The sequence below is a fragment of the Sorex fumeus genome, unplaced genomic scaffold, assembly GCF_029834395.1.
Source record: "Sorex fumeus unplaced genomic scaffold, SorFum_2.1 ptg000047l, whole genome shotgun sequence".
In the NCBI taxonomy this organism is placed as follows: domain Eukaryota; kingdom Metazoa; phylum Chordata; class Mammalia; order Eulipotyphla; family Soricidae; genus Sorex; species Sorex fumeus.
The window spans coordinates 41,342,579-41,485,133 of NW_026606104.1; the positions used below are offsets into that span (position 1 = coordinate 41,342,579).

Consider the following 142,555-nt stretch of genomic DNA (forward strand, 5'->3'; position numbering starts at 1 on the left):
TGTCACAGCCCAGCAGTCACCATCAATCCCCTCCACCACTGAGAGGACTCCACAAGGATGGGGGTATCAGGAGGCAGTGTTCCTGGGGGCTTACCCTTGTGGAAGCTGGCTACCCCAGAGGGATAAGATCACAGAGTGAAAGATTTTTTTTTAGCAGGCTAGTCACACATAAATTGTGTGTTACACATAAATTTTTTTAAAAATTGTTTTTGTTTATTTTGGGGTCATACTTGGCAGAGCTCAGGACTTACTCCTGGTTCTGTGCTCAGGGTATTACTCCTGGCCCATGTCAGGGACCACATGTGGTGCCAGAGGTCAAACTTGGTCAGCCGTGTCCAAGGTAAGTTGTACTATTGTTCCAGCCTATTTTTAAAAACTTCATTATAGTTTTTGTTTTGTGTTGTTTTGTTTGCTTTTTGGGTCATACCCGGCAATGCACAGGGGCCATTCCTGGCTCTGCACTCAGGAATTACTCCTGGAGGCGCTTAGGGGACCATATGGGATGCTGGGGATCAAACTCAGGTCGGCCGCGTGCAAGGCAAACGCCCTACCCGCTGTGCTATTGCTCCAGCCCCTGAAAAACTTCATTATAGTTTAATGTGACTACAGTGGTGTTAAGATTTATAGGGTTGATGTCCAAAGTTACTGCACCTTTACCACTATCAAATTGCCTAAGACTCCCCCCAACCCCCATCTTTTTGTCACCTCTTCCCTCCCCTTTCACACGCCCCTCACTGATCAGTTATCTCACTTCTGCGGTCAATAGTGTATGTGCTCTCCATCAATTGTAGTGTAGCTAATCCTGGTGGTTATCTTTGTACCTGAAGTTTGGTTCCTGCCAAAGTAGTTCTCAGGATTTCTGGGAACCAATCTGGAATATAATGCAAGAAAATTTCTGCAGGAATTCAACCTGTTTAGACCTCTCGCTTGCTTTTGCTCCCGTAAGGATGGTCTCCTCTTTTGTGCTGCTGGCAACCAAGGTCAGTCCTCTTTAGCTTGACCAGCATTGGCGTAAGCTTCCCCAGACATCTCTTTGCAGTGAAACTGTGTCATCAGGACTGTGGCAAACCAGAGCTTTACTGAAACATGTGGGCTCCACCCCACAGTGTGAGGCAGCAGTGGCTTCCTGAACCCTGGCCATTTCTCTCCAAGGCGATGCCTGGCAGGTGCTCTGGCTCTTTTGAAATCAAACCAGTTTGGAGACCATGTTTTTCTGTCAGCTCTGGCAAAGGTTTCCGGGTGAGTAGAAAAGGAAAGTTCCCTTTTCTCAGGACTGGAGAAGGCTTAATGGGCCAAGCTTTGCATGGAGGGGAGTCCAGGGTTCACCCCTGAGCACCACCGGGAGGGACCCCCCCAAACCAAAAACTAAATGTTGCCTTTTCACTGTGTGCCTCACTATCCCCAACTGTAAAATGGGGATCATAGCACCAAACCCGCAGGTTGATGTATTAAATGGATGTGGCGTTCCTGTCACACTTGCCACATATAGGCACCCTAAGAATCTTGGTTCCTCTCTCGCTCTCATTTCCTCCTCTCAGCTGAACACAGGCACGTATTGCTCCCTCACTGACTGAAATACTTCCTGTGATGCGTCCTTGGTTGCTCCTAGAGGGGAAAGTAGTTTTATTTTTCTAGTGATAACAGTGATGCACATGTTCACCAACTAAAACTTTGGAAACTGTGGGAAAGTACAAAAAAGGAAATAAAAACTACCCACAATTTCACACCCCAGATCCACCACTGCTACTATTTGGGTGTTTCCACTTGGTGTCGAGCTGCTTCTTGTTCTCAGAATTGGAAGGTGTGGCTCAGGGCTGAGGGAGATCTGTGTGTGAGAGAGAGGGGGAGGGGTGTGTGTGTGGGGTGGGGGGAGGCTCAGATTTCACTCACGAGAAGAAAGAAGTGCAGATGGGGAGTAAGACCTGGAGCTGTGACAGGATAGTCCCAGCCTGCCAACCTCCTTCCCCTCTCCCCCACTCCCCAGTTCCCAGCAAGTCCACCCAGTCTTTGTTTCCTTCCTGTCTCTAGGTCTTGGTTTCTTCATCTGTGAAATGGCACAGGGGCTGGTTTCCAGACCTAGGCTACACAGCTCAGAGGGTCTTTGGAAAGAAAAGTGCTCTGTGGTGGCTCTGCCTGACACACGGGCACCTTCTTGTTTCTCAGGGTGCCGTTCTTTCCTGTTTGGGAAAGAAGACAACTCCTCAGCAGCCCCATGGCTTCAGGACATGGCCTCTTGCTGTTCTCTTTCTTAGCGGCTCTCAGTGGCCCCTGTCAGGAAGGGATGTGAGGAGAGGTGCCTTCGAGGACTGCAAGCCTGTGGCCCTGTGGGCAGAGAGGGACCAGCGGGTACAAGCCCCGGCTGTGCCATGGGCTGTGATAGGGCAAGTCATAGGTGCTTGGGGTCACCATTATGACACAAAGGTGCGGATGAGAGCAAATGCCTCAGATGAATCCATCTGCACAAGGTCTGAGAACAATTCTCGGCATCTGGGAGCACAGTACAGAAAGGAACATGGCTCTACGGGATCTGAGAACAGAAGTGTCTGAGGGGGAGGATGAGACAGCAGTTTTCCCAGAGCAGCGGGGGTTGAGGGGGCAAGACAAAGAGAAATCTGAGCCCCTTTCTCACTATTTTCTTTTTAAAATGATGTTTTGTTATAATAATTACATAATTATATATCATTATTAAATCATAACAAATAATACTACAAGACAATAATCATTGTTATTAGCCAAAAATTAAACACACATGCTAAGCAAGTGCTCTACTGCTGAGTTACATCCCTGACTCCTAAAATCATTGTTGCTTAAACATTTCTATTATAAGAAATTGCAAACAGGGGCTGGAACGATAGCACAGCGGGTAGGGCATTTGTCTTGCATGCGGCTGACCCAGGTTTGATTCCCAGCACCCATATGGTCCCCCAAGCATCGTCAGGAGTGATTCTGAGTGCAGAGCCAGAAGTAACCCCTGTGCATCACCGGGTGTGACCCAAAAAGCAAAATAAAAGAAATTGCAAACATGCAGAACAAAGACCAGACTAGATTCTCATCTCTCTGTATACTCACCACCTGGGAGTCCTAACTGTAGATTCTGACATATTCAATCCACTTCCTCAACATGACACCTTTATACATTTATATTCATCTCCTTCTTTTGGCTGAAACTTTTTGTTTGTTTGTTTGTTTGTTTTTGATTTGGTTTGGGGTCACTCCTGGTGATGCTCAGGAATTTCTCCTGGCTTTCACCTCAGGGATTACTCCTGCTGGTGTTCAGGGGACCATATGGGATGCTGGGTAGAGAACCCGGTTCAGGCACTTGCAAGGTAAGTGCCTTACCTGCTGAAACAATGGCTGAAACATTTTTGAGGTAAGTTTTAAACATCAGGATACCTGCACCCTAAATAATACAACATAATGCTCTGAAGACTATGAGCAATTCCTTCTGTATCCTAGTACCTAAGACTATCAATGGCCATTTCCAAATGCCATCTATAAGGTTTTTCAAATTTCCCAACTTCTCAATGCATGTATAGTCAAACCAGGCTCCATTTCCCTCTGTACTCTTCTCTTCCTTTCTGTGTCATTCCTGCATCCTGCTAAGTGACAGTAGCCATGTCTGTGTCATGGAGAGACACAAGAGTGCCAGAGCGACACGAACTCTGGAGAAGGGTCCTTGTCTTGTGCTGTCAGAGAGGGTGGAGGAGCAGCCAACTGCCACCATCTGCTCAAGGCAGCAGAGCTGGGATTGGGGACAATCTTTGGCCAAGATGAGAACTAAATGTGCTGGGACACGCTGACCAGGGCTTCACCACACTGGTCATTGTCCCAAGGGGCATTTGGAAAGATTGGAAAGGCATCCTCATGTGACTGATTCAGACTAGTGTGAGTCAGGTTGGATTTTGTCCTCAGTTGCAGAGCCAGAATTCGATGCAGTGTTAAGCTAGACTACCACACAGGGCAGGCCTGGCTCGGGTGGGAGGTGACTGGCAGCAAGCAGGGCTGGACCAAAGTCCCTCTTGATGATCGGGAGGTGATCATCAAAGTGGACTCTGCACTGTGCAGGGGCAGTACCTGAAGCTCCACTCCTGAGCACTTCCTTGGTACCCAGTGCTTCCTTAGTGCCTAGTGCATCCTCCATGCCCAGTACCTTCTCCATGCCCAGTGCTTCTGCAATGTCCAGTGCTTCCTTCATGCCCAGTGTTTCCTTGGTGCCCAGTGTTTTCTCTGTGCCCAGTGCTTCCTTGGTGCCAATGCTTCTTTGGTGCTGAACACCAGGACAGGTTGTATTGACACACCTGGACTTCCTTCTCAATGAGAACCTGGTCTCAGGGCTAACTGGAACTCTGCACTGGTTGTGCTGGCCCTTACACACTTTGCTCCATGGACTAGGAGAGAGACAAGGTCAATGGTGTTTGGCACTCTCATGGTGAAGAAGGTGCAGTAACTGGTACATCAAAACCATAAACCTTTACACTATTATTTGGTGCATAAACTACAATAGGGTTTTTTTTTTTAAATAGAGGGCTAAATGGAGCTGGAGTGATAACACAGTGGGTAAGGTGTTTGCCTTACATATGGCTGACCCGGGTTCAATACCTTGCACCTCATATGGTTCCCCAAGTCCACAAGAGTGATTCATCAGTGTAGAGTCAGGAATAAGCCCTGAGCACTGTCTGGTGTGATCCCAAAACCAATAAATAAATAAATAAAGTAGAGAACTGAAGAGAGAATGCAGGGGTTAAGATGCTTGCCTGCATATGACTGATCCAGTTCAACCCCCAGCACCATATATTGTCCCCTAAGCACCCCTGGGAGTGATTCCTGAGCACAGAACTAGAAGTAAGCCTTGAGCACAGAAGGGTGTGGTCCAACCTACCCACCCCCCCAAACAGAATTGTGCCCTCCTGGCAATTATTAAGGAACATATTCAGACCCAGAGTGTAGAGGGTTCTACTTAGTAGACAAAGGCATGGTGTCTTAGGAGTGGTTTCAGAGTTCCATCCTCTGAATTCTGTCCTCTGCTCCCTTTCTCCACATGTCTGAGTGAGGTGTGTTAGCCCCATTCAGCCCACTTTCCAGGTCAACCTGATTTACTAAGCCCCAGTGTGTGAAGGGATTTAATGCTGCTCATCAATCTCACTTTGCCTTCTTTGCCTCCTTCCCTCTCTCTAAGCCCCTCGGCTCCATTCTTGGTTTTCCCCTTTACTTGGCCAGATAGAGGAAATAAAGATGCTCTCTGTGCAGGAGGAAACAAACTTTGGGCTGGGGAACCATTTTAATGAGGCCTGAGTACCAGCAAGAGCACCATGGTTTCCAGTTGACCACTTGGGGAATCTGGAGTCTCAGTGCCCAGGGTCTTCTGGACCACCTCACAAAGTCTTTCAGTCACCCCATCCTCTGGACTCCATCTCTTTGTGTGTCCCCCTGTGTGTATTTCTGGAAACCTAAGGAAGGTACAGGGACCTGTAAGACTGTGAGTACACAGGCAGAAAGACCCTCTCTCTCTTTGCTTGGTCTCAGGCCTGTAGAAGCATTGGGTGTCTTGGAAGCCGCTGGGGATTTTCTCACGTCTCATTCTGAAATGTAGATTGCTCGGGGCCACTGTGGGAATCTCTACCCCAGCAGGTGGCCTGGCTGCAGGCAGATCCTTGGCCAAGATGGATGAATGAAGGGAGGAATGACAAGAATAAAACTGTACAAAACACTTCGCCCCTGAAGGGCAGTTCATCTTCTTAGATGCATCTTCTGCTCTCCCAGAGTCTGAAGATCCTCCTGTGTAACCTTGAGCAAATGCCATTGACTTCCCGAAACCTTAGTTTTTCCATATGCAGAATGGGAATATTGCCTGCTTGTCTCAGAGCTGGAAAGGCAGGCCTAGAAGGTGAGAGGGAAAAGATCCATGGGGCATCTTGGAGACAAAGAATGGAGAGGGAAATCAAATTAGGATTGAGAGATACAGGATGGGACACCTACTATTTTTATGCCACCCCTTATGTCTCCAGATAAAGAGGGAAAGGTCTGGAAATCACCACCAGTTGTTGCTAGAAACTCTTTAGTTCTATTTGCAAATTTTAAACTTTTTTTTTCCCATAGAGACACACTGAGGTTCTACTTTTGTATGGAAAATACTCATATGTATAAACAGAATAGAGCTACCAGTGGTTTCCATTTGGTGAGCTCTGACTACAGCAGAATGAGGACCAGGATGACGTCTGTTGTACACCGTCTATTTCATGAAGAAACTGAAGTCCAGAGAGGTGGGCATGGCCAGGAAAGTAGCCGCAGGTTCTGAACTCCTGCCTGACCCTGGCATGCCCAGCTGCTTCTGCTGAGGGACAGGAAGCCCAGCAGCTGAGGGAGAAGGACGTGGAAGGTCAAGGTCCAGGTGACCTCCTCACAGGAGAGGTCCTGAGTAGCCCCTGGGCATCACTCAGGATGCAAAACACCAAAAGCAAACAGAGAGGCCCTTATATGAGAGGAGAAACAGCCCCAAAAACACATCTCTGAGGAGCAAATTTCTGGCAGTGTCAGAAGAAGGGCTTTGGGATGACAAGTACCTGAGTGTGTGTCTCAGCTCTGCCCCTTCCTGGCTTTGGTTGAGACCTCGGGCAAGTTTCTTCACTTGAACCTCAGTTTATTCATTGCTGCCAGGGTGTGAAATCTCTTGCCTCACAAACTTATGTGGACAAAAGCATGGGGTGGATAAGAAAATGTCACATAAACTGTGAAGTCCTGTTCACTTTACACCCCCACCCCCCCACCCATCACCCTGTAGCAGAGTGCAGGGTACCTGGGGCTGGAGTTAGGTCTGGCGCGGTGCTGGGAGACTCACTTGGTATCCTTTGAGGAAGCAGTGATCGCTCATTTCACTGCCAGCTGTTTTTGAGATGCTGGTTTCCCTGTGACCCCCAATCTAAAAATGAGAGGCTGGGGCTAAAGAGAGATCATACAGCTAGGAAAACTCTTCACTTTCACACAGTTGACTCCAAGGTTCAATTCACAACATGCTATCTGGTTCCCTGAACCCAGCCAGAAGTGGCCCCTGAGCACAGAGCCAGGAGTAAGATCTGAGCAGCACTGGATGTGACCCCTCCACTCCCTACCAAATACATACAGATGAAGGGTTTTCTCTGAGCATGAGAACTCTGTGGAAGACAAAGGCCTGCTCCATGCCCCTGGCTTTGCTCAGGTAGTGCCTTGTGGGGTGGGGGAGGGCAGAGTTGGGCTAAACCTGGCAGTGCTCAGGGCTTACTCCTGACTCTGCACTCAGGAATCGCTTCTGACTGGGTTTGGGGGCCTATATGGGATCCTGGGGATTGAACCCAGGCTACATGCAAGCAAGCACCTTACCAGCTATACTATGTCTCAGGCCTCTGTAGTGCCTGTCTTAACGCCACCTCTGGGCTACCTTCAGATGAGATCAGCTCTTGCAGGAAATCTTACGTCTCCATCTTTGGAGTGACGGCACCCTGTACCCTTCCCTGGCACACATGTTTTCTGCTCTAGTCAGCAGGTACTGCAACAGGTAGAATGTGAATTTCACAGTGTGTCCCACCTGGGCCCTGGACTGGGTGGACTCAGTCAACCCTGCCCCTGGGCTAGTGGAGGATGCACCCCAAGGTATTCTTCTTTCTCCAAGAATCCCCCAGCACGGCCGTTTAATAGCTCCATTTCCCACCTGGGACTCTGAGGCTCATCGTGGAGAATGTCCAGGCACGCGGCTAGAGCAGGGCTGAGCTGGGCCTTGAACCCAGCTCCTCTGGCTGTGCAATCCTGATCCTTGTCCCCTGGGGCCTGTGCTTCTCCCAAGGCGCAGCTGGCAGCGGGATGGGCCTGTTGTGGGGTGTCTCACGGGGAATGTTTTCAGTTCAGTTTCTGGAACCTCACCCTCCACCCTCTGTCCAATCTCTTGTGTCAACCTCTTCCACACACAGACGCTGCTCCCAGGGCTACTTCTCCATTCTGAGCTGGCCCAGGGGCCGGGGGGACGACAGAGGCAACCGCAGATTGACAGATGTCCCCACGTGTGGAAGTGGGGCCTCGGTGCCTGAGAGGGCGCTTCCCCTTTGGCTCTTTCCCTTGGTGGAAGGGTCCAGGCCCTGTCCAGGCCTGAATGTCCAGCTGTGCTTCTGTGTCTCCTGCCCACAATCTTGACTGATCGAACAGTTGACCATTGGACTTCCCACTCAGTACCTGGAGATTCTGGCCGACTGGGCTGGACAGTTGAATGCTCTGGCAAAGGATGTGGAGCTGTTCAGGACCTGCATTGAGGGGACTTCTGCCCCACCCCCCACCATATGCCGGTGGCGCTTGGAGGCCTCCAGGGCTACACCCTGCGGTGCTCTCAGGGCCTTGTGGTGCACGCCCATCACAGCCGCCTCTAAGAGCTGAACTCCTCCCTGGCTTCTGCTCACACTCTCGACGTGTTACATTTTGGGGGTTTGTTTACTTGATTCTTTTGTGGTGTTGGGGATTGAACCAGGGTCAGCCCTCATGCAAAACAACTGCTCTACCTCTGGGCCACATTCTGGCCTTTAGGCAGTTCTCAACAATCCTTTCATATGCAGGCTGGTTTCCAGGTCACAAAGCATATATATGTGTATATATATATAATATATACTTTTTTATAATTTTATTTATTGAATCACCGTGAGAGCAGTCACAAAGCTTCGGGTCTAAGTCTCGGTCATACAATGAAACACTCGTCCCTTCACCAGTGCCCATTCTCCAACACCAAAAACCCCAGTCTACCCCCATCCCACACCCTCCCCCTACCAGCATCTTTACTCAAATCAGCAGAGTGGATCATTGCGGCAAGCCTTTGGCCCCTTTGCTGGAAGGAGGCTCAGAGGTGAGCACAGAATATTGAGAGCTCTGGCAACGACTGGCTGCTCTTGGTTGAGTTCTGAGGGTTTCTCACCAAAACGTTAGGGCCAGGCTACACACAGATGAGCCACAGTGCTCCAGGACTCTGTGAAGTACGTAGTGTTGTTATCAGCCCGTTAGGGAGAGGAAGACCATGGCTCAACCATCTCACTGGTAAAGTCCAGGCCCACAACAATATATTCAGACGAAGAATCCATCCTTCCATTCCTGCATCAGGGCTCAATTGACTCTTGAGAACATCTGCAAAACTTCAAAACAAAATCTCTGACTGTCTGTGTTTCCACAAGTCTGTGACATCCTTTAACAGAGGCATAGCCCCACTCTCAGATGTCCTCAAAAGTCAAAATCTTCTCTCAGTGAAATCAGGACCCAACACTTCTCTATCAAAAGTGGAATTTTGACTTTTGTACTTAGCACAACTCTTTCATGTGCATATTGTATCACTAATGATCATTTAAGACCAGACCATTTATGAAAAAATAAATTCACGTGAGAGGAAGTTAGATCTGTGAAAAAAACTCCGCGTGTGGACTCTGGGTACCCAATGTCCAATGGGCTGTTTTTCTTGTCCAGGTTTGCTCATTTTTTGTCTTCTGTGCAATTGTGGATACCTCAGATTTCTTCTCTCTCTCTCTCTCTCTCTCTCTCTCTCTCTCTCTCTCTCTCTCTCCTCTCTCTCTCTCTGTCTTTAAATAAATTTTATAAAACTAAAGCTTACACATAAGAAAGTGCTTCAGTCACACGTGTCAGGAGCCTTCACCCCCAGTTCCTGAGAAGAGAGGTAGGCCAGAGTCAAAGTTCCCTATAAGCAGTTACTGAGGCATTTTCAAAATGGTTTTCATAATTTATTACTTTTGGTTTTTTTATTTTGTTTTATTTTGGGGCCACACCTGGCAGTGCTCAGGGCTTACTCCTGGCTCTGTCTCAGGGGTCACTCCTGCAGGGCTCTGGAAACCATGCGGGGTGTCAGAGACTGAACCAGAGTTCTGTGCAAGGTAAGAGCCCTATTACTGTATTATCTTTCAAGTCCCTATTTTATATTTATTTGTTATTATTTGTGGACGGGGGTGTTGGGCCACACTTGGCAGTGCTTAGTGCTCACTCCTGGCAGTGCTCAGGAAACCATATATGGTGCCAGGGGTCAACTAGAGTCAACCATGTACAAGGAAACTGCCCTATCCCCTGTACTATCTCTCCAGGCCCTCAAACTGATTGTTAGACTGTTAGTGACTAAACTAAAAGCCAAAATGGAAATATTTACACCAGGGAAATTTGCCAATGCTACCATTCCAAACTCTACATCTAGTTTGACAAAACACTACCAGTAACCATGCTGGAACCAGGAGTAAGATCACAGCTCCCCAGAAGCTCACTGGCCTGCCCTCCTCACACACACACACACACACACACACACACACACACACACACACACACCAAGAGAACCATTTCTCAGGGGGCTTTCTTCAGGGACCAGGGACTTATGTGGCCCCCACCCTTGGTTACCCCCAGTCAGTCCTGCTTTGAATCCCAGGAAGAATGCTGCCAGACTCGTCTGTCACACCCTCAAAGCCCACAGTCATTTGGTCCTAGAGATTAGAAGAATACTCTTCCATTGTCTCCATGATTTCCTCCCAAGCCACAGAAACCCATGCTAGAGCAAGGTCTAGCCTGTGCAGGGTGCCAACTTCCTCCAGAGGCCCCCTGGCCCAGGCTAGTTGAGACACACCCTGACCTCAGAGGGAATTAAAGGTGGAAAATGGTTCCTCCTAGAATCTACATGTTCCTCGAAGCCGAATCTGCCCTCATGGAAGCAGACCCCAGGACAGATCTGAGGGAACGAGCAAATCTGAGGGACAGACCAGGAGGGTGGGAGAGATGATGCAGGTCAGGTACTCGACTTGCACATGGATGACCTGAGTTTGATCCCTGATACTGCAGGTGGTCCTCCTGAGCACTTCCAGGAGTGATCCCTCAGTGCAGAACCAGGAATAGCTCCTGAGCACTGCTAGGTGTGGCCCCCAAACAAAAACAAATAATCAGGCCAGGCTGGGAATGGAGTAATGTCATTTAGAGGTGTGCCGGAGTGAGGTCAGTTCTCAGGACCACTGACTGGAACTGTGTGGGCTCCAAGAGCTTCATGTAAGCAAGTTGCATACCCTTTTGTGACCCTCAGAGCCCCCCAGGACTGTTCTTCCATGACTTGGTTCAGGCTGCTCTCTCTCAATCCTGCTGCTGTTTCTATCAGATAAATCATATTTGTTTATGTGACACCTGCCCGTTCATGGACACCTGGATTGCTTCCACCTTCTGGCTATGGGAAATAGTAACATGATGACTGTTTGGATTAAGTATTGTGCTGTTTTGGCTATTTAAAATCAATGTATTGAGAACAGAATTGCAAGGTAATCTGATTACTCTGCAGGTAACTTTTGGAGAAACTGCCCGATTAGTTTCCAAAGTGACTATACCAATTAACATTCCTACCACCAATTCTTCACATTCTTGCCAACACTGGGTGCTTTCTTTTTTCCTTCAATTATCTCCATTCTGGAGTATGTGAAGTGTCATCTCATTGTTCTGATTTGCATTTCCCTAATGATCAGTGATGTTTGAGGATCATCTCATGTCTTGGTTGGACACATTTCTTTCTTTTTTTGAGTAATACCTAGTTCAGTTCTTTCCCATTTGTTTTTTTAGCCACATCTGGCAGTGCTCAAGGGTTACTCCTGACTCTGCACTCAGGTATCACTTTTGGCAGTGCTCAGGGAACCCGGTGGGATGCCAGGGATCGAACCTGGATTGGCCGCATATAAGGCAAGTGTCCTACCACTGTACTATCACTCTGGCCTCTGCCCATTTTTTGAATTGGATTTTGGATTTGTGTGTGTGTGTGTGTGTGTGTGTGTGCTGTTGTTACTGTTGGTTTGTACACACTTCTCCATAAATTCCACATAATAATTCTTACATAGATATCTTGCTTTCCTGCCACTGCTGAATTGCTATTTCCCTCTGTCCACAGTATCTCGTGGTGCAAAAATTTAATTTGATGAAATACAATTGATCTGATTTCCTTGGTTGCTTGTGGTTTTTGCGTCATAACTATAAACTCATTGACAGATATTAAGGTCATGATGATTTTACCCCTTTTCTTTGGAGACTGTTGTAACTGTTAATGCTTACATTGACTGGTTCATTTGGGGTTAATTTTGTGCGTGGTGTGAGGTAGGGATCCAATGTCATCTTTTGTTTCAGTTTCCTTTGTTAAAAGGAAAGAGGCAACAGTCCAAAGAAGAGGTATTAAGAACTATACTAGTGATAGATGACATAGGACAAAAAAGTGGGAAGTGGGCAATTGAGTAACTTAGGAGACGTGGATGCCTGTTCCTTGAGACTTCCTCTAGCCTGGGGTGATGCTCAGTTCAGAAAGTGATGCCAGGGCCAAGGAGACAGGGCCATTGGTCTCCCACCCAGAGGACCACCAGAAGGGTGTCAGGATGGCCGAGTGGTCTAAGGCGCCAGACTCAAGCTCAGCTTCCCCAGAGGACCACCAGAACAAAGTTTTCCTTTCTCTGCTCTGTCTCCACCTGCACTCCTGGGCAAGGGATCTCGGGAGCCCCAGGGAGCAATCCCCACCCCTCCTTGCTCACCTGGTACTCAGATGCTTTCTCTCTTTCCCTAACTGGACCCTGGCTCAGTTGCCAGACCCAGCACCTCTCCCATCTGGCTGTACGTGGTTCCCCTCTCCCATCTGGCTGTACGTGGTTCCCCTCTCCCATCTGGCTTACGTGGTTCCAAAAACAACCTCAGGAACATTTGAATATGTTTTCCAGCGTGGACTATGGTGTTCCTGTCCCAGCCCAGACCCAGGTTTCACTGGGGAGGCGGCTCCTCATCTCCTGGAAGGCACTGAAACGTGTGGTTTTCCCTTTCTCCTTTTGCTTTCAGAGCCTAAGTATCTTCCGAGTCTCTCCCACCAGATGATGACGGTGCAGACATTCTGACCTCACTGTCAGCCAAGTTGCCCTGCCGGCTGCCTCTTTTGCCACCCCATAGATGTCCTCAGACAGATTGGCTTTCAATGGCAGTACCACCAACTAGATGTCTTCAAACACCAGGAATGTATTCATTCTGAAGGCTTGAAATATGAAGCCATGTGTCCTTCTAGAAACTCTGGGGAGAAGCTGTTCCCTGCCCATCTCCTAACTGGGGCTGCTGGCCACCATGTGTGGCACCCTTGGGCCTAGAGACACTCACTCCACCTGTCTTCTCCCTGGGTCTCTGCCTCTGTGTTCCTTCTCTTCCTCTGAGGGCACTGGTCATTCTGGATGAAGGGCCCACCCTACCTGCCTATATTCACCTTTGCTGACTATACCTGGAGTGATCCTATTTCCAAATAAGGCCACATTCTGAGGTTCCAGGTATTGGGAAGGGGCCCTGCAACCCAGGGCACCTGCCCTGGCAAAAGGCCAAGCTCACTCGCGTCTGAGTGCCTCTCCCATGGGCTTCTTCCCAGTCAACTACCTGCACCTGGACTCTCTGGGAGGCTCCCAGGACCTCTAGAGCTGCTAAGCACATACAAGCACTCACACACCCACACACTCACACTGCCTGACCAGAGGGGCAGGGATACTCATGAGACCCAGGCAGTCTTAGCAAGATAATGACTCACAGGCAGCAGGCGGCTCCCTGGCCCCCAGCGGGAGCACTCTGCAGGGCAATGGACTCAGAGCCCCTCTGAGTTCATGCTGGCCTCTTCACGCACTCTGTCCAGTATGCCTCTCTGCTCGTAGCTTGTCCTGGGAACACTTTTAAAGATTCATTTTCACATAAGAAAGTGAGTTCAGCATTGGGCAGTCCCATCCGAGAGACAGGTACCCACCTCTAGAGCCTGCTGTAGCTGGGACCCAACTGGTGGGAAAGTCCTCTGCCCTCTGGTACTCATGTGGGCACTGCATTAGCAGCATCCAATTCCGTGACCTGAATTGTCTCTTTTATTGTTTATTTTGGGCCACACCTGGTGATGCTCAGGCAATGCTCAGAATTACTCCTGGTGGTGCCAGGGGAGACCATATGGGATGCCAGGGATCGAACTTGGGGTGGTCGTGTGCAAAGCAAGCACCCTACCCACTGTGCTATCGCTCTGACTCAGACTGGATTGTCTTAACATGTCACAGATGCTGCTCAGATCCAACTTGTTTATATCCCATGGGTATTGGTTGCTGACAGCTCCTACCTGCCCCTTTTCTGTAGAATTATGGTCTGTAAAAGTTAGGGATCTTCCTTTGGGAGAGGGCGTTTGGTTTTGGCCATACCCAGTGATGCTCAGGGAGTATTTCTGGCACTATGCTCGGGAGTTATCCGTGGTGGCGCTCCGGGGATCACAAGCAGTTCCTGGGACCAAGCAACCAAAACCAGTGCTTGACCACCCCCCCCCCCATCCCACCCTTTTCTAACAGCTACATAGTACTCCATTGTGTAGATGTACCAAAGTTTCTTTAACCAGTCATCTATTCTTGGGCATTCAGTTTTTTTCCCAGATTCTAGCTATTGTAAACAGTGCTGCAGTGAACACTGGTGGAGGGGTGGGTATTCGATCATTGTATAACTAAAACCCAAGCACAAAAATTTGTAAATCTACAACTGTACCTCATGGTGTTTCACAAGTAAAAATGTAAAAAACAAACAAACAAACAAACAAAAAACCAGTGCTTGAGGATAGGGATCTTACTAGAGAGGCGACACCGCTCCAGTGGCTGCAGTAAACAATGTGGTGCCTTTTGGGACCAACTCAGATGTGCCATCCGCGGGGACCTTTCTTCCACAATCTTCCCAACTCTTCACCTTTTCCTCTTGGAGAGCCCACCCCACAGAACCCTGTCTCAGGGTCTATTCTAGGGAACCGGGCCTGAGGAGGTCCCTGGCAGAGTATGATGATGGGAAACAGAGAGGTAACTGCCATGGGTGGGGCCCGGGGACTCTTTCAGGTCATTGACTCCTCTATGGTCCCACACACAGCAGAGTCTTTGACTGCTCCTCAGGCATGTACCAAATTGCAGTATTGTGTTGCTGTCACCCATAGATATCTCATCCAGCAGCGACTCTGCCTCAGCTCCTGAGAGCCTGCAGTCACCCGTGAGAGTCACCCCACCTTCTTTATCACCTCCCAACTCCCAATCTCCCCTTTTCACACTCCTGTTCACACTTTTCGCACTTTTTACCACCTGAAATCATGTCTCAATGTGTTTGTTTGTTGAAGGTCTTTCTCTCCCATCATGGCCTGAGCTCCATGGGGCTGGTTTTATCCCAACTGCCCTTCAGGTATGTAACCCCATTGTCAGGACTTAACTGAAGTGAGAGGCCAAAGTTCTCTCATGGGAAGGAGACAGCATGGAAAAAGGGGAGTTCTGTGATGACTGCAGAAGAGGTGATTTTTGGGGGTCACTGGGAGGGAAAGAGCAGGTCAAGGTGGGCTGTCTTCATGGTGGAGAAAACCCCATGGCCCATGCCAGCCTTTTGCCGGCCTGTCTTCTTGTTGGGTCTGGCTCAGACCTCAAGGAAACATAACATTTTTAATAAAACCTCAGAGTCAATAAAGCCAAATGGTCTCGGGTGTCTCTCCTGCCCGCCCCAGCTGTTGACTTTAGAAGTCAAGAGGCTGGGGTGTTGCCCAACTCCCGTGTAGTTCAGGGAGATATAAGCTGGAAGGGCCTGGCCCATTTTATGTGAAAAAAAAAAACAAAACAAAACAAAACTCCCCGAGTCCTGGAAAGATTCCACCGCCAGCCAGAATCAAAGGTCCATTCAGAGCGACAGAACTCCTCACATTCACCGCTAATGAAAACCAAATTTCCCATTCCTCGGAGCATTTCCAGGGGCTGCAACTGGACGGGCGGCTGCCTTGCCCGGTCCCCCCTCCTGCCTCTGTGAGGGCCCTGCCACATTAAAATCATTTTATGATAATACGCGCCTCGTATTTTTCTGCTTTTAGGCGTCGGTGATTTAGGACGGAGTTGTTTTCATGGAAAAAGAAATAGAAGTTGCTGGAGTTGGGACTGCTTCGTTGGTAGATTTTCTCACTGTGTGCATCGCCAGTGTGGAGAGCCCCCTTGGAAAGAGGCAGGGCCCTGTCTGGGGGGGACCCAGTGCATAAAATGTCCTCCAGAGTGGGCCAGGATGCATTGGGTCTCCTGGCTGCAGATGAGATCTCTGACTGTTTCTTGCTCCCAGAAAACACAGAGCCTCCACCCAGGAGAGGCAGTCACACACATCCCTCTCAGAGCAGGAAAAGGGCCTGTTTCTGACAGTTGGAACCAAATGATGATGAACTTGATTAGTAATCTCAATACCATTTTTTATGCATGCATGCATGCATCCATCCATCCATCCATCCATCCACTCACCTACCTACCCACCCACCCACCCACCCACCCATTCATTCACCCACCCACCTATCCACCCATCAGTACATCCACCTACCCATCCATCCATCTATCCACCACCTACCCACATACCCATCCAACCATCCATTCATCCATCTGTCCATCTATCCATGACTGCTGCTGTAGTGCTGGTAGGTACACTTGGTGATGTGGGACAGCGCCAGGGATGAAACCCAGGACATCACGCGTGCAAGGCAAGTGCTCTACAACTGAGCCCCTCAAAAGATATTTTATCATTTCATTCTTGTTTCTTTCTTTTCCCCTCAGTGAACAGTCTTTATATGCTCTCATGGGGTATGAACTCAGAGTGGCAAAAAAGTCACATTTTTCTAAAAGTCAACTATTCTTCTTTTGAGGTTTCAACGGACAGGGAACTTAGACACCAGGTTTTCAGGTTTTGCTCTGCTCTTGTTAGTTGTTAGGGAGGGAATTCAATCCTATTTCTCAGTTTTCTCATCTTCAAAATGGGGATAACAATAGTACCTCGGTGGGTTGAGCTCAACATGACAAAATAGCTATAGCAGTTTCTGGCAATTTTATTAATAGTAGCTATTTGCTACGACTATTATTAAAATTACCAAGATATTTATAGAATAGGAAAGCACCAAACCTCATGGGGTTACCATGAAAGGCTGCCAGGAAGAGCTGATGCTTTTCTAATGACAAATGACTTGGGCCAAGCATGGCCTGTTTGCCTGTTTATCAAGATCTAGTAGTTTAAGATACTATATCCCCAAAAAATGTTTAAAAAGAAAATTATTATCTTAGCTTTCCAGTGATTTTATTCTAGATTACTTTTATTTTATTATTTAATTACACTGATGAAGTTACCATATGCATATATGTGTATGTAAGTATATCTTGCTAAGAATATTTCTGCATTAATATGAAACAAAGACCCTGAAAAGATTAATGGTAATCTTTGGGGAATGGGATTCTGGGTAAATTTTCCTGTGTTCTTTTTTGGTAATATGTTTACCAAATACAAATAAATTTCCTTTCATGATTATTATTGAGTGACATTTTGAAATGTGAATGAATTTCACCCATAGGACACAGGCATCTCACACTTGGAAACTTACCTATAACAATGACATCTTTGGGTCACGGAAGAGATGGAGCACTCAGCCCTGGACCCTTGAGTTCGAGGGGCCTTGGGTTCGGACAAAGGTCATCACTGGGCTAGAGCCAAGGTCACACTACATACCAGGTGGCGGGCTCAGAAACAGAGCTAGGTTACTGCACAGCAACAACAATCTATTATTGAGATCTAGCTTGGTTCCCTCCACCAGCTGCCATGAACCCCAAGAAATTAACAAGCAGAGGCTTCGATGCCAGGTTTGAGGCATGGAATTCTTCTTGGACTGCTCGTGCTGCAAATGCCCCAACAGCACTGGGCTCTTATTTCTGCCATCTTGCCTTCCTGCACCCAGACTCAGCCCTGGGGGCAGTCTCTGCAGCCCCAAGCAGGCCCTCTGTGCCGCCCTGTGCTCTCCCCCATGACCCTCTGAAGCACCCCCCATCCGAACCTCTAGAGGTCCTTCGCTTGGTCCCAGCACCACAGGACCAAATCCAAGCCCCTCAGCGTGGCCACGGGTATCTTAACCTGCGCCTGACATGCCTGCCCTCTCTTCCTTGCCTTTGCCCGGTTCTGAGCCACCCCCATCAGCCTCCAGGTCCAGAGGCCTGGGGTGTTTCTACTCACTTTTCCACCCGCACTCTGAATCCCACAGGTTAACACGACTGGCTCCTGTTTGCTGGGAACATCTCAAGGGCACGGCTGTGACTTCTCCATTGTTCTTCTTGCCGGCTGGCACCTGGGGTCGGGCGGAGCTTGGGTTTATGTCTGGTGGAGGAGTGAATGAACTCTGGCCAAGGCCTCGCAGACACCAGGCCCCAAAGCGAGGTGGTGTGACCCAAACAGCTGCCACCCATTAGGACACCAAAGAGGACACAAGTGTTTCCAGCAGTGGGCACGGGCACAAAGCGCGGGAGGTTGGGCGGGCGGCTCCCGGGCTGTATCCTCCAGGCCGGCTCAGCACAGGCTCCGGCGGGCGAGCATAAATACATAAAACAAACAGCCCGCGCCCTGCTGCTGAACTAAAAATAGGAAGCCTGGAACAGGCTCCCCCGGCTCCTCGCGATGCTGGGCCACACAAGTGTGGATGCGGATATTGGGAGGTGCGGCCTCTCACCCTCTCGTAGCTCCCCAACGCTCCTGGGGAGGAATGGGGGGCACTCTGGGTTTCCGCAAGGAACAGCTCTTTCTTTCTCTCTGCTCCCCTCCACCCCCCCCCGCCCCCGCACTGCCATTTGACAGCTCATTTCATTTACGACCCCAAAATGAACTGAGGGGCTTTCCCTGCTAGTGGGGCCAAGCTGCTGTCTGGTGGGCCGAGGGTTGCTCTGTGTTGGGGATCCTGGGTGCTGTGTTTATGGGGTGTGGGTGAAAGATAGGCCTAGACCAGCTCCTTACCTTGGTGTCCTCAGACTCTCACTGTTTGGGTCTCTGGGCAGAGGTCACAATCTGTAGCTTTGAAAACCCTGCCAGGAGGCCCATTTGTTGGCTGAAAAGTCAAAGCCATAACCATGGCTGGCAGCTCAGCTGTCCTGGGGCTACTTCCTAAAGCCAGCAGGCAGGGCTGTCTGGGGACTTCACCCCTCAGGAGGTGCCAAGAAAAGTCCTGAGCCCACGAGAGCACCCTAAAGGCAGCCATGGGCTGTGGGAGAAAATCAAGACATTCTGAGTTTTTAAAACAGAATCCTGGAACCCAAGCTTCTAGGCTCCAACCGAACAGTTTCTACTCAGGACTTGCTGTTTCCTGCTGGTGGCTTGGGCGAAGGGTTTGAACCTGACTGCAGGAGACTGGGGTTCCTGGATTGGGGATATCAACTTTGCTTTGCAGCCAGGTAAACCTCTATTTCTGAAGATGGGATTACAAGCTTTGCAATGCCATAGCAGCTGCGGGGCATGGACCTCCCACAAAAATGGAAAGCAAAGCCTTCCCCTCACATTGATGTTCCGCAGGTGCTTCTGGAAGGAGCCTGCTGAGATAAGGAAGCTTTCGAAGCTGACTGGGACTGACTTCCTGGGGGTGCTAAGGGGGCAGTGCTGACTCTCTCCCCACATGCTGCCACCTCCAGGCCGCTGTGGTTACTGCAGCCCTTTCTCCCGCTGCCCTCTTAACTCAGGCACTTAACTTGGGGTCTTCTCCTGGGAAGCTGCCCGGGTCTGCACCTGCTGGGGTGAAGGCAATGGAGCTAAGCGGCAAGGACTCTGGAGGCCACATCTCCCCTCCCATCAGCAGGGGCACAAAGCGCTGGTGGGAGGCTGAACAGTGGGCCCCTCGGCTCCTCCTTGGTTTCCTGCCAAGGACCCCCGAGACACACACAGGAAAGCTGGGTGGGCAGGTGTGGAGATGCTGCTTCAGTGAGCCCTGCTCAGCCCCAGCACAGGCAGAGATCCTGCTCAGAGGGTAACTACTGCCCCCCTGGTTTGGGGATTGCAGATTTGAGCTGAAAAATGAGAGCATCTTGTGAGGGCTGACTGCGCTGAACTCAGGAATAATTTTGGTGGCATTTCCCTCATGACAAATCCCCTCCCCAAGTCCCAGCCAGCCAGCCAGAAGGAAATGGGGTGAGTCAGGGAGGATAGGGGTGGTGAGGCAGGTCCCCACACCATCACACCCACAGCCCCCACCACAGCCCACAAACAACGCTGGGTTGCCAGGAAGCCAGATGACACCCCTTCTTGCACTTTGAGGGCCTCATCTGCAACATGGGGGAGTGGATACCACGGTTGGCTTTGCAGTGTGGATAGCTGCTGGCTGACACTGTTTAGCAAACTCAGGTTCCAGAAGGATCCTCACCCAGTCTGCTTTGGGCTCTACCTACCTCTGGCCCATGGGATCCCACTGAACTTGGGTCCCAGCTGAAAGAGGCGCCCCTTCAGTTGACTCTTAGAGAGTTGGGCTTCTCTGTCATCCTGGAGGAAGGCCTCACTAGCCACCCTTGCTCAGCCTGGTCTCCAAGGACTTTCCTGAGGGGGCTGCATGCAGGGAAGCCAAAGCACTGAGGGGCCCAGAACAGCCCGTTCATTATTGTTCCTGCCCCCCCCAGTCCTCCTTAGCCATGGGGGGGGGCTGTCTGGAGTCCCCCAGCCATCATCCCCAGACCAGGTACACAGTCCCAGGAGCCTGGCACTGAGATCCTTCAACACAGCTGTTATATTATTGTAACAAATCAGTCAAAATTCCATTTAACAGTTAAATAGTACAGAAGACAGACAGTTTACTGTACAAGCAAGTTGTGCATTAAAAACAAACACACCAAGCAAATCATAGTGCAAAGCAGTTTCCACCCCTCCCACCCCCTTGTCTGCCCGGGATGGTTTCACAGATGAATGTGGCAGATGTGACATCCCAGTGGGACAGTATGTCACAAAGGATGTGCACCCACCACCATCACCAGGCTTCTAGTGAGACGTTTCAACATCCCTCAGCTCCCTTGTGCTTTCCAGATCCACGTGCCTGCTGGTACCACTTGCTAGTTGGGGCTGTCCCCACCAGGCCAGGCTACCTGTCTCAGAGCCAGAGGGACACAGCCTGGCTGCTGTCACTTTGTCAGGGGGTGGGCCAATTTTTATTTCCCATCCCCACCAGGGCTTGGGTCTCAGGAAGGGGTAGTAATTGGGGGGTGGGGTGGGGCTACAAAGTGCCGGGCACTGGGAACCCAGGGAGGCTCCTCCCCCATGGGTCCGGGGCCAGTCTAGAACCACAGAGAAAAGGAACAAAGGTGGTGTCAGGGCGACGGACTTATAGCTGTTTCCTGAGAGGGGGTGGAGCCCCCTGGATGGAGGGATTGGAGGGGCCCTTCAGGAGCTGTTGTGAAGAGATGGAGACTGCTTTTTCCAGTGAGGGCAGACAAAGAGGATGGCAGCCAAAAGGGCTGGAAGAAGAGCAGCCTTCCTCGCCTGCCGGCCAGAGTGAATGCCTAGAGTGTCTGACTAGCTGTTGGTATGATTGGGGGTGGCCTGGTAGGCCAGGGGTGCTTATGGAGACAACCACTAAGGAGCATTCTGTAGAGATTTCTACATTCACAGAGGATGTGGCTGAAGCCATTATGAAAAACCACATGCTGTCTAGCCCTTGTGTTTTCTTGTCCTGGTCCATAAATGCATGTCTGTAACTAGAGAACTCGGGCAGTGAGGATCTGGGCAGCAGACACGGCCAGGTCCACTGTCCCAATGGTGAAGCGGGGACAGCACTTCCTCTCCCAGCATTGGGGGATGGCCCTTTGCAGGACATCCACTGGTCTTTCTCCTCGGATAAATATCCAAGTGCCATGGAGGTGATTCTGGCTTCTCTGCACCAGGGTGGGCCTTTTGTGGGAGCCTCGGGGAGGCTGTGGGAGGGACACATGAGGGCCTCGTCCACATCTCTGAGATGGCAGGGTGGGGATCGGGGGTGGGGTGATTGGGGGCTGGAGTTCACCCTCACTGGGCCCTGGCAGAGGCCGTGTGTTTGAAAGTTGGATGAAGCTTCTGTTTCTAAAGTCAGCCTTAAAGCTGGTTTTTAGTCTGGGCTGCTTTGGGAGCAGACTGATCAGAGAAGAGCAGCTGTGGGTCAGAGGCTCAGGGCGGGGGACATGACATAGCCTGGCTGGACTTTGGTGGACAGAAGTTAACCTGAGGCCCAGAGCCACCTCTCTCCCTTTTTCTGTTAGGACCCACTTGGTCCCTGGGCTTTCTCTCCAACCAGCCATTTAGAGACCAGTGCAGAGGCGGGGACATCCCAGGCCCGGGCGGGTAAAGTGCATGTAAGCCCGCCTAATGCGGGGACCTGCTGATTTAAGACGAGTCACCCCAGGGCCTTGGGCCCACAACAGCTGGGGAGGGGAGGGGGTGCTTCTCAACTGTTAGAAATTGTGGAGAAGCAGAACTGAGGGACTGGCTTGGGAAAGTTCCCGTTCCATCTCTGCCATTGATTTCCTGGGTTCTCTGGATGGTTCCATCCATAGCTATACAATTAGAGGAACCCCTCTCAGGGGCTGGGAGGGGATAACTTCCAGTTTAGACTCCATTTATAGAAACGGGGACGGGGGTGCTGGGCTGTGGGGTGCGGTGCCTCTGAAGAAGATGGTCGGTGGGGAGGCCTTCCCAGGACCTGTGGCTGCGACAGAGTGCGCAGGCAATGCCTCTCTGCAGCAGAGCTGGCCTCTGGGCCGAGCCCCAGGCCTCCTGTGCACACGGGGCAGCTGGGTGGCAGCCAAGCTGTTCCAGGGCTATGCCAGGAGGAGGGTCTATTCCTGTAGGAACTGGGATGAGATGAGTAGGATGTGGGCTGGGGTGGTGCCCTGGGGCCACTCCTGGCCCTTCTGTACAGAGATGTGGCTGGACTAGGTGCTCTCAGAGCCCCCCACCAGCTCTGGCCCTGAGTCCCAGGGACCCTGGGCCCAAGACTGCCCTGGAGCATACGCCCCATCCCTGCCCTGAGCCTTGAGCTGAGTCAGCCGCTGCTGAGAAGGCTCGTGGGGTCCCCGCTGCCAGCAGGAGCAGTCCAATGGCCCCCAGGTGGTCAGTAGGGCCGCCACACGGCCTCGTCCATGCGGCCCGGCGTGCTCAGAGCAGTGGGCGAGTTGCTGTGGCTGCCGTCGGCCTCCACGCCGTCACTCTGGCCGCCCAGGCTGGGGTTCATGAGGCTGCCGGCGGCCACAGAGGCGGCGCTGCTGGTGCAGGAGGCCAGCATGCGGGTGGGCGAGCGTTCGCCCCCGCTGCTGCTGCCGGCCACCATGGAGAACTGGTAGGAGCCGGAGGAGGTGCCGTAGTAGAGATGGTAGGGGGATGGGTTGGCCTGGAAGGGGCCACTCTGGTTCTGCGGGGCCCCAGGGTAGGGCGGCGGGAGGTAGGTGGGGTGGAAACGGCTAGTGGCCGGCATGCTGAGGCCGCTGAGGCTGGTGCCTGAGGGCGTGGCGCTGTAGGAGAAGGCCGCGGGCATGGCCCCCGGGTAATGCATCCTGGGGTCGGAGAAGGATCTCTCCGGGAGGTTAGGCAGCCCTGAGAAGGGGCGGTCGAACTGGCGGGGGTCCGAGAAGGGGTTCAGGTCCGAGGTACCTGGGGGAGAGCAAAGAGGATGGTCAGCTGCAGCCCACCACCGCCCATGGGCTCTGGCCCTGCAAGCCGCCCTGAGCTGCTGGGCCCTCTGGGGGCTGCGTGGTACAGACACTTGGGAGCTGAGTGTCTTCGCACAAGTCTCGCAACCCTGGCGCCTGGCCTCTCCACTAAGCAAACAGGCAAGAGCAGTGCTGAGACTGCGCATAGTGAGGACTCAGTGAGGGGGCCGGGGGTGCGGGGGGACATGGCCATGCTCAAAGCAGTCCACAGCAGGCAGCCAGGACCCACAAAGATGAGCCTGACACCAGCCTTCATTGTTTCCTGCCAATGGGGTGGTCCTATGGCAGCAGTAGGAGGGCGCTGAGACCCGGCAGCGGCTCTGAGTGGAAGCTGGAGAGGCTTCTGCTGAGTGAGACATCTGCCTGAGGTGTTGGGGTGTCCAGGTCACAAGTGGAACTTCTCTGGGCTTTGGATTCTTCCTAGTCAGCCCAGGGGGTGCTTTTTCAGCATAGTGCTCTAGGGTTGAGTGTGAATCTGTAGCACTGTAGCACTGTCCTCCCGTTGTTCATCGATTTGCTCGAGCGGGCACCAGTAATGTCTCCCTTGTGAAACTTGTTGTTAGTGTTTTTGGCATATTGAATACGCCAGGGGGAGCTTGCCAGGCTCTGCCAGTGAATCTGGAGCGATAGCACAGCGGGTAGGGTGTTTGCCTTGCACGCAGCCAACATGGCCGACCTGAGTTCGATTCCTCCGCCTCTCTCAAAGAGCCTGGCAAGCTACCGAGAGTCTCTTGCCTGCATGGCAAAACCCGGCAAGCTATCCGTGACGTATTCGATATGCCAAATACAGTAACAAGTGTGAATCTGTATTTTTATTTTTTTTTTGGTGGGGGGATCACACCTGGCGATGCACAGGGATTACTCCTGACTCTGCATTCAGGAGTTACTCCTGGCGGTGCTCAGGGAACCATATGGGATGCTGGGAATCGAACCCGGATTGGCCACATGCAAGGCAAACACCCTACCCGCTGTGCTATCGCTCCAGCCCCCTTGAGTGTGAATCTGAAGGGAACTGTGTTCCCAGGTTCAAGGTTTGGAGTTGTAGCCTGGGGTGGGGATGGGAGTGCCTGGCAACATCAGGAATATTGGAAACCTTTCCTCTAGGTCAAGGGGCCTGCATACTGTGCTCATGTCAGAATTCCCAGGGAGAATGCCTGTTGGTCACGCTCAACACTCAGGCATTGCTGGGCACAGGGCTGACACCTCTGCTCTGCTCCCAGGACTGTGTTGCCAAGCGGGAACCCCACTCCAAAGCAAAGGCACCCTCACAGGGTCCCCGAGAGACACTGGCCTCTCAAGGATGCCCGGACTGGTGTGGGCGGCTCCTGATCTCAAGGGACTCTGAGCTGGGCCTGCCCTGACCTCTCTGCCCTCTCTTCAGGTCAGGGGCATCCTCCTACACCCCCCGCCCCCCTCCCAACATACACACACACTACCCTCTAGCCCAGGAAACCCGAGCTGTCGGGTTGCTGTCCAACAGCCAATCCCAACACTGGGAGGAAATGTTTATTTTCTTCTCCCAATTGCCCCAGCTGCTGCGCGGTGAATGAGCCCTTTGAGCTGGGAGAAGCCCCCATTGTGGGCTGCTGCAGCCAAGGGGGGGGGGCAGGGACTAGGGTATAGAGGGGCTGCGGCTCTGTTTTCCAGTGACCAAAGCTAGGGGGTCAGAGCTATCAACAGGCACTGAGAGAAGTGGTGATGAGGTGTCCTGAAGGGGGCCCGTGGGATGGAGTCTGAAGAGAGGATGGGCCCCTGAGAAGGCTCTAGAGCCAGCCCTGCTCACACCCCGCTGGGGCAGGTACCCGGCTTTCCAGAGATAAGAAAACAAGTCTCAGAGAGATGATGTGCCTTTCCCTAAGATGGCACAGCCTGTGCCTGGTAGGATGAGAGTTCTAGCCAGGTCTGCCTGAGGGCAGAATCCTTGCTCCTTCTCACTCCTGCTGGTCCTTCCTCCCTCCCTCTAGTGGGGCACAGGCTGGGGCTACACTTAGGCTGGCTGGGTGGGTCAGGCTGGGTGGCTGGATGGATCTTGGGGGCCCTCATCTCCTTCCTACCCCAGGCCTGCCTGAGACTTTCTCAGGCACTGAGCCCCTATGGAATCTACACCTATGGATAAGGGGCCTCTCCTCCCAAGGGGCCAGAGAGCCCAATTCAGAGGCTCCCTGACTGAACCCCAATTATGCCCATGGCAGGGTCAGGCGTGCAGGCTAATAAAATGCTCCCGTGGGCACACGAGCCAGCACAGTGTTGGGAGGGGGGCGGGCGGCAGGCATGAGCACCTCCTACCGGCCCTTTCCCACAAGGCCACATGGGAAGCAGCTTCCTTCCAAGCAGGGTCCCCCTCCTGCAGGAGTCTCTGGGCTGGGGGTGCTCCTATATGATCCTGCACACCACTCCAGGGCTGCATCAGGGGCAGGTCATGGACAGTATCTTCAATGGCGGACACCCGTGTCCCCCTCCCCTTCAGAGGAGAAAGGTGTGGCTGGGGAGGGGAGGCCTCGGCTGGACTAGGCTCTAGAACAAGTCCTGCCCAACGGCAGCCGTCAGGTCACGGAACAGAGAGCTCCTGGGGTCAGGCACTGGTGGGTGGCAGCAACAGAAATTCACTGAATGAGGAACCACAGGGAATCCTGTGCAGGGTACCAGTGGGAACCAGCATCCCTCACAAATCAGGACCAAACATCTTCAAGGGGCTGTTGGTCTAGTACCAGATAGCCAGTACCCAGGACCAATCCACTCCTTCCCCCTGCAGCTGTGTCCTACCTTGAATGGGGGTCTGGGCCTGGCTGCTGAAGTGGCTTGGGGTGAGTGAGCTGCGGGGGCTGGGCGTGCTCGGGGTCACCCGCCTGCGCAGCAGGTCCACATCCACAAAACGGTCAGGGAACGCCTTGTTCTGGTCCTCCAGCTTCTGCCGGTGCCCTGTAGAACAAGGGAGTCTTAGTCAGACAGTGCAAAGGGTCTCAACTCAGAGCACGGTGCTAACTCAGGAGTGATGCCACCTCTGGTCCCCAGGGCCTCCTGCCTGCCTCCCCCTGCAAGGGAGAGGGTCCCTGATGGACTGCGGCTCCTCCACTGAGGTACCAGGACCCCCAGCACAGCCTTCTTTCCTGTCTCAGTCACCCCCCTCATGTCAAGGGCCCCAGGCTCAGAGGTGCTGGCAGTTCCATGAAGCATGCCTGCCTTCGGGCAGTAGCTGAGGCCAACCCTGAGGTTGGCTTCTTGAGAGTGACATGAAATTTTCAGGGACTTCCCTCTTGGGCACATACACATGCACATGCTCAAACATGTACATACACAGATGCACACACGACACACACACACACACACACACACACACACACACACACACCTTTTCAATTACTCATTTTCTCTTTTCTTTTAGGGTCCATACCCAGTGGTGCTCAGAGTTTACTCTGGGGGGCTTGGGGTACCAAAAGAGGTGTCAGGGATTGAACCTGGTCAGTCATGTGCTAGACAAGTGCCATACTCGCTGTACGATCTCTCCAGCCCCTCATTTAAGGTTTCACAAGCAATGCACAAACATCTTCCAAATGAGAGCCTACACTGAGGCCTGTTGCTCCTTTGACCCACCCCCTGGTGCCATGGTTATGGAGAGCTTTCTTTTCAGACTGGCTTTCTGTGCAGCGGGAGCACAGCAAGTCACTCATGCAATGGGTGAATGTCTCCTGAGCGCCATCCTTTCCTTAGTACCACCCTCTTCCAATTGTGAAAAGAAAGAGTCCCCAGTCCCAAGGAAAGCTGGAGCCTTCCTGACTCCAGCTGTGCGGCACCCACCTGCTCTGCCTGGGTTTGTCTGCTTGCCATGCACCCGGCCGCAGATCAGCCTCTAGGAGGGACACAAGTTGGTCACATGCTCTCTCATGACACATGAGGGCCCCCATGGCAGATGTGGGCTCAGAGCTATGTGTTCTCCAGCTCAGCCTAACACCAAGGCTGATCTGTTTGGCCCCACAATCCCTGTGAGGGGGCGGTGGCCAGCAGGTGGATGGCCTGCCCTGTTTTTATTAACGAGAGAGAAGACAAGACTTGCTTGAATCACACAGTGAAGAAGGGGAAGGATTTCTGAACCTGGGGGTCCCTTGGAAGAGAAGTGTGGGGCAGGGGCTTATGGAGAGGAAGTCTGACACAGGGTGGGGGTGCAGTGCTGTGTGGTTTTCTGGATGAACCCGGAAGTCTGGAAGTCAGCATCCTGCAGGGCTGTGTGCAAGTGATGACCAGCCCTGGGATCAAGGGGCTGGGCCTTGAGTTCTGATTTCCTAAAGGGGTTGCAGGGGATTGGCCACAGATCCCCAGGCTCTAGATGCACCTCTGTCCAAATGTGTATCTGAGAGCCATTGGCGTAAGCAGGAGACAGCCCCGGGAATCACAGTGGGCCCAGCAACTCAGGGAGAATCAGGGAGTTCCACTTTCTGCTCCAAGGAGGCCCTGGGCCCTATGCAACCAGATCACATGATCTCCAGCCAGCCCCCCCACCCCCCACGATAGAGAGGGAAAGGTTACTGGAAGGGTTTTGAGGGGGTTTGGGTGGAGCCAGGGCTCAGGGCTCAGGTGCCTGGGGTGGGCTGGTGGGAGGTAGGTGGTAGGACAGACCAAGCGCCTGAAAGAGGTGCAGCTGCCAACCTGTACAAGCCAGAGGTGCCCTGTGCATGTGTGTGTGTGTGTGGGGGGGGACGACGACCGGTGTTGTAAGTGCTTCCGATTTAGTGAGAGTTGCAACCTACTTTTATGTGACATTTCCTGAATTCTACATGTTGACAACTCAAACACTGAAAACAAACACCCACTCCAAGTTGGAGATTTTGTTTTCTGCCTGCTTTTAGTCATTGAGAATGGAGCACATACTTAGGTCGGGCTGGAGTTCAGGCTGCCCGTGCTGGGCGGACACCGAAGGCAGCAGGGCAATGGGAACAGGCAGGGGCTGGAGACGGAGACTCAGAACAATCTGAATAGTCAGGAAGGTCTGGGGGTGGAGACCGCAGGTTAGGTGCAAAGGATCCGGTGTTTTAGTCAGCCACACGATGCCAGTGTGCCAATGGGGCCGCCAATGGGGCTACAAGAAAGCTGGGGCTAAACCTCAGGCCTTCTCATTACCGTCACCGGCAAACAGCCCCATTTCTGAGTCACACTGTGGAGAGAGGGTGGGGTTTGCAGCCAGTGTAGGTTCCAGGATGGGCCCTGACACTTGCAGCCGTGGCCTCGCTCCAGCCACACTCCCTTTGCCCCACTCCCAGCCACAGTGTCAGCACGGTGCCCTCATGCGGGAGGCCACCAAACAAGGCTGCCTGGTTTCTTCCACCCACAGGATCGCCACCGTCACAGGTGCCAGTCCGACCCCTGCAGGGAGGCAAGATTAGCACCCCACGATAGGGAGCAGGTTGTACCTTGGGTCTGAGACCCAAAGCCAGGACAGCCAAGTCCTGACCAACTTCCTGTTTGTTCTGCTCTGGCCAACTTCCTGTTTGCTCCCCTGGACAGCTGGGCCCACTGTATCTTCAAAAGGACCCCCACCTCCCAGTGTCATGTGGTCAGGTCTGGGGCCGGGTCTGAGCCTGGTCATGAGGCCACAGGCGCCTGGGCTCAGTGCATGCTGCTTGGCTCCCATGGGGCAGCCTTCCTTGCCAAGGGCTGTGTGAGCAGCGCTTCAGGCATTGCTTCCCAGCGGCTGTGGAAGTCACGGTAGAAGGGGCGAAGGGAAGCAGAGGCAGGCGGCTCCTCATGGCCAGGGCGCCAGAGAGTCTCAGAGCCACGGGGCCTGTGCCGCACTCTGGGAGCAGAAATGAACTTCCTGTGCCCGAGGAAAGAAGATGGGCACAGAAAAGGCCTCTTTCACTCCGCTCCCCATGGAGGGAGCCGGGCGGGGGATCATGCCCTTGATCACCAGGGTCCAGGCCTTTCTTGCTCAATATCTCCTCTGGAACTGTACCTACAGGCCCCTGATGTAAGGTCACAAGGCTTAGCCCCCCAGTTAAAGAGGCTTCCCAGAGGAGGGGGGCAGGGCGCTGGCTCTCCCACCACCTCTTCCTGCTGCTGCCACTCCCATGGTCTCCCATGCTCCAGAGCCTCTGTTCAGCCACAGGCCCTGTGTGAAGGCTTTCCTGGGCTTGGGGGAGCAGTCCAAGAGCCCCTCCTCCGGGAGCCTCCCTTCTCCCTCTCCACAGCAGGCCAAGCCTCCTGTGCAGCAGCTGCAGCGGTGACTGGGGCAGAAATACAAACCAGCCCTTGCGTCCTGGGCTCTTCCTCCACCATAAGCAGGCAGCATCAACGCCTTGCCCTAGGAGGGCCCTCCACGATGAGTGATCACCACCTTAGCTGGCATCTATGTGGGTAAGCACTGTTCCATCCCTTGTGAGTGGCTGTTATGGTCACCACCGTTTTGTAGATGGGATGGAAGAGGCACGTGTCAAACCGGGAACTGCCAGCATGACTCGGAGCTCAGCTGCTAGGAGACCTCCAAAAGAGGAGACTGGGCAGCCTGGCAGCTCCGAGTCCTGCTCAGCTGGATGGGAGAGCACGGGGCGCCAATGGGACCGGGCTGCAGTCCCAGGCAGGGCCACAGGAACAACATCCTGGCGGAGCAACCTGGGCCCCGTGATGGGGGCCCTTCAGCCCTCTGAAGACACTGGTCTGCTGCCTCTGCTGCGTGGCCCAGCCCTGGTGTGGCCACATCCTAGACAGAACAGCCAGTGTCCACCAGCTATGGGTGGGGCCCTGGCATCTGGGTCCCTGACCTGCTCTGTGGCTTGTTAGGGGATTTACACCCGACCCTTAACCACTGCACAGAATTGCAGGCGGGTGCTGGGCCCGGGGTGGTCTGCTGTGAATCGGCCCCCTGTGAGCAGATGAAAGAGGCTGGTGGCTGGGCAGGGAAACAAGCTGGCAGGGAGCCAGAGGACAGGGAGGCCAGCGGCTCCCTCCAAGGCTGCAATGGGGGCTTCCTGGAGCCTGGGCTTGATTAGGGGAAGCAGGGAGGTCTGAGGTTAACTCCTTCCCTCCTGCTGGAAGTCTCAGGGGATCAAGGGTGTCCTGGAAGCCAGGGGACAGGAGGCAGCCGGAGCCTCTCCTCAGCCTGGACATCCGTCTGTGTCACTCTGTGCCCTTGCTCACTAGGGACCTCTACCCCCTAGGAGTGCTCACCACCTTATGCTGAAACCATGCCAGGGTCTGTGAAAAAGAGCAAAGAGCCCCTTTCTTCAGGGAGCACTTAGAGTTGGAGTAAATGGCCAATGACACCATGAGTGAATGACACAAGTTTGAAAAGGTGATAGGCTTCTGGGGAAAATTAAGGCACCATGGATAAGGGGCTCTGTGTGTAATCTGGAGCAAGGTGGATAGGGAAGGCTCCCTGAGAAGCTGGAATGAGGCCTTCAGGTTGGGAAGGAAGGGGCAAGCCATCAAGGAGTTAGGGGTAGGCTACTCCTGGGAGGGGGAAGGGTGGTGCAAAGGCCCTGGGGTGGAGGGTTGGCATGCAAATGGCCAGTGAGGAGGGTGCAGGGGAGAATGTACTGCTAGCACTGATTGATCAGGGGGTGCCTTTGGGCCAGGACAAACCTGTTCGTTCGTCATCTCTGTCCCCCTCTCCCCACTGGTGAGACCCAACAGGACGAAGGCTGTCAGTTGGCCTCGCTTCAGTGTCCCCAGCTTCTAGAACAGAGCCCGACACACAGCAGGTGCCCAGGAAAATATTTGTTGAATCATTCCATGTCCATTTGGGGGCAAGATGCCACCCGCCCAACTAGCAGGATGAAGGACTGGCATTCTCCCCTTTTAGGCCCAGGCCCTGCTGATCCTTGAACCTGGGGTAAGCAGTGCCCAAATCAAGCCTGAATTGCACCTCCTCCTGACTGTACCCTGGGGTCCCACCAGCTACCTGTGAGGGACACATGAGGAACCTCAGAAACCCAAGACCACACAGGCAGCCTTCAAACGCCGCTGGCCACTTGGCCGCACACTGGGCACACCCAGCCAAGCACTGGAGGGGAACGACCTGGCCGCAGAAGCCACAGCTGGACCTCGGGGATCAGTAGACAGTTCACTCCTCACCCCAGCTCATGGCTCACCACGCAGGAGAAAATCCTGGGCAGGAAATCCTTGATGAGGGATGCTTGAGTTCTCTCAAGGGGTCAGGCTGCTATAACCCATTTAATTCCCATAACAACTCCCCAAAGCAGGTCTACAATCACCCCCATTTTAGAGATGAGCACACTGAGGTGGAGGGTCTTCCTGGGATGGGAGTGGGGGTCCTCACATCCCTAACCTTAGCCTGCCACCCCAGCCTGGGTGGGCTTTGACTTCCTCCTGGGAGGAAGGTCAATTAGTGGAGACCTTGACCTGGCAAATGGGGAGCATGTGCTGATATATCACTGGGCCCATCGGAAGTGCCAACTTCTTTCCTTCCTTTTGCAGCCTCATCTCTATCGGGCAACAGCTTCCTGGTCCACTGGGTACCTCTTCCCATCAGCTTAACCCAAGGAGGGTCTGTCTCTGGGGGGTACCCCAGGAAAGAAAAGCAGGCAGATGACTCAAATATGGAGGGCCTTGCTTCAGGAGTCTCCCTGGGGAGGGCTTGTGGCACTGGGCTGAGTGGGACTGGACGTGAAGGATTCAGACCCCCTTTGGCCCCCTGCTTATAGGCCTCAGTGTGCAGGAGTTTTTAGAGGGGCTCATCGTATGTATCCTCACACTGGGCCTAACTGCAGCTCTCGCCCCTTATGATTCTGCTCCTGGAGACTCAGAGTAGGACTATCACCTCCTTCAATGGAGACGTTATACCTCTATTACCATGGCCCAAGGGTCTCACCCTGCTGCCAACCAAAAGGTTCTCCATCCACCAGTGGTGGAGGCAGTGGGAGTGAAGAGAGGCAAGTGACCAGAAAGAGAACCAGGATTCCCACCACTCACAAGGACCCTCCTTCTGCCACCCAGAGGACACCCAGTTGCCTTGCTGAGCTCAGGTTCATGTCTGGGGGTCCTGTCTCACTTGCTGGAAGAGGGTGCAACATGAGGCCCAGAGAGGTCAGCAACTTGTCTCAGGCTCAGCAAGTAAACGACTGTCTCAGAATCTGTCTTTGTTCCTGGTTCCTTCCGAGTACCCAAGTTATCGCCACCTAAAACTTCTGAGGTGACTGTTTTGGTTTGCAGAAGACAAACCTGAGACCAAACAGGAGAGAGCATGTGCTTAGGGTCATCAAGACATAGTCAAGGGCACATTCTCACCCATAGCCCCTCCAACAGGAAGTGGGTCAAGTAGGTCAAGAAGGAGCTGGCTGGGAGGTGAAGGGTTGTGGGCTGCTGAGTAGGCACAAAAGCCCTCGGAAATCAGAGGGAATCACCTTGAAAGTCTTAGAGGAAAACTTCTTGGATTGGGCCCAAACACACGACCGATGAAGAGTCAGGCTCTCTCTCTCTCTCTTTCTCTCTCCCATTCAGCAGACACAGGCCCGTGGCCTATTCTGCGGCAGGCCTACCTCCAGGTCCCCCAACTGAAATCTGATAAATCTGGGTTCCTCATTCACCAGGCAGACAGCCTTCTGGATGAACATCAATGAGCAGAGAGTTGCATGGAGTGAGGGGTGCATGAAAGGATTGCTGACACGCCACACTGATCTAGACTGCGTGGATCCCAGGTCTGAACCACTCAAGTGAGTCATTTGAAAGAATTTCTAAGGAGGGGGTTTGGCCTCTCAGCCAGACTAGCTTCTGTTTTTGATGCAGGTGGCAGAAGAATGTCCCATCTACTGGCAGAAGAGACTGGGCCGAGCAGAGCCAACCTGGTCCCACCTACATGTCCCAGGGGCAGTTAGGCCCCGAAGAGGGGATCAAGGAATTTAGCCTGTCACTGGCCAGCTCCTGGCAGGCTTCCTGCAGTCTGAGGCTGAGCCAAGAGCGGTGTGTTAGGGGTGTTAGCAGCAGCCACACCTGAATGTGGATGTGGAGGACAGATCCAAGCTCCCCTAACACACACAGACTACGTGCTAGCACTGGTACCATCTGCTCTCAGGCAGGGGGTCTGGTACTTACGTCTGGGTTCCCGGGGTCCATCCACAGTCACCTTGATGGCTCGGTGGTAGGTGGCCACTTGAGTGGGATTGGTGAACACAGTGATGGTCAGCGTGAAACTCTTCCCTGGTGGGGGAAAAAGGGGGAAAGGTAAGAGGTTTGTTCTTGGCACCTTTCACAACACCTGGATCTCCTATCTCACCCTCAATCCTGGAAGGACCTCACCTTCCCAAGGCAGCAGGTCTCTGTCCTTTGAACCTGGGCTAATGATGGGACTCTGGGTGATGTTCATGCTGCTGGGTATGGCCTGGAAGGCCCTCAGGGGTCAGACACTAATTTATCACCTCCCCACACCACCATGCTCTGGTTACCCTGGATCCCTTCCCTCTCCGTTGTGGCCTTTGACTATTCCTTTTGTCCAGAGATCATCATGAATTGGGGGTTAAGGAAGCAAGGATGAGAACATATGTTTATTTCTGAAAGTAATTCATGATCTTTATAGAAAACAGTTGAAAACAGAGAAAATATACATAAAGGGGGGAGGTCTGGAGAGATAGTACAACAGGTAATGGGCTTGCCTTGCACGTGCATGTGGCAGACATCTGTTTGATCCCTGACACCACATATGGTTTCCTGAACCCCACCATGAGTGACTCCTGAGCACAGAGCCTGGAGTAAACCTTGAGCATCCCCAGATCTGGCTCAAAACTCTCCTCTCCCCCCACAAATAAATAAATAAATAAATAAATAAGAAAGAAGAAAGGGCCAGGGAGATAGCTCAAAAATTACAGAGCATGTAATTTTGCATGCAGGGGGGTGGGGGGTGGCTTCAATCCATGGCACTGTCTGCTTCCCCAAACACCTCTCAGAGCAACTCTTGTGCACCAAGCCTGTGCCCCTAAGCACTAGTGGATGCAGCCCAAAGAACAGAAAACAAAACAAAAAAAAAGAGAAATCATGATTTCACTAGCCAGAGATGTGGGCATTTGTGTATTTTCTCTTCCAATCCTTCTTGTGTGGATATGTACCTTTACAATGCTACAGGGACACTAACATATATTTTTGAACTTATTTCTAAAAAATCCATTAACGTAACATCAAAAGCACTTTTCCACGCCATTAAAAAAATCTTCCCGACCTTCACATTTAATGACCACAAAATATTTCTATTCTTGGAAGCCTCATCTTGTTTGTATTTATCCATTCCCTCACTGTCAGGTAATCATGCTGCTGCAAATTTCACATTGGCGTGTACAGCTGGGGCTGGAAAAGGAGGGATGTGGGAGCTGCAGACATTTCATTTGTAGACACAACTGTTATTTCCAGAACGGTTCTATTTTTAGAGAGACATTTGGCTCAAAAGTCTCCATTCAAAATTCCTGAGAGGGGAAAATCTTTTAAAATAATAATTTTTTTCTTACCATTGAAAATAAAATGAAAACGACCTTCTCTTTATAGAAGTCTACATCTCTGCTTATTTCCTCAGACTGGCTTCCAAGCAGCGGTGAGTGATCTTGCCGAGCCAAGGATGAGGTTGTGCTCTGGGGGGCCTGTTCTCTGCAGTCACTAGCAAGAGGTCGCTGTCTAGTGCCTGGCAAGCAGCCCCGTGAGGTCTTCAATCAAGATGGAAATGCTCTTTGAATTTTTTTTTTGGGGGGGTGGGTTCCCTAAGCAGTACTCAGAGGGCCTAGATGCCACTCCTGGAAGTACTCAGGGGACCATGCAAAGTTCGGTATTGAACTCAGGCCTCCACAGGCTGTTCTAGCCCCTGAAAGTCACTTCCTTGGTATCAGGTTGAAATCTTTATGTGTGTCCTACCTATCATAATCCATCACAAATTACTGCCTCATGTTTTTTTTTTTTCTTAAATACTTTCCTATAAGGTTTTGGTGCTTAAAAAAATTATTCTCTGCTAAGCCTGTGAACTTTTCAAGTCAGACTGGAAGCAGCTTCCCAGCTCTCTGGTCTTTCATTTCACTTTCTGACACTGGAACTGCTTTGCATTTTCAGTTCTACCTATTATTATTATTATTTTTTTTACTTTTCTGATTGTTTTAAATTTAGACAGGTTTCCCCAGGAAACAAGCAGATAGGAAGTCTCTAATAGCCATCCTTCCCTCTACTTTCTATATTTCTCTGGTTCTTCTGGGGACTCCTGGTTGATAGAGTATGAGGTTAGGATTCTTTCTCAAAGGACAACCTTATATTTATTTTTGCTTTTTGGAGGGTCAGGGATCTGTGCTCAGGGATCACTCCTGGTGGTACTCCAGGGACTGTATCAGTGGCCGGGATTAAATCCGGGCATCCAGACTGGTTGCATGTTAGGCAAGCCTTCTAATCTAATATACTATCTCTCCCAAAAGTGTATCCTTTTTTTTTTTTGCTTTTTGGGTCATACCTGGTGGTGCTCAGTTACTCCTGTCTCTGCATTCAGGAATCACTCCTGGTGGTGCTCAGGGGACCATATGGGATGCTGGGAATCAAACCCGGATCGGCCGTATGCAAGGCAAATGCCCTATCCACTGTGCTATCGCTCCAGCTCAAGTGCATTCTAATTTCCCCAGCATCTTTACTGAAGTTGGAGCTCACTGTTCTCCATTATATCCAAAGCCTCAAGGCTGTATGAGACAGGTGTGGGTGGGGGGAAATTCTGCAGATGCCCTCATCTCAAATGACACCTTCCCATCTGCCTCTGAGTATCTCTGAACCCCAGTACTAGACCCGAGGTCTCCCCGAGGGCAGGGAAATGGGCCCTTGCACGTCCCCAGAATTGGTTTGGAGAGTGGGTTCCCCTGCTGCTCCTACTCCCAACAACTCTCCCCAGCAAACAGGCAGATCTCACATTCCCACGTGGGGAAGAGAGCTTGTGGGGTGGGGACCGAGCACTTGTGTTCTCCTTGCGCGGCTGGTCTTGTATGTCCAGTTATGGACTGAAAGTTTTTGACCCCAAACAAGTAGAGTTCAGAACTAAAGAAAGCTGGATCCCTGGGGCTGCACTAAGGAACCCCACAGCTCCTGAGACAGTTTTACAGGAGGTGGGCGCGAGTCAGCCAGGTATGACTCAAACCGAGAAAATGGGGGTAAATTTTCCAGAGCCAACAGCAGGAGGTGGGAGTGGAAATGCAGCTGACACCTGCCCCAGGGTCTTTGGTGAGAACAGAGGTGGCCCTTTCCTCTCTGGGCCCAGGGTACTCTGCCTGGGCCTGAAAGGGAAAGTCCAGGAGGCCTAGGGGCGAGCCGGGCAAGTGACTCTGGGAGCCTGAGGCCTCATGCCGCTCCATCAATGCCTGGCGCAACTGGGTCCCTCTTCACTAGAGAATTTAAGTGGACAGCCCGGAGCCAGGTGGGTGGGGGCCCACCACTGCCAGAGAGGCCCGAAACCGCAGGCAGAGCCTGACTCCAGGAAGCCCTCATCTGATTGCAGGAGCCCTGGAGCCACTGCTCTCCTCACTTCCTCCAGGTCTCCACTAAAAAGTTTCCTCTCAGGGAGGCCTGCCTCAGCAAGTGTATCGAACGAACGCCTGGCCTCTGTGGTCCGCCCTTAGAATGGAGAGAGCCCCGTACTGAGATGGGGATGTAAGGGGAGTGGCAGCTGCATTGTTCCTACTCTCAAGACGGAATTCAGCATCACTTTTAAGTATGTTTTGTTCTTGGATCACACCTGGTGATGCACAGGGGTTACTCCTGACTCTGTACTCAGGATTACTCTTGACAGTGCTTGGGAGACCATATGGGATGTCGGGGATCGAATCTGGGTCGGCCATGTGCAAGGCAAACGCCCTACCCACTGTGCTATTGCCAGCTCCAGCATCACTTTTAAGTATGAACACAGGCTGCCAAGCAGAGGCATTCCAGCAGTTCACTCTGACCTTGTTGCCAACAGACGTCACAGATATTTACATATCACATTACAGACGCTGCAGATTTCTCTAAATATCTTCTATGCTCGTCACAACCTCAAAATCACAGTCGTCATCACACCCTTTGTTATTGAACGTTCTAGCAAAGCATACATATTTCACAATTTTTTGAATATTTTGCTCACTATGTTTTAAGACCAACGGTTTTACTGCAATCCTTTGTATTTTATTTTATTCTTCAAACACCATTCTTTTTACTGTTAGAAAAGACTGCTTGCGTAGACATATTCCTTACTGTCCTGTTGAGCAACATCATCTTAAAGCTTATTTTTGGGGGAGAGGCAATTTACATCTCAGAAATAACATCTGTAAATAAATAAATGATCAGAAGCCTAATCGGAAGCATCAAACACCTTCCTATACCCACACCACCTGCTGAATGCCAGCTAGTGCTTTTTATAATAATAATAATAATAATAATAATAATAATTCACTGACTTATTTTTTGGGGGAAGAGGTCTCCTTTTACTAGACTATGAGTTCCCTGGAAGCCAGAATTTTGTGTCTTGGTCACTGCTATGTCCCCAGCTCATAGGACAGCATTTGATATATTGCAGGTGTTCACCCATGGTTCGTGAATTGAATGAAAGGGCAGAGATTCCAGCTCCCCTTTTACAGATGAGAAAATTGAGTCTCACCAGGGAGAGGTGAGTTGCCGAAAGACAGTATTTAGGCAGGGCCCAGGAAGGGTAGAGTGTACTTGAGCCTGCCCCTCCACACAGTCACTAGGCCTGTGAAATGGAAAGCTCTACCAGCAGCAAACCACACACTGTCCCTCCATGTACCTGAAAAGAGGAACGGAGGAGGAAAGGGAGGGGCTGGGACCTGAAAGCAGGGGCGGAGGAAGTTGTCTCCCTCCGGGTTCTGACTTTGCTCATCTACTTCTCTCTCCCTTTCTGAGCTGGAACCTGCACAAACCTGCAACTACAGATGCCCAGGAACTGCACTCATAGTACTTCATGGCCTGGGGTGGAGGAAGAGAAGATGCAGCCTGGGCAGCAGGTATCCTTTGTTGCTCTGAGGGGCCCCAGGGCCCTTGAACAATCAGAATGCACTTCCAGGATGGCACAAGACTCTGCTCCTCTTGACCTGGGCTACTAAGTGGCCAATCTCACCCATAGGAGCTTCATAGGTATCAGGAAGGACTTGTATCGGGCCTCTGCACTTTTCTCTGTGTATGGGGTATTACTCCCAGGGGTACTTAGGGAACCAGGAAGTTCTGGGGATGGAACTGGGGTCAGCCTGATACAGGCTGGGCCTTAACCCCATGCTATCTCTCTGACGCCTCTGGGTTTTCTTTTCTTTTCTTTTTCATCTTTTTTTTTTTTTTTTGCTTTTTGGGTCACACCCGATGATGCTCAGGGATTACTCCTGGCTCTGCACTCAGAAATTACTCCTGGCTGTGCTTGGGGGACCAGAGAGGATGCTGGGAATTGAACCCGGGTAAGCTGCATGCAAGGCAAATGCCCTACCCGCTGTGCTACCGCTCCAGCCCAATTTAACGACAACAACAAAAAACAGATATTTTTTTCCTCCCTTTGCACACTAAGTACCTATTGGATATTCTAGCATGGAAGAGTTTTTTTTTTTTTTTTTTAGATAACTTGGAATTTTCTTGATTTTTTTTTATTAGTGAAACACCATGAGGTACAGTTATAGACTTATAAATTTTTATGCTTGGGTTTCAGTTATACAATGATCAAGTGCCCATCCTCCACCACCACAGGTCCCAGCATCCCTCCCACCCCCCATGCCCCCCATCCCACCCTGCCTCTGTGGCAGGACATTCCCCCTTGTTCTCTCTCTCTTCTTTTGGGTACTGTGTTTTGCAAGAGAGGCACTGAGTGGTAGTCATGTTTGGTTTATAGTCTACTTTGAGCAAAGCATGGAAGAGTTATTTTTAACTGAATTTTGTTCAGCTGTTCATATCCTTAGGAAAGCAGATGACAATGGCAAAGTCAAGTTCACACTTGAGTCAGTAACTCCTCAGCTGGATAATCCACTGTGGTGATCATGGGATTCAGCTGAGAGGGGTCAACATTTAGCCACTGTGCAGCAATCCCCAACAGGCTGGCTGTGATAAAGTACTTTCCTGCCCCATGATTGCTCAGGAGTCAGGCAGATTTTGAGCCAATGTGCCTGTCCCTATAGGCTCAGAAAGGAGCATTAGCACTTGCTGTAAGAATGGGCGGTTTGGGACAGGAACCTCAGCTCTAATCACTGCAGGAGAAACCAGTGACTTGGTTTCCTTCCATTTCCTCCCATTTCTTGGTTCACACCTTCCACACCCTGCGGTGGGGTGTGTGTCTGTGTTTCACAGAAAACTCTCGACATGAGGTCTTCATGGAATAAAAAAGGCAAGGAAACTAACAGAAAATTCCACCTGGCTTCTTCTTCCTGGCCGAAGTCAAGAGAGCCAGGGAAAGGCTCTGGTGTCTCCCAAACCCTTGACCCATCCCAACTCCCATCATGGCCCAAACAGCAGGTGCCAGTCACCACCTTGCTCAGAGAAATGGGAATTTCCCAACAGGCAAGATAGGCATGGCAAGTGCCTGGCTGTGTGCCAAGGACCCCCTCCTGCCTTGCTGCCTCTCTGCTGGTCGCCTCCGCTTCACCCACTCAGCAAAGCACACCTTCTGGGTTTCCCCCACCCCCGCCCAAACCACACCATAATCAGAGAATGAGTGACTGTCACCACTCAAAGGGACTTCAAAGACCTCTCCCAGACCCAGCATTTGAAGTAACAAATCTCTAACATGCATCCCACTCTTAATATGTGCAACTACCATCCCTATGTTACAGATGATGGCACAGAGAGGTCAAGCAATTTGCCTCTTGTGATCCAGCAAGTGACTGTCGGCACAGGGGACTGAAATCCACACTGGCGGTTTGAGAAGTCCTGGCTGTTAAAGCCGGGGAGCCTCCAAGGTCTGACTGCCTTGTCACGTTCTAAGACTGCTGAGATGGGGGTGAGAATGGCTGTGAGAATGACCAATAGGTCCAAGGCTAAAGTATGCTTTGGAACCCATCTCCCTCCCTGCAGACACTAGGGGATGGGGCTCTGGTATGTGAGCATAAAAGCCATAAAGAATCCCTGTTCAGCAGTAGAATGGCTAAATAAAGTCTCAGTAACTCGGAGACCACTTCTTCTCTTTCTAGATCTCACCTCCTAGGACAGAGTCAGGGGCCACCTTCCCGATGCTGGGCTCCCGGCTCCTTCCCGATCTCTTCCTTCATCCCTGCCCCCACCCCAGCTAGGCAGACCTGGCCACAGTTGGTGTGAGACTGTACTGGGGCCATCACCCACCCTTGGCAAGGGACTCTCATTCAGGACCAGGGCTGGGATTAAGTTGCAAGAGGTTTGAGAGATTGGGGATGACAAAAGGGGCTTGGAGACTAATTAGGAGCAGCAATGAAAGCTTAATTCATAAAAGCAAACATTTTCCATCCATCAACCTGCAACCAGTTAAGGGCAACGTTTGAAAGAAATCTGCTAGTGGGGAAGGGAGCCAACAGGAACAGGAAATGTTTGAAAGAATGTAAACTATTTCGGTTTCATAAAAAGTAACAAGTAAACAGTTATTACATGCAAATAATGCCCTGGTTTTAATTAATGCTGAAAAGTCAAAATATGTTTGACATTTGTATGTATACATTGAACGGCTGGAGAGGGGAAAAAAATGGTGCCCAGATGCCCGTCTCTGTGCAGGGCTGGCTGCTTAGAGGGAACTAAAACCTTGAGAAGGTCTTGTTTATTGGTGATGAAAAGTAGAATTCTGCCTCAGCCTCTGTGAGCCCAGGGCAGAGGGAACCTTTCAGACTTTCTTAAGGAAGCTGGAGGGGTAGTTCAGCTAAATGGGAAGGGCACTCCCCACTATTCAGTAGGCTGGTCTTAAAGGGCCAGTGAGTCCTCAATTTCCCATTTGCAGGCAGGCTTTCCAGACCAGAAGTGATGGGTTTCTGGTTCCAGCAGTCAGTGAGCCACTCAATGCCACCGCAGCTTTTGGTCCTGCCTCTCCCCATCAGGTAGATGAGACAGTGGCGGGAGATGGCAGCCTCTGAGCTACTCTTTCCCACATTCAGCACCCTACACTGCACTTCTATTCTAAACCACCTTATAGCTAAAGGGGCTGGGGAAACTGTGGCTTTGGGAGACCACAGCCCGGGAGAGGTAGCCTCAGAGCTGGTGGGGTAGAGGTCGGGGAGGCTGTGTAGGCTGCTGGGGTGCTTAGGATTTGTTATTTAATCTCCCCTGCTGAAAGAACTAAAGCAGCCCCCCTCCTCTGCCCCGGTATGTGGTATGTACGTCTGAGATCCCCCCAACACCAGGGTGCTTTAAAGGAAAATGGGGGAGGGGAAAGAGGAAAGGACTTCAGGAATTAGGAAAGCCCAGAAACTGGAAGAAAACTGTGTCTTAAGAGACCCAGGCATTCTAGCATTCCCCATATCCTCAGAGGGGTCTGGGACACCATAAGGGGTTATAAACAGCTGTTTGACAGAGGGGGAGCCCAGAAATCTGTTTCTGGGACCACCATTGGGATCCCTGCTTCCTAGCCACAGTCAAAGTCTGCTGGGCTGTGAAGGATGCTTTCTGCTCACCTCGTCCACTGCGGCCCACGAAGCGCAGGTCATTGAACCTGGCCACCTGGTTCTTCATGACGGCGGAGGCGTTGCGCAGCTCTGCAGAGTAGTTCTCATCATTGCCGGCCATGACAGTCACCACAGTTCCATCCGGCACGTCCCCCAGCGCCACCACCTGAGGGTACCAGGCAGGCGGAGAGCTCAGAAAGGTAGGGGGAAGCCAGGGGAAGGAGGGGAGGGGCAGGGCTGGGCAGCTCTCCTAGGTCCTAGGCGCACTGCGGATTTCTCAAATGCATCTCAAATGCCCCGTGTATAAGAGGCTTAAAAACAAGAGAGGTCGTCCTCCAAGTACAACAAAAACAACAAGACAAAAATCTCTACCTTCCCTTCCAAGAGCCTAGATCAATTGTTTGAGCCATATCTTAAGAAATGTTCCTTTGGACTCAATTCACCGGGAGTGAGAGCTACGAATTAGCTCAGTCACTATGGTGTGGGGAGCAGTTCCCCTCTCCTTTTACAGCTTGCGTAAAAGAGGAATCAACATTCTCCTAGCAACCAAGTCGCTAAGTGAAAATAACAACAACGGCAACAACAACAACACAACCACACAGCAATAACAACACCAGGACTGCTAAACCGTACCCACAGTCAACGAAAGAGTCGTTTGGGGTGTGAAATTTGGCCCTGAAATATGGCCAGGGTCCAGTTTATGGTGGCTTCTGCAGAGCCTGAATTCGTTAGGTAGGGAAAAAATGCAAAATGCAAAACAAACTCACGCCCAGAGAAGGGCTGTACAGAAAACCCCTGTATAATGAAGGAGGACTTTCGAGAGCAAGAGGATGCACCTGCTGGGAACTGCAGGATGGGGGTGGTGGTTACCCCCCATCCCATCTCCCTACCCCTCACTGTGGGGAGTATGAAGAAGCAGATGCCTTTTGAAAAGGGATCAGACCGGGAACGAAGTCACAGCCATTTAAACGTGGCCACCGCGTGCGGGGACTAGAAATCCAGATGGTAAAAATTTCAAGGAGAAAATGTTTGGGGTCTGATTAAAAAGGCCAGATTTCCTGTCAACATCCTGTCTTCTTTTAATTTCAAAGATTCCTTTTAAGCTCCAAGTGACAGTAAAACCTCCGATCTGAGGATTAAAGTCACACGAGCCCCTCCTCCCCCTCCTCCCCGGGAGATTTTCCCCACTGGTATTTTAAGATGTCACCCGGGAGACCTCAAAGAGCCACTCATCCTTTTTCCAATTTGGAGTCGCCTTAATGGGAGCAAGGCGGGCCTCAGCTGCCAGGAGCCACCGCCGCTTTCCAGCCACCTCGGGCACCGCCACCCCCAGCCGCCGGCCCTTCCTGCCGCGACCCTTTCTCACGGCAGCTGCGAGAGGTTTAGGGGAAAACCAAGGCGTTTTCGTTTCATCTCGCTGCCCCCTTAAAAAATATGAAAATGAAACAGTCGGCGACTGACCCGGCAGAGAAAAAAAGATCCTCTGGATGAAGGGGTTTGCTAGCCTCCCCCCACCTCTGCCTGACATTCGGGATCCTGGCGCCAGCCCGGTTGGGGTTCAGTGGCCCCCGCCCCACTTCCCCAGGGCCTGGTGCCGCCCGGTGCAAAATGTCAGCAGCCCGAGGTAGATGGAGGGTGTGAGCAGGAAGTGCTTCTGAAGCTGCTCCGGAGGAGGGGTGCCGCGGTCCAGGGCAGGTCCACCCCACCCCGGGATCCTCGTCCGGGTCCCGGGGATCCCTCTCTCCCGAGGCCCACACGGCAGGATCCCGGGGATTCGAACTGGGAAGGAGGAAGAGCTCCATCCGTCCGTTTCCGCATCCACATCTCTGCAGGGCTCCCCGAAGGTGCGGGCTGGGGGACATACCCCTGCGAGGCATCCGCTGGGGGTTGCACCCCACCGGGAGCGCCCGGGGCCGGGTGGCCCGGCTCCGGCGGCGGCGGGGTCGCGCCCGTCCCCGTTCCCCTTTCCGCGTCCCCTCTCCGCGCCTGCCTGCCTTCCTCCCGCCGCCGAGGAGCCCCAGCCCCGAGGCGAGCAGGGCTCTTCCCGCCCCGGGGCCCCCCCGCACTCACCTTGAACGCCACGGGCAGCGTCTTGTTGCAGCGCCAGTGCGAGGGCAGCACGGAGCAGAGGAAGTTGGGGCTGTCGGTGCGCACGAGCTCGCCCGCGTGGTCCGCCAGCACGTCCACCATCGAGCGCACCTCGGGCCGGGCGCGCCCGCCGGGCCCCACGGCCGCCTGCGCGCTCAGCGCGCCGCTGTTCTCGCCCATCTTGCCACCGCCGCCGCCGCCGCCGCCGCCGCCGCAGGGGAAGGCCGTGGAGGGAGGTGTGAAGCGGCGGCTGGTGCTCGGGTCTACGGGAATACGCATAACAGCGGCCGTCAGGGCGCCGGGCGGGCGGCGGCGGCGCGGCTCCCCGGGGGGCGGCCGGCGCGGGCGCCTCCTCCGCCGCGAGGAGCGGGAAAGCAGAAGCGACGGGGTCGGCGGCTCGGGACGCTGGGGGCGGCGCCCGGGGACGCCCCGCCGGGGCCCGCCCGCCCGCCGCGCGGCCTCACCGCCCCGACGGCCGCGCTCGCCGCCCGCTAGTCCCGCATCCCCGGGCGCGCTGCCCGCGTGTGGCCGCCTCTTCGCCCCGCGGTGCCGGCGGCCGGCTCTGCGGCCGGGCCAAGCGCGGGCGGTGCCGCCGCCTCCCTCCCCCGCCCCCCCTCCGCTCGCGGTCGCCCCACGAACTCCGCGGTCGCCGCCCCAGAACAAATCCTCGAGAATCAAGTGGCGGCGCCGCGACCGCCCGCGCGGGGTGACTACCCCGGGGCCTGCGAGGGCGGGGCCGCCCGATCGACGCGACGCGCAGCCAATCGCAGCCCCGTGGCGGGCACCTCGGCCGCGCTCGCGGGGGAGGAACGGGGACCGCCAAGCCGCCCCGCGGGGAGGGGCGGAAGGCCCCGCCCCGGGAGGACGCCCCGGGTCAGGGGCCCCGCACCGCAGCCCGCCGAGGCTCCCCGAACGTTCTCGGGAGCCGGGCGCCCGGGCCACAATTTCATTCCCAACGTCCGGGCCCCACAGAAGTCGCCTTGGCTGAGGTCTCCCGGGCTCCGTCTCCCTGACGCCCCCCTCGCGCCGGGGCCGCGCCGGCTCCGTCCCCGCTCTCGCCCGGGCCGCCGCCCGCAGCTTTCGGCCTGCGGTGCCCGCACTCCCGCGCCCGGGAATCGCGGGGAGCCCCATCTCCGCCCCCGCCCTCCGGGCCGGTGACATCGAGTGGAGCGACCCCTCACCCCCCAAAAAGAGGCTCCTCGCCACCCCGACCTCGCGAATGAATTATTCTGACCCCGACGCCTCCGGCGCACGCCACCCCGACACGCGCCGACAGCGACTTTGGGCCGGGCCCTGGCCAACCCCGATGCCAACCCCGAGGCCGGGGAGCGAGTGTCTCCCACGGGCCCGCGTGCGGCTCGGGGGGCGCCCAACGCCGCTCCTCTTTTTTTTTTCCTCCCCCGCAAAACAACTTTCGGGATCGCGCAGGCCTCGCCGCCGCGACCTGTTTTATTGTGGTGGCCCGAGGCGCTTGGGAGGGGGGGGGGAGAAAGACGATGGCGTCTGAGGAAACGCGCGTGTGTCTCCCCTCATCGTCCCCTCCGCGCACATGACCGCTGTCCTGCGCCGCGAAAGAGTCGGTGGTGAGAAGGAAACTGTACGGAGCACGCGGGAATGGCCTGGGTCCCAGCGAAGGGCCCTGACTTCCAGAGAAGGCGGTTTTCTTCCTCCGGGTCGAGGCAGGCCGGGCCCCGCGGGGTCATGCCCGCCTTCCCCGGCGCGGGGCCGCCCTCTGCGCGCCGACCCCGGCCCGGCCTGTGGCTCTCTGCCCGCCCGGGGCCAGCGCGGCTCGGCCCGGCCACTGTCAGGGCGTCGCGGCCTTCCCGGGCGAACATGACTGGGGACGGGCCCGAGCGGGGAGGGGATCCGGACAGACCAAGCCCCGATTCACTCCGGATTATTGCTCCAACCCGCTCCCCGGGCCCCGGGGAACGAACTCGTGCGCCCTGCCCCCCGCCCAAGGGAGATGAGGCGGCATTTTCGTTGTCCCCCGACGTTCGACAGGTGCGAAACGAACTCCACGCTTCTGGTGCAGAGAAGCGTGGGAGTCGATGGTGGCCGCAAGATTTCGCCTTGGTGCTGACCTCTGGCCCTGTGGGAACCTTTTGGGCGTAGCCGAACGAAATCGAGCCCTGGGTGCGGGGCTGCGGCTCAACTTGGACCCCCCAGGACGGTTGATCCCTTCTCCTCTCCGGCCCGGGTTCTTGGCCGCCCTTCATACCGTTCCGATGGCGGGGACGGCCAGGGCCCTTTTCGGGATCTTTGCACAGCGCCTGCCCCTCGGCGTGGCGGATCCCTGGCACCCGAGGCCGAGCCCCGCGCTCTCGGAGGCCCCGGGACCAGCCACAGAACCAGAAGGGAAGCCCGGGCCGGGTGCCGCCACGTCTGACCTCAGCGAGCTTCCGCCCACAGCCCTCCGCTTTGTGGCCAGGTAGGGCCCGGGGCCAGGGGGGCGCGCGAGCACGTTGCCTGGGAATGGCCACGGGGCCCGCACCCGCGGCGTCCGGGGCTTGTAAATTCGATTTGTCGATTCGCACCGGGGCCCTGGCACGTCCCTCCACCGGGTTTCTCCCTCTTACCCCAGGGCGGTTTTGCCAACGGGGCTTCTCGAGAATCGGGCGCCTGCGGGCCGCAGCACCCGGTCCCCGGCCCCGGCGCGGCTCCAGCCCACGGGAGGGCGCTCGCTGCTGGTGGGCGCCAGCACCTGGGGACCCACCGGATTAGCGCGCAGATACCCCGCGGGAGGTCGCGGGGGCCGTCGAGACCCGTGCCGTCCCAGAAGCTGCCGCCAGTTGGCGCTCTCAGCCTGCCGGCTGCGGGGCTGCCGCTCCCGGCCACCGGCACAGCTGCGCGCCAGCTGCGGTCCCCGTGTCCTAGCGCCACCCGCCGTCCCCTGTGAGCGGCTTCTCTGCGACACAAGTCGCGTCCAAGTCTTCACCTTTGACACGGCGGACACATCTCAACAAACCAAATGGCATCTATCAGGCCGAAAGCTGCCTCCAGGTCGCCTCGGGACCCCGACGCTTTCTGGCTTCACAAACGCGACATCTGAGGAGCCCCCGTGCCCCGCAGAAGGTTCTGCCTGCAAAAGCGCGGCTTGGTCCTGTTCTGGGGGACTGGGAAGCAGCACGTAGGAACAGGCCAGTTCCTTCCCGGTTTCCAACTACAGTGAACCCGCCTTCATCTCTGGTCTACAGATTTAAGGTCGCCAGCATCAATCATTCTATCCCTCCCCCCCCCCTGCCCCCACGGTTATTTTTGGACCGCACCCTGTGTATCTCTGGTCTCCTCTGGACTCTGGGGTCTGCTCACTGATGGCTTCAGACAGTGCTGGGGGACCATGCCTTCCATGCTTCACCCCCATGAAGCTCCTTCTGATCCCCAATCACTATTTTCTCTCTCTCTCTCTCTCTCTCTCTCTCTCTCTCTCTCTCTCTCTCTCTCTCTCTCTCTCTCATTGACATTTGGAATGGCAATGTCCAGCTCCTAAGTGGGGGACTAACTGCTCCCGCCCTTCTGGGCTCTACATGGACAGCTCCCTCGCCTCCCTCTAACTCCCCACTTCAAGCTGCCAGTCTGGGGGAATGGCTCTAGCACCCCAAGTTGTTGCAAGAGGGTGATGAAGCCCAGAGGTCTATGCTTATCTTGACCAGAGCTGAGTGAACAGAATCCAGTATGGGGCCTGCAGTGCCAGAGTTTGGGGGGGGGGGTGTCACTCTTCTTACTGTCATCTTTCCTTACCCAGGAGACCCTGTGTGTATATATAGCATAGGGGGGCTCTCCTGCGGCCTGAGGGGGTCTGGGAGTGCCTTCTAGTATATTCTTGGTGGTAAGGGGGGCGGCACACGTCTATCCTGCCAGCCAGAGAGCTTTCAAGGGCAAGTCTCACTTATGGGGAGTCCTTTTCCCTGGGGAGGGGAGAGACCCTCAGTGTGCTGGGCAGCAAGCCGGTATGCTCTGAGAACCTAAGAGGCTTCTTGGTTGTGGAAGCACTTGGGGCTACAGAAAGAAGCTCTTGGGGCTGGAAAGTCAGCCCTGTCTTCTACCACCTACCAGCGTTAAGGGAAAACCTCTCCGAGCTTCGTCTGTTTCATTATGAAGGGCGAGAGGTGGAGGGCAATGGAGACTTCCTTAGACTCATGTGTAAGGTGCTTACCATAGGCCTACACATAGGGGGTGCTGCCAAGTTACTCTGTAAAGATAAGGCTGGATGACCATGTGTTGGGGGATTTGGGCAAGTCCTTTCCCCTCTCTGGGCCTCTCACCTCCCTTTGTGAAACACCCAGTTCTTGTGTGCAGAACTTGCCATGACCCTGAGCAGAGGCTGTGGCTGTTTTATTCCCCTAGGTTCATCTAGGGGCTTCCTGGAGGAGGTAAAGACCACCTGTGACCCCCTTTGAGCTGAGGCAACTTGAAGAAACTTTCCATTGACCATCACTGGGCTGCCTGAATTTGGTGTTTGACAGCCACCTTCTCTCTAGACTCTCAGATCGCCAAACCCACTGACACCAGGAACATTTGTTCTTTTATCTCTTTCTGAGTCCTGGTCCAGAAAATTACACAGAGAACTCTATTCTAGAAGCTACATGATTCTCTTGGTCTCCATGCCCGAGTTCAGGGTGGCACCTCTTGCCTGCCTCGTGCTCCTGCATTCCAGGTGGGACACCCCTGTCTCTCACTGAGCCTCAGTTTCCTTCTCTTGCACAGAGGTCTTTCTAATCACCCCCACTTCCAAGACCACATCTAGGAAGGGAGGAATATTGTGTTTCACTGAATCTGAAATGATATTAGTTGTTCCATGTGAAAGAAAAAGCTGTTAATTAAAGTAGGACTTGTCTTCATCTCAGCCTCATATATAATGAATTATATATAATGTATATAATGCATCAAGTATAAAATATATCTGTCACTGCCACTGTCACTGTCCTCCTGTTGTTCATCAATTTACTCGAGTGGGCCCAGTTATGTCTCCATTGTGAGACTTGTTACTGTGTTTGGCATATTGAATACATCACGGGTAGCTTGCCAGGCTTCGCCGTGCAGGAGAGATACTTTCGGTAGCTTTCCAGGCTCTTAGAGAGGGGCAGAGCAATTAAACCCAGTTCGATTGGGTCGGCCGTGTGCAATGCAAATGCCCTGCCTCTGTTCTGTCGCTATCTACTTAGTAGTAAATGGTAATGAAAATATAATATGGTCTATGGGTTGAGGATCTTTACCCAGATAATCCAGCTCTGGGACCATCTTCTCTGGAAGGCCCTTGAAAATGCACTACAGGGATTATAGAGAACTCTCTTTTCCTTTTTAAGGAAAGAGCTGAACTGTGGGGGAAGGAGCAGGGATCTGGGCAAGGGCTGTGGGCGGATTACAGCTCCTGGCTCTGCCATTGTCTGACCGTGTAACTTTAGCACAGTACCAGGAGTGATCCCTGAGCACAGAGCCAGGTGTGGTCCAAGGCTGTCCCACATCACCCTTCCTCCTCTGCGCACCCCACCCCCACCAAATGTTGAAACCAATTGGCTGAGGTTTGGCAGTAAGCAGGCACTGGGTTTGGGTGGTAAGCACCTTATTTGATCCTTATAATTGGAGAGGCCCCGCTTGGTTCTGTGCATCGCTGTCCGCCACTCCCACAACAACCCTTGGTTGAGTAAAGCAATGAGAAGAGCTCTACTAGAATTGCTCAATAAATGTATGCAGCTAGAGGCCATGAAGTTGGTCCAGTGAGCATGGAAATCAGTAGATACTGAAGCCCTGGTTGGGAGGCGGGAGGGGCACCAAGGGTTATCTACAACGATCCCCTCCCCTTCTGTGTCAGAACAGACCTGCAAGGAGGCCTCTGCTGAGCCTCCTCCTTCCACGAACATTCTAGACCACTGAGAGGGAGAGAGGCTGATCTGAGACTCCTAAGCAGGTTCCATCTAAACTTGGGCAAGCCCATGGGACAGCCTGGCAGGGTTCAAAGTGTAGGTGCAGAAGCCAGACAGCGCCCCCTCCTGGGTGGAGGACCCGTGATGAGTAGAATATCAGCATCACCACTCTCTTCAGGTCTCAGTACCCCTTCTGAATAATGGAGATGCACTTCCAGAGTCCTCCTAGGTGCTGGATCAGCTCCCGGTTGAGCCTCGGATGAATTTTACTGTCACTTTATGCCTCACCTCCCCACCCTGACCTTTACCACCTCCTCCAGGGACTCAGGCTTGTAGCCCCAAAGTCCCGACTCCTACAGGAATCTTGACAGGTGCTCAGTTCTAGGGAATGGAGAAAGGAAAAGGAAAAGCAACCCCACAAGGAATGAGAATCTGTTTTCAACTCTCCCACTGAACCTTGTTCCTCTACTGCTTCCCCTGCGCCTCATTTTGGTTACCATTTGACAGAAATAGTTCTAGTAGAGCCTTTTGGTTTTGACTAATAATTGCTAACCTTAGGGAGCTTCTTCAGGGTAGTGGATATCTTCTCCCTATTTAACAAAGGAGATCTCTGGCATAGAGAGGGCAGGGTCTTGGTCCTCAGAATTTGAGAGTTTCAGAGAGCAGAGTCTGAGGACTTCTTCCAGTGGGCTTTGCTCGGGCTCAGCCTCTGCTCTGCTGACCACTGCACCTTGATTCTAACCCCGCCCCACAGTGGATAGGTGAAAAGCTCCCTGCTCATGAGTCTTCAAACCTACAATATCTGGGGAAACTTCTGGGGTCTAGGGGAAGACAGGATTTGGGTTCCTTGATGCTGCTGGGGGCTTCTAGGAAGAGTAAGTAGCCCCAGGTTGGGGCTAAAGCTCTGGCAGTCATGGAGAGAAAGGACACCCCAAGGACAGTCATCTCTTACCAAAGATGGGGACTCCCAGGTTCACAGTGTCTCCAAACCCTAGTCTGGTGGCGATAAGAAGAATCCATCAGAATCCATTTTTTGGAATAGTTTTAGGACCACAGGGTTAGAATCCTCAGCTCTATTAGCCATTACCGACAGCGGTTAAACTGTTACGGGCTGCCAGGCCTCATCCCATATTTTATTTACTGTTAAGGTAAGGTAATTATCATTATGGAGGAGATACGACTTAGTTATCACCTGAATTGTACATGACAGAAAACTGAAGACAGAGAGGTTAAGTAACTTGCTAGAGGCCACACAGCTGAAAAAATTGTAGAACTGGGATTTTATCCAGACAAACAGATCCTGAGGTCCTTATTCCTGACCACCATGCTCAGCTCTCATGGACCAGAATCAACAGCTTAAAGTTACAGTCATTAAATAGCATTAGAATCCTGGCGAGAGGCTAGCAGGCAGGATTCAGAATTTTCTAATATCAGCGTCAACAGAGCTCTGAGATATCATACCCAAATCTTCCATTTATCAAATGGTGTAGTCCAGTGATTAGGGGTGGGATTCTACTGGGGCCCAGCCTGTGTCAGAGGCATGGACGCTCCTACCCCCTCCCCCAGCTCTGGTTCAGGGCACGTTCCCCTCTGTGGCAAATCTTCCTCACCCCACTGCCCACCCAGTGGCTCCCAGGCCCTGCCAGTCCCATTAGGGATTTTCCACCTCCCGAAAAAGGTCCTAATGATTGTCAGTCCTTGTGAAGCCTTAATTAATCTCAGAGGCCAAGGGCTCGGAGGAGACCGGGGGCTTTGGCCTTACGCAGATGAAGATTACAGCTCCATTTCATGTGGTAGCAAAGGAACGCCTCAGACATTCCTGCCAGCAATAAAAGCCACATGGCTTTCCAGTGTCGCTCTTGGAAAAGAAAAAAAGCGCAGCCCTTTGCGGAAAGAAATCAGCTATGTGCTGTATGCATGGCATGAGATAAAAACGGGGCATCCGAGGTGGAAGAACAGTTGATCTTTTATGCAACCTGCCATGGCCATTGAGGCTCCAGTGGGCATGCTCGTGGCTGCAGCCTGGGGTGGGGGTGGCCCTCAGCCCACGGCTGGATGCTCCTGTGAAAGGGCTTCAACTGGTGTTGAGCTGCTCCAGTCACCCCACAAGCAAGGCCAGCTTCCTGGACCAGTGACTGCACAGTCGCACAGGCTCTGGCTCCCCAACAGCGGTCCTGCGCCTGGCTCAATGTACTGTCATCAGGGCCTAAAATCCCTAAACTTCTGAACAAGGAGATCACCATCTCATGGTGCACAGCTGTCCCAGCCCACCCCCAACAACTGAACCAGACCTGCCCACCTGCCCACCTGTCACCCCAAACACTGATTGGCCCCTCAGCCTGCCCAGGTCTGAAGATTAATATTTCTTGATTCATTACTATGCATTTTACCTACAATATCTGAGATAAACTTCCAAAGAACCTTGGGAATGGAACAGACATAGAAAGCCAAAGTTCACATAGGCTTGTAGTTAAAATTTAAATGACAAATTGCTACCTCTATGGGCCTGGAGCTCCCCATTCAGGACATAAGTATATCCAAATAATGCGTGGATTTGAACACGGGTCCCTTTGATTCCAAAGCAAGTGCTCGCAATCACTCCAGTTTCAGTAATTCTTCATTTAGGTCATGCCACTGGGTTTAGGCTATTTAGCTAACAGATGGGGATAGAGAAACAAAAGTATTTAGGGGCACCCCAAATCAGTGGTGAATCACCACTGAGTACTGGGAAGTGCCAAGGGGCAGTAGGCTGGCAGCATCCTTAAGTGCTGGGCAGTGTGAGAGATGGGGCTCTGTTCAAATTTTCTAGTTTGTTCTGTCTGTAAAAGTATCAACTCTTTTAAAGTGAATCTTTACCTTAGGTCTGGCATGGGATTGAGTGGGAATCCTGCCTCCTCCCCCAGTTCTCTGCTGGAAACATCTGGAAGTCTTTCTCCCTCCATCCCTTCATGTTCCAATTTTCCTCTGCCACCTTCATTTTTTGGGGAAGCAGTTGTACCCTGAAAATCTCAAAGGCACCCCAATCTTTGATAAATCTTAGCAATCTTGGGCTTAGTGGCATCTAAAGATAAATGGGCATGACCTCTAATCTTGATTTATGGTCCTGGCCGCTGGTTCTGGGGGGCGGGGTTTGGTTTCTTATCCCTGGCTGAAGGACCTCCGACAAGTTGCTTCCTAAACAAGACTTCCCGTTCAGAACATAAGCACATTGGACCCATGGAACCCCCAGAAGGATGTCATCTTTGGTGTTCTAGGGTTCCATAGTACTCAATGGCCCGTGTGGGGAGATCTGGCAGGGAGGGAGGTGGGCATAGTAAGAGGGTTGCACATGAGGTGTCCTGAAGTAGCCAGGGCCAGAGAGCAGATCATTGACCTGGGGCCCAAAGACCTGGATTCACTTCAGATTTAGTGGCTTCCATGAGCTTTGGTGGCCTCAGCTGTGTAGTGGGGGGTCATTACTGGGGCTCCAAGTCTATTGTGAAGGGGCTCCTGGCCTGCATTGGAGCTCTGAAACCACAGCTGCCTCTCCTGCAGAGATGGCCTGAACCCCTCAGCATCGCTGACACCTCCCAGGGATCTCAGCATGGACAAGAGCATGAAAATCATGCTTCAGGTCTCTCCCAGAGAAGATCAGACCTGGGGGTGAGCACCATGTTCATCTGTTCTCAGTGCTTCAGCCACAGACAGCTCTCTGGGTGCTGGGAGTAGAGATAGGGGCAGTTCATGTTGGGTTCCATGCAGAGAGAAGTGGTATTGAGGGCTGGGCTAGAGCTAGAATGTTCCTCAGGTAGAGAGCTCCCCATCGTGGGAGGGAATCAAATTGCAGTTATATGTTGTAGAGGAAGTTCAATTGTTGGGGGATCAGAAGTCAATGTCCAGCTTAGAGTGGGCTTCTGGGAAACATTTCAACAAGAGCAACGAGATAGTGGCAAAGTCTCTTTATGACTTAATGGTCTGCATACTAGCTCTGCATGTATGCTCTTATATTACCATCTGCTAGTTTTGTGGCCTAGTCCCAAAAGCCTCAGTTTCCTTCTCCATAAAATGGAGAGAACGAACCATCTTCAATGCCCTTGGTGTGTGGACCATGGGTAGCCTCAATAGTCTGTATCCCCTATTGTTGTCTACCCCAGATTTTTTTCCCTTACCAATAGGAGATGATATTGAAAGCATAAAGCAGTAGTGAATGGTTAATAAAAAGCTCAAGGGTAGGCCCTCATTGTGACACAAAAGGCGGAGGCCCTAAGGCCCACTTGTGGCTGTTTTTCATATTTTTCAGTGTATTTTTTGGTTCATTTATGGGTTATACCTGGCTGTACTCAGGACTTACTCCTGGTTCGGTGCTCAGGAAACACTCCTGATGATGCTCCAGGGACCATATGGGGTGCTGGGAATTGAATCTGCGTCAGCCGTGGGTAGGGTAGAGCCCTACCCATTGTGGTATCTCTCCGGCCCTTGTTATTTATTTTTTAAAAGTCAGATAGAGGGTATCTATCTGGAGGTATTATGGATGTCTTTTATTATTCAATAATATTATTTATATTTAGTACCCTTTTCTGTTACTATATCTCATAATAATATTTTTTGTTTTGGGGCCACCCTGGCTCTGCTCAGGACTTCCTTCTGACTCTGATCACTTCTGGGAGAGCCCATATGGTATGCAGGGAATTGAACCCCAGTCAGCTGTGTATAAGTCAAGCATCTTATGCTGTACTATCTTTCTAACCCCCAATAAAGTATTTTAAAGGAAAGACAAGAGTAAAATAAACAAAGAAAAAAACCAAGAAGTCAGCTTAGGAAAGCAACCCCAAACTCTGAGAAGAAAATGGACAGAAATGCTTATATTCGTACAGAAGTGTGAGGTGAAGCCATGGGTGGGTGCAACAAAGGTGGGGCACAGCAATGATGAGTGTCTGTTCTTGACTCAACTGTCCTGTTCATCTACTCACCCTTGGATAAATTTCCTGGTGGCCCTTTGAAACCCTCCTCACCAGGGCACCCCCATATGCAACATTATGGACACTCAGCCTCTACAGTGCACGTTCTCCCTCCCCCACCCCAAGCTCCTTAATTCTTGTCAGTGAGCATGCCATTGTGCCAACTTTACAGGTGAGGAACTGGGATTTTTTAAAAATAAGTCACATGGACCCAGCAGGAAAGGAGCAGAACTGGGATTCGAATAAGGAGGTATTGCTACTGCAGGGCACTTAATTGTAATAACTGGAGCTCTCTGTGTCTTCCCTGCACTCTCACTGAGTCCTCACAGCTCTCCTTCATGTGGGGTGCCCTTATCATCATCCGCATTGTAACAGAAAAAAATCTTGAATCACAGAAAGCTCAGAACTTGGGGAAATGTCAGAGCTGAGCTTGAGACTTAGACAGCCTCTGCTGCCTGGCCTGAACCTTGGGGCTCACAGGCACTGCAAATGCCAGACAGAACTGTGAGGGGCTGGAGAGATGGTACAGCAGGAAGGACGCTTGCCTTGCCTGCAGCTGCCCAGGGTTTGATTCCTGGCATCTCATACGGTCCTCCAAGCACTGCCAGGAGTAATTTCTGAATGTAACCCCTGAACATTACCAGGTGTGCTCCCCACTCCCCCCAAAATAGAACTGTGGGTAGTGCAGAGGTCACAGAGGGACTCCCTGGAGTACAGGGAGCTCAGGCCAACAGGGGTGGAGGGAAGGGTTGGGGGATGCAACAAGGGATCACAGCCCTCTGCAATGAGCCGTGTCCCCTCCAGGTCTAGCACCCTGGGTCCCCGGGGAGGTGCTAAAGATGTTGACGTTCTAAACGCCAGGTCACAGGTACAGGCACTGGGCATTTTTGTTGCTTGCTGTTGGCAGGAGTTTGTCAGATAAATTTTATCACCTTTCCATCTCTGCCCTCCTCTTTCATCCTTTGTGCTTCTTCTCCTGCCATGGGTCCCTAAAGCAGACGGTGTCCATTCAAATAGACCAAGAGACAAGAGGGGCTTGGAGAGCACCTGAATGCCAGGACCTCAGCCCAGTCTGGTGCTCCTCACGCCGCCTCACTGTCCAGTACATTCTTAAGTTGCCCAAATCCAGACCAGCCACAGCTGGTGTGGAAGTGGACCCTGGGCACTGCTCCATAAGGGTCACAGGACTGGAAACGTGGGCTGTGGGGCAGGGTCCGGGAGAGGCAGCGGCTGGGGCTGGGCGGGGGTCCTGAGCGGAAGGCGCCCGGCTCTGATTGGAACAAGGTGGCGGGAGCCCAGCCGAGCTCCATTGATCTTGCCCGGTGTTCTAGCCACCGGGCGGGGCCAGCGCCGGGCAGGCTGCCGGTTTTCCCAGGTGTGGGGACACCCTGGGGGAATGGCTTTTCATGTGGTTGTGGGGCAAGCATGCCACCCAGCACGTGGGGGAGCCAGGCTTTGGGGGCACTCTGGCAGTGTGGCGAGGGAGGGGTGGTGGGTGCCCTGCAGGCTTGGATCCTCATCACCGGCAAATATCAGACTCCCAAGGCCAGGGTCACGGACTTTGGGACTCTGCAAATGTTCCAGTCTTTGTCGTCTGAGCTCATATTTATTGAGCGCTGTGTGTGCCAGTCTCCATTTGGAGCACTCCATATGGTTTAACTCCTTCCTCCCTCCTCCACACGAGTGGGTTCTGGGATCCTCTTTCCTAACTGATGAGGTTTACTGAGGCTCAGTGGGACTAAGCAAATCTGTTAAAGGTTACAAGTTATGAGGATCTTGTTCTAGAATATCAGATCAGTAGAACTGAGTGTGGGTGTGGGAATCCTGGCTGGTCAGTGCTGGGAGGACCTTGAAGATCCTTCATTTCCCTTGTGTTGGAGAAAGGGCTGGAGAGAAGAGGGTAGAAGGGAAGTCCAAGGTCAGGAATGGACCTTCATCTCGGTCCTCTCAAGAACTCAGCTGGTAGGCTCTGAATGTGAGATTTCTGAGGAAAGGGGCCCCTGAAGATCACTCTCTTCCCCTCCCCCCACACCCACACGTTCATAGGAAGTGCTTTCAAACATCCAACTTGAATCCCTTATGTGTCAGGGAAACTATCTTCCTTCTCAACTCTTGATATTCCTGAGAGGAGTTTTGACTTTGGGTGTCAGCACTCTGGGTATGGGTGACTGCTGAACAGAGGAGGGTGGTATTGGGGGGAGGAAGTTGAAGGTCCAGCCAGGGGATGACATCATGACATCAATATCCTTCCCTCACAATCTGACCCTGAGGGCCGCATACAACTGCCACCCCCTCCATCCCTCACTTCTCAGACTTCTCATTCCTTTCTGGCTCCAGCCGCACTTGCTTCCTCCCTGGTCCCCAATATACCTCACGCACTGTACCTCTGCTGTAGGTCCTTTGTACATCTGTCCTCTCACATTTTGTCTGCATGGCTCAAGCCCAGCTCACTTCAGTTCCAGCACAGCCACGAGAGGCTTCTCTGAACCTCGGCAGTCAGCACCCTGGCCCCGTCCCCGGAACCTGAGACTATGGCCTTGATATCGAACAGAAATTTTTCAGATATGTTGAAGCTTTAGGACTTTGAGATGGCGACTTTACCCTGGATTTTTCAGGTGAGGGAGGTCTCGGATGGGAAATGGTTGCAGAAGCAGAGAGCTGGCAGCAGTGGCCCAGTACAGCTGGCACTGGTGATAGAGGAAAGGGGTGCCAGGCCAGCAATACAGGGGCCTTAGCTGCTGGACAAGGGGAGGATTTGGATTCTCCAGGAGCCTCCAGAAATAAACAGCCTTACCCACACCTCAACCTGAGTTGTGCATAGAGCTTTGGACCCCAGAATTGGGCACAGCAGATATGTGTTGGTTTAAACCATCATGTTACATAGCAATTTGCAATAGCCATTATGGGAAACAAATAGATTCCTCTTGTCTGAGTCACCACATACATACATCTATCGCTGCCTGGTAATGCCTGATACCTTTAGAAAACATTGCCCCCTCTTGTCCCCCATAAACTATTGATGCCAAGGGCCAGGGAGGTAGCTTAAAGGTTGGAGCTTGTGCCTTGCATTGGGCCCCCTGCACCACATGGTCCCTAGAACACTGCAGGAGTGATAGCACCTGAGCACTGAGTGTGGACCCCAAACCAAAGCAATAACAGCAAAACCAATGCCGGTGATACAAGGTAAAGATTTTATTCACTAGGGTTAGCTAATAAAAATCCAGAGCACCCAGATGACTGGTTAAAGAAACTTTGGTACATCTATACAATGGAGTACTATGTAGCTGTTAGAAAGGATGAAGTCATGAAATTTACATACAAGTGGTACTACATGGAAAGTATCATGCTAAGCGAAATGAGTCAGAAAGAGAGGGACAGACATAGAAAGATTGCATTCATCTGGGGAACATAAAGTAACAAAATAGGAGACTAACACCCAAGAATAGCTGTGATAAATACCAGGATGTTTACTCCATGGCTTGGAGGCCAGCTGCACACTCTGGGGGTAAAGGCAGCTCAGACAGAGAAGGGAGCACCAAATAAAGGGTGCTGGGAAGATCCGCTCAGGATGGGAGACGCTTGCTGAAAGTAGACTATAGACAGAACATGATTGCCACTCAATGCCTCTTTTGAAAACCACAACAGCCCAAAGGATAGAGAGAACAAAAGGGAATGCCCTGCCACAGAGGCAGGGTGGGAAGGGGGGTTGGGGGGGGGGTGGGAGGGATACTGGGATCGGTGGAGGTGGAGAATGGGCACTGGTGGAGAGATGGGTACTTGATCATTGTATAACTGAAACCCAAGCCAAAAATTTGTAAGTCTACAACTGTACCTCATGGTGTTTCACTAATAAAAATTAAAAAAAAGAACATATTTGTAATTAATTATATATAGTTTGAAACTGTAATATGCTTTTCTCATTATAATATATTTTTGTATACAAATAAAATTTGAACCGGAAAAAAAATCCAGAGCACCCAGAGAAAAGGAATTTCAGATAAATAACAAAACCTTTTTATTAAAACGCAAAGGTGTCCCACAAATCAATTGTTTATTGTTTATCTGAAATTCACATAATTCAGGTATCTGGTATTTGGTCTGGTGAGTCCACTTTTTCAGTGTCTGAAAAAGTGCCTGGGTGTATACTAGGATATCAATAAACATGTCAAATGAGTGAAACAAACAAACAAAACCTCATTAGTTAATTAACATGAATTTCTAGCTTAAAAATCCTCTTGGCTTTCAGAATGCCTGCAGGATAATGTATGAATAACAGCAAACAATAAAAGCAAAGCATTCCATAGCCCTTCCTCTATGCAATTATTCACTGGGTACACTAGCCACATTATAGCTAATAACTCAGTTCATTGAGGTCATTAGCCCATTTTCCAGAACAGGAAACTAAGGCCCAGGAGGTTTAGAAGTTGCTCAAAGTCATACAATCATTGTGGCAGAGCCACACAGTTCAAAGCTTCAAAGAACCTGACTCGTAGAACATTCTAGAAGAATCTCCCAGCACAATCGCCCTCCCAGCATATTCCATCCACAGATCTTCTCTTGGTGACTTTGTGAAGGCTGCCTTCCTGATAATTGCAGACTTGTTGCTCATACAACAAAGCCCTCTCCTAATTCCCCCTCTTTGTAAGACTCTCTGCCCCTTTAGAGGACTCAGTTCCTTTATATCCACTCCTTCCAGGGCCCTTTGTCAAATGCACTAAGGACTTGCTGAGTGCTCTATGATCCCCTGAGGACAGAAAGGGGTCACTTTCAGGTCTGCCCAGGGAACTTAGAACTGAGCCCCAATCAGAGTGGGCTTCCAGAGGTGTTTGAGAATGCATAAGTGAATGAATAAACGAACGGTTGAGTGAAGTTTTAGTGTCTTTGGACCTCAGTTTTAGAGTCTAGGAAAGGGGAGGAACAGTCCCTAACCGCCAGTCCCCCCACACCATTTCTTAAAACAAAACACATTTTTTTCTGATTATAAAAATAATACACATTCATTAAAGAAAAATTGGAAAATAAAATTATGAAGAGGAAAATTAAAACCACCCATAATCCTGCCACCCAGAACAATTGTTAGCATTTTGGCTTCAGCCTTCTGGTATGCTGACTGTATGTATGGATTTCAGTGGCCCTCCTGCCTGGCTTTCTTTGCTTTCCCAACATGGGAACATGCAATCTCTGTTTTCCGAACCTGCTTTTGAAACTCCCTGCATAACTGTTGCATGAATCCTGATGGGTGCGAGGGATGGAGTTTTTGCTGCTCAAGCATGGTGCGGGGAGAAGTTGGGAGTCTCTACACCCTCTTTGCCCCAACCCCAGACCACCATCGTGTTCCCTCGCGGTCAGCCCTTCAGGGGTTGTCTGCATCTCTGTTACGAAGACGACACTGCTGGGAACGCTCTAGTGGATATCTGAACCGTGCCCTGCATTCCTCCCCTAGGATGGGTTCTGGAACTGGGCTGCTGAGCCCCAGTGGGCCCTGCTGCCCTTTTGAATCCCCTCTATCCGGTGCTCTCCAGCCCCACTCCTCGCGGCAGCCTCAGCCTCTGGGCTTGGCAGGAAACCAGGGGAATCATTTGACCTCCTTCGAAGAAAAGCTCCATCTACACGCAAGGCGTCATAGCTTCTGTCGGGGCTGCAAATCCTCATTTACTCAGTCATTTGTCCCCATTACAGTCTGAGGCTCATGGTTTCCATCTCAGACACTTAGTTTCAACCGAAATGGCCTCGGAGAGGACCACAATCCGAGTGCGCCCGTGACCTCAGGCCTGTGTGGCCTGGTTACTTGGTAGTAATTCTTGGGTGGAGCTCCCCACATGCTTCTCTGGGTGCCCGCAAAGTCAATCTCAATGGATCACCCAGAACACCAAGGCTTAGAGAACCAGTGCTTGACCGAGATCAAATAGCAGGGGCACCTGGCTGGACTCACCAACCCTCCTGGGACTGTTCCCTGTCAGCTGTTGATTCCATCTCTGTGCCCCAGGAACTGAGGATTTTTAAATTTGAGGTTGCAGAGTTCCTGTCCCTTCTCCTATCTGCTGGGCTGGAGTGATAGCACAGCAGATAGGGTGTTTGCCTTGCACGTGGCCGACCCAGGTTCGATTCTTTGTCCCTCTTGGAGAGACTGGCAAGCTACTGAGTATCTAGCCTGCACTGCAGAGCCTGGCAAGCCTGTGGCATATTCGATATGCCAAAAACAGTAACAACAAGTTTCACAATGGAGACGTTATTGGTGAAAAAAATTGATGAACAGCGGGAGGGCAGTGCTACACTGCTCCTATCTGCTGTCTGCCCATGGCGGGTACACAGTCCCAGCATGATCAGGAAACAAGGCCTGTGTCCTGAAAGCCAAGTGGCCAGTTCCTCCTGGAGCCCTCATAGCAAGTGTCTCACTTTCTCCATCTGCATAATGGGGGAGCAAGGACACAGGGTCAGTCCCCAAGTGTGTGACTGCTTGAGCAGAGCAGTGGAACAGGGTTGCATCACAAGAAAGGAGAGCCTGTCCTGGGGACCTGCTGGGAGTCCTCCTCCAGACTGAGCAGTGGGGTGCTTGGGCGTTGGAGTCACAGGTCTCAGCCCCTTGCCAGCCACCTGCAGGGATCTGGCAGCCCCATGTGGCCCTGCCCCCTGCCCCTCCCCTCCCTCCACACCCACTCAGCTCGGGAAGATGGGAGACTATTTTTTAACTGACCCCACAGGAAGAAGAGGCCAGAAATGGGTTCAAAGGGTTAACCCAGGGCGCTTGAGGAACCATTTCTATTTGTATCTCCCCTAATCCCTGCTCCCCAGGGAGCAGTGCCAACTATTCCTAGAGTTCCCTGCCCCTCCAGAGGGTCCAGCAGTTGAAGTGATGGCACAGGAAGGTTCCCACAGGACCTGTTGATGATGAGGAAAGCAAAGACCCGAAAGGCCTGAGCAGACACTTCCTGGTGGTCCCTGTGCTTTGGGCTACTCCTGGGAGAGGTCACAATCTGATTTCTAGGCCTGGGTGACCTGGGCATGTCCCACCCCCTGCCTCAGTTTCCCTCAACATTCCAGAAGCATCAGGCTGGAGGAAGAAGGGCCAGTGATGTGTCTGGGGAATCCTGAGACAGAGGAGGGATTTTCTTGCCAGAGGAGTGGCGACTGGCCTGAGTTGGGGCTAAGCAGTTTTCCCCTATGGCCTCCCTCAGACCACGCCGTCATGTCCCTTGGGCCCCAGAGACAGGGTTCCTGAAAAGTCAGGTGTGGATGACAGAGTGTACAGCTTCTGACATGTGCTCAACTTTGTGTATGAATACATACATGAGTGCGAATGTGTGTATGAGTGTGTGTGGGTTGGGAGGGGTCTGACTTGAAGGCAGGCTTCATGGGGGAGGTGTTCATGAGATGCAGGGGTGCACATGGGGGAGGGCATGGGGCATGATCTGTGTGTCATAGCCTCTGGGCACTAGGGCCTCTGTGAATGCTGGAGGGGAGGAGCTCAGGACTTGTCTCCTTTTATTTATTGTCTATTTAAAACAATAGTGTGAGTCAATAACACTGATCAAATCATGCACACTTGCACACACACACATACACACACACACACACTGCCACAGCAGTACAAATAAAAACAATTGAAAAACACAAAGGCCAGGGAGATGGTTTGAAGGGCGTGTTCGCCTGCTTTGCTTTGCTTACGGGAGGCCTGGGTTTGATTCATGGCACCCACTGGTTCCTGAGCATATCTGGGTACAACTCTGGAGCACAGAGCCAGGAGTAGACTCCCCAGTACTAAAGGGTTTGACCCCCAAAGTGGGGATAAATAAAGGAAAGCAAAATACAAACACTTAAAACATGCAGAAGCTTGAACTCTCAGAGCAGGGTAAATGCTGTGAGCAGCTCAGTGGGTTCAGCAGGTCTTTGGTGTACGTCTATTTCTCCTTACACATTGAGCATTTCCCGTGGCACAAGCAATGCTAAGCCCTTCCATACTGCCTTAGCCAAGTCTCTGTTCTCTTAACTCGAGGTTACCTACCTCCATAGCCAAGTAAATGAGGAGCCGAGGTTTGAGACCAGGCCTGGCTGATTTCAGAGCACACAGTTCCCAGAGTCCAACTCTGTGCCCTGCTGTCTGCTTACTCATTCCTGCAGTGTGGCTCAGGACCACCCCCTCAACACAGTCTGGATCAGTATTCAGGCCTTGACCAGGAAGCTAGACAAGGCTCCAGTCTGAGCCCCCGACGGTCACAGAGCCCAGCCCTGACACAGTTCAGTCCCTGAGATGTAATCCCCGTTCTCCCACTTAGCACGGCTTCTGTAAACACTGTGCTGGGTATGGTGTGGGCAGAAACCCAGCAGGATCTCTGCGAGCCATCTGTTCACATGGGCAGGAGAGGCCACAGGAGTAGGCCTACCACTCTGGGCCAAGCCCTGGGTCAAACCCAGGGTCAGGGGCTGAGGCTAGAGCTGGAGGTTGGTCTTGTGGCCTGGCCTGTTAGGGTCAGGGGTCAGGGTTCAGGGCTGAAAGCCCACTTCTCTTCTGAGCCTGAGTGCCTTTCCCTCAGCAGTTCTGGGTGGTATTTTTGACTTTGGCTGTTGCTGTTATGGGTGGTATGGGAACCTTCTACGATCCAAGTCCTCTTCCGGCTGACCCCAGGTCTCTCCCAGGGGCCCAGGAGCTGGGCTAGCTTCTGTCACTAGGGAAGAAGCATCTGGATAGGCCTGGTCTGGGTTTCCCCTACCTGCACCCTATCTTTCGAACAACGCTTGTCTCTAGTTCTCAAATGGGTCCAGTTACCTACTTGTGGTGCTCAGTACAACATGAAAATATGGGGACCCTATTCAAAGAGCATGAGAAAGGCCTGTTCCCTCCTTCTGCAGCCTTTATACTGGCATTAGTGCAGAACTTCCTCAGATACGGAGAGACTGTGGGGCAAGTGTAAATCCTCACAGACATCTGGTCTCTGCTCTAAAGCTTGGTGTGTGTATCCATAAACTTGTCCCCTGCCACCCTTCAGCACCCCTGCTTCTGCCCCCAACACCTGGTTCTCCTTGCCTCATGGATGAAGAACCAGCCCAAAGAATTTCAGATCGAGTTCTTTCTGGTTCCTCCATCCCCAGCGCTGGCTCAGAGACCAGAGTCCATGGCTTATGTTTCCTGTAGCTGGTCCTGTCTAAGTGAGGGACTCAGCCCAGACAGAATCTAGCTAACCCCTTCATGCTAGCAACAAATCTCTGTGCAAGGGTACAGGGGGCATGAGGCAGGGGGAGACACATTCAAACAACAGCTGCCTTTTGTGCGTGGGTTGTGCCCACAGGGTACTTTGTGCTAGTGCTGAAGAGAATCTGACTCAAATCCCAGCTAAACCACATATACACTGCGTGAGCTCAGGCCAGTGGCCTCACCCTTCTCCTTTTCAGAACAGGGACGAAAGCCCTGACTTTGCGTGACTGTGGGATTGATCGTGATATACACAAAGGGCTACAGCCAATCCTGGCCAGTCTCTGAGGTGACTCAGGGGAAAGGGATGCCCCCTGGGCAAACCTGGGGATCCATGAACAGGGCAGGGGCATATCTGTGCATGTGTCACCCTGGAGGGAACCCCAGAGGGGAATTCCGGGGCGGTAGGCCTGGGGCACGCTGCTGGGTTCAGTAGAACCAGGGAGACTTGGGATAGTGAGGGGCCTAGAGAGAAGAGCCCAGAGGGAGATTTTCCTCTACCCCCCCACCCCAACCCCAACAACTGCTTGAAGAGCACTTATGAGAAGAGTACCCAAATGAGCAGGATGCCTTTTACTTGTGCGTGTGTGGACATGGGCCAGCTATGAGGGTCTGACTTCTTGGGGTGCTCTCTGAGCTGAGCTTTATTTCCCACCTTCCTGTTCCTCGGGGTCCTGATGATGGGCAAACCTGGGGATCCATGAAGAGGGCAGGGGCATATCTGTGTGTGTGTCACCCAGTGAGGGGTTGGGTCACTTCACACCAAGTGCCTTCTGAGGCGCTCTGTCTTATAAACCTCCCTTCTCTTGGTTCTCAAATGACGCTGAACCATTTCTCAGATGAGGAAACTGAGGTCCAGAGAAGGTAATGACTCACCAGCAAGAAAGTGACAGAGCTAATTCTGATTGGCCTTGCCCCCCCTCCCCCTGATATCTTCTTCTAGGTCCATTTGACCTTTCAGGGGACACGAGAGCCCCGTATGTGCCTATTGTTCTTCCCTGGATGAAGACCCAGGGATGGTCCCTATTCTTGGAAAATGAGTAACTCATGGCTACGGTGCTGTGGTAAGCAGCTCAGGCTGCGGCTGTGGGCTGCCTGTGTTAGAACCCCAGCTGGGTGGCCTCTGGCTGGTGGTTTAACCTCTCTGGGCTTCAGTTTCCTCAACTATAAAATGGGCTTAAAATAGCCTTAGTTTGCAGAGGTGTAAATGAGCAAAGATATGTAAAGCACGTGGTGCCTGGTTAGAGCTGTGTTCAGTGTTCCCTGTTAACATGATAACTACTTGAGAGCGGCGTTGCCATAGGAATGTCTTCTTTCCTCACAATGACTATCCTGTCATTGCCATTTAAAATTTTGTACTTTGGGGACCAGAGTAATTGTACAGCAGGCAGGGCATATGCTTGGCACGTAATTGACCCAGATTCCATCCCCAGTATTCCATATGGTCCTCTGAGCCTCAGGAGTGATCCCTGAGCAGAGAGCCAGGAGTCAGCCTTGAGCTTTGCCAGGTGTTGCTCAAACAATAACAGCAACAAATTTTGTACTTTGTTCTTGACGTTGGGGACATCTAACATATTTCCCTTTAAGTTTCACACAGTAACCTCAGTCCTTGAGAAGACCATTCCCCTGACTGGTGGCACCAATGGCCATGGGGGAATTCAACAACAGGATCTTGGATCAGCTTTCCTCAAAGTGGGTTACGTAGCTCCCTAGCCTTTTCCAGAAGCCAATACTTGTCAACTTTATCAAAGGCTCTGAAAAAGTCCCGCAACCAAAGGCAAATATTGCTTGGTGCAACAATTCCTGACCTTGTTTGGCCACAGAACCCCCTTTTCTTTCTTTCTGACACCTGGACACATCTGCTGAACACGTATTGGGAGAGCACCCTCATTTCCTGGTTTCTAGGAAATGGCAGAGTGGAGAGGGTGTGCAAAGAGGAACTGCTATAGCAACTGTCTCCAGTAGTAGGTTCCTCCCAGGGCTCAGCAGGTCCCCTGTGCTCTCACCTCATGTCTGACTCAGTCTCCACAGCAGCTGGGGCAGACCCGCAGCATCAATACTCCCATCTCACAGATGAGGAAATTGAGGTTCACGGAGGTTAAGTGGCCTCACAGCCAGTAAGTGGCAGATCCGGGAGACAAGCCCACAGCTTCTGATTCTAAAGCCCACATTCTTTCTCCTGCACATTGATAGGAAAAATAAAAATAGATCTCATTCTGCCAGGATCAATCTGCCCTGGCGGTAAGCTTTTAAAAATCTAAAGTTATTTTACAAACTTGAAATCTTGGGTCACTTTCTTCTGATGACAAAAAAAAAATAATAATTCAAGCTAGTTGTGTGCAAACTTTGTAAAGATTTTGAGCTGGGAAGTGAGAAACTTTATAATCTTTCCCCCAGAGATAATCTGATTAATAAGTCAGGCGTACACTGCATGGTCCAACAAGGCAATCATCATTTAAGTTAAACTGAAATGCAATTAAAGAGTCAGTTCCTAGTGGTACTGGCTGTGACACAGGACTGAATCTGCGGGGTCTTTAAGAGTTACATACAGTTACTGTCTTCCACATTGGGCAGCACGGGGGATGGAGCACAGACCACACAGCTGCATCCAGAAAATTCTATTGGATAGCATTGCTCTAAAACTCTTTCTAAGTGTATCCTGACTTCTGTGCATAATGATTATTAATATTCTTGACAAGTGAGGTTCCTGGCTGAGTCATAGCTCTCACCCATGGAGGGATGACACTCTTGAGAGGCAAAACCCAGTTGTGGAGACAATAGTCTGGAAGGAAATACACCAAATGATAGCGGTTTTCTCTGGGTGTTGAGATAGGGTTTTTTTTTTAAGTTTTCATTTATTTATTTTTTGATTAGAGGACCACATCCAGCTGTTGAAGCTTCTGCAACCAGGGATCAATCCTGATAGTGCTCAGGGGACCATGTGGGGTACTGGGGGTCAAACCGGGGTTAGCCATACGTAAAGCAAGTGCCCTACCTGGATCCTGGTCCTAAAATCTTAAAGGTCTTATCTTTCCTACTGTTTAATTTCTTCTTTTTCAACTTGTAGGTTCACAGTGAATGAAAGCCTGCACAGGTCAAGGGAATGAAGTGCAAAGAAGGAAAGGCAGACAGGTTTATGTTCAAGCCCAGGGTACCTCCCACTGAGGACTGTTCTGGGAAGGGCTGGCTTCAGGCCACACAAGCCTCCTGGTCCGCTGGAGTCCCTTGCTAAGAAGCGCCCCCTGCTTGGCTGAGTGCTCTGTGGTTGCCCTCCTGAAATCCTTAACGATCAGACGTGGGGACTTGTCTTTTCCGTTTCACGGTGCCCTGCAAATTGCGCCTCCAGCACCAGGGCTGGGATTCTCTGCAGGACAGATTTCCTTCTCCCTGTCTATTCTCCAGACCTCGTCTGGACACAGTCATGATGCGCCATGGGTACCTACGTGCAGAGAGCAGTGTGCTGCACTGTGTGCATATTGTCTAGAGAGTGATAAAAATAGGGCTTGTGAACGGGCGCGAACGGTCCTGTGGTCTCTATTCACACACATCCGCACGCTCAAAGCGCACGTCCTCACTGGCCTATTTCAGAGTGGCTGCTGCATCCCAGGAGGCACCGTTCCACATCGTGCCCAGCTCCTCTTCTGTCCTCTCTGCCAGGAAGGTCGTGTCCAACCTCCAGTCCTGGCTCACCAACTTGCCAGCATCTACTTCACCCACCTCTCCACAGGACCCCATGCCCAACCAAACAAACTCCTCTACCTTTGCCTGTTAATTCTGCCAGAACCACTGATACAACTTTCTTTCCCAGATCTAGCATCTCAGATTTGACAATGAATGAAAGCCTGCACAAGCCAGGGCAAGAAGCTAAAGGTGCTTTGGTTGCCTAGAGGAACCTTGACCAGAGAAATCAGGGAGGGCTCTACGGACATGGTGAGTCTGAGTCCTACAGAAAGCTTCTCTTGTTTGCCTGGTAGAAGGGAGTTTTATTGGGTTGACTTTGTTCCTGATATGAATTGGGCTTTGCCAGTTACTAGTTGCAATCTTGGTGAGTGACTCTCCTTGGCCCAGCCTCAGTTTTCCCTATCTGTAAAAAGGGGATAATAATGATCCTGGATGCTCTGTGGATTGTGGAGGTTAAGTGAGGTGAGATGTGCTTGCCAAGAGACAAAGAGAGTGCCCGGCACCCAGTACGTCTCCAACAAATGTGCCTCTTGTATCCCCACTCATTGCCTTATTCCTCTTAAATTTACTTTTAGTGGATTGCACCATCCCTCTGAATCCTTTTGTTTACTCACCCTTGCAGTGGGGCACACAGAGCTGCAGGGAGCATGTGTGGGATGATGGCATGAGTATTTTTGAAGTGCCGGAGGCTAACTTTCTCCACCAAAAGGAAGAACAGAAGCCAGGTGATGGCCCCTCTCACTGGAGCATTTCCCTGAGGCCACCATGTACCCAGAATGAGAGTTGGCAACTGCGGCCATGCTCACGGCCGTTTTCCACACACACGGACCGAGTCTCACCCACGAGTGAACCCTCAGAAAACCCAGGTGGGACTTTGTGACTGAGAACTCTGGGTTCTATGGGACCACGAACGGAGATCCTTTGCCTGTATCCCCCTGTCTCCAGCAACTCAGCAGTCATGTCCGTAAGCCACCTCTGGTTGGCACCAGATAAACTCGTCATTGGCTACCGTTCAGATCGCAGGTCCTTCTCTCCTGGAAGGGAGCATAACATGACACTTGCCATAATCATGTCGCCGGACCCTGTGCCAGGCTGTTTCTCTTGGGGTTCTCTGAAGGGGGGCAGGTGAGACCCCTCCCCACCCCAAGGGGCCCAGCCCTGGCAGCCAAAAACCTCCAGAACTCAACCACTGTCATGCTCACGGCCACTCTCCACTGCTCAGGTTGAGCCTCACCCACGAGTGAACCTATTTGTGAACCGCGCGGCCACATTCGCAGCCATGCAACACTTCATAATACACACCCTACCCATACTCCATGAGTACTGCACCACATTTGATGGGGTTCAAAATAGGAGGCAACCAATCTTAGAGGGAAATATTTTTTCATATATATAATATATTTTTTCAGGGGCTGGAGCGATAGCACAGCAGGTAGGGCATTTGCCTTGCACGTGGCCAACCTGGCTGACCTGAGTTCGATTCCTCTGCTCCTCTCGGAGAGCCCGCCAAGCTACTGAGAGTATCTCACCTTCACGGCAAAGCCTGGCAAGCTACCTGTGACGTATTTGATATGCCAAACACAGTAACAAGTCTCACAGTGTTACTGGGCTCGCTCAAGCAAATCGATGAACAATGGGAGGACAGTAACAGTGATATTTTTCATATATATAATATGTAACATTATATATAATATATTATATAATATATACATATATATAAAGCACACAAGGCTCAACCTTTAACAACATGTTAGTGATTTCTTATGGAAGGGCTTAATGGCCCCTGGGTAAAATACAACAATCTTCACACTTTCCTCTGAGGATAGTTTTTTGTAGTATTTTCAGTGATTTTTTTTTATAATAAACAATACGTATATTATTTGGGTTCTGCTTTGGGGCAGGGATTGGGGTTCGGGATGGAAACATCCAAAATATGGTGATGGGAATGTGTAATGGTGGTGGGATTAGTGGCAGAATATTAAATGTAATCAAATATTGTGAACTACTTTATAAAAAAATCAGAATGCTAGTTGGTGTGAGTGTGTGTGTGTGTGTGTGTGTGTGGTGTGGTGTGTGGGGAGTGCAGACACCTCTGTCTATTATTCCCACCTGGACGGACCCCCGGAGTCTAGAATAGTGTTTGGTATAAGTAGATGCTCAATAAAGGTCCGTTGTGGTCGCAGTGATGATCTGCGGACATCACGGTTCTAGGCCAGGGAACCAGCCCTTTCCAGGGACTCTGCTCTGCTGTACTGCCCAGCTGCTGGCCACATGCATACCCTAAGCGCCTGTGGCCTACATACATGGCTCTGAGCGCAGGGCCAGCTTAGCTCTGCCGCCCAGAGCGCAGAAAGATAATGACAGACACGCCAACTTGGGGAAAGGAAGAGAGGGGAAGGAAGGCCAGTGGGGGTTTTGCCTGGGCAGAAGCTGCTCTTGGCAGAGGAGGCCCAGCTTGTCCTGAGACACCAGGGATGCCTATTCCTCTTCCTTTGGAAGAAAACAGTTTTCCTCTTAAATTAAGACCTGATCTGAGCTAAAAGTCTGGAAAACACACATTCCCCAGAGGAATGGAAAGATCGACTCCTGCCATGATAGTACCATGTAGCACAAGCTTCTGTGTTTCAGTATTTTTCATAAACTTGCCTTGTTCCCAGAGGTGACTTCTTTACCTCTGGGCAGGGCATATTGGCTGGAGGGAGAGACCCAGACTCTCCCTTTGAGCGTCCTAATGACCCCTTCTTTGATTCCGGCTCTCCTAGGCCTGATTGTCTTCCTAGGATTGGGGTGGGGTGCTTGGAGCTGTTGCAGAAGCCCCCTACTCCAGCCTGAAGCACCTAATCCCTTCATGGGGCTTAGAACTTGGACCTCCCAGAGAGGGAGGTTGAAAGAGAAATACACAGGGTGGGGGCACGTGTTCGGACAGTGGGGTGAAGGTCCTCAGCTGGGTAGGCAGGAAAGTAGAGTTTGAGCAGGAGCATAACCTTCCCCCCCAGCCCCCCACTTTTCCTTCTTTTCCATCAGTGCCCAGAATTTTCCTTTCCCTTAACACTGCTGCTTGCTCTCAGCCCCTGGGCAGACCCCCACACTCAGGTGTGCAAGACCACAAGGAACTTGTGTTTAAAACCAGGCTCAGTGGGCAAGACTTCACCTTGGAGAGTCTACTCGCTGAGGATGGGGTTCAAGTCGCCAGGACATACAACTCGGGTGTTTGGAAGGGGGCTGACTTTGGTCACCCCTGCGAATCATGAGTTATGGGTGTCTGCCCTTTCCGCCCACACCACACTAAGTCTGAACCTTTTGCCAGAAACACTTTTCCCAGACGCAAAAGAAAACCCCAAAGAGGAACCTAAACCGTTGTGCTGCCATGCCGACTGGATGTGAGCACCCCGGCTCTCACCAAAGAGCATTTCAAAGAAAAAGCCAGACAACAAAGGGGGAAGTGAACGGGGGATGCTGGGACTGGAAGGGCCAGCTACCAGCCCATTCATTCACCCGCCACCTGCTCCTTCCTGCTTTCCTCCACCCTTTGGCAAGAACTGTGCTTGAGCCCGCCCCCTCTGTCCAACATGTACACCTCCCAGGGGATGGGGGGCCATTGCCAGCATGCCTGAAGCCTGGAAGACAAAGAGCCTGAGAAGACCCCCCAGAGGGACAATCTGTCAGCAGGCCCTTGAGAGGAGAGAGGGGCTGCTCAGCCACAGAATCTTTGGCAGCAGAGGAAGCTAGAAACCAGTAACAATGTCTAGCATCTAGGAGAGCTGGACTTTGCCCAGATCTGTTTCCTTCAATCTACCCAGAACATATTGAGGGACCTCTGTGTTTTCTTCCTACTTTTACAGAGGAGAAAACTGAGTTCAGAGAGGTAAAGCACCTGATTCCAAGGGCTCCAGTCCAGACTTAGAACTGCCTTTAAGGCTGCCTCCTCTCAATAGAGCACCCTCTTCTCCATTCCCCAGGGACTATTGACAAGGGCTGTGGTAGTCACTCTACAGCTTTCCCCGTGCTTGGGGGTACAGCTGGGGATGCCGTGGGGGGAGTCCAAAGAAGCCAACTGCAAACTAGGCCCCTGAGTGGGGTCATATTCTCTCTCTGAAGGCCTTTTGAGGTCTCTGCTCTTAGAAGCCTCTTTCAGAGGAGCACCTGGAGATGGAAATAGGTGGGTGGATTCACCCATTGACTCACCCAGCCTAGCCTGCGTGTCTTCCAAACTATGTAGATGACTTGGTGCTCCTGCTATTGAATTTAACTTGACGTGAGAATCTCTTTCTTTCGTTTTTTTTTTTTTATTATTAGTGAAACACCATGAGGTACAGTTGTAGACTTACAAATTTTTGTGCTTGGGTTTCAGTTATACTTGCCCATACCTGGCTGTGCTCAGGAGTTACTCTTGTCTTTGAGCTTAGGGATCACTTCTGGGAGGACTCAGGGAACCATATGGGGTGTTGGGGACTGAATCTGGATTGTGTATAAGGCAAGTGCCTTACCCACTGTACTGTCACTCCCTCTTTGGACCCTATCTATGAAAAGAGCAGGTGACGTTCTGCCCACCAGCTCCCACCTTCTGAATCAGCTCCCTCTTCCTTGCTCTGTCCACTCCTTGAGGTTTGACCTTCTCACATGCCCAGCCCCCTCATGGTTCCCAGACCCTTACCCTGTGTTTAGGAGTCCTTCAGGAGGTGCTAATTTCAAGACCCAGGATGGAGGACCCTGGCTCCAAATTCATGGAAGCTAGATGCCTCTCCCTGCCCCGGGCCTGACTTCCCCAAGGAAGGGTCCTTGCAGGAGGGATATGAGTAGCCTGAGGCTGGCCCTGGCACCCACAGCTCTGAGGTCAGGGTGCTGTGGTAGTCACGGGGCCAGGAAGACCTCCTGGCTAAGGTAAACTCTGGACTTGCAGTCTTCCTGAGTCCCCAACTCCCTGTGGGGCACATTCTGGGGGAAGGGTTTGAATCAGATAGCTCGAGATGAGATGCCCTATTTGCAGAGATTCGAGTAGGAGATTCCCTGCCTAAGTCTGGCTCCCGGACCTCAGTCTGGCCCTCTGACCAGTGGGGCTGGGGTCCGGGGCCGCTGCTTTCTCCCTGCCTCCTGGAGCCATCCGCAGGCTGGGCTGCGGGCGGGATGCCGGGAGCATCGTCTCCTGGCCTGCCTCCCTCCGTACATTCCCCCACCCCTCAGGTCTGCTTTGATGCGGCCTTGTGAAGGCGGCGGCTGTGTCAATGGGCCTTCTATGTGACAGGGGGCCGCTGGGGGCCGGTGTGGGTGCGGGCGAGGCCTGGACACACAGTTCCACTGTGTGGGGCCAGTTCACGCCCTCCCAGACCCTGTGGCTGGTGGGGGGCTCCCAGGAATATCCTTCCAGTTGTTGCGGGGGGGTGCTTTGGACAGGCAGGGTGGTCTGTGGAGGCCTGGCAGACGTGGCGCCAGGGAAGCACCATGGCGGGTGCGGATGCTGGCCGTCAGGCTGCTCATGGCCAGGGAGGGCGGAACGGGGCGGGGGGGGGCACTGTGGGTGCCCGGCTCAGGGTGACCAACTGTCCTGGAGAACTGGAATGAGAAACTCAGAGCTCACACTGGCAGAATCCCCGGTTACTGTTGCTGCCTGGAGCCAGGGAAAGGACCCAGTGACTGACCTCTCCAGTCTGGGCAGCTCCCTCCTGTCCACGCTGCTGAGTCAGACCATCTTGGCTGGACCTGCCCAGGGCCATTTTGTTCATCCGAAAGGCCATTTTCTGTTTCTCCCAGGCGCCTGCAGGGGTGGAGCTGCTGCCTGTACCCAATCGCTGTTAAGCCAGTCTTGACCACAGTCAAGCCTGGGCCAGATGGACCCCGGTCCCTCTTGGTCACCTCATGCTTTCCCTCTGCCCTGTGCCTTCCTATCAGACAGAAGGGCTCCTTGAATCCTCCCACTCTCCCTTGCCTTCACACCCTGGCTCGGCCGTTCCTTCCAACCCTTGGTCAACCCCTCATTTTGCCAATCCCATCTGACATGTCCCTTCTCCAGGGAAATGAATTTTAACAGCCCTCGGCTCTCCCAGCCCTGCTGCGATTCCTCCACAATCTTTGGTTCACCCAGTGCAAAGTTTGCTTCCCATCTCTTTCTACACCAGACCATCAGCAGCCTGAGGGCAGAGAGCACCACCCAGGCCAAGTTCATCAGAAATAATCAACAGAAGGAAAACATCAACTGAGCACTTAGGCTGCAGCAGATACCTGCTCGTTTCATCCTTTCCAGAGACCTACTAGGTTGGTGTTTTTACCCCCCCCCCCACACTGTGGGTAAACAGAGGCACAAAGAGCTCAAGTGACCTACCCAAGGCTGCAGAGTAAAAGAGAGTTAAACCTTGAACCCGGGGACTGATGGTAGCATCCACAACTAAATCTCAGCCCTCAGTCGGCTCCTGGACAAGCTCATGTGGAATTACTAAGTGAGGCTGCCCATGGCCTCTCCAGGATTCCCTCAATCTTTAGCAGAAGACAGTGTATACCCCTTTCCTTTGCTCTCCTCCCTCTGTGTCCCGTAAGAGTGCAATTTAAGGAGCTGCTGGGGGGACACACCTTCCCTGGGAGGCGCAGAGAGGCCCTGGGGGGAGGGGCAGATTTGGGATAGAGGTGTTGACCTTCAATGGAGCTATGAATGTGTCCTGGGGCTCATTGCCGGAGTGTATCCGATGAGGAAACTGAGGCCCTAAGAGAAGATGGCCTACACAAAGTCTGAGTCACAGTACTGAGAGCCAGCTCCTCTGTTAATCTGAGAGAGGAATTACTGCCCTTGTTCTTCTGGGGAGAAGGGGAGAAGGTGCGCCCACAACTCAGCACACGGTCCTGCTCAGTGGAACCTGCGCTTGCTCCCCTCGGAGTCCCTCACTCTTGTCCCCTGCTCCTGCCAGGCAGGAGGAGCAGTCTTGCCACACTCTCCCCAAACCTCCTTCCTTCAGGGTACACACAGAATCCTGCAGTCAAGGCACCCACATTTCAAGGCTCTGGGGGCAATGTCTGGAGACGCGCTGCCTCCCTCCCAGCCTGCTCAGGGATAGGGGCTTCTGTGTACGGAGAGTTTGGGGGGGCCGTGAACGAGTGCGCAGCATATGACAGCTCTCCCTGCATTGAAGTGAAATGTGGTCTCTTTCCCACGGTGATCCTATCACCCACAGAAACGACAGATATGCTGGGGTCTGGGCTCCTGAAAACTTTGCATGCTGTGGCTTCCAGGCCCTTGCTGGACTCCCTGAGCAAGTTTGCTCATCAACAACTTGAGTGTCTTTACTGTTTTTTTGTTGGCTTTTGCGGGGACACATCTGGAGGCGTTCATGGGCTGCTCCCGACTCTGTACGAGCTACCGGCAGTCGTAGAGGGACTATGAAGGGTTGGGGATTGAACCTGACACTCCTGCGTGCGAAGCATACACTCCAGCGCTATGCTCCAGCATGTGCTCCATTTCCCCACCCTGACCATGGAATTATTTTGTTTTTTTAATTAGATTGGTAACTATATTTGGCTTCCAAAGTAGATTTAGCAAATATCTGAATTTATTATATGATTATTATAGCATTTGTTTGTTTGTTTGTTTTTGGGCCACATCCAGCAGAGCTTAGGGCTCACTCCTGACTCTGCACTCAGGAAGCACTCCTGGTGGGACTCAGGGAACCCTATGATCAAACCTGGGCCAGCCACATGCAAGGCAAGCGCCCTACCCACCGTACTATCTCTCCAGTCCCTATTATTAGGTTTTTTTTAAAGCCAACAATATTCCAGAACTACTTCCATCTTGGTGCTCTGGGGACTACACGGTAATGGGGATGGAACCTAGGACTCCAGCAGGCAAAGCCTGAGCTTCAGCCTATTGAGTTCTCTCACCAGCTCAGCCTTCGGGATTTTGCTTTATGCATTTAAAAATGTGACTGAGAATCAGTGCCGAGGCTTCTTGAGAGTCTAGAAAGGTCTGTAGCCCAGAACAGGTTAAGGACCCTTCATGGGGCAGTGTCGAGCTTGGTACTGCAGGACCCAGAAGTCAGATCTCGCTGGGGCCAGAACCAGCAGCTGCAGGCCTGTGAACCTCTGGGACAGAACTCAGGAGACAGAACCCCACAAATCTGCATGTTGTAAGTTGAACACAGGAATAAGAACGGGGAGAAAGTGAGAATGAAGAGTGCCGCCAGGGTGTTTCCGTGGAAAGGCGGGTACAGCTTCAGAACCCAGTCCCAGAGGCACTCTCCAGACTCAGGTTTTCCTGGGCTCATCTACAATCCTGCCTCCCCCCTCCAAGGGATCAACCCCATCTGCTGCAGCCTCCTGTCTGTAGGTGCACACAGGACCCTACACTAGCTCCTCTCCCCACCCCTCTTGTCGCCATCAGCCCTTTCCTGGGCACCATGGCCCCTGGATCCCATCTGAAGTGAGCTTGCCCTGGCCTCCCGAAGTTCCCTTCCTTTAAACCTACATTTCTCCATTATGGTCACGGAGGAAAAAATACAGATTACAAAGAGCCAGCAAATGGTCTTTATAAACTCTTATTTTCTTGCCACAGCGCTGCCTTTAATTAGCTCCGAGGACTACAAAGGGAATAGCGTTATAATAGGAGCAGCTTGAAGGAGGGGACCCACGGCCCGTGACTCCCCAACTTGGGCTGAAGTTTGTCACCAGCCATAGCAAGTTTGGTGGATGCAGCAGCAAACCTGCGCACCCAGCCCCCATCTTGTAGCCCTACAACCCGCAGCAGGGGGTTAAGAACTGCCCCATTCTCAGACAACAATGTGCAGAAACCTCTGGACTAGGCAGCCCTCAAAGGCACTCGGAGCAGCCGCCTGGGACTGGTTCTGAATCACTGTGTCAGCCACAAGGGACAGGCAGATGGACACATGGGCAGACAGAGCCCCAGAACAACTTCTGCATTTCAGCTGATCAGCTCAACTAAGGAAAAGGAGCAGCAGCCCTTCAAACCCCGGAGTCCCAGATGCTACTCGGCCCCACTATTCTGGGGGAGAAGGGCTCCTTGTGTACCACCCAGAGGTTCTGTCTCCATACACAGGCTCAGTCCCAACCTCAGAGGGATCTTGGGGACCTCATCTGGTGCACAGAGAGGTTAAGTAACTTGTCTAAGAACTCGCGGCAAGGTGGACACTGAGCAGGGGCCTCATGCTCCGAGATTCTTGACCCCCAGTCTCAAGTACCAGAGCCCCGCCTGGGCTCCCGTGAGGCTGGGGATCAGGAAGGCAGTAGAGGGGTGTCCAAGCTAAGGAATGTCAGCTCTGAGAGCCAGATAGAGGCAGGGAAATTCTCCCCTGGTTTTCAGGATCTACCAGAGGTATCAAATTAGGGGTCTCAAATGCTTCTTGAGGGACATGACCTAGACCTCCAGGGCTGGGTAGGCCACAGACAGAGGTACAAGTCACCCAGAAATTCCTTCTTCTGAGACCCCAAGCCTTTCCTGGATCAGCTCCCCACTCGATTCCTGCTTAAAGCAACTCAGGGCTGCACAGGCTCTCTCCAAAAGCCCGGAGCTGCCTTGCCTGCTTCTGCTTCCCCCAGCCCAGGAAACCCCTTGGAAAACAGGGTAGCAGATCCTCGGGAGGACCTCCAGACTCTGAGAGGAAGCTTTGGCCCCACCTCTTGCTCCATGGCACGGGCCTGACTCTGGGGAGTCAGGGTCTGCCTGCCCTAGCAGGAGGGGCCACAGTCTCCGGTGGGCTTGGGGGTCGGACCTCCAGGCACAGAAGCCCCGTAAGCGAGGCAGGGAGCCCTGGGTCCAGGGACAACCCCGTGTCCTCTCTATCCCAAGACCCTCCGGGGGAGGCTTGGCTCGGAGCTCTTGAGGTCTTGTGGTACCCACTGCCCCCACCCGAATGGAAACCCCACCAAGATGTTCCAGTGCAGGAGACCACGGAGCCATGGGTGCCCTGCCCACGTCTGCTTTCCCAGCCCGAGGTTGAGGGAGTGGGTCGTGCACTGGAAGAAGCCGGTGGAGAGACGCCGCCCGCTATCTGCCCGGGGCCTGGCTGCAGCTCCCCACCCGAAAGCGCCAGCCCAGGGCCCAGGGCAGTGGTTACTCACCGCGGATGAAGGTTGGCGAGTAGGTCGGGAAGGAATCGAAGATGCTGTTTGATGCCATGCCCCGCTCTGAGGAAGGCGAGAAGTCAGCCCTTCCCGGGGTTGGGTTGGGATGGAGTTGGTTGGCTGTTTTATTTTTTCCTAGCTACTTTTGAAAATTCAAGGGGGGTGGGTGGGGGGAGTGTTGCTTTTTGTTTGGTTTTTGTTGTTGTTTTGTCTCTTTTCCCCCTACTGCTACGAAAAAGAAACAAGGAAAGAACTCGAGTGTGTGTGTGTGTGTGTGTGTGTGTGTGAGAGAGAGCGAGAGAGAGAGAGAGAGAGAGAGAGAGAGAGAGGAAAAAATCCCCAAGGAAAGTAAGTTTCTGTTTGTACCCAAGAATTTGGATTCCTGGTCCCACAGGAATGTCTAGCCACAAATTTTCAACAGAAGCGTATGCAGAGTGTATGATTAGATGGCGGGAAGGGGCCTTCGGCAGCCAGGGCAGAGGCGCTGGCGGGGCAGCGAGAGCGCAGCCAGGCCCTGCAGGAGCGCCACAGGGAATGAATGAATGAGACTTTACCCCCCGACAGAGCTTAGGCTCCAGTGGGTGCGAGGGCGGCCAGGGGGTGGGGAGGACCAGGAGCCAACCAGCTCCCTCACAGGGCCCTGAAGGCGGCTGAGGGCCTGGCCTTGTGGTTCTGTGGTCGAGGGACCAGGCCTTCACAGTGTCAACCCAACCTCAGCTCACAGGATGCGAGAAGCCAGCTCGTAGCCCGGGCCCATTGGCTGGGCCCTGGTCACCTGGGCCTGTGATGTCACTGACTCTTAGAAGATTTTGTGGCTGCCTCGCTCTCCTTTTTGGGGGAAAAAAATAAAAAAAAAGGGGAGAGAGAGAGAGAGAGAGAGAGAGAGAGAGAGAGAGAGAGAGAGAGAGAGAGAGAGTCGGGGGGGATGGGGGGGAGCGATGGCTTTTATTTGTGAGGCTGGCCTCAGCACGCGGCTGGGAAGCAGTTGGAGTGGGGGTGGCCGGGTGGTGGTTGGGATCCTGGGGGAGACTCCTTTTTAATTAAGGACAGCATTGGCCTGGGCGGTCTGGGAACCCTACTGGGCTCTCACTGAGACCAGGAGGCCAGATCCTCCAACCAGAGGGTGGAGGGCTTGCTGGCGTGCCCCCACCCCTCAGGCTGCAGCCGACACCCCGCTATTGTCCAGCACCACTGTTGCCAGGGAGAGGTATCCCCATGGGTGGCTGGGTGGCACTTCAGGAGGGGTTTATGGGAGTTGGGATTAAGTACAAATGGAAAACACATGAGGCGACATCAGCAGCTCAGGCCCCGCCTCTGCATGTCCATCGGGAAAGCCGGCCTCGGGACATTGGGCAGCACAGCCAGCTGAGGCTGGGCCGCGCACTCACTGTGAGTTCTGGGCTTCCTTTGCCCCCTGTGTCTCCCCTGGGTCCCCTGGCCTCTGTGTACCCTGTCTGCATTCTCCTGCCTCTCCTCCCGGCTCCTGCTGCCATCACCACCCACAGTGGCCTTTGTGGAATCCTTCACCCCAGAGGGGCTGAGATTCAGAGGAGACTCCGGACGAGTAAAGAGGGCTAGAGAGATTGAACAGCAGGTAGGGCATTTGCCTTGCACTCTCTGAATTCGGGCTTGGTCCCTAGCATCCTTTATGGTCCCCTAAACACTGCCGGAGATAATTCCTGAGCACAGAGCCAGCAGTAACCCCTGAGCATCGCCGGGTGTCCCCAGCCCCCTGCATCCACCCCCACCCCACCAAAGTAGTAAAGATATGGAATGGAGCAGGAGGATGCATCAACCATACACTTCTGGGCTCCCAGAGCAGCGTGGGTGCAGGGTTGGGGGCTGAGGCCCTTTCCCAGGCAAGCTCCACTCTCCCATTTCACAGACCAGACCACTGAGGCCCACAACAATGCTCTGGGCTTTTACAAGGCTCCACAGCAGAATTCTGAGCAGTCTTAGACCAGCTGCCTCTGACTCACCATCCTGGGACTCTGCCATGAGACAAACGCTCTCTAAGACTCAGAGTCCTGAGACTTCAGAAAACCTGGCCCATACACCTCCCTCCTCCACCTTAGGAAACCAGAGCTAGAGGCCTTGCCTGGACTCTTGTTTGTCCCTGAGGGAGGGACATTGGGGAGGAGGAAGGGCTTGTCCAAGGCAACACAGAGCTGTGTGTACCCACAGACAGACACACAGGCTCCCCAGCAGAACACACTCGGAAACGCACTGTGCCTCATTCAGAACCCCAAGAGGGTTCAGTCTTTTGTGTCTCAAGGGTGACTTGATAGGGATGATAGTGAAGGTGGGCTTTAAGTTGCTCCAGAGGAAGCCAGTTTATAGAGAAAGACTCTGCATTCCCAGCTTCAACACAAATCAAGGTCTACCAGAATGTTCCCTTGGCTTCCCTGGGAATTTTCAGGGGTTTATTCAAAGTCTAGTAGGTTCTCTGGGCTTCAGTTTCCATCCTTTATAAAATGGGGGTCACACATTCTTTGGAGGGGCAGGCAACCGGGTGAGGGCATGGTTAATACTGATTTCCATGCCCGCCTTGGTGACGTAATTAGGGGTCCATTATGAGTAAGCTCAGATAAGGAGTGTCACGATGAGCGGACCTTCCCCCCACATAAACTCTGCAGCTGGCCAGGCCAGAGTGGAGGGTCTGGGGGTGCTCAGAGGCATAGGGACACCTGCTAAGAGTCCTGTACCTGTTGGTTAAATTTGGAACATTCCAAATGTTTGGAGTCTTCGACATTGTTAAAGGGTTGAGATGGGCACTGCAGGGAAGACCCCCACAATGTAAGTGGAAACAGAGGCCCTCAGGGGTGGAGTATCACCCAAGTTTACCCAATGAGTCAGTGGAACCCAGGTCCCTTCCTTCTCAGCACCACCTCCAGTTTTTGTCATCTCCCCCTACACATTTGGCTGGTTTTTCCACATGAACATGTGCCCCCCTATGCCATCAGACTTGGCCACCCTGAAGTGCACTCTCCTTGGGAGCTGAGCCCAGGCCCTGGAATTGGAGGGTCTCAGGAAAGGGGCAACAGGTAGCCAAATGACTCTGGGAACAACGTTGCTAACCTCCCTGGGGTTCCTTGAGACACTTGTCTCCAACAGCCCTTGGAGCAGGACCCAACTGAAGGATGGTTGGAGGTGTCGGGGAAGCTGAAAGAAACTTCCTGAAGCCTGCCTTTGGACCTTGTGAGCACTGAGAACATGAGACAGAGGCTTTAAGCTTCCTAGCTTGTGAGATAGGATTTAACTGTGAGCACAAAAGTGCAGAGGGAATTCAAGGATGAAGTGTGGTGAGCGTGCCTAATATGTTATTGGTGCCCAAGTACCAAGGATGGGCACTGTCCTTTTCTTTATTTCTGGCTACGTTCTCTTTGCAGACCATCCTTTGGAAAAAAAAAGTTCTCTGCCATAAACCGCTGGACCAATTAGATCGGGTTCATCCTAAAATTAGGTTGAGGAAGGGAATCATAAATAATATCTGTTTTCTACCAATCTTCTCTTGTGAGTTGATGTCTTGAGATGTGTGTTATAAATGACTTTCTTTCGGTCCTTCTGGCTGAAGCCAACCAAGAAGGCATCTCCTACAAGGTCCAGTCTTGATTTCTGTAGGTACATGAACGGAACAGTGCTAACCACAGGATCACCATCATTGCTCCTGAATTTGGACAATTTCCACCCTTTCCCAAATCTGCGAGCTTTCTCAGCAACTTGCCCTCACAGAGGCTTTCCAAAGTTCTCAGGCAAGTTTTTATAAAAAAGTATACACGTATTATCAATAATCTAGAGTCATCAGCCATGAGGCGTCAGTCAGGGAAACAGAAATATCAGAGGATTGGAGAGCAGAGAAGTAAATGAAGAGGTTCTTGGCAACATGGTGGGAGCTGAGAGGTCTGACAAAGGTGGTATGGAGCCCTGAGATTAGTTGCAGCTGGAAGCCACCCCTTGGTACAATAATAGGTGGTCATAACAGGAAGCAGGGGGCATTGTTGAAGGGTCCCACATTTGCTGGAGACAGCTGCTTTGGATATCTTGACCCCTCCACCCAGGCCAAGAATCAAGGAGAGAGAAACCCTGAGTGTCTCATCCTTCTCTCCTCCAATCTGTACCTCGTGCCTCTCGTGGAAATGGAGTCAACTCACCAGGGGGATTTTGGAATGTGGAGTCAGACTCTGCCCTGTAGGAGAAACAGAGAAGGGGCAGATGGGCCTGAGAATGCCCCATTACCAGCCTGTAATGTCCCATGAATTTCTGCAACATGAAAACCCTGTTGGCATACTCGGGTTTGGGAGCAAATCCAATTGATAGTGGCAAGTTGACAGCTCAGTGGGCTGCTGGGTCCCCTCGCACACGGTGTCCCTCTGTAAGGCACTGGTTGGTATTTTCTCCTACAAATAGCAAAGAACACCAGGAGATGGTTACATGGGGGGTCAATGAGGAGAGCACCTACTGTGAATGGTGATAGGACTCATTTTCTTAAGCTGTGTGTTTCCCTTCTAAGCTAGGGGAAGGGGACCAGTGATTGGTGAATTAGGCCCTGGTCAGGCAGGGCTCATCTCTGATCTTTATAGTTTATATAGGCATCTCTTTATATAGGCATCCAGAATCTGTACAGTGCCCTCATCCCACCTCCAACCTAAAACCCTGCAGGATAAGTGTAACTCTTTGATGAGGAAGAGACCAATTCTAGGGGTGAACCCTAAGTTTTAGTTTGCCTGTAGGAGTCTGAGCACCCAGCCTGGGCAACTGGTTGCAGACTTTAAGGAAGGCGCAGGCCTTGGAAATCCAGTAATTCTAGTGTCGTGCCAGCACAGATTTTTGGATTGTCATCAAATCACAGTACCTAACTCAAGGAGAGGTCTGGACCAATATTTAGTATCTGCTACAGGCTTCCCAGGGGGATCTACCTTAAGGCCCAGCACAGAGACATCTAGAGATGTCCCCTGTCCCCCACACCCTCCAGTCAAGCCCATCCTGCTCTTGCCGTGGGGTGCAACCAGGTATGAGGCACTTCCTTCGGGAACCCCATTTTCCCTGCTATAAAATGCGGAGAACCTGCTGTGTGCGTAGGTCTGGCTGATTCTGTACGTAAGTGCTACGGGATTGGGAAGGGCTTGGGTGTCTCCAGCCAGAGTGAGAAGCAGCATGTCTGTGGGGAGGGTAGCTATGGAGCCTCCGCTGCTCCACCCCAATGGATTGACCCACTCAGAGGGCCCCATTGCTTCTGTACCCCACTCTACCTGCCAGTTTTGGGGGAATAAAACCTGGGGTTTCTCAGAGGCAACTCCCAGCTCCCAGCTCAGGGGTCCCTCCTGGTGGTGCCAAACCTGCGACTCGTACATGCCTTTTGAACAAAGGACTCAGATCTGAAACATTCCCCAACCTAAACGAGCACTCATGAAGGAAGGCCAGGCAGGAGAAAAGATGGGGGTGGAGTTATTGGGGTCCCTAATGAGATAGATGCTGGGAAGAAAGGCTGTCATGAAATTGTCCTCAAAGCCACTCACCCCATGGTGGGCAGCGGGTGATCACACAGGTGTGAGTAGATGGCAGCAAGGGTGCACCAAAGACCTACGAGAAGGGCTGGGTCAGGAAGGCAGAGCAGGAGGGGAGGTGCTTGGTTCTGAAGGGGCACCAAAGGGTCTCAAAACAGGAAAGGGAGAGGCTGGAGGAAGGGTGGGGGAGAGGGACAGGCTGCCGCCTCCACCTGCAACCTAGCCCCCCAAGGCAGGTTCTTTCTCTGATGGTCCCCAGAAAACTGAGATGGGGAGTGTTGCCTTTCAGATGCACCCCAACATCCCCCAGTCCCGCCCAGGCCCTCTGAGGAGGAAAGAACTCTCAAAGCTGCAGTGTTTGTTCACTCCTAAAACACTTTTTCCTGTCCTTTTTTGGAATAGTCTAATTTCTGCACCAAAGAGCTCTGCCAGGGGCTGAGACCTTCTGAGGGACATGCCCCTCCCCCCCCCCCCCCCCCCCGCCCCGCTCCTCCAGAGCTGGGAGCTGACATGGTCTGGCTCCTCAGCATGGTGGGCAAGGCTGCAAGATCAGTGACCTCACCTGAGGGCACACAGAACGGGAAAGGGGGTCTCAAGGGCCTTGGTTGCAGCTGTCTAGGATCCCTCCTCTGCCCCAATTAGGGGCATGTGTGGGGGACCAGGGTCGCCTCCTCCCACTTCCCCCACCAAGTACTCCATTTCCTCTTAGTACTTTCTCACCACAAACCTAATGACAATCACCAGAACCTGGCTCTGATGCCAGGCACCCTTCCAAGAACCCTACATGAATGAACTCCCTAAGGTTGGAGAGTTATCTCAGTGGGTTGAGAGATACTTAGCTTGTCAGAGACCTGGGTTTGATATCTGGCACTGCATGGTCCCCTGAACACCACAAGGAGTAAAACCTTGCACAGAGCTGGGAGCAGTCCTTTAGCATCACAGAGATGTAGCCCCAAACCTAAAATAAAATAGACTCAATTCTCACAAAAACCTGACCCTTTATAGATAAGGAGATGTGAGTCACAGAGATTCCCTGACTTGCACAGAATCTGCTCAAAAGGAATGAGACAGCATTTCAGCATTTGAACCCATATCATCCATATCAGTGTTTCTTTATTAAATTTTTATTAGAGAGACATCATGAGGTACAGTTGTAGACTTACAATTTTTTGTGCTTGGGTTTCAATTATACAATGATCAAATACCCATCCCTCCACCAGTGCCCATTTTCCACCACCACGGGTCCCAGTATCTCTCCCACCCCCCATCCCCCCATTCCACCCTGCCTCTATGGCAGGGCATTCCTTTTTGTTCTCTCTCTCTTATTCGGTGTTGTGGTTTGCAAAAGAGGCAATGGGTGACAATCATGTTTGGTCAATAGTCTACTTTCAGCATGCTTCTCTCATCCTGGGAGAATCCTCCAAACGCCCTTTATTTGGTATTCCCTTCTCTATCTGAGCTCCCTTTTCCGCTAGCATGTGTGGTTGGCCTCCAAGCCATGGAGTAAAATTCCTGGTACTAATCTTGGCCATTCTTGGGTGTTAGTCTCCTATTTTGTTACTTTATGTTCCCCAGATGAATGCAATCTTTCTATGTCTATCCCTTTCTTTCTGAGACATTTCGCTTAACATGATACTTTCCATGTAGTACCACTTGTATGTAAATTTCATGATTTCATCTTTTCTAACAGCTACATAGTACTCCATTGTGTAAACGTACCAAAGTTTCTTTAACCAGTCATCTGTTCTTGGGCACTCAGGTTTTTTCCAGATTCTGGCTATTGTAAAGAGTGCTGCAATGAACAAACAACTGCAGATGTCACTTCGACTATACTTTTTTGCCTCTCTGGGATATATTCCCAGGAGTGGTATTGCTGGGTGAAATGGGAGCTCAATTTCTAATTTTTTGAGAATCGTCCATACTGTTTTCCAAAAGGGCTGAACCAGTCGGCATTCCCACCAGCAATGAAGGAGGGTCCCTTTCTCGCCACATCCACGCCAGCACCGGTTGCTTTTGTTCTTGTGGATATGGGCCATTCTCTGTGGTGTGAAATGACATATCAGTGTTTCTTAATGTTATATTATAGTGAAGAAAACAGGCTCAGAGAAATGGACAAATTTGCTCAAAATAATCTCAATAACAAGGTGAGGCCAGGGTGCATGGCAGGGTTCTCAGACTTAATCCTCCCCCAGCGTCCGGACTCAGTATGGTACCAGTGAACCCACCTAATGTGGCAAAGGGTTTGATGTGTGTGTAGAGGTGGTGGGGGCGGTGCTACTTTTATTTTCCCCACGTTTCATATGACTGAGAAGAGAAAGCCCCGAAGGTGCAGAGCTAGGAAGTGGTATAGCTCAGATTTGAACTGCTTTGGGGGAATACCCGAAGCCTTGCTAGAAGCTACCCTCTCAAGACCCCACTTCTCACCCCATGTCAGCCTCTAATGCCTTCCCCTAGGGGTTGAACCCCAGAAGGAGCCAGGATCATGTGATTTTTAAAAATAGTTTTAATTTTAATGTTTTTATTCTCTTCTCTCTCTCTCTCTCTCTCTCTCTCTCTTTCTCTCTCTCTCCCATAATGACCTCGTTCACAGGGGTGTGCCGGCCAGCAAATTTGCTGACCCAGGCAAAAGGAAAAGGGGGTGTCATTATGTGGTTGGGAAATGGTGGGGCATTTCGTATGCCATCGATCTAGCATCCCAGGAATTTCGGCAGCCCTCAAGGAAATGAGAGAATTAGCCACCGTCCAGGCTTGTGGCCTCCTTGTCGCTGTGTGTGTGCATTTTCTTGATTTTAAACTAGGAAGTTGGGAGCAAATTTGCCTGTGAGGCAGCTTTGCAGGAAGAGGGTCTTCCTGAAATTAGGCAAGCGCCTTGGCCAATGAGGCCCCGGGCCACAGCTGACGCTAAGAGGACCTGTGCTGGGCCATGCAACTATTGCCAAGACCCACTCACCCGGAGCTTGCTCTACTGTTCCTTCCGTGATGCCAGCCACTGTGGGTGAAATCAAGCCTGCCCTTTCCCTTCTCTGGCCCGTTCTTCCTCGTCTGTGAAAGGCGGAAGCAGGCTTATTGTCCTGGTTTGGATACTCCAAAGACAGACCTGAATCTCAGGAGTCAAGTGTGAGTGTTTATTTGGGAGGTGATCCCAGGAAGGGGCGGGTAGTGACAAGTACAGGGAAGGGGACCCTGAAGAAGCACAGAATACAGTAGTTTAAGCTTTGATCAGTTCAGAGGACTGAGAACCCCCACTCCTACCCCCTCGGACAAGGGAGCTGGGCGTGCACCCTCCAACTCTCCTCTCTTCCTGGTGGAAGGCACTGCTCACTCCCTGTGGGCCAGATAACACGCTCAGGCCCCCTGTCCTTCAGGGTAATGGCCTACTTGGGAGAGGACATAGTTTCTGAGCCTCTTTAATATGTCAGAACCAAACATTTCCCAGGCTTGTCCATCAGTGTCCTTTCTTAACCACTGAGCTTCCCTGTCACTAGGAGGTGATGTGTTGGTTTTGTAGGCTGTGCACAAAACCATCCCTTAATCTCTTGTCCCAGAACCCTGTCTCCTGGGACATCCTTGTTTTAGCATGAACTCTGTCTATTGGAACCCTGGGGAGGCAGAACCTTGGAGGGAACCCCGAGGAGGGAGGTGACAAGAGGCTGAGTGGGGAGAGGGGGATCCTGTCTATCCTTCATTGAACCAGGGATGCCTATTTTGTTTACCTTTTTCCCTTCTAGCTTATTTTTGTTTTCTTCAAAGTTATACATGTTAGTAGTTTCAACCGATATATCTGTAAGGCCCTCCTTTCCACTCCAGGGGGAAAAGACACTTTTAGCTCTTAACTGTTTATTCCAATATTTGTATCTCTAAATAATATGCTTACCAAACGTCTCACACTTTTTCGGTCTTACTCATTATCTATCTAGTAACTTTCCACAGTGGAAGATAACTTGGTTCCTGCCTTCAACCCAGCCCTCTCCTTACCATGCTTTTCTCAGTTGAGTCATAGAGGTCACTCTGTTACGTTCCCTCCCTTGTACAGTCTTTTGTTTTCCTGGAGTTGTGAAAATTTTTTTTTACTTTTCTTTGCATCATTTTCACTAATCCCCAAACTCTCTACTGTTGTCCAAATGTATTAGTAAATTCACTAACACCAAGTATTCTATTTTCTTCCTCTTTGGGGGGTCGTCTCCCCCGGAATCTCCTAATCCAGTCTAGAATGGTTGTTCTCTATGGCGTTGCTGCTCAGCTGTCAATGTGGGTTCACAACTTGGGGATCCAATTATCCTGGGGTTCTCTTTGTCCCCTCTAACTCAATTCAGGCTCTGATTTCCCAGGTTCTTTCTCTTTCTTGGTCGACTCCCTTGTTTTATGGAGCACATCTTCCAAAAATTCCCCAAGATGGGACCCGGAAGGCAGTTTTATTTGTGAGTTCATTATATTTGAAGATGCCTTTAGTCATCTTAGTGGGTAGTTTTACCAGGCTTACAAACCATGGTTGAAATTATTTCTCTTCTCCAGAGGTATTTTACATTTTCTTCTTGATTATTCTGCAATTATAGCTATATGTGAAGAATTCTGATTCTTAATTTCTCAAAGTAGCCCACTTTCACAGCCCAAACAACATCAAAGTATTTAATTTGTCCACAAATGTTCTGAAATTCTACAATGAGGTACTTTTGTGTGGTGCTATTTTCATCCATTATGAACAATTGGGGACAGTTTTTGTGGACATTCAATTTGTCTTATTGAGCTTACTAGTCATGGTGTTCAGTTCTGGGTAGTGTTCACAAATTATTCCTTTGATTGTTTTCTTTATTCCTTTCTTACTCTTCTTTGTATGTATTGCTATCGTTGAGCCTTCTAAAATTCTAAATAATTTGATATTTTATAAACCTAAAATTCTTACCTTTGAAAATTTTTATTTTGTACTTTTGTAGTCTTTGGAAAGGGGGTATCTGTCTTTTCCTTTCAATGTTTCTATTGAATTTCTCATTTCTCTTATGATAGTTTGTAATTTTGAGGTTTCTAGCAACTACATCCCACAATTGCCCATTCTTATTGTTTAGATGTAGTTCCATCTCTTATCTTTAATGATCACTGTATCATTGTATCACTGTCATCCTGTTGTTTGTCTATTTACTCGAGCAGGTGCCAGTAATGTCTCTATTTCTCCCACCCCTGAGATTTTAGTAGTCTCTCCTTACTCGACTTTCCCTGTGATTTGAGGCTCTTTCAGGGACAGGGGAATGAGACCTGTTATCGTTACTGTTTTTGGCATATCAAATATGCCACGGGGAGCTTGCCAGGCTCTGCCCGTGTGGGAGGGATACTCTAGGTAGCTTGCCGGGCTCTCCGATATATATATATATATTTTTTTTTCTCTTGATGATTTCTTGCCTACTGTCTGAACATCAAATATTGTGTGGTAATTATGGAAAATGGGTAGGAAGTGTCTTATGATGTAACAGTCCAGGAATATGTTCACTCCTGCGTGAGGCTTGGCCGAGCATCCAGAAAGCGGCCTGGAGCGTGGCAGTGGTTGGGTAGTGGAGGTTGGCTGCTGGGGCTGAGTCCCTTGGGGCAGGGAGGGCTCTCATCCGCCCCACTCTGGGGCACCCCAAGTGAAAACAGCCTGGCGCGGAGTCTGGTGGCATGGTTATGGGAGCCTCATTTTATATCCCTTCCCATCTTTAATGATATAACTTAAAAATATAGATTCATCTCCCTGCATAAATATTGACCTCAAGTTGCTTTTTATTTGTTGTCTGGTCTGTCTTGTCTTTCCGAGAAGCTGTGATACTTGACTGTGATATTTGCCAGTGCCTAATTTTTACAGTGTTGAATGCTGATGGTAAGTTCTGTGTAGTTATGTAGAACTTCACAGATCTCAGAAGCACAGAACTGAGGCGTTAGATCCAGTCAGAAGAGAATCTAGCTCAGTCATTCCCTTGGCCAATATCTTTCTCTTTTTCTCTTGTAGTCTGCTCAGATTCTCTGGGAGAGACCTTTCTAACCTCTTAAAGTAGTTGCCCAGGTCCGGGGCCCGAGGCCCCTAGATGCCAGCATGTGGCATTCACTCATTCTTTATTTTTAGGGCACTGCCTTTTACCTAAAGGCCCACCTTCTTTCCAGAGACCCTCTGTTCTATACTCTTCCAAATATCAGTCTCAAATATTCTACTGGGGGTAGGATAGTTTGGGAAGTAACTGCTTCCTACAGACTCCCAAATAGTCCTCCCATTATCAGTTTCTTCCTCACCTCAAACTTCTGAATCTACCCTGTGTGCAACCAAGCCCCAAGTCTTGTAGGTTCTGCTATACGGAACTGAGTATTTTTTTTCGGCCTTTCCCACAACTAGGTCTCTGGGGACTCCACTTTCTCGTTGGCCAGGCTGGTGGCTTTTCATTCAGACGCTTTCCAGGTTCCTACACTCTCTTCCTGTTATCTTTTCTCTTATTTGCTTTTTTCTTCTTAATACCTCAAAAAAACACACGAGAAAACACAAGTATCAAACCCCCAAACACTCCTACCCCTCACACACACAAAACCAACAGCTGCCCTTTACAGATAGAAGACTGAGGTAAAGGCAGGCCTTCAATTCACTCCTTTCTGTTGTCTAGATAGTGGGGAAATGTTTTTGTTTGAAACAAGGATCCCAAACATCTTGTTTGTATTTGGGAAGACTCAATTTGTGAAAGATGCTTATTCTCCCCCAGTTAATTTATGAATTATATTAGCAATTCCAATCAAAACCCAACAGGATTTTTTTTAGTAGAACCTTACAAATTATTTCTAAATTCACATGGAAGCAAGCATTAAATGACCCAGAAAAGTCAAGACAATTCTGTGAAAGAGGAAGCCTCTGGGATTGGGTCTGCTTTCAGATGCCAGTGTCTGGGGCATACCAGCCTCATGAAGTCTGAGCCATACCGGCACAAGCCTCCATGGCTGCATCAATGAAGCCAGACAAAGAACCCGAAACAGATGCCCCTGTCCGGGGCAGAGTCAGGGTCCTGGAGGCAGATGCTGTGCACTCCCCCACCTTCCCGCTGGCTGCTGTCACATATGTGCTCATAAGAAGGAGGTTCAGGGACACAGAGGAGAGGGAAAAGATGTGCGTGAGGCCACAAGGCCAAGAAGAGCAGAAGAGCAGCAGGGCCTGGGGAAGGAGGAACTGTCAGGAGGAATCCCTTCTCCAGCCTCAGATGAGTGTAGATCTCATGGGACGTCTGCAGCTGGAAGATGGCGCATTTCTATGGTTTCAAATCTCTCAAATTTTGATCTTTAGTTTTTTGTTTTGTTTTGGGTGAGTTTTATTTGTTTTGGGGGGAGTGACTCTGATGATGCTCGGAAGTCACTCCTTAGTGGTACCAGGAGACCATGTGGTGCTGAGGATAAACCCCAGGCCTCCTGCATGCAAAGCAGGTGCACATCCCATTGAGTTCTCTCTGTGGGTCCTCAAGTCTCTTGGTTTGGGAATGTTTGTCTCAGGAGGAAATAAGCATGGCTTCGAGACACCCATTGTTGACTGAAATCCCAGGCTGGTCAGTTGGTGCTCAAGCATGCACCTCCCTCTGTGAGCAATTAGGCAGATGCTTCCAGAATGCCCCACACTATAGCTATTCAATACAAGTTTATTGAACTGAATTGCAATGAATTTGCAAGGGGGAAAGGCAGGGCTTTGCCAAACAGGCCAATCCGGGTTCCAATCTGCATTGCGTGTACCATAGCAAGAGAGGTGGCACCCTCATCTGTAGGCACTGGTGGGGGGGCGGTGTCACAGGGTGGCACAGACTCAGATGGTGCAGCAAGTGGAAAGCAGTGGGCACTGGGAGGCCACATGCACAGGTATGAGCTCTCAGTGGAATCCCACACATAGATTGAACTGCAACTCTGCCCCAAGTTATCTGTGCCCCTAGGGCTAGCGTCTGAACCTCTCTGAATCATCTGTTGAGGGGTGTTTGGGTATGGGGTCAGGGCAAGTACTAGATAGGTGATTTCACCCCTGGGCCAGGGGTCACCCCATAGGCTCAGGTTTTCCTTTCAGTCCACTCCAGGAGGCCCTTCCCAACCTATGGTCCCACCCAGGACTTCAGAACCAGGTCCTGCCCTAAGGAGGACTAGCCTTCCAGCTCTCCTGAGGGCCTGAGGGGAAATTGTCTTCCCTTGCACCCCACTAACCCTGCCTGCACAGGTACTTGATTCCCCATTTGAAGGCAGCAAATCAAAGTGGCTTTCACAAGAAGGGGGAGCCCAATGACTGGGTACTTGGAGGCCCTCCTCTGCCTGGTTTTACCCCTTGCATACAATATCCCTCACCCTCACCCCTCCTCTTGGCCCTGCTGGCACCATATGTCTCCTCCTATGGGTGGGAGAAGGGTATCACAGGCCAGGCAGGTAGGGGACCGTGGCTGTCTGCATCCCAGGTCAGAGCAGGCAGACTGTCCCCACCCTCCGGCCGGCAGTGACATGAGCCCTCTACCCACTACTTGGAAAAACCAAAGGAAGACAATTAACATTTTCCCTGTCTTTACTCAGAACGGAGTGCCAGTACCATTTGGGAACATATCTTTCTCTTAAGTCCCATCCTTTTCTTACCTTATTCCTTTCCCCAAGTGACATCAACAGAACCTGCTCTCAGGAGACTTTCATGTTTTCCTGAATCCCCATACAGAGGCCTATCACCAATCCTAAATGCTCAAGAATCTCTTGCCACGTGGACTATAGTTTTATCCCTATTTTAAAAAATCTTATTTTTGTTTTGTTTTGGGGGTCCATATTCAGTAGTGCTTAGGGTCCTGGTTTTGTGCTCATGGATCACTCCTGGTGGTGCTCAGGGAACCCAATGGGGTACCCAGGATCTAAGGGATCTTCCTAGGCTTGTGGGTCCTGGACAGATGGGGGACAGATGGGTGATGCAGCCAGGACTAGGCCTTTGGGATCCCTTCCATGTGGCCCCGGATACAGTTAGCACCCTGATGACACAGGTGATTTTCAGGACAGATGTGTGACCCACTGCCAGCCATGGCTTGTGAAGAAAACACTATCAGGCTCACAGGCCACATCCATCAACTCTTGGGAACAGTCCTCCAAAAAGCCTCCCACACCTTCTGTTGTGCTACCCTCTTTGCTGAGGTGCCTCTTTGTGGAACTCAGGAAGCACATCCTGCCCCTTCCTGGGGACCTTGGCGGTGACAGGAACCCCAAGGAAGGCAGGAGCGTTTTCTTCCAGCACAGCCACTTCCTGAACACCTACTCATGCAGGCCTGAACCTCAGCTCAAAGACTGTCCAGGGAGGTGTCAGTGGGGAGGGGGCTGCAAGAAGAACCTCAGATGTAGCTGCTCGAGTTGGTGACACATGGAGGTGATGATTCAGGGGCAATTTCTGGGAAGTGAGAATGGAGGGTGAGGCCAGAGGGCAGAAGCCAGACCACACGATCCACTCACTCATCCTTTCATCTGGTCTTTTCCCTTTCACTCTCGGGGCGGAGAGGGAAATGGTTCTCCAGGATCTGAGGGCTGAGGAGTTGTGGCAAGAAAGAGGGGTGGTCCAGCAGGAAATGACAGGAAACTGTCGGGGCCACTTCTGGGAAAACCTGTGCAGTGGGGAGTATAGACAGAGTGGGGATAGCCTTTCCTGGAGGGCTACAGGGAGGTGGTGTTTTCTGGGGAGAGAAGTATACATTTGGGGCGGGTGGGAGGTGGTCTTGAATCCTCAGAGAATGGACGGAGAAGGGGACCTGAGTTCTCTGTGGCAAGGCTTGGTGTGTTGGGGGGTAGCGGGTAGAGGCACGGGATGCTCAGCAAGCAGTGTGTGTGTGTGTGTGTGTGTGTGTGTGTGTGTGTGTGTGTGTGTGTAGTAGGGTGGCAGAGGTGGGTGGACTCTGGGAAAAAGAAGGCCTGGAAGTCCCAGGCCCCATCTGCTATCACTTTCTTGCCAAACCCTGCTTGACCCTTCCTAGGCTTCCCCGCCTTGTCCCTTCAGAATCTGCTCCCAGGATATACTCACAACTTTCTCTGAGGAGCAGCCCCCAGAGTTGCTTCCAGCCTCATGCTTGTTTCAGGAGAGTGGACAAAGCAGGGAGGACAAAACCAAGGGGAGGCAGCTGAGCAGGGGTAATCTCAGGCAGTGGGGTGCAGAGACCTCTCCGGGATTGCATGGTCAGCAGCTGCACCCCACCGGAGACTGGTCCTGATGAAATTTGGGGCCTGCCATGCCCAGTGGCCCCATGCTGACAGCCCAGCATGTCAGACCCTGCACCTACAGCCCACATATGGGCTGCACAGCCCTTCCAAGGCATAGCAGCCTCTAGAAGGAGGAGAGAGATCAAGCTCCAGGCTGGCCTGCGCTGTCAGCCCTGCACGCAGTGCACATCAGATAAGCCTCTTGCCTTCTATGTGGTCAAGGTGTCAGACAGGCAGGCTTCTCGCTGCTTCCCTCCGTGGAGCCCCTCTCTACGCAACTGGCTCCAGGAAACCTTAGGGGTGCTGATGTGGGCAGTGGCCAATCACAGAGCCCAGGCTGGACTGGAATCTTGAGTCCTCTTGTAGGCGTAGCGGATACAGGATGCCTGCTCCCCTGCTGGTGTGCCATCTCCTGGGGCTCCAGAGCAAACCCACAGTATCTCCTAGGGCTCACCTTCACACCCCTCAGTCTGGAGCCTGAGACCTTCCAGGCCACCCTCTTGCCACATGTCATTATGTCGTTGCACCAGCCAGGATGGACTTTTCAACCTCTAGATCATAGTTCTCGGAGATTTCTCCTCCTGGAGGCTTCTTTCTGTCATGGCTGAAATCCTGCTCCTCCTTCAGAACCCTCTTTCCTCCTCCAGGAAGATCTAGCTGCCAGCCTCATGCTGTGTTGCGCCTATTGGCCTGTGTTCTTTGACCTCGAGATGTTAGCTTCACTCATTGATCTCCGTGGTGCCTGGCACAGCAGAGAATGGGGCACGGCCATCAGTGATACATTCCTTAATTTTTCTCCCTTACTCAGGTTTAGCTCACATATTCAGCACTTAACTATAGCAGGCTCTGCATTTCATACACTCAGCTGTGGCCAGGCTGCTGCTGTGTTAGTGCCTCCACTTTTCATATAGGGAAACAGCACAGGAAGGTTATGAACACCCAAGTCACACAGCCGAAGGTCAGAGAGGGTATTTCCCCGAGGTCTCCCAGAGTTCCGATTCTGTGTTTCGTTTCCCTGCTGTCTTTTCTGATATGTATCCAGGGGCTCTGCCATCAAAAGAGGCCATGGAGGGGCTGGAGTGACAGTACAGCTCTTGCCCTTGTACAAGGCACGGTTGACCAGGTTCGATTCTGGCATGCCATATGATCCCACAGAAACTGCCAGAAGTGATTACTGAGCAAAGACCCAGGAGTAACCCCAAACACCAGCGGGTGTGGACCCCAAACAATAACAGCCCTCCTAAAAACAAACCAAAAAAAAAAAAGGTCATGAAGGAAACAGGCCCACCAGATGAGGAGCGGGTTGCTGTTGCTCTGACTTTGATCTCAGCCCACTCTTCATCTTGATTTTTGTTTTCTTGTAGCAGAAGAACTATGTGTAGGTCTTTCTTCTGGTCACGGTTCAAGAAACCAGTGCTTCTCAAGGTTATCCAGGACTGAGTATTGGTCAGGAATCTTACACTTCCAGTTATAAAAATCTCCTTCAAAGGGATTTATTTATTGGCTCCTATTACTGGAATTAAAAATCACCTCCTATGTTCTTTCTAAATCCTTCTAGTTCTTGAACCAGAGAAGGACAGAAAGATCATCCAGTCCCCCCCCCCCCCCCCCACCAACTCTCGTTTGTTGCAATGGACAGAAGCTCAAGTAGGATGGCAAATATGATTTAGTAGTTTGGCTTAGGGCAAAAACTAGTTTTGGTGAAATACTATTCTAGATATTGCTAGGAACGCAGTTTTCTATGAAATTCACCTTTAAATCAGCATTTTCTTGTGCAGATGCCCCCTTACAACAGGGTGACAGGGTGGGCCATATCCAATCACTTGAAGATTTTTTTTTAAGAAGCCAATTAATTTTATTTATTTATTTTTTCTTTTTTGGGTCACACCCAGCAATGCTCAGGGGTTACTCCTGGCTTTGCACTCAGTGATTACTCCTGGCGGTGCTTGGGGGACCATATGGGATGCCGGGGATCGAACCTGGATCGGCCGCGTGCAAAACGCCCTGCCTGCTGTGCTATCGCTCCGGCCCCCAATCACTCGAAGATCTTAAGAGCAAGAAAGCCTGAGCTCCCTGCAGGAAGAGAGAATTCTGCCAACAAGTCTGCCTTTGGACTTGAGCTGCAATATCAGCTCATGCCGAGATCTTCAGCCTGCTAGTCTGCCCTGGAGACTTTGAACTGACAAGCTTTCCCAAAGAGTGTACCAGTTCCCCACACCTCTATCTGTCTCTCTCTGCTCCCTCTTTTGGCTTTGGTCATGAGCAGCATCTCCCCGGATGGTACATAAAAGATTACCAGCACTTTAACTTAGATAGGGAGGGCTCTTAATAATTCCAGGAAAAGGTGCCGAGGTGGACATTCACTGGTCTGTCTCAGGCCATGTGAACTATTATTGAGCCAAGTGTGGGGCTGGAGGCTCAGCAGCCAGGGTGCATGCAGCTCTCCTTCTTGTGGTCTGACAGTGATGCCTACTATCAGTTTACTCCCTGCCTTGAGGCAGATCCAGGGAATTGAGCCCTGGAATGGGACCCACAGCTCTGAAGAAAAATTCCATTTGCAGGGTGGAACTCAGGGGTTCATTTGGACAGGGTGAGGCATGAAGCCAAGCGTTTCCTTGGGGAGTGGTATTGCTGAGGCAGAGTTCTCCAGGGGGTAGCTCCTGACTCCTCACCACTCCCCCCTGCAATCCAGGAGTCTTTTGTTCTGCCCAATGCTCAAAGCCCTTCTAGAGCATTCCCAAGTGGTTGTATGCCTCCAGTGACAGGAAACCCATCACTTACAAAGGAAGTCCGGGACATTTTTCATTAGTCTTGGTTAGGAGAGACTCTGGAGCTCCCCATGGAGATTGAACTGTGGCCGATGTCTGCCTCTATCTCTCTGCTCGTCAGTCACAGTTCTACCATCTACCCATCCTCTCCCCACCCTATTTTCTTCCTGCCCCAGCCCAGCACTGGGCCACTGCCTCATCCACCCCAAACCTCCAAGTCAGCTCCTATCAGCTGCTTTCCAGAAGCTGAGCTAAGCACATGCTCTGTTGTCTTATGGCTGCCTCTATTACTGTGCTCATTGTGCAGAAAACCAAATGACAGGTGTTTCTGGGCTGACCAACTTGTAACACACAGAGGATGGGGCCTGCTCAGGCATTTGAGCCAGTGTTCTTTGTCATCACACTGGAGCCTTCAATTGTTTTTCAGATGTCCTGGTTTTGAGATTTTCCTGCTATCCTTGAAGCTTTATTCTGGTCACTGTCCAGCAGACTAGTGCTTCTTAAAGTTATCCAGGGATAAATATTGGTCAGGATTCTTATACTTCCATGTTATATAAATCTCTTTCAAAGGGATTTCATTACTGGTTTCTATTAGTGAAATTGAAAATACTGGGAGAGTATACCTTTCAAGTATGGCTAGATCCAGAAGCTCAAATAATGCTATCAGGACTCAGATTCTCTTATTCTCCTTTGCAGCTCTCCACAATGCTATCGTGTCTTATTTTTTTTTTAATTTTAAAAGTATAGTCGAAGTGACATCTGCAATTGTCTGTTTATTGCAGCACTCTTTACAATAGCCAAAATCTACAGACTATACAATAAGTATAGTCGAAGTGACATCTGCAGTTGTTTGTTCATTGCAGCACTCTTTATAATAGCCAGAATCTGGAAAAAAACCTGAGTGCCCGAGAACAGATGACTGGTTAAAGAAACTTTGGTACATTTACACAATGGAGCTATTAGAAAAGATGAAGTCACGAAATCTACATACAAGTGGTACTACATGGAAAGTATCATGTTAAGTGAAATGACTCAGAAGGAGAGGAATAGACATAGAAAGATTGCTTTCATCTGGGGAACATAAAGTAACAAAATAGGAGACTAACACCCAAGAATGGCCGAGATTAGTACCAGGAATTTTACTCCATGGCTTGGAGGCCAACCACACATGTAGGGGAAAAGGGAGCTTAGATAGAGAAGGGAACACCAAATAAAGGTGTTGGGAGGATGCTCCCAGGATGGGAGAAGCATGCTGAAAGTAGACTATAGACTAAACATGATTGTCACCCATGGTCTCTTTTGCAAACCAAAACACCGAATAAGAGAGAGAGAGAACAAAAGGGAATGCCCTGCCACAGAGGCAGGGTGGGATGGGGGGGCTGGGGGGGTCGAGGGATCCTGGGATCCGTGGTGGTGGGAAATGGACACCGGTGGAGGAATGGGTATTTGGTCATTGTATAATTGAAACCCAAGCACAAAAATGTGTAAGTCTGCAACTGTACCTCATGATGTCTCACTATTAAAAATCGAGAGTACCTCGCCCACACGGTAGAGCCTGGCAAGCTCCCCGTGACGTATTTGATATGCCAAACACAGTAACAACAAGTCTCATGATGGAGACATTACTGGGCCCGCTCGAGCAAATCGGTGAACAATGGGAGGACTTATTATTATTATTTATAAAAAATAAATAAAAAAATAAAAAATTAAAAAAATTGTATTTATTTTTTAATTTAATTTTATAAAATTGTTTACAATATAATTGTTCACAATATAATATAATTTAATATTCCAACACCAATCCCACCATCATTACGTCTTCCCACCACCATATTTTGAATGTTTCTACCTTGACCCCAAAGCTGGCCCCAAAGCAGGATCTAAATAATTTATTTTGTATTGCTTATTATGAATATTCCATTAAAATGACCCAAAAAGTTTTCTTAGAGAAAAGTGTGTGAAGATTGGTGTATTTTACCCTGGAGCCATTAAGCCCTTGTCTCCATCAGCGATGTAGAGTATGAGATGTCGTGCGGCCGCTTTTTCAACTCCCCTCAGTCTTGTTCTAATCTTCAGGCAGACTTTTCCTCTGTGGCTTTTACCAATCAAAGTGATCTATTTTATCTCTTTAACCATCTTAGAGGAAAGAGTCCTCCCCTTCCATAGTTCTAGGAAAAGTCCTAGGACCAATCCTCGTTGACTTGGCTTGACTCATGAGCTTTTCAGCTTTTCTTCAAACCAATGATAAGGCGTGAGGTCCAGGGCTCTAATTGGTCAGGCCTGGGTCACATGCTCTTCTTGTGGCCTGCGTAGGGATTTCGTTGGAACCTAAACCACACGAACTGAGCAAGTAAATGTGTCTGGGGAGGTGGGATAAGGAGTTTTCCAAAGATTAATAAAGGGACTATTGGTTGAAGTTGTGAGCAGGGGCAGCAACTGGCACAAACACTGAGGTCTAATCATAAACCAAACATCTTTGCCAGGAGCAGGGGACTGTCCCCTCTTTCCTTTGGGTACCCAGCATCAGTAACACAGAGTCCCACACGGTAACATGCAGTTACTCAAGAGTCCCAGTACCAATTTGGCATGTTCGCTGGTAGTGATGATTCTAGTGTGACTGAGTGGACGGGAGGGAGACTAACACTGGGTAGGTCACATGGTAAAAAATTGTTGTTCTCTTTCCCAGGCTGTGGAAGCTTTTGAGCAGAGGAAGTTTGTACCTGCATCTATTCACCTGGATTCACTGCTGCTTTGTGCAGAATAGAATGTTGGGGGACAGGTACAGAAACAGGGAGACCCTGGCTAGACTTTTATTTTTTTTATTTCTTTTTTTCTTTTTTCGGAGAGCCCGGCAAGCTACCGAGAGTATCTCGCCCGCACGGCAGAGCCTGGCAAGCTCCCCGTGACGTATTCGATATGCCAGACACAGTAACAACAAAGTCTCCAATGGAGACGTTACTGGGCCCGCTCGAGCAAATCGACGATCAACGGGAGGGCCTTTACCTTTTTCTTTTTTAAAGTTGGGATTTTTTTTTATTATTCCAAATATTCTTTTTTTTTAGTTTTTATTAGTGAAACACCATGAGGTACAGTTGTAGACTTACAAATTTTTGTGCTTGGGTTTCAGTTATACAATGATCAAGTACCCATCCCTCCACCAGTGCCCAAGGACTTTTATTTTCTAATTAATTAATTAATTAATTTTTGCTTCTTTGGGTCACACCTGGCGATGCACCAGGATTACTCCTGGCTCGGCACTCAGGAATTACACCTGGCAGTGCTTGGGGGACCATATGGGATGCCGGGGATTGAACCCGAGTCAGCTTTGTGAAAGGCAAATGCCCTACCCACTATACTATCACTCCAGACCCCTGGCTAGACTCTTACGAGTAATTTAAACTGGAGATAATAATGGCAAGCCAGGGCAGAAGCACAAGAGGCAAGAAAAGATGGTCAAATGTATTTTGAAGGTTGGGCTGAGAGACTGCAGGTTGGAGGAGAGAGAGCGGATGACAGATTACCCCTGACCACTGGGAAGGATGAAATTGGGCCTCACAGGAAAGGAGAGGGAAGGAAGTCAGCTTGGGAGACAGTGATCAATAATTTGCACTGGGTCTGGGAGATGGCTCAAAGGGCCAAAGCATATGTTTGTATGTGGGAGCTACGGGTTCAGTCCCTAGCACTGCAAAGTCCCCTGTGCACTGGGGTGAGCACTGAGCCAGAAATGTCTCCCGAGCAGTGCTGGGTGTGAACCCCACCTCCCCAAAGGTGGGTGGTATTGCTGTTGCTTATGATCCACTTAAGATGCAAAGTGGACATCTGTGGAATATAAAATAACATAATATGAGACTGACATCCAAGGAACAGTAGAGGCAAGGGCCAGGAATATTGCTCCATTGTTGGAAGCCTGCCTCATGAGCTGGGGGAGAAGGCAGCTGGGATAGAGATGGGATCACTAAGTCAATGATGGTTGGCGGGATCGCTCAGGATGGGAGATGTGTGCTGAAAGTAGATAAAGGACCAAACATGATAGCCTCTCAGTATCTATGTTGCAAACCATAATACCCCAAAGTAGAGGGAGAGTATGGGGGAAATTGTCTGCCATAGAGGCAGGGGGAGGCTTGGGATGGGCGGGGTGGGGGTATACTGGGGACATTGGTGTTGGAAAATGTGCACTGGTGGAGGGATGGGTGTTTGAACATGGTATGACTGCAACTCAAATATGAAAGCTTTGTAACTATTTCACGGTGATTCAATAAAAATAAAAAAGAAAAGAAAATACACTACAGTAGTTATAATCTTCAATAAGAATTTACATTTTTAATAAACATTTAAATGAAAAAAAGATGCAAAGTGGAGATAGGGGTACACTTAGCTGAGCCCAAAGGCCAGAAGAGGTAAGGGTCTGGAGCTAGTAACAAGCAAGGAATGGTCCAAGTGATGGAAACAAGCTAAAACCGAAGTCCCACAATTATTTGACCAATGCCCCCACCTTTTTAAAATTAATTAAAATTTATTTATTTATTTTTTGGGTTTTGGGTCACACTCAATTATGCTCAGGGCTTTCTCTTGCCTCTGCATTCAGAAATCACTTCTTGGAGGGCTTGGGGGACCATATGGAATACCATGGTGGTCTCAAACCCAAGTCAGCCACCTGCAAGACAAGTGCCCTACCCATTGTACTATTGCTCTGGCCCTATCAATGCACTCTTTTGAGAAAAAAAAAAACCACAGCTCTACTCCCCCACCCAAATCCTTTCTTTCAGACAAGAAAAGCCTCCCTAACTGTACCTGGGGCCACAATCACTCTCTGGGTCTTCCCGGTGCCCCCCAACCCCGCCGCGGGGGATCCTATCACCCACTTAGGGAAACACTGTGTGACCCCACCCAGGTCCAGTTGCTGACCCCTAAGCGGTGGGCAGACCAGAACATCAGGCTCTGTAGAGGAGCAAGAGGCTCTGACCATGTGGCTTGTTCAGAGTCGTGCCATGAGCCCTGGTCTGAGTCTGAATAGAACATGGTCCAGCAGAGGAGACAAGCAGCAAGTGACAGAAAAGTGGCTCTCAGATAGGTTTGATACAAGCAAAGCTGAAAAAACCAGCACTGGAAGTATCCAGCTGACTTCATAGAAGCGAAGCACTCAGACACGGCCGAGCCCACGGCTCACACGATGTCATCAGAAATCCCCTCTCTGATTCTGGGTTTTCCTCCTTCACTTGCCACCCCACAAAGACCGTCACCTGCACGTCAGCCAAGCGTTTAGCCCATCAGCTTCCAGTCCCGGGGCGGGGAGAGAACATCTCTCCATCACCAAACGGCACTGCCTCAGTCAGGACTGACTCATGGGACAACCTGGGTCGCGTGTGAGGCGCTGAGTCAGCCCGGTCACAGCGCTCCCATGGGGTTGGGGGAGGGCCCTTGCCTCAGACCCGCATGGAGGGAGTGCGGAGGAGGGGGCTCCTCACTTGAAAATCCAGATGCAGTTTACAAAGGAAAGAGGAGGGAGGCAGGAGGTGTCCCCAATCTGTCCACTACAGGGGCCTGGGGGAAGACAGCACTGCAGAGAAGACCCATGTGTCATGGGCTGCCTGAATGGTTCTTGTGGGTGGGAGCATGAGACTCTGCCCCTCGGCCTCTCTCCCTCATTCACTAGGATTTTGGACAATGCTGAGGATCATGGGAAGTGTTTCTTCTCAGGTCTTCAAAATCCTGACTTTTTTTTTTCTGGATTGGTTGTTCCTCTTATCTGTCTCCTCAGCCTCCTCACTGTTCACTTGGTGCAGCCCTGAGTCCTGCCTGGACCACCTCTCCTTCCTGGACTGCTCCCTCCACGTGATCCTGCCAGTGTGCAGAGGGCTACACTCATGACCATTGGCTGCTGCTGGTCCTGGCTCCCTTGTGTTGGGAGGGCAGGGGGCATGCTGGTCTGTGTCTTCATCACCTAGATTGGGCAGGGGGCAGGCAACATAGACTGAAGAATGATGAAGGTGGGAATAAATGTTCATTCAGTGATGAGAGGGTGAGGGAGCATGGAAGGAGGAGGACAGCTCGGACCATCTCAGGAAGCTGCCTCTGACTGCCATGTTTCACAGCTCATGTCCTTCATTACTTAGCATCATCTGCATGCTGCTGCCTCTGTCCTTCCTGTTACTCCAGGAAGAATGTCATCCCATCTCTATATTCCCCTCTTGCTTCCCCACTCTTGCCCTCCATGATGCGCTTGCAAGGGGCTTCTTCAGTGCTGGGGGAAATGACTAATAGCCTCATCAATTGTCCTCCCCTCTCAGGAGGGTTTGTCTTTTCCTACTAATGGAGGAGAAATCTCACAACCATGTTGGTGAAGCAGGAGATTCTCTGGCATAAAGAGGAAGAGGTGAGGATGAAGATGGTGGCTCCTGCTCCCTTTAAGGGAAGAAGGGAATGTCCAGTATCTGGGCGTGAGTATGGGCAGGTGCTTCATTTGGGCTCTGAGTTTGTTGTGCAACAATTTGTGAGTGGTTGATTGGTCTTCTCGTGGCACAAGTGCAAATACTGGGCATCAGAGGGCTGAAGTGACAAGATCAAGGTCACACAATTAAGAGACATGGCTGCGATTGAACCCCAAGCAGAGGTGTGTGGGTGGGGAACTGGCTGTCTCAAAAGAAAACCAAATCCACCAAACCCTGATCTGCAGCATTGACTCATGTGTATGGTGTCAATACTCCCACCACGGCAGACTTTGAGCTGCTAAAAAGGTGCCCGCAAGCTCCCAGATATTTCGTAGCTGCTTCTCTTGCTAGCCAGCAATAGGCAACAGCACCACACCAGCTCCAGTGTGCCCTGGAAAACCTGCCAGATCCTCATGCAGGAACCCCCTCTCCCCAGCAGACAGGGCAGAGGAGAGATTGGGGGAGCTGAAGTGGGATGAGGAAGGTCCTGGAGCAGCAAACAGGGACCTCACCCATCTCCAACTTCCCACAAGTTCTCTTCAACTTGCTGGCTCTCCTAGGCATGCTCAGCCTGAAACTCCGGAAGCCTTCCCACACGTCATTCCTTTCAGAAGTCTGCCTGATCTCTCTCTCTCTCTCTCTCTCTCTCTCTCTCTCTCTCTCTCTCTGTCTCTCACCTTTGGACAGGTCTTTTCCTCCCATTTTGGGTCACAGTGTCCTTTACCTCTCCTTTTCTCAAACTTCAAACTCTCCCTCCTTCTCAGGAAACATTTCAAAGTCTGTTTAAAAAAAAAAAACACAGTGCTTGACTTACAGGTTTCCCCCCGCTTCTTGAGAACAGGACGTGAGAGGGCCAGGTTGAATTTCCTGTGTGAAATGTGTGTGGGGTTTCTGAGCAAAACACAGGTCAGGCTGTGGTCCTGGAAGAGCCACTGCCAAGGTCACCTGGAATCAGGCCTCAGACAGTGGTCAACGGGCTGCTCCCCCTTCTCGGAGACAAGTGCTGCGAGAGAGCTGGGATAGGCATAGAACATTCCATCGCACACCACAGTTTCGCCCCATTTATCCAGGCCCTTGCCACAGGGCAAGAGTGGGCTCCGGCAGTCCAGGCCCAGCTCCACCTCTTCCTGCTGTGGGCGGGACTGTGGACAGATCACTCTGTCTCTCACAGCCTCGGTTTCCACATTCATTAACTGGGGCTGCTGAGACTAATTCTGGGATCTTGCTAGAGAGATTGATGTCGGTAACATATCCAGAAGAATTCCTGGCAAGTCGGCACTTCCGAGGTCACTTAGTTATCTGTCCAGAGAGGGGGGGAAGCAGAGGGGAGATATTCTCTATAAAGGTAACTAAAGTCTGTCCCAGTATATCACAAAATCATGAATAATTGAAATTCTCTTGCAACTTCCAATAATTGGCTATGGGACCTCAGATGTGTTACTGAACCTATTCATGCCTCAGTTTGTCATAGCAGTATTGCCTAAATTAAAGTTTCCATGTGAAAAGTTCTTGAAACCAAGCCTGGTATGTAATTGGGTCTTCATTCCTCTCATTATTCCTTTACAGAATCCTCACAGTCACTCAGCAGGAGAGCATGTGGCATTTCTCAGGTAAAGGTAAAAAGTAAAGGCCCTCCCATTGATCGTCGATTTGCTTGAGCGGGCCCAGTAACGTCTCCATTGGAGACTTTGTTGTTACTGTGTTTGGCATATCGAATACGTCACAGGGAGCTTGCCAGGCTCTGCCGTGCGGGCGAGATACTCTAGGTAGCTTGCCGGGCTCTCCGAGAGGGGCAGAGGAATCGAACTTGGGTTGGCCATGTTGGCCGCTTGTAAGGCGAACGCCCTACCCGCTGTGCTATCGCTCCAGCCCATTTCTCAATAATGTTTTTTTGTTTTATTCTAGTTTTGGAATTGGAAAACCATTCAGTACTGGAGATCAGATCTGGGCCTTCCACGTGTGCTAAGTCCATTGAGCCATCTTATCTTTTTCACAGTTATTTTAGTGAAGATGCTGATAATTATAAAAATAATAATTTATGAACATGTATTTTAGTACCTACTACATTTGATGTCTCTCTTTGTTATATCAACACTGATATAAGACCCTGATAACATTTTATTGATGGTAATACTCAGACTCTGAGATTTAAGGAGGCCTTCAATCTTGACGACTGCCTTGCATTTCTATTGCAGATATTGTTAGGCTCTTGAACTCTCTATACTGCCTGCCCTCCTCACTTGCCACGTGAGGGAGTCTCTGCCCTATCTGATAAAGTGGGCATGAGCATCCGGTGGGCAGTGCTCGGAAACCATGATGGTGATGAATTCTCTTTTCCTGGCTGTTCAGTTAGAGTACTGTTGTCACAAAGGTGTTGCCCTTCTGTGCCTCATTTACTTGTGCGTGAGGTCAGGGAAGAGGAGCTTTCTGACTCCTCCTCCACCTCCAAGTCATAGCCAATCACCCAGGCCTGATTGGTTTGCAGCTGAGCATGTGACTCAAGCTGAGCCAAAGAGAGCACATTCTTCTATCCAGTCGAGGACTTCCAGCAAGCATCATGATGGCGGACCTGAGTGGCAGCACCTGGACATGGATTCGTTGACCTTTCCGAGTGTAATTTTTTCTTGCCGATAGAAATTGGAATCAAGGGGTCTGTTTTATGGTCCTGGTTGATATTTTGCTGCTGAATCACTCTGGGGGACTGGGGAAGTTCTGTCACTTGTTTACTCAACAATTATTGAAGTGCTGAGAACTGGGAAAGAATAGTAATGGCTAACATTCATTTACTCTATCCTTATTACATGTGTGGAACAGCTGTTCTGAACTACTCTTTACAACTGATAGAAATACTGTTTCCTCATTTTTACAGGTAGGAAAACGGAGGCACCAAACTTCACAGCTGGTAAGAGGTAGTGACATCCAGAGTCTGTGTTGTCCTCACTAACCTTACCACAACTGCTGAGCTGGAAGGGGATGGCAGGGAACCCCCAAACTCACAGGCAGGGTCATCCCAGTGGTGGTTCTGGCCCCTCTCTCTGGTTTCCTGCTTGCTTTCCATTTTATAATATTTTAATTTATTTTAGGGGATCATTCCTAGTGGCTTTTGTACCAGCATACTGTGGGGTCATGCAGTACTGGAGACAGAACCCAGTCCTTGTACAGACATGGCTTGTACTTTAACACTCGACCTGCACCCCTGGACCTTGGTTCCATTTGAAGGAGGCAGAATGATCCCTATTTCAGGTCTGGGATTCCTTTTTTTTTTTTAAAAAAAAAAAACCTTGTTTTCCCCTTACATCTTATATAAACACTGTGTTTTACAAAGTTGTTCATGACAATATGTTGCAGACATTCAGCATATCAACACAAATTCCATCACCATTGCACCATTACCTTCAATTTTTCCAACCACCACTTTAATATGTCCCCATAGCAGGTCCTCAATAATTTATTTTATATTGCTTATTTTTCCTCGAAGAAAGTAAAGATTGTGTGTCTCACCATAGAGCTATTAAGTCCTTGTATAAGTGATTACTAAGATGTTGTTACAGGTTAATCTTCTGTGTTAATATTTTGTTAACTGAGATGGGATGCCTTCTCCATTAAATCCCATCCAATCTGATGTGCTATCTCTGGTTAATCATTGTTGTACAGTTCGAGGTGTCACTCCAAGAAGTCCAAAACTTTTAACGAGGTGTTCCAGCTAGAGTTAATTTTTTTGAACAAGGTGGTGTTTCAGGGTGTGTGCATGACTGCTAGGGCTTCTGGAGATACGGGGAGATAGGTGGAGGTAGCCCATCCCTGACTCTGTGAAAGCTGGAGATTTTAGTTACAAAACTCATGTATCTGAATGTTTCAACCAATTAATTTCTGAATGAGGCTCATGCTGAGCCTCATTATTTATGAACATGCATTTTAGTACTTACTACACTCAGGGACATTTGATACCTCTTTGTTTTATCAGCACTGACATAGACCCTGATTGCATTTTATTGATGGTACTACCCCGAAGGTTTCTCCCTGAGATTTAAGAAGGCCTCTGATCTGGATGACTGCCATGCATTTCTATTGCCGACATCGTTGTCAGACTCTTGAGCTCTCCATACTGCCTGGCCTCCTCATTTGCCACGCGAGGGAGTCTCTGCTCTATCTGATAAAGTGGGCACGAGCATCCTCGAAAACCATGATGGTGATGATTTCTCCTTTCCTGGCTGTTCAGTTCGCAAATACTGTGATCACAAAGGTAGTGTGGTGGAGTCCATCTGGGAGCATGGCAGCAATTGTGGAGTTTGGAGATTTTTGGCTGCCAGGGTTCTGTTTGGGCAGATGCTGGGCTCACCTGCCCATTCCGGGGAAACCCAGATGAATCTCTGAATCTTGTTGATCTCTCTTGAGATTTATTTACGAACCTCTGGATCAAAGTCAGTGAAAGAGCTTATGTGGTGGGGCTGGAGCCATAGTACCGTAGGGAGGGTGTTTGTCTTGTACTCAGCCAACCTGGGTTCAATCCCTGGCATCCCATGTGATCTCCCAAGCACTGCCAGGAATAATTCCTGAGTGCAAAGCCAGGAGTAACCCCTCAGCATCGCTGGGTGTGACCCAAAAAGAAAAAAAAATAGAAGCTTACATGGTGTCAGAGGAGATTCATGGGCCTAAGCTCCTCTTTAAGCCTGTTTTCCTCTACCAGTGATAAAGTTTCTCCGAGAAGATGTTCCAGCTCTCTCTACCTTCCAAGAATAGTTGGTTCTCAGCATCCATGCATCACTTCTCTGCCCCCTACTGCCCATTCCTCCCCTCTGTAAAATCCGGCTCCTGTGGGGGCTGGATCTTAGAGCCAGTGGGCTGCCTCTCTCCTGGCTCCCTCCCCAAATAGGAACGAGGCAGACAGCCAACGGGAGCAAGAAGGATTCAGAGGTCTGGGATTGGTATAGATCTATTGTCCACCAGCCACCCAAGCCTGTCTGGCCCAGAGTGGGGTGGGCTATTTCTATTGATCAGTGCAGGGAAAGCAGCTGTTTTCTTCCAGATCTGAAATCAATGGGACTCAGCCTGGTAGAGGGGCACTGGAGCCAGAAAATGGTTCCCCTTGAGTTTCAGAAACACTTGGCTTGGAAGGTCAGCTGGCAGGGCAGGATTGGAGAGCCTGGTGAGGCACCCAGGGCTCTGGTCTTGGGGGCACCTTCTTGGCTGAAAGCCAACCTAGATGCATTCCCAGCTCTATGCTTTGACTCACTGTCATCCCCCGTAGACCTGGACTCTGAACCAGCTCCTTCTGGTGCAAAGTCTGGGCTGGGCTGATTCAGGTGGTTCTAATCCTCACTCTGAGATTTATCTGTTGTGTGGCCTTGGACAAGTGTCTCTTCATCTCTCGGCCCAGTCAGAGAAAATGGGCAACCCAGTGACTATCCAGCTGTGCCCTCAAGCATGGTGATACTATTCCTTACTGTCAGGAATTAATAAGGAATTCCTTACTGGAGTCCCCTGACACTTCTAAGTTACCTAAAGAGCATTCAGGGATGGGGTGCCAACTCTGTGAAAGAAGAGTAGCCCTGAGGAAGGGGACTTCAAGAGCTTACAAGGCCATCAGAGAAGGGCTCACAGGCTTACAAGGCCTTCAGAAGAGGCCCTCACGATGGCCCCCAGCACTGGACTCCACTATTGGCTAGGTAAGGAACACTGGGCTGTTCCTAAGCCCTGATCCCTGCCCTTTGTGCATCCATTTGCCTAAGAAACACACTGAACATAACACTTTTCAGGGATTTCCAGGTTAATGCTCTCCTGGGCTTACTTGCACTCTGTTCACTTCACATTTTCTTGGCTCCCCTTTTCTCCTCTCTCTGTTGTTCCTCTCTCAGCATTTCCTCCTGCAATCCACCTGTTATGTCCTCATGGCCTCCTTACCCAGACTAGTCCTTTAAGATGAACCTTCTAATGTGCATGTCTGATCAGAACATAGAGAGATCCATCCTCCGGGCACATTCCAAGCCCTCTCCCCTCACCAGCCGGCCTCCAGCCAGCCTGTCTGTGCTCACAGTGATGCAGCAGAGCATGGTGCAGCTGCCCCACGATGCTTCTGGCTCTCTAGCTGTCCCACCAACCCCTGTTGTCAAGTAGAACCTAGAATCCTGCTCTGGGCCTTTGCTCTTGCTCTTCTGTCTGCCTGGGATGCCTTCTCTGCCCTTTTCTTCTGTCATTCCTGCTTGTTATTCAAAATCTTCACACTGGTCATGTCAAATATGATAATTGCAACTCCCAATCAGAACTGGCTACCGCCTCTTACCCTGCAGACTGACCCTCCCCCACCAACTGCAGTGGATGGCTCCATCGCACAGAGGCTGTCATCTCCTCACAAACCGATCACGAGGTCACTAAACACAGAGCCTATCTCTTTTTCTGCATCACTATTCTCAAGGGCTTGTTTAATCTCAAAGTAGCTGCTTAATAATATACTGCATGGATGTGAACTGGGAGCATACATTGCCTGCTTGGAACTGGGTTGAGTTAAATAGGAATGAGCTGGATGGGGGCTGGAAGTATACTAAAACAGAAAGATTAAAGTTATATCAGGTGGGCTGGCCATCCAGGCCAAATTAGGCTGGATATTCCAAGCTCAAAGGTTAGGTTAAATGAATTAATTGCACTGGGATAGTTTGTAGAGTTGGCTTATTTGGGTAGGGCTCTTTAGTTGAATTGTATTACTTGGATTGGGAAAGCTGGCATGGCTTGATCTTGGTACGTTAAGTTGGTTTGGGCTACTTGAGATTGAGTTATTGAGGTGGCTTTGTTTGGGTTATTTCAGTTGAGTTTGTTTGGGCTAGTTTAATTGAGTTTGCCTGGTTAGTTTGGATTGAACTAATTTGTAGTAGGTTACAAGGTTGATAAAAATAAGTAGGATGGCTTAAGTAAAAAACGGGCCTTTATCTCATATTTCTGGAGGCTTCAAATCCAAGATTGGGGTGCCAACATGGTCAGGTTCTTGGTAACCCCTATCTCCTGGTTGACAGGGGTCCAATTTCACATGTATCCTTCATAACAGAGAGACGCGGCCTGCTCTCAATTCTTCCTGAGGGCTCCACTCTTGTGATCTCATTGTCTTCCAAAGGCCCCGCCCCAAATATCACCAATTTGGAGATTTAGACTTCAAATACATGAACTAGTTTGGACTGGGGGTAGGGCAGATATATTCAGCTCCAGATGGATTGGCTGACCTATGGTGGCTCAGTTGAGTTAAGCTGAGTTAGATGGGCTCTTTGGTTAGATGTATTAAGCTTATTACTTAGGTTGGGTGGGCTGGAGCGATAGCACAGCGGGTAGGGCATTTTTGCCTTGCATGTGGCCGACGCGGGTTCGATTCCTCCACCTCTCTCGGAGAGTTCGGCAAGCTACCGAGAGTATCCCACCTGCATGGCAGAGCCTGGCAAGGTCCCCATGATGTATTCGATATCCCAAAAACAGTAACAAGTCTCACAATGGAAACGTTTCTGGTGCCCACTAGAGCAAATCGATAAACAATTTGGGAGGACAGTGCTACATACTTAGATTGGGTTAATTGTTTTGGTGATTGGTTTGTGTTGGCTCGGGCAAGGTTAGTTGGGTAGAGCTAGTGGGATAAGGTAGGTTACTTGGGTTTCTAGGACGGGGCTAGCTTGGGCAGGCTGGGTCGGTTGGCTGCTTGGGTTGGGGAAAGACTGGCTTGGTGGGCTGTGCTGGCTTTCTGGCCTGGGTTCTGGGTTGGCTGGGGAATAGCCGCAAGGCTCTGAGTTCTGCTCAGACACTTGCTCTGAGCCAAGGCGGGTGTGTGTATGTTGGGGGGAGCTGGGGGGGTGCTTGGCCACAAATAGCTTGTGGGGAACACAAACAGTTTGGTCTTCAAAGACCTCAGTGGTGGCGGCTGTAACTTTCCACACGGCCCCAGCAAGCACGTCTCTAGGCCTTATGTTCGGGCCCAGCTGCTGCTTCCTCTTCGAGCAAACCACAAAGTGGGGGACGAGAGAGGTGGGGGAGCATGGGGGCTCCAAGGACCTCCTAGCCAGGCTTCCCCCAACTCAGTTACCAGGTGTTCTGCCAGGGAAAGAGGTATTCACCCATGCTGAAAGCAGCCCCCACCCCCCGCACCCTCTAAGTGCCAGACCCCACATCAGAAGGAGGGTGAACCCAGAAAGGAGTGGCGTGGTGGGAGTAGAGGTGATGGTTGAATGACAGGAGGTGAGTAAGAGCTCAGGGGTCCCTGGGACTCTGGTTTCTACAGGCCTGTGGTGAAGCTGGAGGGATGTTCGTTCATCCATGCATTCATTCATTCAAGAAGCAATTTTGTGAGCTCTTAAGTACAAGGAGTTGTCAGGCAGGAGTCAGAGGAAGTTCTTAAGCTTCCTGAGGGGCTTCCTGAGGGGGCTATGTGATCCTGCCGACCCCCCTTTTCTCACGGCTTCTGCTCAACCCCCTGTGTTCTTTGAAGACACTCACTGGGAGCAATTCAGAGCTCTCCTGTGTGCAGGCAAGAAATACCTGTGGGCAGAGATGTGGTGCTGGCCAAGCCCAGACAGCAGGGCACTCCACACCCAGTCCCCTGCCCCAATGTACCCACTTCTGGTGTTATGCCACATACCACCTTGGGTCCCATTGTCAGTCAAGTAGACCCTCTACTGGTCTCTGGAAGGGTGCTGCACCCAATCCCCCAGGGGCCTTAAAAGCTGTCAAAACTAACCCTCACTTTGGAGATGAAAAAACTGGGACCCCGAGTTGAGGAGTAGCTTTCTTGGGACCTCCAGCTACTGGAGGCAGAAAGAGGGCTCCAGTCCCAAACCCTGATCCCCACACCAGCTGGAGGGGTGCAGAGCACAGTCCATGCTGGCCAAGCACATGGCCTGCTTCCTCTTTCCTCCGTGTGGTTGGGAGACGTGCCTTCATCTAGCTGCTTCTGCTTCCTCTGAGGCCATGGCCTCGGACCTGGGTCCTTTCAACCCTCTGGGGAACATTCAGAAATGTTTTGAGATAGTTTTGACTGTTGTGACTGGGTGCAACTGGCATCCGTGGATCAAGGTCAGGGATGCTTAGAAACAATCTGTGGTGCTTGGGACAGTCCCTCACACCAAGAACTAGTCCCCAGTGTCAGGGGTGCTGAGGGTGGCAGTGCGGGGACTGAGCGCTGACTATTTGATGGGGATCCATGCAGTGCCAGCAGAACTGGCATCAACAAGTCATGTGGGTACCCTGGCCTGTGCTCTCTAGACACCTGCAGGGTCCTGGAGTGCCTTCCCTGGCATGTACTGCTCTTGCCTCCTTGAGGTCTGGCCCAGCCTGGCCAGACTCTGGACCCATGCTCCTACAGGAAGCTGCCCCTGATTGGTCCATGCTCCTCGCGTACCACCACCATGTCATCTGTCCCCACAGCAGAGTCAGCCCATCAGGCCCTGAAGCTGGCAGGTGTCCTGAGGGTGAGGGCGTCAGTCTTCCTCATAGTTCACCTCTTCATGATGAACTCTGACTCCTGCTCATGCTCCCAGCCAGAATGTGCTCCCTGATGGAAGGACTGTGCCAGAGTGGGCCTGTGCCACAGGAGCGCGTACCCATGGCTGAAGACTCTTCAGGTGCTGGAGGCCTGTCTCTGCAAGTCCTGCAGGCATGGGCTGTCCACTCTCCTTGGCCTCTGCTCCCCTATTTGGCCTTGTACAAGGTGGGCACACAGCAGAGTTCTAATCCTAACGTGAGTTCTTGAAACCTTGGGCAACATCATGGTTGAGGTCAGTGAAGTGGCAGAAAAGAGACTGATTCCAACTGCCGAGTTGGTGTGACCACGTCTCTCTGCTCGTCCATTGCAGGGGCATGTTTTCTTGATGTGAAAATGTGTTTTGAGGTGATCGCTAATTGTTGGATGCTTCTCTTCTGTGTAACGCAAGGTGTTTTTTTTAACTTCTCGGGGTCCCAGTTTTTGGATTTGTAAATTGGGGATCCTAGAGTACCTCCCTTCCTCTCTGACTCTAAGCCCTGAGAAGCCCTCAGCCATGGCTGCTCTGTCTTCCCTTCATGCCACCCCTCTCCTCCCACCTTCTGCTCCCTCATCCCAGGTGCCTCCAGCCACAGCTGAAGGACTCCTAGTCACCACAGACACACTGCTGGTCCTTGACAGAAGACCCCAGGACATCCCCAGCCCATGTCATGACTCCCCACAGACTCCCCTCCCAGGCCCTGCCCAGGGACAAGGTGCGTCTCTAAGGGTGGGTTTTTGTGCTCTTCTCCCAGGCTGATTTTTCTGTCCTTGAGGTGAAGGCTTGCTGGTTGCCCATGTTTCCTGCCTGGGTTTTTCCTGCCCAGTGCTGGGTTGATGTTTTCTAGCCACCACACCCTGGAGTCCTCCACCCAGGCCACAAGCACTCTCTCCATCCCCCTCCTGGCCACCGGAAAGTAGACTCGGGATCCTCCCGGGCCCCTCAGGTCCTCTGAGCAGGCGGTGGCTTCCAGAGCACTAGACCACTCTTGGGCATGGGCATTGGACATGGGCCGCTGTCCAACCAGCTTGTATCCAGCAACGAGGTCCGCAAAGAGCTGCTTTCTGCCCTCCACCCCATTTTCAGAGCCCCACACCCTGACCTGGGCTGGGATGTTGGGGTGGGGGCAGCAGTGGCAGGACTCCCTGACTTCTGGCTTGATGACTCAGGAAGAAACAGAGCCACACCCACACTCTTAGGCGGTGGGGCTGCTTTGTGGTGAACCGTTTTCCCAAAGATGCTTTACTCCAAACTTCAGTTACTCTGGTGACAACCCAAAATGCATATCACACAGGATATTTATAACCTCATATGCATTTTGGGGGGGGTACACCTGGCAGTGCTTACTCCTGGCTCTGTGCCCAGAGATCACTCCTGGCAGGATTTGGGGGCCTTATGTGGTGCTGGGAATTGAAGCTGGGTTGACTGCATTCAATGCAAGTGCCCACTTGCTGTACTCTTTCCTCGGCCACCTAGTAAATGTTTTTAAATGAATTATTTTAAAAAAGCAATAAATGTAGCCTCATCTGCACTCACAGGTTGGATTCACCAGGGTGTGTCCTTGCGCAGAGTCTGAAACCTCCATGAAATAACAGCATCAGCTGTTGTGTCATCTAATGAAGCCCTTGGAGAGAGTTGGGAGGATTCCCAGAAGATGAGCCCCTCTCTGTGAGACCCCTCAGAGCTCCTCAGTCACAGGAGTGCAGCCAGAAGAGCGATGTCTTGAGAGCTGATAGGAGCCGACCTCTGTTCTTCCTGGCTGCCATGAGAGCTCCCAGGATTGGCCCAGTCCAGCTCAAAGCCTGGGGCACATGCCTGGCATGCATATGGCCCAGGTTCCAACCCTAGCACCTAAAGATCTGAGCACCTCCAGGTGTAACTCCAAGGACCCCCAGCACTGCTGGGGAGACCCCACCCCAAAGGAACAAAAATATGGGTGACAGATTGAGAAGAGGCCCAAAGTTTGCTATTTGTGACATTAAGAGATGGATTTTGAATCCTCTCCTGGAGGTCTTTTATGGACTGTTACCAACAGAGTCTGACAAGAATGACCATTTGTATCAGTCATAGAAGGCCCTGGGAGAGTCAGGTTTACAGGTAAGGTGTTTCGCCTACCCAAGGCCCTGCCCTAGCAGGCCACACCCAGTTGACATGGTCTCCAGCCCCACTAAGTAGGGCAAAGCCGCTTGGGACTTCTGTCCCTCAGCCCTGCCCTCGAAGGCTCAGCCCTTTCTGGATGCTCGCCTGCAACAGAAGGAGCGAAAGCTGTGTTGGGGGCAAATTGTTATGCAGCAATAGTAGCTGGAACCATTAGTGACAAATTCGTGTGGTTCAAAATTGAAAAGTGTGAGACTGCCTGGGACCAGTGTTGGCTCGGGTTGCCCAGAGCTGCAGCCTTTCCCTCTGACTTGCTGCTCACCGACATGCCACGCCTTGTGGACACTTCTAATGGGGGTGGAGTGGGAGGGGAGGGTGGTGGTCGGGGTTGGGGGTGGGTGAATGGATAAAGTGACAGAATTCAGTAGGTGTCTGTGGCACAAGACCCAGACCCAGGGCAGCCATACGGAGTACTGATTCATTCCTTCACTAACCCTCCTTGGCCCTGTGCAGGGCTGGACTCTGCATGTCCAATTAGTGGGAGGCCTGTTCCTGCCCTGCGACTTACACCCCAGTTCCCTGTGGAATGTTGGTCCTGCCCGGGTTGGCCAGAGTAGGTGGGAGCCTCGTGGGCTGAGGAGTCAGCAAAGGTTGGTAGTGCGTGGAGCACTGATGAGCCTTATCTTCAGTGAATGGTGCCTCCAGCCCTGCCTGCTGTAGACTGCAGACCCCATGTAGCCTCTATTCTTGAGCACCCAAGTCTGCATCCTGCTGATGGGTGTTACTACATGCTCCAGGGGTCAGCCAGGAGACCGAAGCTCAGCCAGCTGAAGTCTCACACAGGAAGGGCACAGAGCAAGGGCTGGGATCGGGCTCTTTCTGGATTCCACCATCTGTGGTATCCATCACCCCTTCCTGTGTCCCCCAGGAACCATGAACCTGAACCAGCAGAGAGACTCCAGTGGAAAAAAAAACACGGGAACCAAGATTTGGAGGCTGAAGGTGGCTCCCGGAGCAAGAAGAGCAAGAGAATGACAGAGAGGAGGAGGCCAGCGGGGTAGATGCAGAGAGCGGCTGTGACACTCATGGATATGCCTAAATCCTTGGTTTTGTCCCCTCCCTGCCCCCCCCCCCCCGCCATGACATACTTTGTCATTCTGGTGGAACCTCCTTTCTCAAAGGAATGCTTTTTCACAACATCTCTCTCTCTCTCTCTCTCTCACTCACTCACTTTCTCTCCCCCTCCCTCCTCCTCTTCTTTTCCCTCCCTCCCCATAGCTATAGATTTTTTTAAAAAAAGGTCAGCACCTGTATTTAAACTGCTGCTCTAAGGTATTTCAAGGGGCAGGAACACTGCAGCTGCCTCTGCTCCCCAGATCATGGTGGGGGAATCGCTTTGGTGATGTGGGGTTGATGAGAAGGGCCCCTGGTAGTCAGAGACACGGCTCAGAAGCAGGGAGTGTGGGTTCCTGCTCCAGGCCTTTAGGACAGGGTACAACAGGATCTCTCCTCCATCCCCCACCTCCTGGTCCCTGGCCACCGGCTCTGCTGGAGGCTCAAGTGAAGCTTGCCTGTTAGAATTGGGGTGTCCTTAGATGTCTTATGCAGGTAGGCCTTGGGGAAGGGGACAGACTAGGTCAAGGCCCTGCAGCCAGGAGTTCCATTTCGATTCCCCAAATCTTGGATTCTTTCTCCCAGCTGAGCTCACTCATGCTAAGAGATAAAAGATTACATATGAGGAGAGAAAAATTTCCTGAGCCCAAGAGCTGAGGAAAATGGTGAAGTAACAGGCTGCCTCCAATTTGCAGTGGTTCAGACAAACCAGTTCTGAAGTCCCTGGTACCTCTGAGGCATCAGGCATGGGAGGGTGAGAAGCAGATTGGGGGATGAAGGCTTCTTTGGCTCTGGGACGGCTGTGGGAGGGCTGATGAGGATGAGGAGGAGTTTCCAAGAGACATCGGGCTCTAAGAGGAGTACTGTGCAGAGATCAGAAGCCCAGAGAGGTGGCTGCTCTCGGCTCTGCAGTTGAGGCCCTGTGTGCCTGACCCTGCATTGGGGAAGGGGAAAGGGAAGGTGAAAGCAGCCCACCAGGTCCAGGATCTCACTTCACCCCTGGGGAGAGAAAACAAGGACATATCACTAGAATATAAAGTTTGACTGGGAGCAAGAAGGTGGTGAAGGGAAAGAGGAAAGAGACATGGAGACAGGAGTGAGAGTGCTGTGGAGTTGGTCTAACACTGGTGGGACAAAAAGCCTATTGGGTGAAGGGGTCCAGTCCCAGGACAAGGACAAAGGTGTGAAGACAGGGATCAGTCCCACTGGCTGGAACACAGTTCCAGGGAGCAAACTAGCATTTGCAAAGCGTGCTTGGAATCAGGGTAGAATGGATCTTGCATGGCTAGGTTTGGGGCTCCCTCTGTAGACAACCATGAAAGGGCTTTAAGTGAGAACAGGCCAATAAGCATGCTAAGGAGGCACCTTTTGAAAGATGAATACCCCCTTGCTCCCTCAGGCACAGCCAGATCAAGAGAGTTGGCCTCTGTTACAGACAGCAAACACTTAGCACACAGATCATTCCTTCCCTGGCTGCATCCACTACAGGCATCACTAGTTGATCCCTGCACTTTATCCCTGTGGGTCCCATTTTGGGGTTGGTTTTTGTTCTGGGGCCATACCCAGGATGCTCAGTGTTCACTCCTGGCTCTACATTCATGGATCATTCCTGGTGGGGCTCAGAGGACCATATGAGGCTCTGGGGCTCAAATTCAAGTTGGGAGCATGCGGGCCGAGCATCCTATATGCTCAGCCTTTTTGTGCTCTGCTTTGTGCATCCCAGCTAGGCTCTAGCATCACATGAGCCTGAAGGATTGTGCTGAAGCAGCCCTAGATGACTCAGGCGATGCTGTTCCTGAGGAGACAGCAGCACCTTACAGAGTGCATGCTTTCATCTTGCCTCTGACCAGCTCACCCCTTAGGGCACCATTACTGGCTTCAGAGAGATGGAGAAGCTTCCACAAGACTACTCTGTCTTCTGCAAAAACCTCTCTCAGACTTAATCCCAGAACCAAGGGCCTGACCCCACTGTCCTTCCAGCCCAGACGAAGGCGGGCTCACTGGGACGGGGCCATCTCGTGCTTCATCACTGTCACTGAGCTGCTGGGCGCTCTCTCTGCTACAGCCCTGGTGGTCCCAGACCCAGTGTCAGGAGCTCCTGGAATTGCTGGCACAGGACAGACGCCCAGTTAGTTAGAAAAACATGTGGCTTACTCTTCCCTCTCTGTGCACCACCCCCTCCCCCGCGCCCCCAGCTGCCACCACCTTCTAATTCAATTTCCCTTGAAAAACAATGGTTTCAATGAAGGGGGAAACAAGATTTTCCGAAACTTCATAAAGTTTTGCAAAATAATTACCCCCCAAACTGGCAGACTCATTCCCCCTTCCTCCTCAAATAAACGCCTCTAGGACGTTTTCACAGACCGCAAATCCCAGATGGACGTGCCCCTCACCAGCACCCCCACCCCCGAGGTTGCCCACCCCAGCTCAGATCCTGGGCGTCAGCTGGGTAGGGGAGGGGGCCTCTGGGGTCTTTGTTGAGGGCTGGCCTGGAAAGAGAGGAGGGAGAAGGGGTCTGGCTGTGCCTCTGGCCGGGCTGAGGCAGAGCAAAAGCCCTGTGGATGCTGCCAAGCTAGCTTCCCTATAGGGGTGCCTGGTGGCTCCCCCGGGGGGGGGGGAAGCAAAGAGCTCCAGAGGAGCAGTGTCTGGTCAAGGCTGGGCATGATACAGCAGAGGACAGAGCCCAGTTTGGGCCCACGACCCGGGCTCCCTGGCTCAGCTGCCCTTGTCTTCAAGTGGCCCCGGTGGCTGGGACCTCCAGTGAGTCCAGGGGCCTCCCAGTGGGTCCCCTTATGTGGACAGATGACGATCTCCTTCCTCTCCACTCCCCCAGAGAAGATTTCAGAAGATCCTGGGGGTGAGGGGCGCCCATTGCTACCTGGCTCAGCTGGCTGTGCTCGCGCTCCCACCTCCCACCCTGTCATATCCCTGAGTTCAGCCAGGAGCAGAGCAGCAGGGCCAGACGCTGCGCCTGTTGCAGCCTTTCACATTTCACATGTCCTGCCCTCCCTGGGCACCCAGGGATGCTCCAGTGACCCTGGATGGTGAGCAGTCAAGTCCTGCCCTGAGTCTACCTTCAGAGGCCCGTATATGCGCTCTCTGGGGTGGCCCTCACTTTTGTTTGTTCTGGTTACACATCAAGGGGGTAGGGGGCTGCTCCCTGCTTGGTGCTTGAGGGCTGCTCCTGGCAGTGCTCAGGGGACCATGCTCCGCTGGGGATGAAGCTCAGGCCTCCTGCATGCAAGGCATGTGCTCACCCTTGAGCTCTCACCCAGGCCCTTAGAGGGATTTTCTTCTTCTGATTTTGCCTATGTTGAAGATGGAACCCAGGGCCTCATACATGCAAGGCAGGTGTGAATCATGAGCCCAGGAATCACGGGCCTTGGGGTGTGCCCAGCTGAAGGCCGAGCGATAGTACAGTGGGTAGGGCTCTCGACTCACTCTTGGTCGACTTGGGTTTGATCCCTGGCATCCCATATGGTCCCCCAAGCCCACCAGCAGTGATTCCTGAGTGTAGAACCAGGAGTAACCCCTGAGCACCACTGGGTGTGACTCCAAAACCAAACCAAAGCAAAACAAAACAAAAAAAGGGAAAAGGGCCCCTTCTAGTCCCCCCTTAGTAAGGCTGCTTCCTGCTAGTGATCCCCCAGCGGCCCTGCTTGGCTGGCCACCCCCTAACCTCACCTGCTCCTCATCTGCTTGCACCCTCATCCCACTTTTCTGCTGCAGGAGGGGGAGGCAAATGGACACATTCATGCCAGGTCCCCTTCCCCAGAGAGAGATGCCAGGATTAGACTGGGGTGGAAAGAGACTTCACCGCAAAGACTCAGTGCGGAGCTGCTGAGTGAGGCTGGAGCAGCGTCGCCTGCCCCTGCCCTTTGCTGAGGAGCAGCTCTAATCCAATCAGGAAGGGTTCTGGGCAGTGGGAAATTGGTGGCAACCTCTGTCTTCAAGTTAGCACAGAAGTGGCTTTCTTCCCGTGCTAGTGGATTCTCAAGATTTGTGTGATTTACAAAATTCAAATGCATAGCTAGTGAGTCTGTTATACAGTTTAAGATGGGTCCGGGTCCCTCCTGCTCTCCAGGCCTCTCCTTTTACCCATGTACTGTATCACTTGTTCTATCCCTGGCAGCACTATCCAGAGTATGACATCACATGTCCTGCCCCTCGACCTCAGCGTGGATGGCCTGGTCTTGACCCTACCCTGTTCTCAAGGTGGTGAGTCTTTTCCTAGTGTGAACTCTGCAGCAGGAACCCTGTCACCTGTGTCCCCTTGCTGGGGTCAGCTGCTCTGTAACCTATTGCTGGGTCTCTCAGGAATGTGCCCCATTGGCTCTCTATCCCCTGGGCTTTCCTTAACCTCTGGCCACAAACATGTCCCCGGGGCTGCTGTCCTGCAGCCTATCTGGGGCTAGGTGAGGTGGAAAGAGGAAGCTGCTGGCTGAGGCTTCCTTTTTCTTACTGGATACCTTTTTGGCAATTAAGTTAACCAATTAAATTAACTAGTTTACCTAGCACCCTACCCTTCCACTCCCACCATAATAAACATTCTGTCCCAGCTACATCTAAAAGCACCCCTGAAGTGTCCAGCTGTGGACCTGTCTCAAGATGGTCCCAACGACCTTTGTCTTCTGGTATCACATCCTTGTGTGGCACCCACATTGGGCAGAGTGGATGGAGTTCTTGACTTCTGGCCCCAGAGGTGTGTCACTACTTCCGCTCCCCCCCCCCTTCTCTGGGGCCTGAGAGGAGTCAGCCTCTGTGTTGTGCGAACACGCAAGTGGCCTGTGGAGAGCCACATGGCAAGTGCTGCCTGCACCACTGCCAGCCGTGGGGTGACCACCCTGTGGTGGGTCCCCAGCCCCAGGCAGGCGCAGCCCAAGCTGAAACTCCACCACAATCTTAGAGGGACCCTGGGCTAGAAATGCTCAGCTAAGCTGCTCCCTCGTTCCTGGCCCACAGAAATTGCAGCATCACAAATGTTTACTGTTTGAAGCCACTGTTTTGGACATTTCTGCAGTCCAATGCCAAGATTTTTTTCTAGAATCACCCCAAGTGTTTTGTCTGGTGGAATTCTTCAGTTTGTATTTGATTTTTGCAGTCTTATAACGGTAGATGGAAATAGGGTAACACTATATGGAAGTACTTAAGGTCTGCCTGGCAAAACAAAGCAAAAAAACTTTAAACAAAAAAGTAATATAGCAGCCAATTCTTCTACTTCTAGAAATTTCCTGCAGCCTCTCACTGGAGCCATCTATTCAGTTTCATAAAGAAAGATTGGAACTAGACAGAGTCACACTTCTTTTCAGCGAAGTATCAGAGTATTGCTACCAGGCCCAACCAAGCTGTTTATCAGTGGCACAATGGAAACTAAGAGCTAAGTTGTGGGGTTCACAGTTCCCAGACCTCCCCCCGAGGCCCTGAGTCTGCACTGGGGCAAAATTGTTTTTTTTTTCCCGGATGGAAATGTCCTGATCTCTCACCCATGTGCTGTGACTTAGGTTATATGAGGTACAATCAAATACTCCCTCTCTCTTTCTCTAAAGAGAGCTCTCACTAGCCACAAGAGACCTCTAGATGCCTAACTCACACCTCAGCTCAGCCAGAAGGTTTTCTTTATTTTAAAATAGATGTCGGAGAGCCCGGCAAGCTACCGAGAGTATTCAATATGCCAAACACAGTAACAACAAAGTCTCCAATGGAGACGTTACTGGGCCCGCTCGAGCAAATCGACGATCAACGGGAGGGCCTTTACCTTTACCTTACCTAAAATAGATGTCACGGAAGGGAGTGATCTTTGACAAACACGCAGTGTTTTTAAAGCGTGCTATGAACCGAGCTGAGCTCTGCCTGTCCACCCCCCAAACCCCCACCCCACACTCCAGATGGAACCATTGCCAACTAACATAAATAAGAAATAATCAGAATTGATTATCATTATAATTAATGATAAAATAAAAAGAATCAAAATAGTGTGCTAGTAATGTTATCACAACCGTGTGATCTAACATTTATTTGGGGTGAGTCCTCACCAGGCTACTTTATATATTAAACCCTACAATGGATCCAGAAAGTAGGTAATTGAGTGTGTGTGTGTGTGTGTGTGTGTGTGTGTGTGTGTGTGTGTGTAATGTTGGGAATCAAGCCCGGGGCCTCACGCATGCAAAAGCAAGTGTCTTCCTGCTGGTCTGCATCCCAGGTGTTGTGGTAGTTCGTTTTGATCTCCTTCTTGTTGGTGTTAAGCTGAAACGCAGAGAGATTGAGTGAGTTGCTCAAACTCAGGCAGCACATAAACAGAAATGTCGCATGTAGGTGCTGACTTTAGAAAACACTTGGTTTTCTGTAGGTGTCTGGCCTGGAAATTTCATGGCGCAGATGTTTTAGTGTGGAGCCTGAACTTGAATTTTAACATCGTTCCTCCCTGGCTCTGTGATCTGAGAGACTTATACACCTCTCTGTGCCTTGGTTTCCTCATCTGTTAAATGGGAACTGTTACAGTTGTACTTGGATGGCACATGCACAAAGCAGAACTCAGTGCACAGCCAGGCTCAGGTCATGCTGCAGGTCTCCCTATTGCCCAGCCCAGGCCGGAGACATTCTTGGGAGAGGGACACTACTCCATCTCCTCAACAAGTCTCTGTCTGGTATAGGCGGTGTTGCCCCACTTCCTTCTCTTGACTCCAAGCTCAGGGCCAGAAACTGGCTTTGTGAATTCTGTCGGCTGTCAACTGAAAACACCGCAACCTCTGGCCCTGCAGGTACCCACCAAGGCCAGGAGTCCCACTGGTGTCATCTGCCCATGTCAGTGGAGCAGACTGTGACAGTTCTGGGCCTGGTCCACTGAGCCTGGGGACATCCCTAAGCTCAGAGCTGGGTTCTGGCTCTGGCTGCCCCACTTGAGCAAACGACTTTACCATTCTGAGTCTACGACAAGTACCACGCAGGTACAGTAAAGGTACAGACTTTGCATTCTCATCTGTAACAGGCCAGAGGTGAGCATAAGGCTTACCAGACTTACATATTTAATTGTACAAGCATCCCAGGTTTTATGCCAATTTGTTTTGAAAAAAATTGGGGTGCAACCATTATGTGAAGCTTTTTAAAATTGTGCTGGTATTACTGGACAAAATAAGGACAATAATTTATGTGGCAAAATATAGTACACACTTCATCATCAAGAGGATATGGAGAAATATAGTAAGGATCAACAAATGACCAAAGGCATCAGAACCTGAGAACTCATTTACAGAGCTGAGCTGACCATGGTGAGGGTACTGGGTGGGGTGGGTTGTAGAGAACGCTCTGGGGAGGGTGTGCTGTGGGAATACTGTATGCATAAAAACCTGTCACTAGCAGCATGGAATATCCTGGAGCCTCAAGTGAAAGAATGAAATTAATGAATGGAACGAGCTGCTTGTTGGATGTTCTAGCTATGTCTCCAGACATCAGTAGGATGGCGTTTGCTGCAGCACCATGAGCCCCAGTCTACACCGAGGACACCAAGGCTTTCCAAAGGTAGAGAACTCACTGTTCCAAATCACCATCTGGCCCATAATGATCCCAATGAGGAACATGGGGTTGCTGGCTCTGAAGTGGTCTTCTAACCCCTACTCTGGAGAGGGCAGCCTCCTCAGCACTCTTCGGCCAGATCCTGCCCTCCCACCAACCCAGGTCACCTGCACTCCTACACCTGACCCACAAGAATGCTGGGGGCTGGGGGAAGCAGAGTGATACAAATGAAAGAGAGGCCTAGAACCCACCTAAGGGGTTCTGGACTCCAAGATCTTGGAACTACAGACTAGACTTTTTTTTTGTCACACCCCACTGTGCTCAGGGCTTAGTTCTGGCTCTGCACTCAGGGATAACTCCTGGTAAACACAGGAGACCATGTGGCAGGCTAGGGACAAAACTTGGGTCAGCAGCTATCAAGGCAAGTGCCCTACCTGCCAGACTCTCTCCAGCCCTAGGAGCAGACATTCTAGAGAAGACTGGGCCCCATCTCTGCTCAACCCCCCTCTCATGTGGTAGATTCAGAGACATTCCCCATCTCTACCCCCTGTCTTCCTGGTGGGTTCCAGCTCAACTGGCTCAGGTATAGGGGTGTGCTGCTGGGCCTGGCATGGAAACAAGCTATAGAGACATCAATGCCCAGGGGGGGTTGGAGTAAGACTCGCTGATGCCCAGAGCCGTGGACCAGCTGAGGCCACTTCTCAGAACTGCCTCCCCTACTATTGCCTGTGACTTCTCAAATCCTTCCTCAGCATGGCTCTGATCTCTACCCAGTCTGGTTATTGAATCTTCCCAGTAATCAAGTGCCAGATGCCACGGTGGCTACTGAGGAGAGATGGAGGCACCAAATACTGAGAAGAGGTGCCCAAGCACATACCTGGTGTGGTGCCAACATCAGAGGGCCCCTAACACAGGGCCTGGTTCAGGGTCCTCAACCCTGACTGCTCTGTTTGAGCTCATGGGTATCACCCAGAACCAAGGAGAGTTGACCCTTGAACAATCACCCGTCCTTGCTTGGAGCTGGTAAGAGGAGAGGGGGGTGGGGGGTGGGGAAATCTGTGTGTTTTACCCCATAGAGCAATTGACCGAATCTCTAATCATAGAACCCTGACCCCACCAAAACCAAGGAAACACACACACACACACACACACACACACACACACATTCACAAGCATACGCACGCAGACCAGTGAAATTCTAAATCTGTGTTCTGAAAGGGGCCCCATGCAACCATGGTTGAGAATTACTGATGGAATCAAACTCTTCCCTGTATAAAAAAGACCACAGGGGCTGGAGCGATAGCACAGCGGGTAAGGCATTTGCCTTGCATGCGGCCGACCCAGGTTCGATTCCCAGCATCCCATATGTTCCCCTGAGCACCGCCAGGAGTAACTCCTGAGTGCAGAGCCAGGAGTAACCCCTGTGCATAGCTGGGTGTGACCCAAAAAGGAAAAAAAAAAAGAAAAAGAAAGAAAGAAAGAAAGAAAGAAAGAAAGAAAGAAAGAAAGAAAGGCCACAAAGGTCCAGAGATGCCAAGCCCCTTGTCCAAGGTCACACAGCAAGTACTGTCACCCCACACTAGTACTGAGGTTTCACCTCTAAGCAGGACTCTGATATTTTCTTTTGAGGTTGTGGCCAGAAGAGTTGAGTGTCTTCAGATGGTTAACCTGTGGCTCACTCCCACCCTGGCCACCAGTCCCCATGGGTTATAACCACCCCACCCCCGACCCCAAAGCTTCTCTGAATTGGCTGGCTCTTCTGCACACAGATCAGAGGGAAAATCCACCAGAGAAACGGGCAGGTATGGGATTGCCTCATCCTCATCTGCGCTTTTTCCTTCCTCTCATCTCTTGGTCATGGTAGAGACCAGCATTCCCTGTGGAACAAGGAAGGGCCATGTGTTTGAGGGGAGGCAGGAGGTGGGGGCGCTGGGCCCACGGCTGTCACACAGGGCCCCAAGAGCCTGGCATGGCAGCTCTAGAGAAGCTGGTGACAGGGATCACTTATGGCAGGGCTCGGGGGATCTTTTGGGATCCCGGGGATCAAAGCTGGGTCAGTTACTTGTAAAGCAGGTATCCTACCCTTTGTGAAATCTCTTCCACCAAGGGTTGGTGATCCTGGTTTTCACCTTGTGTAAACTGGTGCAAGTTTAACTTCTCTCTGTGTAAAAAGGGCTGGTGAGTTTCTTTCTAGAATGACAGTGCTGAGGGTTGTGCAGGGGAGGGAGCGGCAACTTCCTGATGGAGAATCCTGACAGACTCTACCTGACCAAGGTCTGCTTCCACAGCGAGAGGTTCTGAACCTGGGAGGGCTGAGAAGTTCTGAACCTGCGCGGTGGTCCACAGGTGTGTTGAAAATGGCACCTCATCTCCACACTCTCCCCCAAACTCCCTCACTCTAATCTTCTCATGAGAGAAAGGTCCAAGAAACCCCACTACCTTGACATTCTACAAAGCATCTGTCCAGTAATTCTCAATACTGTGAAGGTGCTACAGGGGAAAAAAAAAAGCCTGAGAATCTATTAGCACCAAGAAAGAAGAGCTTAAGGCGATGTGACAGCCACATGCTGTGCTGAGTCCTGGGGGCAAGGGCAGCCCTAAAACAGAAGGACATGGGGCAAAACTCTGGAAACCTGAATGAAGTGTGGACTCCAGTTAATAATGTCAAAAGAGCGGCTACCGCGCAGCTGTTAGGGAATGTGGGAGCCCTGGGCTCTTCCCCATTTTTCTATAAATCTAAAGCTGTTCTGGACACTCCAGCTTCTTCATCAGTGGGTGTCAGAGGAGCTCCCACTTCAGGATGGTTGCAGGAGATACTGACAAGGACTCGGAAGGATGATCGCCTCTTGAAATGCTCTGGCTCCATTTTCCCTCAGCCAAATTTTGAGACATGCACTCAGGGCTGGGGACCTGCACATCTGTCATGGCCAAGGTTTGGCCCTGCTGCTCTGGAAGCCATTTCCCTAGCAATCCTGGGAGGGCAGGTTTGGGGTTTCTGGCTGGATCTGGGAGCTGGGGTGCAGTTCCTTCATCCTGTCCCTCCTGCTGAGTCACTCCCCAGGCTCAGGACAAGCAGAGGAGCTGGAGGGAGCTGTGCAGGAATGGGGCCACCCCAGCCTCAACAGCAGGCCTGGGACCCAGATGGCTCTCTGACCCCATAGGGAGCAAGTGCAGGGGGTGGGGGAGGATGTGACTCCCAGTTGCTTCTCCCCAAAAGAAAGAGGTGGGGCTCTCGAGGCTGGGGGGTGCAGGGATCCCACACACCTGGAGCCAGGAAGTGGTGGGTACAAAGTAAAGACCCCCATTCTCCTGTCTCCGAAGACCTCAGAACCCCAGTTTCCTAATTCTGGCCATCCCAATGTCTACTACACCAGCTGCCCTATTCCACTTGGCTTCTCTAGTCAATTCATTGCCTTGATGCCTTGGTTTTGACCCCAGCCACAGACCAAGCCCTGATTCCTGACACACAGCCCCGGCCACACACCAAGCCCTGACTCTGGCCTCCGATGGGCTTAAAGCCACAGCCACCGCGTCTTGACCCCAAGTGGCCATGTCAGAGACAGAACTATGGGTCCTGGAGGAATCGAGTTCCCTCCCCAGGGCTGGGCCAGGCATCATCCCAGCTGTGAAAGCCGTCCCCGCGTGACTGAGACACACGGCATAAAGCCCTGATCGTCCCTCAGGAGATGTGGCTAGCTGGGCTCTGTGCCTCCCACGGTGTGACCCTGGGCATGTCTTACCCTCCCTGGCCTCGGTTTCCCCTTTGCCCTCTGGTGGTGAACCAATGCTCTCTGAGGACCTTCCCAGCTCTGCCGGTCAGTGATCCGGAACCGTGAAACGCTGGCTGTGTCCCAGCTCTCGCCCCTCGCCTGAAGCCCCTCCACGCGGCTTTCCTGGTGCGTGGGACGCACATGTGTTGAGTGTCATGGCAGCAAAGGGTCAGAAAGTCAGAGCCCAGTACGCTACCCACACCACCCTCTTCCTCTGGGTGCCACTCAAATTCACCCTAACCTGAGCCTCGGTTTCCCCCTGGGTAAGAGTGGGGACCCCCTGCCTTCCAGCTCCCGTGGCTTCTCCTGCCTAGCTACTTCAGGGGACAGGAGCGTGCTGGAGAAGGAGGTTCTGGCTGGACGGAAGGCCTTGAGAAACCTCTGGAATGTGGGTTTGAAAGTTTGGGGCCCGTTTTTGCTACAAGGGCCCCCCTTCTCCCCTCTTTTCTTTTCATGACTTTTCACCAACTGTTTCTTCCCTTAATCCAAACCATTGTTTTTCCAGGGTGAAATTTAAATCAAAGCCACATGGTTCCCCTGACACACATGTCCTTGCCAAATGGAAGCGTGTTCTGGGGAAACAATGAGGACCCCACTGAAGAGGCCCCTGGTCTCCTGGTGGGGGCACTGGGCAGGGGGAGGACTAGGGGAGTGCCAAAGACGTCCTGCTGGGGCTGGGGTGGGCTCAGAAGTTTCTAAGCCCAAATGTGGCTCCAACTGGGGGTGGGGTGGGGCAGGAGAATAAACCCCTTTCCTGAGTCTGGGGTCCCCAGAGCATTCCCATAGCATGATCCACAAGGACCCCTGAGGGGAAACGCAGCGAGGTCAGCTCACTAAGGCTTGGGAGGGGGCAACTTGAAGCATGGCAGTATTGCGGTCTCGAGGGCAGTACAGCTGGACTGGAAACGGATGTATGTCTGACTCACTTGCTGTGCGATTCTGGACAAGTTCCTTGACTTGTCTGAGCTTCAGGTTTCTCATCAGCAAAACCTGGCCCTTGTCAGACCCTCTTGAGGGATCTATGGAAAGGAGGATGCAGGTGAATGACCAGCAGAAACTGTCAAGCACCAAGCCCCCGCCTCCGGGTGCAACTCTACCAACCACCCTGGGAAGGTTGTGCCGAAGCAGAGGAAGAGGCCGGCAGGCAGGAGGGAGCTAGGCCAGGAAGCTTGATGTTGATGGGGGAAGAACGAGGGCCAGGGAGGAAGGGGGTGCCATTGGGTGAAGGTGCTGGCATGGAGGCACGGGCCTCGGAAAGGGATGGACTGACTGACCGTGGGGCCAGGGAAGCCTGGACAGACCCAAGTGGCTGTGCTCTGGGGCTTCCCCAGATCTGACCTCCGCTTTGCATAGTCTAGCTTGCAGGTGGGGCCACCGGAGGAAAGAAGGGTCAGGAGAGCAGGGGGCAACTTCTCATGACTCCCACACACAGAGAATCTTTCCCATCCCAAGAGGGATGTCCACATAAGAGCCAGACACCCCTAGACCCAGTCCACTAGCACACACCGGTCCCCAGGTCCAGGCATGGAGGTTGACCACAAACCGCACAGACACCCACCCACCAGCGTTGCATGCAAACCTCGCCCCAGACACACATCCGTTCGGGTCAGACCCGCACCCAGGGGTGTGTGTGCCCAGACACACATGCACATCCACACACACGTGTGCACATACTCAGCTGGACAAGGCCCAGAGGCCAGGCTCTGTCTACCATCCATTCCTCCATGGCACAGGGCACCCTCAAGGGCCAGGCATTGAGTTGAGACAGTTCCCACTCCCAGACCTCTCATCCTAGGGAGGAAAAAAAGTGTTGTTGAAATAATTCTGGGCCTCACACAGTCATGCACCGCTGCTCCTTTAAGCTCCGCAGCAGCCTTCTGGGGTAAGGGTACTAGGCCCTCACGTGGGGAACCATGTCCTGTAGCATCAGAGTGCTAGGACCAGCAGGGACAAGCATGGTGACACCGCATGGCACTCTGTCTAATAGGTTTCTTGGAGAAGTTGGGGGCTGCCCATAGGCATCAGGAATATCATGAAATGTTAATGTTCCTGGGCCCCCTCCCAGCCAGCTGTATTATAGTCTCAGGGCTAGACCTTAGACGGTACTTTTCCAAAGCCTAGACACCTCAGGGCCAAGGTGCCCTGAGAAGCCCGTGCCCAGTGACTGCTAATGGCCCTGCCTCTGACTCTACTAGGGGACGCTGACTTGTTTAGCCTTGGTCCATTGAGAGACTCCACTAGATTCTCAATAAATGCTTAGGGTGGGGGATGGGTTGGCTAAGGTCGTGGACCTAATAGATGCACTCCTAATAGACATTGGCCTGCTATGTGACTTCAGGGCAAGGCAGTGCCTCTCTGGGCCTTAGCTCACATGGTCTCTAAAGGCCAACAATCAGCTGCAACTGCACCCTAAGTTCCACTGGAAACCCAAGCAGGCAATTGTCCATCCAGTCTGGGAGAGAACCAGACTGATGTCGGCCCCTCTGGGATTCCCCCAATTTGCCTGCTGAGACTTGGGTCCTGGTCACGCCCTGAACTGGGCTGCTCAGGACATGGGCCTCAAGTGCCCTTTCCCGCTCCCGGGGAGTGCCTGAGAGCTGAGGGGCTGGTGAGGCGTGAGGACCCCCAGACTGCACAGGCTTCAGCTTCTCAGAATCCCTGCATGGCGGGCCAGGTGGGTGAGCCCATTTACGGGAAGAGGATGGGGGGCTCTCTCTTCTCACACAGCCTGCTAGGGGGGCGGCAAGTGCGTCAGCAGCCCCGGCGCCCGGCTTCTCTCCGGAAACGCCGCCCAGGGCTCTGTCACGAACCCAGGCAGGCGGGGGGGAGGGGGGGGAGTCAGAGCACTGAGGGGGAGTCAGGTGACCTGTGAGGAAGCTCGGCAGGGCCTGAAGGCTGCACCGGGGTGCAGAGTGAGGTCAACTTCCCCCTTCCCTGGCTTGCACCCCCACGCCCGGCTGGACGCCATCAGCTGCTGTCTGTCCATCCACTGGCCCTTGGCCCTTTGTGGGCTCTGATCTCTGCTGGGCTCCCCAGTACCCATCAAGCCCAAGTTCCATCAACAACCTGTCTTAAGGGGGCTTCAGGTCAGGGTGCTGCAGGGCAAGTGGGGAGGAGACCCCAGGCAGAGCCCAGTGGGGAGGGCCCACCCCTCACTCACCCTCCCTCCTCCACTTCTCTGCATCTATTTAAAGACAGTGGAGGCCGTGGGAAACTGCTTCAGATGTGTGGTTTCGGCTTCTTCAGCACAGGGACCGGGCGTCTGCTCTCTCGGTCTGGTGACTCATCCCGAGTGAGAAAAGCCTTTTTGTTGTTTGACGCTCGAGGCTCTGTGGTCTGACGACCTGGCCCAATGGGGCCTTCCCTCCCTGGAACTCCTGGAAGGCCTTGGAAGTGCCGGAGGGGCCCTTTGTCTCCATCACCAGACCCAGGGAGCCCAAGAACTGAAATGGTGGGGGAGGGGGACACACCTCAAAACTCATCACTGTCGCCACCCCCTCCTAGAAGCCACCCTTGATTTTTCCAAAGCCTTTACCAATCACCTGTGTGTCTCATTCGTGAAACAAGGCAGGGAGTCCAAAGTGACAGGTTGAGCTGCAAAACAAGTGGCCTGGGGTCTCACACACGGTGGGTGCTCAGGAAGGGTGGGGGGTGGCTTACTCGTGTCAAGCTCTGCATGGATGAGCCTACTTAATCCTCCCCATCACTCTGGAAGGCATCACTGGTGTCATCCCATTTTACACATAAGGGTGCTGAGGCAACGGGAGGCAAATGCAGCCTACATGCTCTCAGAGCAAGTAGAGGTTGGAGGTGCTGGGCCTGGAGCCATCGCCCGCCATGCCAGCCTGTTCCAGGAGCTGGGCACCTACTCCGAGCCCTATCAACATAATGTCTCTTTTACTTTATTAATTTTGTGAGTTTGGGCTTCGACCAGGGATGCTCAGAGGCTACTCCCGGCTCTGTGCTCTGGAATCGCTCCCACTAGTACTCCGGGGACCAGACAGTGCTGGGAATTGGAGGCGGGTCTCCTGCAGGCAGACATGTGCTCAGCCCCATCAGCTGTGCCTCAGGCCCTTCTGCTCAGAGTGTTGTACCTACTGTTCCCTCTGACCACAGCTCTGTGCCTCCTGCCTACTTCCTCCTTAAGCTTGACACCTCCAAACCCAAGTCACATCCTCCTGAAACCTTCCTGGATGGAAGCTGCGTGGCAGGTCAGTGTGGCTACACACGCTCCTGGGCACTGCAGCTGATGTAGGATCTATGTGGGTTTCTGCCTGGGTGCCCACCTGGCTGGCCTGTGCTCTCCTGTAGGGACCGGCCTGGCCCTCATTGCCAGCATATGGAAGATTCTCGAGCTTGTGTACTGAATAAATGCAGCCAAAGCATCTAGAAGCTGGGAGAAATGTGGTGCAGTGGCCCCAGGGCACGTTTTCCAGGAACTTGTCTAATAAAACAGAAGCTTCCCTGGCGACCTCCAGGAAAAGCAGAGGGACACAGTGCCACTTTGCTCAGGAGCGCAGGTGACCTCTACTCTGTGGACATGAGAACCCTGGGCCAACGTCCAAGGGCCCTTGAGCATTAGAGAATAGGATGGAGGGGTGTGTCCTAAAGGGGTGTGTCACCCCTCTCTGCCATCCCCATGGTGACTGACGTCCCTGGAAAAGATGGCCTGCTTTCATCTTTGGGGCCCACAGTTCCCCAGACCAGGGCAGGAAGGTGCTCAGTTTGGGGTGAACGGGAGTCAGAGAGAAGATCCAGGGAAGAGGTGACAACAGTGTCCCGGGTCTCTGGATGGGTTCACTGGTTCTCTGCCCCCCCTGACTGCTCCTGTGAAGGGCCCATCAGTGCTGGGGCCTTAAGACTTGTGGCCTCAGGGGAGCAGAGCCACAAGGAGAGCTGAACACTTCCCAGGCCCTGCAGTGGGGACACGGGAGCCACTGGCCATGCAGGACAGGTGTTAGTGACTCTGCCAGCAGAAGGAAGCCACTGGTCCAGTGCCAAAACTCTGTTCGCCATTAGAGGGACGGAAATGTCCCGGTACACGCTGGCACCTTCCTAGAGGCCTGTGACAGGGACCAGGCTCTGCACCTTCCCCAGAGCACAGGTGGGAACGTGGGGATCCAGAGTACCATGGACTGGTGGGAAGGGAGCACGAACTGAAGCCCCCAGCAGCCTCTCCTCACGAGGGTTGTCACAGGTCTTGACCCTGGACTGGCTGGGAAGTCAGGTCATGATAGGTCGTAATGGGTCATGACCCTGGACAGTCAGGGAAGGAGCAGGGACTGAAGCCCTCATCAGCCTCTCCTCATGAGGGTGCATGATGGGCCCCCACCAGCAGATGTCCTGGGAGAGGAGGGTGGGGGCAGGTGGGAGTAGGCAGAGAAGAGAAACCTAGTGGCGGGGGGTGAGATGCAGGCCCTGAGCAGGCCTCAGTTTCCTCATGGGTGAGAGTGGGCCAGGGTCTCCCACCTGCTGCCTCCCCAGGGCTCTCCTAGCTGGTGGCACTAGACAAGGGCTTGTAGGTGGTGACAGGGAAGTGGGGGACCCAGGCACGCTCCTCACAAGGCCACTGTAATTCCCTTATCCCAGTGGAGCTACTTAGCTGCGGCTGCACAGTGACTGAGGAGGGTGGGCAGGGAGCATCTGAGGGACCCCTGCTCGGGCATGGACAGAGGCATGTGCTGCTGACCCCTCCGACCCCCGAGCCTGCTTGGACTCAGGAAGAGCCACCCACACTGAGGCCACAGCTGCTGCGCTCAGACAGAAAGCACCAGATCCATAGAGAACTGGGTTCCTGCCCTTCCGTGACCAGCCCTGCGCTGCCTCCCTGCACAGAGGGGAAGGGCGAGACCCAGTCGGGACCCAGGACTTGTCCAACTTCCTCCCAAGGAGGCCATGCCAGGGTCTGACCTTATGGTCCTCGCCCTCTGCTGCTTCTGCTGCCACCAAAAACAAAACAAGCCAACAGTCAGACACAGGCTGATTGTGGCCCAGACATCAGCTTCATCTTTCAGGTTGCTCAGAACGGGGCCAGTCAGAGCTGATTCTGCTTCAACCCAGACCAGCTTTGTCCACCAAGGCATGCACGGCTGCCCAGCTGCCTCCAGAGACCCAGGAGCGCGTGGCCCTGCTCTGCTAGGCCCTGACAGGCCCTGGGCCACCCTGCCAGCCTTCAGCCTGAGAGTTCCTTCTCGCTCTTTATTCTTAGGGCCCGATTTCTCCTCTGAGTGCTCCCTGCCTCCCTGCATGGCCTTGAGGGTAGACAGACATGAGACCAGAGCTACCTGCTCTGTTGCCCGGCTACGTGACACCTCAATTTTGTTCAGTGCTGGAGGGTGCAAAACTGGGTCCTTTAGAGGCTAATCAGCTTCCAAAAGTGGGTCCATTAGGGAAGTGTGGCGTGAGGTCGGAGACAGCAGGGGACTGGGAGTCATGGGTCAGGGAGACCCATCAATTCAGGGTCACAGAGCAAGGCTTGGCAGAAGGTACCAGGGAGGTTGGTGCTGTGTGCCCCAGTGTCCTGCTCTGACCAGAGGTCAACACTGTGGGTCCCTGGCTGACACCTGCCCCCAGGATGGTCCACAAGGAAGGGACAAGGGATGCTCTCCTCCGTGCCCCCCCCCCCACTCCACCTACCCACACAGAAGGGAAATCCCAACACATGGCTGTGAGATAAAAGACTGACCCCGACCCTGGCCCCTTGCACACCCCTGCTCTGTGCCTGAGACCGAGTGTCTGAACAGGCTCCGGCTGGATTCGAAGGCAGCCCAGACAGAAAAATTTCCCCTGTGGTCTGGAAGAATTGTGGCTATCACTTCCTGGGCGCACTCATGGGGAGGGCCAGACAGGGGCCCCACCATCAGGTTCCATGGAGCATGAGAATCTGGCTCGCTGAGATTCCTGGCAGGACCATAGACCCATGGTGTGAATTTCAGCAAATTCCTCTCCTCTCCATCCTCAACATCAAGTGTGTGGTCCTGGGCCCTTTCTATCAGGGCAGCTGTGGTTTGAGCGCTCAGCACCCCTGAAGGGACAGCAGGGGCACAGGAGAGATGAGACAGGGGCTGCTGATTTGGAATGGGGCTTTGAGTTGCCGGCATGGAGACTGAATTCTCACTCTACCACTTAGTTGCTGTGTGACCCCTGGCAGCTTAGGCGCCTCTCTGAGTCTTCATGCCTGTATGAGGAAGCCGGAAGCCCCTAACCAGCACATGAGTTGAGCCTTTCCTCTGGACCCCGTGCAGACACCTCCCACGCACCTGTGGGGCAGGGTTCCCTTCCGTCATGAGAGAGGGCTGTGAACCCCAGCCACCTGCCTTCAGAATCTAACAGCTGCCATCAGAGATGGATGATGGTGCAGGTTAAAGAAGAGTCCCCTGTCACGCCAAAGCCCCCATCCCTGAGCTCAGCACAGGGGAGAGAGGTGCTGTCATCATCTTATTACTGTCCATCTGCTTCACTCCCCTGGTTAATGGCTGGCCCCACTTCCTGTACCCATTGGACCCTCGGTCATTCCCCCCATGGGGTGCACACCACCATGTATGGAGGCCTCCCTTTGGCCCCTCTGCCCTCCAGCCCTTATGCTTATGCCCACCCCAGGCAGGGGGCACCTTCTGAAGGCACTTAGCTCAACTCCTCATTTTACAGCTAGAAGAGAAACCACCCGCCCAGGGTCCCACACAGTAGCCATCAGAGCCCCCTGAGCCCCAGTCTTAGGCTTTTTTAGGGTCAGTCACTTCCGATACTGGGAGACTGGACATTGGGTACCACTGGGACCCCCACTCTTCTTATGTGCAGTTTGTAGGTGGAGGGTGGGCCGCCTACACGAGATATTCCAGAACGTCATCCCTCAAAATGTCCTTGTTAGAGATGGGGGCGGAGGTGCCAGTCATCCCTCAAAATGTCCTTGTTGGAGATGGGCGCAGAGGTGCTAATCTGTGTAGTGGTGCCCTGGGGGGTTGGGGGAGGGATGCTCAGGAGAGCTTTGGTCCAGTCCCCACCTCCACGGGATGGGCACTGAGGATGCATGATTTATGGGTGAGAGGCTTCAGCCCTTACCTGTTTGCACTGGACCCTGTGGCTTGACATTTCATCCCGGGTGGGTGGGGACGGAGCCAGCTCAGAGGGTCGTGGTTGTCACCAGGCGGAGGATGGCTGGTGGTCTTCAGCTGTGAAGGTGGCTTTGGTTTTCGGTTGAGAATCACACCCACATCAGCGGCCAGCGGGAAGGAAGCCGACCTGGCCAGATTCGGTGTTTTCTGGAAACCCCACAGAGCGGTAAAAGGTTTTCCAGGCCCCAACCTCAAGCTGCACAGGCAAGATTTTAATCACTGAGCTGTCATTAGGGGTCTGCCATGACCTGGATCCTGCTCTGAGCCCTGAAAAGGCTGGGAAGGAAAGCACCGTGGGCAGGAGTGGGGGACGGGTGGGGATCCAGCATCCCCAGGAAGTGGGACAGAACGTTCTGGGACTCTGACCCAGGCACATCTACCCTCTGTTTTCACCCCTTTGCTCCTTTCAGCCTTCTGTGGCACTGCTGTGATTTCACCTGGCAGCTGGGGAAGCTGAGGTGGCTCGGCCCTGCCGCCACTTGAGACACGAATCTCTCAGACCACAGACCTGCACCCTCTGGACTCCTTCCCCCACACCCACACAGTCTTGGGGCACTGTGTGGCAGGGCAGAGCCTGAATTGGAGCCCAGGGCCAGGAGGACCAACCTTGCCCCCACTCCTTCCGGTGTGGACATAGGAAATGTCTGTTGACAAACGAGGCTGTTTTGGTAAAAATAAAACTGGGCATTTGTGCATAATATAAATACCAGAAAGAGATGTATCTCGAATGTTAGTATTCTGGAGGAGAGGCTTGAAACCGACCTCTTCTTTTTTTTAATCTTCCTTCCTTCCTTCCTTCCTTCCTTCCTTCCTTCCTTCCTTCCTTCCCTTCTTTCTTTCCTTCTATTTTTTTCTTTCTCTCTTGTTTTTGGGGCCACACCCAGCTGTCCTGAGGGCTTGTTCCTAGCTCTGTGCTTGGGGAACGATATGTTTCAGTGCTGGGGATTGAACCTGGGTCAGCTACATGCAAGGGAAGCATGCTACAGGCTTCTATCTCTATCTCTCTAACCCTAGGATTCAATTTTCTTTTCCTGGTGGTTTGTGTTCTCTAGATTGGCTCTAAGAAGTTAGAAAACAGCCAAATGGAAAAGCGACCCTGTCAGAACTGTCTGAGGCAGAGCACTGTGCTGGGGGTGACAGTCCCCAGCACCGGGATCCACTGGGGGTGCCACAGACATGACTGCTTTAGGTGCAAGTGACCCCAGATGAGGACTTTGGGGTCAGAAAGTCCCAGGAAACTCAGTTCCCCACTTTGACGCAACGTCAGATCTGGGCAAATCTGACCTGTCTGGCCTCTCTGAGCCTCAGTTTCCTCATTTGTAAAACAGGACCCCGGAGGGCCCTTGGGCCTGTTCTGAGGAACGAGTGAGATTGCGCCTACAATCTGCTTGTCACAGATATGCAATAGGTGCTCAAATTTTTCCTTCCAGGCCCCACGGGCCTTGGTCAGGGTTAGCGGTCTGTCTGGGAACTGGCTGGAGGGGACCATTCTGACTCTGTCTTGAGGTGAAGACTGTGTCATCCCAGGAGATGAGGGAGGTAAGCTGGGACAGAGCCTGTCCTTCAGCCACACCCACTGCCTCTTCCAGGCCTCCGAGGCCCTGTGCAGGAAGTCAGGGGTTTCAGAAGACAGAACTCCATGTCCCTGTGACATCTGTTGGGCTCCTGAGGTGTGGCCCTAGCACCTTCTATGATGGGCCTCTCCCTCCTCCACCCCCAGCCCCGGCTGGGACTGTGGAAACCAAAAAGACCTGTAAAAAGTTCTCCTTCTCACTCTCCTTCTGAGTCAACCCCCCTGGATGCTGAGGTGACTCAGAGGAGACAGGCTGAGGTGCACCGCCATCCCTGGAGAGGAGTCCTCCCCTCAGCCTCAACTCTGCCTCAGGAGCTCCTGAGGAAAACCAGAACTGGAAGGGAGGGTGGGTGGAGGAGAAAAGGAGCAGGCAGGAGCTGGGCAGCAGGCCAAGCCTCAGCGGTCAGCTCAGGACCATGGCCGTGATGGAGTGACCGAGGGAGCCGTAGCTGGTTCGAGCCCCAAGACAGCTCGGGACCCTCCGATCCTGTCTCGCTAGAGGCCCAGCTAGGGAGACAGTGAGAAATCGGAAACACCTCACTAATCCACATGAGTTCAGAGGGTCGGTGGTTCAACAGGCCCTGGTGAGGGGCCCTCTCTGGGGCAGCTGCTGCATGGGGCGTGAGGTGACTCAGCCTTGGGGACCACTCCCAGGGGCTCCCACACTGGCAGCGCCAGCAGACGTGGAAACAAATAATTAAAGACATGAATGAAACTCTTTGAGATAAAAATACACAGAAGACAGAGGGGGCACTGAGTCCACAAACCTAGCGTTTTACGTAAATTTAACTAAAGGGAGATCTCATGTATCTCCACCCAGAGGCGAGGGGGGGAGCAGGGGGTGATCTCGAGGGAGGCTGCAGGCTCCACCCGTTGCCCGGAACCTCCTGTCTGCCTCCCACGTTTCACTCTTCCTCTGACAAGCGCTCCCCTCTCCAGATGGGCCTCAGGGATCCCATCTGGATTCAGGAATTCCAATTTCTAAGCCTTTAGCTGTGCACCTCTTATTTTGGGACCCTCTGCAAGTCACTCTGAGTCTCAGTTTTCTCATCCACCACGTGGAGGACTGAATTTGAAGACCATTATGATAAGGAACGTTTGCAGACATTTGCTGTGCGCCCAGTGCTTTGCATATGTTACTTCATTCAGTCCTTACATCTGCCCTGGGAGGTAAGCACTATTAATAGAGGACGCCTCTTAGCCAGTGAGCGTACCTCCAGTGGTTAGTCAATATTTAAAGCAGGACATCTTACAATGGACAAACTCAGCGCATTGTTGAAGGTCACACCTGTACCTTTACTTGGTCATTTTTGGGTGCAAGGGCCAGCATGGCTTTGGGATAGAGTCCCTCAAACCTCCTGTTTCCTGTCTAAAATGTGTCTGTGTACAGCACTATTGGTTCCCACCTGGGCTCCCTGAAAGTGGAGAGAGACCTTAGAGCTTTGCAGGAGCCCCGTAGGCACTTCCTTCTGGGCCTTTGATAATGTCCCTGGCTTTAATGGCTGCTTCATGCCTTGGTGGTGGTTAGACAATTTGCTATCTTGCCCACATCTCATTCAACATTTGTTGTTCGCTTCTTGATGACACCTTTTCAAGGCCCTTTGTTGTCCTAGGAACACTGGTTGAGTGGCAAGGGTGGGACAGACCTCAGGAGCAGCCTCCATGGCATCTGACCACCCTGAGCTAACTGGAACTTTCAGGAACCTATAAAATCCACCTGTCCATCTTCCAAAGGAAAGGGAGAGCAGTGAAACCCTGAGGAGCCACAGCTTCCGATGGATGCTGACTGACAGGCGGGGGAGCCGGGATCACGGTCAGTACCTCATGGTCAGCCAAGGCACAACTGAAACTCTCCATTCTGTTGCCCCCACGGCATCCTGTGGGTCCTCTGACTTGCCCTGGGAGGATGAGTGGATGCTGAGATCTCCCTCAGGGGACTAAGGGGAATGTTGCAACTCAGCCCCTGGACGTGAGGAAGATTTCTATGCTCAGGTCCCTGTCCCCATGGGTCTTGGGTACCTGTGGAGTTGGGCACGAGCAGACAAAATGGCCTTCATCTTTCTCCAGGGGTCCAGAGAATAGGGTGGTGCGGGCACATGACTGTACTCTTGGGCCAATGCAACCCCAGAAATCCCAGGGGCCTTTAGCGCCCTCCTGTTAAGCCTCCTCTGGCTCAGACTTTAATTGGGGGTCAGGGGACCATAACGGCACAAAGAACTGTGATTGGGGAGTCATACCTCCACGGGCCAGTCTGTCCCTGCGTCTTACTGAGTCTGTGGCCCAAACCAAGATCGATGGTTCTGAACCTGCTTGGGGAGATGCCACCTCCATCCATCCCGGGTGGGCAGCTGCCCATGAGTGCCCCGCACAGAGCAGGATGGGGTTGGGGGACAGGTCTTCAGAGCCCCTGGAACAAGGAGGCTACTGACAGGGTGGTGTTTAGCCCTGGATGGGGACAAGGCAGCTTCCGGCCGTTGGTGGCTGTGGAGAGGGACGCGGTGAGCGGGGGGAAATCAAAAGAGGCCAGATGCTGTCCAGGGCACTGCACGCAAGGGGAGCCTCACTGCGCCCGCCCCCTCCCAGGCTCAGAAAGGGGAAGGCGGCCCAGACCGGGAAGTGGTCGGCTGCTGATGACCACCTCACGGGGACCGCGCCAGCCCGAGCAGGAAGTGGTCGGGCCCCTGCCCAGCCCCCACGCCGAGCCGGGCCCTGCTTGAACTCACATTGGGAAACAGCTGGGTCTGAAAGTCCCTATTCTCCGGTCTGGTCTGGAAGCAGCGTTTTATTCTTAGAAACCGGCCCTGGCCCGACGGGACTTTGTGGGCTGGGGGGCTACAGACCTGGGTTCTTATCCCAGCTCAGTCACTTCCTTAGACTGAGGCCTGAGCCCAGTTCTTCCCTGTCTGGACCTGTTCCCCATCTGTCAGGTGGGGCGCTCACTCTCACCTGCTTCCCCAGAGCGGCATTGAAAAGTGGGGGTCCTAAAAGATCCAAGTGGAAAGTCCCCATGGAAAGCTCTGGCCCAGGCACCTGTTAGAGTCTGGATGCTGGAGTGGAGGTGGAGAGGGCGGGCCTGGCAGGGCAGCCCGCAGGAACAAGGCAGCACCACACCTCACTCAGCACCTTCTTGCCTCTGGACCTTAGTCGCATCAGGTATCCTCTCTGAGCCCTTTCCCACACAGAGGAAACAGGTTTTGCCTTCCAGGGTCCTGGTGGGTCCCACATACATTCCCACAAGTGATGTATGTGGGAATTAGGGGGAAATTATTCCCTAACCTGGAGCAGCATCTTAGCTGAGCAGGACCTGGACGGGACCCCAGATCTCATGGGTTCCTGCTCTTGGCTACTCCCACACGAGGTTCTGCAGACAGAGAATGAGGCCTCAGCTCCAGGAAAGCTCCCAAATTGGAGGAGGAGACGGAGGAGGAGAAGGAGAAAGAAGAGGATGGGGAGGAGAAAGGGGAGGAGGGAAAGGAGGTGGACGGGAGGAGAGGCAGAGGAGAAGGGGGAAAAGAGGAGGAAGAGGTGAGGAAGAGGAGGGGGAGGAGAGGGGAGGAAAAAGGGGAGGAGGGGGAGGAGGGGGAGGAGGAGGAGAGGGAAGGAAAAAGGGGAGGAGGGGGAGGAGGAGGAGAGGGAAGGAAAAAGGGGAGGAGGGGGAGGAGGAGGGGCAAGAGGAGATGGGGAAAAAGAGGAGAGGAGGGGGGAGGAAGAGGAGGAGGAGGGGGAGGAGGAAGAGGAGGAAAAGGGGAGGAGGAGGGGGAAGAAGGGGGTGGAGAATGAGGAGGGAAGGAGGAGGATTGTGAAGGAAGGGGGAGGGAGGGGGAGGAGCGGGAGGGGGAGGAGGAAAGGGGAGGAAGAGAGGGAGGAGGGGGAGAAAGACTTTGCTCACTTTTCCCTCTCCTGGGTTAAGAGGTGACAAATCTCTTTCTGATTCCAGAGTTATTAGGCCCCAGACTCCTGGTAGCACTGGGTATGAAGCATTTCCCTCACCCCCGGCAGTCCCCAGAGAGGCTGTCATGAGCTTGTGGCCTTTCCTGGGCCCAAGCAGCCTCCGTGGTAGGAGTCTGAGTGGAGGGTGCTGGGCCGGACATGGCATTCCTTCCTTCCCGGCCTCCCTGGTGCTGGCTGGCACAGCCCACACGCCCAGTGTCAGAGAGAGGGCCTGGATGGAGAAGCTGGCAGAGAGAGAGAGGTGAGCCATGGACGGGATGGACAGAGCTCCATGGCTCTGAAGAAGACCTGTAAACTCCCAACTCACATACAGACTTGTGGTTCTGTGTACGTGTACGTGTGTGCGTGTGTGTGTGTGTGTGTGTGTGTGTGTGTGTGTGTACATTTCCTGTGGAAAGGGTCCAGACTACATCAAATTTTCCAAGCAAAAATGTTCCCATTCAGAACCTGGGCGCTTTTCCCATTTTCCCATTTTACAGATGAAGAAAGAGAGGCAGGGAGGTGGAGTATCTCTTAGTCCACATTGGCAGCATGAAGCAGGGTGGCTGGTTGCTCCTGTTATGATCTGAGAGAATTTCAAAGGGAATTTGAATCCCTTCCTTCTGTCCTGAGACTTGGAGAGGGGCTGGGAGAGAGAAGGGTCTGGTCCTTGAACCAGCCTGGGGCTCCATCACCACCAGCATGACCACTGCAGCCGCCTGAGTCCTACCCACTGCCTGGGCCTGCCTTGGCTTCCACCATGCTCATCAGACACTTCCTGCCCCTGCTGGTGGCACTTGGGATGCCTGGTTTCGGCCTTGTCTTGAACCCCATGGGCCAGTCTCAGGAAGAGATTAGAACCACCCTCAGTGTTCTGAAGTGGTGGTGAGGCTGATGGGGTGGCATCTGAGCCACATTTGGTTACAGTCATGGCAGCACTAAGTCTCCTTCCCGCCAACAGAGGGCAGCAAGTATAACTAGGCCAGTCCCTCCTCCAATGGTAGGAAGAAGGAATTAGGAGGAAAAGTAGGCTATACTTTGTGGCAGACGCGAATACAATTATTGATTACCCACGAGTTGAGGCAAATCCTGGGGCCCACCACATGGTGAAATGTCTCTGCTGGTATTCTTTTTTTTTTCATCCAACAAGAAGCCATAACTTTATTAATGATAGAAACAGTACAAATTTCAAACCAAGCTGCAGTTACTCTTGAAACACACAAAAAAATGGTCTCCATTTTCCCAGATGGTTACATTGTTAATTCCATAATAGCATTTACGATATCATTACTATTGTTCTTCAGGGCTCGGACTGCCTTTGTTCTCGACACATTTGCTTGTGACATGACCAATTCAATATCCTTAACTTCCACCCTCGTTTCATCAACCTCTTCCTCTTCACTCTCCTCTCTGCTGGTATTCTTAATAGTTTGGAGAAACAGATCAGAGAGGGGACATTCTTGCCCAAAGTCACATAGCAGGTGATCAGCAGACAGACTTGAGATCCAGATTTCCCAGACTCTCTGCCCAGGGGAATGGTAGAAATAGCTGATTTGCTGGAATATACACTAGACCTGTCCTTACCTACTGGACCAGGGGAGCCTGGAATACAGGTATCAGGTTACCAGGCAGGGGCAGCCCTCTGTGTATATAGCCAGGTTGCCCCCTGGTGGCTAAAACTGGCAGGTGCCCAGAAACACAGGTAGCATTTGGTTAATTCATCAGCCTAGAGGCTGCATCTCTCCTTTCCTGGCCCTGGTCATGCAGAGGCTAAGGACCTAGAGGATTACATTCCTTCTGGGGACTTGTGTTCAACTGGTGCAGGGTGGCCCTGAGACAAGCCCAGAGCAGTTTTCCTGGGTTCTGGGGATCACAGCCAGTGACCCCTCTACATCTAACACCACGCCCACACCAGCTAGCTCCAGGCCCCTCATATTCCCAACTGCTCAGATTCTCCCTCATCACCTTCTAGGAAACAGATTCAAAACCAGGACATCTTTTTTTCCCTCAAAGTCACACAGCTAGAAAAATAGAGCAGTTTGGAAATTGAACCCCAAACTAGCAGTTTCCAACTTGGAGGCATCTTTCAATGTCATCAGCATGGTAGCCCTTATTTTTTGCAAGGGTGATCAGTTTGGACTGGAGTGGCCTTGGGAGGGGCACAGTGGTGGATCATCACCCTCTTCCATGTGAAATAAGACTCCTTGTGGATCCGTCACGCACTGACAATCAACACGGCAAGGCCCATCG

General features: G+C 52.0%; 1 protein-coding gene across 1 annotated transcript; it reads right to left on the reverse strand.

Annotated features, from left to right (window-relative positions):
* Nucleotides 1-22,688: 22,688 nt before the first annotated feature.
* RUNX3 (RUNX family transcription factor 3) lies at nt 22,689-77,893 on the reverse strand. Its single transcript, XM_056123599.1, has 6 exons — nt 77,836-77,893; nt 44,096-44,376; nt 42,035-42,191; nt 33,537-33,641; nt 26,262-26,417; nt 22,689-23,439 (listed from the first exon to the last, which is right to left on the reverse strand). Exons 1-6 carry the CDS (start codon nt 77,891-77,893, stop codon nt 22,904-22,906), a joined length of 1,293 nt encoding a protein of 430 aa, XP_055979574.1. The 3' UTR covers nt 22,689-22,903.
* Nucleotides 77,894-142,555: the final 64,662 nt, after the last annotated feature.

Coding starts and splice junctions, on each gene's coding strand:
- RUNX3 (XM_056123599.1), bottom strand. CDS start 77,893: ATGGCATCAAACAGCATCTTCGATTCCTTCCCGACCTACTCGCCAACC. Junction 44,377..77,835: donor CTCGCCAACCTTCATCCGCG/GTGAGTAACCAC, acceptor GTATTCCCGTAG/ACCCGAGCACCAGCCGCCGC. Junction 26,418..33,536: donor TGGACCCCGGGAACCCAGAC/GTAAGTACCAGA, acceptor CTTGTTCTACAG/GGCACCGGCAGAAGCTGGAG.